Here is a 110,436-nt window from a genome sequence, read left to right on the forward strand (position 1 = left end):
AAAAAAAGTTGCTGGAAGGGTTGAGAGAGAAAATAAACAGTGTTTCTCAATACTGTTGAAAGGGTGGCAGACAAATTCGCACAGCCATTATTGTGTCATGTTGAGAGAGAAAATAAACAGTGTTGAGATAGCAATCATCTTTAAGATTAATGACAATCATGTGAAGGGGAATGAGGCAGGGGGTCGCACCTACCATGCACATGAGGCTGGTAACTAGGGACATTAGGGTTGTCAACAATGGCAAGGTTATGGATGATAGCATAAAGCATTGGTGCTGTTGGAAGATATGCGGTGTTGGACTTGGGCATTGTGATTGGAGGCTTTGGCGGTGACATCGCCCTGTCATTTCCCAAGTATATTCGCTTCGATAGCCTCAGCCCCTCCTCTACCGCTTTTGAAAATTCCTCACCCATTATTGTGTAATGTTGAAAGAGAAAATAAATAGTGTTTCTCAAACAGTGACCATTGCAGTGACTTTTTTTTTTTACAACCTAATTCACTATGTAAGGTAGCAAATTGTCTGCGATTGTCATGTGTCTTGTTTTTGTTCAGAGCAGACTGAAATTTTAACTACCTAATTTGCTTGTACTAATAATGAATTAGGTGGCTATCAGAAATGAGCCACGTCTGCGAACGTAGTTCGCTCCTTGTCGTAATGAATTTGCATACATGACACTTTCAAATTTTTTTTTTTGTTCGGATGATATTTGAATTTTTTTTTAAAGAGTGGCAGATTGATCACTATTATGAGTTTGTTTGTCTTGCAATGTAGCCATATATGAATCCATCAATATTTAGGTTTCGAACAAAAACACCACCAATTAAAACAAATACTATATGGGCCATAATATTTTCGGCCCAAAACCAAACGCATGTAGCAGGACCCAATGAAGATAACAAGGGAAAGAATAAAGAATTACAAGATACAAGAATATAAAAAGAAAGAAAAGGTTAGCATCACTGCATCAGTTTATTCAAGCACAGATAACGACTCTGCTCAAAGGTTTCAAGGATGATGGTGGCCAACACAAAGGGAAAAATGGTGGCTTGGTGGCGGCTGAGGGCAGGGAGAGCTTGTAGTTGGTGGTTGCGAGTTTCGCCGGTGATGCGGGGAACGGGTTTCCTCAATCCAAATAATTTATTTTTATAATAAACAATTAAATTATTTGGATTGGAATAGGCCTATAATCAAATTATTTGATTCGGGAAAGAGTACGTGGAATAAAATATGGTCATTACAAACAGTCAAAAACTCCAGATTTGAATACTAGTTATAGTACTTGATCACAATCACTCACTCATTGATGATGAGATAAGAGAAAAAAAAAATAAGATTTTTAAATAAATAACTGTGATTAAATAATATAATCATATAACAACTTTTTTACATAGGATGATCCAAACTGAAAACTCCAATATAGATCTATTAAGTGCGCATTACGAGGTTATTGTCCTAATCATAAAGGTACAAGTGTGGATCTCAAAAAAGAAAAAAAAAGAAAAAGGTACAAGTGTCTTGTTCTTGATTACTGAGTGGATATGCATCAATTGAAAACCAAAGTATGAATATATTTCCCTGGTATTATTCAGACATGCTATGCATGCTTAGAGAAATACCTTCAAAGATGAAAGACCCTTTTTATTAGGCAATAAGGGGGAAGACACCTCTTTAGTCATATATACATGAAGAGAGCATAACCTTATCTGAATCCTTTCAACTAGTTTATCAATCAACCTGCATTAGCAAAATATTATAAATTGTGTTCATGAGAGTTATTTCTATTGTATAATCGATATTTATAAAGGAAAGGGTCATGAATCATTTTAAAAAAAAAAACTCCAATTAAGATTTTTTAGCATTTGAATTAAAATTACTAATTTTAATAAGATCACCAATCAAATTTTAAATATATAATTTTTTATGCGAAATAAATTACTACAAAAGCCTATATTTCACTCTATAACACAAGTTTAATACATTGGTAGAATTACATAATTAAACTTGATATGATTTTGAATGAATAATAAAATTCATTCACATAATAAGCCAAAATATGTATATGTTGTCGAACAGAAGAGAAGAGTCCGAAATCTGTTAAAAGGCGAGGGAGAGAGAGAGAGAGTTGATTAGTAGCCACGAGATGGCGCGAAAGCAAAGGGAAGAAGAAGAAGGTGCCGAAGTTATAGGTCGTGTTGAAGAATGTCGATTCCAGGAGCCATTCGATCCACATTCACTTCCACTTTCACTTCTACACACACCATCTCTCTCTCTCTTCTCTCTCTCTCTCTCTCTCTCTCTCTCTCTCTCTCTCCCACAAAATGCCCTTTCCCTTTGTTTTCTTCACATCATGAAGATACTGACTGGTTGAGGCTTCCAAAACTTTCCAGTTTACAGCTTAGTAATGGTACGTGAAACTGTTTCATACATTGATGATCCTTTTTCCTCCCTCTTTATTATATTATTTGGAATTTGAAAGAGTAGGAGCACCGGAGACACAGTTCATTCTTAAAATCCTAAACCAAATGAAATTTGTATTTAGATCAAGTTGGCCAGCTCAAGCAGCAGTGCAAAAGGATCATGATGCCACCTATGATTATAGAAACATAAGTAAACAAAAATGTAATGTAATGATTGATGAATCATTCACTGCAAAATACACCATTCACATTTTATTTTCTATAAAGTAGCCAAAGATCTTGTGTCAGGACTGTTGAGAATTGTAATTTCTGATTTTCTATGAGGATGTGAAAGTAGGTAATTATTTTCTATTTTTTAATGATTAAAGAACTCAAAATATATCCTAATTTTAAAAAGTACAAGAGAATTAATTGGCAAGAAATACGATTTCTTGTCATATAGCTATTAACTCGTGATGAAATCTGACTTATGTGCTATGTGGTATTCAGTTGGTTGTTATGATACTATTTGCAATGTTTTGTGGCAAAACATTCTGCTATATTTCATTTGGATGCTGGTAACACGGGTCTAACTGAGTATAAGGAAGAAACTTGCATCAATTCAACATGTATTTTAGTTTAGAACTGGTAAATCCTTCCAGATGTCCATTCATGGGGCAAAAATATGTAAACTATTTGTCAACTTATCTAGCGCATGAGATAATTTAAAAAATTTGTAGTGAAAATATACGCATTCTGCACAATTTTTTGTAGTAAAAATATGTAAACTTTTTGTGAGCTTATCTTGCTCAAAAATATATGCATTCTGCATAAATTTTTGTAGTAAAACGATGACTGTTCCTTATCTCTATTTGCAGGGGACTCCAGTGAATATTATTGTGGGTTCTCATGTCTGGGTTGAAGACCCAGATGAATCTTGGATTGATGGACAGGTATCAAAAATCAATGCGAAGGATGCCGAAATTGAAACTACCAATGGAAAGAAGGTTTGTACTTTGTAGGCTGCCATTAACATTGTTCCCAATTTTCATTTTTTTTAATTCCCCCCCCCCCCCCCCCGCTTTGATGTCCACAAAGAAGAGTAATGGGTTTGTGGTCAGTTTTTTAGTTATTGACAGTTTGCCTCCTCACTTTGATAAATCACAATCGCATTCTGGAATAAATGCCATACTGTACTGAATAGCTAAACAATTCACATCGGTTTCTTTTATCGCACCATTTAATAGAAAAGCAAAGAGCAAATAATGATGAAAGGAATGATTTGCCTCTCCTTTGTGAGCATTCTATGTTTATTGCAGTGGCAGTCAGTAGTTGTATCTGAACTTCAATTAGATGACAGAAAGAAATAAGTTGGAAAACACTAAATAATAACAAGAGATTGTTGGGAATGGAACGAGGGAGCCCAAAACCCTTTGCAAAGGGTGTACATGCACCAATGAGCCAAATGACAAACCATAATAAGTGGGCCGACACCACATCTCAACCCAAAACCTTAAGGCTTTAGGTTTATGGGTCTTTCACACTTATATGGTCAACTAGTCTATGTGGTACTTCTTTACAGCTCATACTTGATTATTTCCAACATCCTCCCTCAAGTGATGCCCAATATCATTCTTACCTTAAGGGCAACTTCTGCGGAAGTCTTTTTTTTTTTTTTTCTTTCAAATATTAGGGTCACACTAGCCTTCTGCACAGGCCTTTCAAACACTTGGCCCAGATCGTTGGCTCTGATACCACTGTTGGGAATGGAACGAGGGAGCCCAAAACCCTTTGCAAAGGGTGTACATGCACCAATGAGCTAAATGACAAACCATAATAAGTGGGCCGACACCACATCTCAACCCAAAACCTTAAGGCTGTAGGTTTATGGGTCTTTCACACTTATATGGTCACCACTTGGTCTATGTCTAGTCTATGTGGTACTTCTTTACAGCTCATACTTGATTATTTCCAACAGAGATCCATAAATGATCATTCTTTCTTCATCCTTTACCTTCCCAGCTTCGGCTTGAGCTTTAAATCATCATTAGGATCAATGGAAAATTATTAATGGTTAACTTCCTGAAAATCTACTGTCAAAATCAATGGACTTGTAAGCTAGTTTATCTCTTATCTATGTCTCTGTTCTTTTCCTGACCTTTTTCTGCAGTAATTGAATTATTGCCACCAGGCATTCTTTTCTGCAATTAGAAAATAATAAAAATGTTGATACTTCAGGAAGATTTTTAATGAATTCCTTTTTGGAGAAATTGTTTTTTCTAGTGCTTGTATTGCCGACCAGAATAGTTGCAAAATATTGTAGTAAGGCAAAGATTACTTCTGAATTTTTACGTGTGCTTCTATTATGGCTATTTCAAGGTTGTTGCACAATTATCAAAATTATATCCCAAAGATATGGAAGCTCCTGCTGGTGGAGTGGATGATATGACTAAGCTGTCCTATTTGCATGAACCTGGAGTCCTGCAGAACTTAAAAAGTAGATATGAATTGAATGAAATATATGTAAGGCTCTCTTTCCTTTAATATGATAAGATCCTGCGTAGCTTATCATCCCAAAAAGCTGTTACCTCTTTTATTGATTGCTATGGCAGACTTATACTGGAAACATTCTGATTGCAATAAATCCATTCCAAAGACTTCCTCATATTTATGATTTGCACATGATGCAACAATACAAGGGCGCACCATTTGGAGAGTTAAGCCCTCATGTATTTGCAGTTGCTGATGTTGCATACAGGTAATTTAAATTTCTTAATGATCCAAATACAATTTCTATCATTGAACCAAATTTTAAATTGATGATTTCATTAATACCAGGGCAATGGTTAATGAAAGAAAAAGCAATTCAATTCTGGTCAGTGGGGAAAGTGGAGCTGGTAAAACTGAAACTACAAAAATGCTCATGCGATACCTTGCTTTCTTAGGTGGAAGGGCTGTCACAGAAGGACGAACAGTTGAACAACAAGTTCTTGAAGTATGATTCAGTAAATCACACAGTTTTTAACTAACAAAATTTCCATTTTCCCCCCACCAATGACATTCCATTTTTTTCTCTTGAACTTTGAGTCATTTGAGACTTCTGTATTAACTGATCTGCATGCAGTCAAATCCAGTTCTGGAAGCTTTTGGCAATGCTAAAACTGTCAGGAATAACAATTCCAGGTGAGTCTTTGTTACATTTGGGCAGTAGATAATTCATTGTGTTTTATTCTCTAATCTCTATGATACGCTAATATACACATATTATATTTGTTCTGAGTCTTTGTTACATCCGAGCAATAAAGGATCCTTGTGTTTCATTTCTGATGTATAAATTAACTGTATCTCAAGTTTGTCTCATTGCATTCCCCTAGTTCTCTATCATATTACCAAAACTTGATGTGTTACTGACTACAATTAAATTGATTGCAGTTTATCAACTTTGCTTTCCAGAAGTGGAACATAAACTGCTTCATGATGCATACTTAACTTTAAATCTTTAACTAAAGAATTAGTTGCAAATTCTCCTTGTTTGAATGTTTCAGTCGTTTTGGTAAATTTGTTGAGATCCAATTTGATAAGAGTGGAAGAATCTCAGGAGCAGCCATTCGAACATACCTTCTAGAGAGATCTCGGGTTTGCCAAATTAATGATCCTGAACGCAACTACCACTGTTTTTATCTTCTTTGTGCTGCACCACAAGAGGTAACTTGCTGCATAATCTACTTTTTCTTGATTCTTTTAATTATATAAACTCAATGCAATTTTTGTTAACAGGAAATTGAGAAATACAAATTAGGAAATCCTAAAGCATTTCATTACCTTAACCAGTCAAAATGCTATGAACTGGCTGATGTAAGTGATTCTCGTGAGTATCTTGCCACCAGGAGAGCTATGGATATTGTTGGAATAAGCCAAAAAGAGCAGGTATTTCTGCTTATGAGTGTAAATTTTGCTTCTTTCTTGCTAAAATATGAAATGATTAGCTTCTTACCTCTCTATTTTTCCCTGCTGTCTTTTTGTTAGGAAGCAATTTTCAGAGTTGTTGCTGCAATTCTTCATATTGGTAATATTGATTTTTCCAAAGGAAAGGAAGTTGATTCATCAATTCCAAAAGATGACAAAGCCAAATTCCACTTAAAAACAACTGCTGAGCTCCTCATGTATGGATGCCATTGAGTTATTACTCTGTATGTCCATATGATTTTCAATTACCTTTAAGATGATTTCCATTATTGGATTTCGCACTTTATCAGGTGTGATGCTGATGCCTTGGAAGATGCATTATGTAAGCGTGTCATGATCACCCCTGAGGAAGTTATAAAACGGAGCCTTGATCCCCAGAGTGCAGTAATCAGCAGAGATGGCTTGGCAAAAACAATTTATTCTAGGCTTTTTGACTGGTATGATGCTGAAAATGGAAACAAAGCCATATTTTCTATCCTTTATAATTCTAGATAGTACACAAATACAGAAGGTAAGGATCTAGGTTCTGGTTTTGATCCCTGGTGCATTAATGTGGTTGTTAACAGGTTGGTGGACAAGATTAATAATTCAATCGGGCAAGACTCCAATTCTAAATCTTTGATCGGGGTCCTTGATATCTATGGTTTTGAAAGCTTTAAATCTAACAGGTAATATGTAGTTTAAAAGTACATCCACAAGATTGCTTTACTGAAGATACTGAAAGCAACTGCCTCTGTTTGTTTTCAATCCTTTGTAACTTATTTTCAGCCTATCATGCTCTGCAGTTTTGAGCAGTTTTGCATTAATTTCACAAATGAGAAGTTACAGCAACATTTCAACCAGGCAAAGTCTCAGACCATGATAAGCGCTTAACTTCTGCTTATGACCGTTATTTCCCTGTTTAAGATGTTTTTATAATGAATTTCAGCACGTGTTTAAAATGGAACAAGAAGAATATACGAAGGAGCAGATTGATTGGAGCTACATTGAATTTGTTGACAACAAAGACGTTTTGGACCTTATTGAAAAGGTTTTCTTTCTCTTTTTTCACTTTCCTTAAGGCTTGAGGATGCTTAGTTGTTCATTTTGAGTTTGAAAGCAGTAAACTTAGATGTTCAGTAACATAATGAAATGGAAAGCTAATACGAGTATGCTCTTGATGTGCTTATTGGTAATCTTTATAATAATGTCTTGACTAATTATCTGTTACGGATGTTTATCCGGAAGATAGGAGACCGGCTGTTTGGAGAGCTTACTACAGAAGAAATAAAAGCATAAGGATAAAATATTTAGTTGTGGGGTGTTCTGAGATACTGTGTATAAATAGGAGGGTAGTAGCCCTGTGGAATGGAGGCATTTTATTTTCAGTTGAGTGAATGAGAGCATTCTTATTGAGAAAGGAGGGGCATCTCCTTTGTGAAGAGATAATTAATCTCTTGTAACTGTCTTTTCCTGAAGCAATAAATCAGTTCTCTCTCTTATTGCATTGCTGGGTTCCTTTGTTTGTACTTCTTTTTGCTTAGTGATCGTAACATTATCCTATTATTTAAATTTTATCCCACAATCTATTTTGTGTGACTATATGTCGGCTATAAACAATGGAAATTCTATTGTTCCCAATCTTCAATGATCAACTTAAGAATTACAAGACAACTGTTCACATTTATAAAGGAAGAGAAGCAGGGGAAGGGATGGGGTTGAGGGTGAGGGTGAAAATGAACTCGGTTAATTGGTTTTATTGTTGCTTCTTTAGAATCAAACCGCAAGAGCCATGTTGAGTATACACAATCTTTTATATCTTTGAGTTTCAAACAAACATAAGTTTACAATTAGGAACTGCTGTTACAAAGTGATCTTTTACTAGGTTATAATTTTGGTTATTTTACAGTTTGCCAAAATTCAATCCCTTTGTCAGCTTTTCCTTCCACTTTATTCCCCCCTTCTTTTTGTACTAGTCTTTTATATTGTTTTTTCTTTTTGCAGAAACCGGGAGGAATAGTAGCTCTCCTTGATGAAGCTTGGTAAAATATTGTTTTCTCCCCTGAATTTCTTCCTTAAAAGGATGGAGGTTCATAGCTTGCTAGATGATTTTAACTTTCTTCCTTTGGTGACATGATCCACTTTGTCTTATTGTTTTAAATCTAAAGCTCGTGTATTGCATTTACTCTTTTTTTCTAACTTTTCCCCCTCCTTTTTTCTTTCAGCATGTTTCCAAAGTCAACTCATGAAACTTTTTCGAACAAGCTTTATCAAACATTTAAGAATCACAAGCGCTTTATTAAACCTAAATTGTCTCGAACAGATTTCACTATTTCTCATTATGCTGGCGAGGTAAGTCTTATTTTCATAGTATCAGCTTCAGCAACAATGAGACATCATTGTTTATTCATTTCTACGGTTATAAATGTGCAGGTGCAGTACCAGTCTGACCACTTTTTAGACAAAAACAAGGATTATGTGGTTCCTGAACATCAAGATTTATTGAGTGCTTCCAAATGTCCTTTTGTAGCAGGGCTTTTTCCACAACTTCCAGAAGAGACATCAAAATCTTCAAAATTTTCTTCAATTGGTTCTCGTTTTAAGGTATTATTCTTTTTCAAGTCTTCATTGTTAAATTTGTGGACATTATCATAAATAACAATAAACTTCTCACATCAACATGTACCCATGTCATGGCCTACTAAATTGAACTCTATTATTACAATTAGGAAGCTAACAAACCATGTTTTCATATCCTGAATGGTGCAGCTGCAACTACAGCAACTAATGGAGACACTAAACTCTACAGAGCCTCATTACATTAGATGTGTGAAACCAAACAACCTCCTCAAACCTGCAATTTTTGAGAATGTTAATATTATGCAACAACTTCGCTGTGGTGTGAGTACACTTTGATGTTTCTCCATTATTTCATTCTTAGGATGATGGTTTGTACAAAAGTATGGCCATAGTTTCTTCACGTTTTCAACCTTTCTTCAGTTGTCTCTAATCCTTGCCCACACAGGGTGTTTTAGAGGCAATCAGAATCAGTTGTGCTGGCTACCCTACTCGCCGTGCTTTCTTTGAGTTTATAAACCGATTTTCTCTCCTTGCTCCAGAGGTCGCAGAAGCAAAGTATGAACTCTTCTAGTATACATTTAATGCGCAAGAGGAAATTCTGGCTTTATTTTTTCAAATACTCTGTACCAAACTTCGACAATGGTAATTTGCTTAGTTTTTTCACTTATGGACAGCCATGATGAGAAGACTGTTTGCCAAAAGATTCTGGAAAAGATAGGGCTTAAAGGATATCAGGTACTTTGAAATGTTGTTTGAATATCTTTAAAGCTCTTAAGGCCGTAGCAACAACTACAATTCATAGATATTGCATCATTAATATATAATACCTCTTTCAGCTATATTAATTAATGTCAACAAGGGTATTGTATGATCATATAACACGCATATTTATAAATATATATAGATATGCACACACACACATTCATGGCCACAAAGTTCATTTGATTGCCTGTCAATTGTGTGTAGATCGGAAAAACAAAGGTATTCCTAAGAGCAGGTCAGATGGCTGAACTAGATGCACGAAGAGCTCTAGTACTCAGTAATGCAGCAAAAACTATCCAACGGCGTGTACGAACCCACCAGGCTCGTAAACATTATCTTGCACTGCGAAAGAAGACCGTATATGTGCAGTCTCTATGGAGAGGTGAAATATTTTAAAAGTGAAATTGTCCAAATCATTTGTTGGGATAGGTGTGATAATATATGGACTTCCCTAAATAGAATGGTGTATCTCAGTGCTGTAGGATATCTCAATGCTTAATCTGTCTCCTTTCTTTACATATTTTTCACATGCAAAATATGTTCTGTAGGAAGACTTGCATGCAAACTTTATCATAATATGAGAAGGGAGGCTGCTGCTGTGAAAATTCAGAAGAACTTACGCAGATATGAAGCTTGGAAAGCCTATACTAAACTCCAAGCATCAGTACTTACTTTGCAAACAGCTTTAAGGGCAGTCTCTGCCCTTAAGGAGTTCAAACTTAGGAAACAGACTAAAGCTTCCATTATTATTCAGGTTATAGTTGACTACTATATGTTTAGGATTATCCACAAGAGTGATCAGTATTCATTACTTAAATTCTCTCTCAAAAATTGCAGGCTCGGTGGCGATGCCACAAAGCTGCTTCATATTATAAGAGGCTCAAGAAAGGTTCAATAGTTGCACAATGCCGATGGAGGGGGCGTGTGGGCAGGAAAGAACTTAGGAAACTGAAAATGGTAAGTTTCTATATTTTCCATGATTCTTAAAGAAGCTGTTTAACTATCCCATCCTTAAATAAAACCCGTAGAAATAGAGAAGTAAAATTATTAGGCATCCAACGAACATAACTCAAGTCGCACAAGGCAAATGACACTATCTGATTTTTTTTGTTACAAAAGCAAGCTTCATATGATAAAAGTTTATACAATGTCCATATGATTTTTTTTATCATTATCATTATCTTCATAAAGTGAAAACAAAAAAAGAAAATAAAAGTTGTCTTCTGATCTATAAAATAAAAATTGGATTTAACTTTTCACTTCTGATTATAGGAGCCAAAGTTTCATTATCTTTGTATTTTAAATTCTTTGACTATAATCACATCTTAGATGTGAAACGTGAAGTAGATATAAAATATATTTTCTACTGAACAACCAAAAAGAATATCCCATCCACATGGGCCTGAACTGATAATCATGCATAATTTCTCTTTCCGCAATATTTCTTTTTTCTTTTTTCTGTGGTTTTATGAATGACCAATTCAAACCAATTAAGCTGCTCCTATATGACTCACTTCTAATATTTAAGTAGCACAAGTCTCATTCTATTTGCTTATTACTCATTTGTATTATATCTTTCTCTCTACTCTCAGTTGACGTCTGTTTTCATTTGCTTTAGGCTGCAAGAGAAACTGGCGCGCTTAAAGAAGCAAAGGATAAACTTGAAAAACGAGTGGAGGAACTCACTTGGCGTCTCCAACTTGAAAAAAGTTTAAGGGTGAGATATGTGTTTTGCAGTTAGATATAACTTGGAAGATGTTATTGTTCTGATATCTTCCACAATCATGCATTTTGCAAAACATTTTGAACAAATGTGGAATAAAAAGAAGAGCGAGTAAAAGACCTATATTTGCAAGTGACCAAGTATCCTTTCAATTTGTAAGCCCTAAAGAAAGCTATGTGGAATCCTGCAGACTAACCTAGAAGAATCCAAAGCACAAGAGATTGCAAAACTGCAGAATTCACTACAGGAGATGCAGAACAAAGTTGAAGAAACCAATGCTATGCTTGTAAAGGAGCGAGAGAATGCAAAGAAAGTTATTGAAGAAGCACCTCCGGTTATTAAAGAAACTCAGGTTATTGTTGAAGACACTCAGAAGATTGAATCACTAACCGCAGAAGTTGAGAGCTTAAAGGTAAGAAAGTTCAGTCCTAAAACAAGTTCAGTCCTAAAACACCTAATCTCTTCTTTTAGACTATCCTAGTTTCAATCACGCTTCTATTTCTGCATATAATGCTTCTTAACAGTGAAATATTGTAGGCAACATATACTTCAATTACATACAACTTATATCCTTTTTAGAGTGGTTCGTCTTTCTTATGCCTCCTTTACTACTTTTCAACCAAGTTTGATAGTATATTTGGAATTTGGCATATCTTAGTGAGGACCAGAAAAGAATGTCAATATGAAGATGATATTTAAACAGTAATTTTTTTTTGGTCATTAAATATCCAATGATCTGACCTAGCTTGTAGACTGAGCTAAATTATGCACCTCATTAAAGATGCTTTCAGAACTGAATGAAACCTTTGCATTACACTTCACAGTTCAGAGTATTCATATGAGAATGAGAAACAGTTCCAATGGATCCTCAATAATAAGGGATACAAGATCTGTTTCCTACCTATTAATATGAGAAACAGTAAAGTAAATTCACATGCTGGTGCATTCTCTTCAAATTAATACTTGACAATCAAATCAAGGTATTCATAATTGATGAAAATAAGAAAGTTAATGTCAAGAGCTAATCATCATAAAAGCTTAAATTGTTAGGTAGTGGAACATGAATGGTTTTATATTTTAACATGTTCCTTCACACAAGAATCCTTTGAACTTAAAAGCGTAGAGAATGCCTAAACCCACTTCACCTTTTGCTGAAACTTAATTAAGAATGAAGGTGGAAAGGAACTAACTCATGATCACTTGATCATGGAGTGTTTGATACCATTTTAAAAATCAAACATCCTTAAAGCTTAAGTTCTTAATTAGAGGCATGATAATGGTTTTAGTGGACAGATTACAGTACCAACGAATACAAGAATGATAAAATTCAGTGTTTATGCATATGATTTTTGGTTGGTTTATCACAAAACTACTAAAGGAAAAAGAAGAAGACAAATCCGGGTGCACAAGGTTCCCTGACTTGTGAAGGTAGGGGTGAAGGTTGATTATACGCAGCCTCGCCATTGTATTTTGCTATTTTTACAAAGAGACTGTTTCTTATACTCGAACCCCTGACTTTCTGGTCACAAGGAGCAACTTTACCGCCGCTCCAAGGGTCGCTCTCAATTTATCACAAAATTACTGAGAAGCGTAATTTCCTCTTAAGCTTATAGTAGTATACTTAAGTTTTTGTTAGGTGGATATTGATTATTGCATCCAAATGATGTTGGCTTGGATTTATCTTTGCGCAGACTTCTCTTGAGTCAGAGAAACAGAAAGCTGGTGACTTTGAAGGGAAATACAATGAAGCCAAAGCTTGTAGTGAAGAAAAGAGTGAAAAATTAGAAGACACAGAGAAGAAGGTTCGTCAGCTCCAAGAATCATTAACCAGGTAATATAAATAACCACCAATAAACCCGATGATACTGTTTTCCCATGCTAATTATTGATGATCAACACTGAAAATATTGAATTAGAGTGTAACCCATTCATGATTTGAGATCTTTCAAACTTCTTGAGTGCCTTATTTTTTGTAGCAGGGATTTGCTTTCTCATGAACAGTATGATAATATTATTGGCTAACTGATCAAACATTATTCTTTTTTTTTTTCTCTTCTTCCCTAATTAGAAATAATGATAATAATTATTATTAGTATTATGCTGGAAGAATTTATATCTAATTCCCAAAATCTCATCTTAAACAATAATGTCATATGATTCATATCCACCCTTAATTTGGTGAGATGAAAGACTAAAATCTCATAATTCTTTGATTAGGCTAGAAGAGAAGATTAATAATTTAGAATCAGAGAATCAGGTTCTACGTCAACAAGCTGTGTCTATGGCACCTAATAAGTTCCTCTCAGGACGCTCAAGATCAATTATGCAGGTACTCCTTGGAATGAATCTTATATACATGATAATAATATGAATCTTAAAGATATTAAAAGGTTTTCTTATCTCTGTTGATAGAGAATTGACAGCGGACATATTGGAGTGGAAGCAAAGACACCGTTGGTAACTAAATTTATTTTAAATCTTTGTTATTTGTCTTGGGTATGTATATGCGGATTTAACTAGTTTTATTTTTCACTTGACAAACAAATCAGGACATGCATAGCTCATCAATGAACCACAGGGAGTTCTCCGAAGTGGAGGATAAACCGCAGAAGTCACTAAATGAGAAACAACAGGAGAACCAAGAGTTGCTCATTAGATGTATTGCACAACATCTAGGCTTTGCTGGGAATAGACCAATTGCTGCCTGTATCATATACAAATGCCTCTTGCATTGGAGATCGTTTGAAGTTGAGCGTACTAGCGTTTTTGATCGTATAATCCAAACTATTGGCCATGCAATTGAGGTGTAAAATGCTCAACTTTCACGTGATATAGTTCTCCCTTTATCTTTCTCCCCTTTCTTAACATATTTATTTTCACTAAAATATTTTTATTTGGACAGAAAACCCAGGATAACAATGATGTCTTGGCTTATTGGTTATCCAATGCCTCTACACTTCTCTTGCTACTGCAGCGCACACTTAAGGCAAGTGGTGCTGCTGGAATGGCTCCTCAACGCCATCGTCGGTCTTCATCAGCAACACTGTTTGGGAGGATGACACAAGTAAATATAACTTCATATTTGAACAGATTTATTCCCATTAAGAAACTATCCTTCTTCAGATAAGCATATTCATTCCTATACCGTTGTTTCAGAGTTTCCGTGGAGCTCCAACGGGAGTTAATATTTCCCTAATTAATGGTAGCATGAATGGTGGAGTAGATACATTAAGACAAGTTGAAGCCAAGTACCCAGCTCTACTTTTCAAACAGCAGCTTACAGCTTATGTCGAAAAGATATATGGAATGATTCGAGATAACTTAAAGAAAGAAATTTCTCCCTTGCTTGGATTATGCATCCAGGTATAATAATTTCTTCATTATGCTCTAGTAAGCTTCTATCTACTGAATCACTGATCTATCATGCAAGCTTTCATAAATTTATCAAGCTTTTCATATGCTATATCGTCTTTCAAATTCATTGATTCAATGCATAACTATTTGAATGTGATGAGATAGGCTCCCAGAACTTCCAGAGCGAGCTTGGTTAAGGGATCATCACGTTCAGTTGCAAACACTGAAGCCCAGAAAGCTTTGATTGCTCACTGGCAGGGGATAGTTAAGAGCCTTGGGAACTTCTTAAACACTTTGAAAGCAAATCATGTTAGTAGAACCTCTTTTGACTGCATCATTTCTCTCTCTATCTCTTTCTCCGTGTGTGTTTTTTTTTTTTTTTTGGGTTCTTTCTTATAGCAATTTTTGCCAGCAATGCTTCTGGTTCTTCACGAAAATATTTGAATCTCTCGTATTAAATACATGACTATAATAAAATCGCAGTCTTCTCTTGAAATTTACCAGAATTACATGGCCTCCTTTTTTGTCTCTAAAAATTGGACATAATTTCTTTCTAACTTCAAATATAATATAAAGGTGATTTATGTTAATAATTAAAATAAAAAGTCTTATGTAACTTTAAGAACATGAAGGGAGATCTACATAATTTTGTCAAACATCAGGTACATTTAAATATTTTAACTTCTTATTTTGTTTGTATGTTTTCTTTGGAGTTGTTAAGTTTGCATTTATTCAGTATCGTTTGTGTTAAATATGTTTGTTCTGTCTACTAAAAAAAACATATGTTTGTTCTGATTTTTCCCATTATTTTGACAAAGACTCCAACTAATTTGGAATAAAGGCATTGTTGTTGATGCTTCATTTTGGCAGGTTCCCCCATTTTTGGTTCGTAAGGTGTTCACTCAAATTTTTTCTTTCATCAATGTTCAACTTTTCAATAGGTTAGTTTGCTCTTCTTACCATTGTTTTGGGGTTGTTTTCTCTTCTGTAAATCAGAATTTTCATTCTTATCGTCTCACATCTGCATTTGTCGTACAGTCTTCTTTTAAGACGGGAGTGCTGCTCATTTAGTAATGGAGAGTATGTGAAAGCTGGTTTGGCTGAATTGGAGCATTGGTGTTATAAGGCAACAGATGAGGTGCATTACTTCACTGTGCTGTTATACTTTGCAGTGCTTTCAATAAGGTATAGATACTAACCCCACCCCTCCCCCTTTTCTCTCGGGAAAAAAAATGCAGTATGCAGGTTCAGCCTGGGATGAGCTCAAACATATTAGACAGGCTATTGGATTTCTGGTATCTTTCTATCTTGCCTATAAACCATCTACATGGTACTCGTTCTGATGGTCAGATAGTAAAATATTAGTAACTGATCTTTCCTGCCCTTAATTTAGGTCATACATCAGAAACCAAAGAAAACACTCGATGAAATAAGTCATGACCTGTGCCCAGTAAGTGAAAGAGATCTTACTTTGTACTTATAAATTCACTTTCCCCATCACCTACAATTGTCGGTTCCCTATGCACAGGTCCTCAGTATACAGCAGCTATATCGGATTAGCACCATGTACTGGGATGACAAGTATGGCACACATAGCGTGTCCCCTGATGTAAGTTTTTACACTAAACCATTACTCAAACAACGTTTTAAAGTCATCTATGCCAGAAGGCAGTATGATAACTTCATATCAAAGACGTGCAGAGAAACTGTGTTAAGCTTTGCCGTGTGAATGTTTTCATCTAGGTCATATCCAATATGAGAGTGTTGATGACTGAAGATTCAAATAATGCAGTTAGTAATTCCTTCCTGTTGGATGATGATTCAAGGTAAGCCCAATAATGTTCAACCATGTAATTATAATTGTTCAGGTAATCATCTTTTTTTTTAAACCCTCATTAATATTTTATTTGACTCACATTTTACTAGTTCTACAACCAAATAATTTTTAGTAATTAGTTTAAATTTATAAAGGTAAGGTTGCATACAAGGATTGTCCTCACCCCAAACTTGCTAGTCGGGTTTAATTTGTAGAGTGGATTTTTTTTTTAATTAGTTTAAACTTCAAAGCTAATGACCAAATATAAAGTAAATATGAAAACTGAAAAAATCTTGTGGCAACTCCAGTGCCTGGGGCTGTTGGCGAGAGCAATGCTGTGTGCTCCCTGACTTCGGATTCTAGTCAAATATCAACTTCTTGGCCGTTGTTAGTAATTACTACTTTAGGAACTAATGCATTAAACCCTGTACATACTGGCAGGGCAACAATTGTGTGAGTTGAGTTTTACCGCCGTGTCCCTTTCCCAGAATAAAATACTCACACAATAGAGAGTAAATTACCATGTTCCTGTATTTACTAAGTTATAGCTACTCGTTGATTGGATTTGTTGGAAACCGACGGTCACACAAATCGCAAATGAAAAGATAAGAGAGAGAATAGATACAGAGATTTACACTAGTTCACCCAATTTAGGCTAAGTCGAGCTTGTCTGTACTATATTCATCTCACTTGCACTCGAGTCACTCGGTTTACAAAGAAAATATAAATAGGATTAGAAAACCCTAACAACAGCTATTCATGGGCTCAAGCCCAAATTGCTAAGAAAAGTATAATAAATCATAGGTCCACAACAGTACTTAGCCTCTACGGGTCTGGGGGCCCGCTCACCTGGGAGCGGGACTCCAGTTGTCTTTCTGCTAACCTTGACAATTAGGGCCCTCATCAACATGCGAAGTATGAGCCATACCCAAAACCCATAGTTTTGTTCCGAGTCAAAGAAAATTCTGATTTGAGGGGATATGGTGGAATAAGACCAATACTCTCTATTTTACATACTTCCATTTGTTAAATGTATGTTTTTGACCTTGTATTTGTCATTAACCATTTGGAAGCATCTACTTTGCAGCATTCCGTTTTCTGTTGATGACATATCAAAGTCAAAGGAACAGATAGATATCTCTGATATCGAGCCCCCACCATTAATTCGTGAGAACTCTGGCTTTAGTTTCTTATTGCCACGCTCAGACTGACAGCTTCCCTTACAGATTTGGTCGACTGATACTCTTACCTTCGCCGAGATATAAAGTCACATTCAGTTAGATGTTATCATGAGAAACTGATTTTTTATTTTTTTTGCTTTGGTTACATCGGAAAGAAGATTGTGTTTAACATAAGAAATTTATTTATTAGTAGTTTGAAAAGGGGATGACATAGTGCAGATTTTACGTTGTGCAACTAGCTTTTGGGATGGGAGTCAAAAGCATATAGCCTTTTCTCATGAAATTTTGACCACCTTTTTATTTGGACTAGCCACTCGTCAGCACCTTGTTTTACTTAGAAGATTTTGTACCTAGAAGCATAGGAATATCACCAAAATACAGGAATTATTGATGACTGCCCATGACCCACAATGTATGTCAACAAAATACATTATTTATCTGGACTTTTTAGATTTACTTATTCACATTTTCATTTTAATTTTTTTCATTGCTTTCGAGTTGGCTATTTTAACCTATGACTATGGAATAAGTTTTGATATATTCTCTTAATTTTTTAGGGAATATGTTATTATACCTATCTTTGCATTTATTTTCCAACACCATTAGATCAGAATCTCATCTCAATAGCAATGAAAAATGATAATGGTAGTTGAGATTATGATCTAATAGTATTTGAGAGTAGTAGACAAAGTAGGTAGAATAACAAATCTCATAATTTAAATATTAAATAAACACATATATGGGGTAAAGGATTTCTCCAGTCCATGGAGATAAATTATCTCCGATGAGCCCAAAACGACGTCGTTTTGGGACGAAAATCAAGATATTTTTGTAATTCTAATTTATTGCAGGGTTATATTAGTTTTATCATTATAATTTATTAATCTTACAATCCAAAACGATATTGTTTTGGGTTCATTGGAAATAACTTTATCTTCAAAGACTGAAGAAATACTTTTCCATATATATATATATATATATATATATATATATATATATATATATATATAAAAAAAAATCAATATTAAAAAAAATCAATATTGAATTTGAGCCTCACATAATTACTGAATATTTATTAATTGGCTCTGATTTATAGAATTTTATTGAATTTATAATTAATCCTATAAAATTACTGAATATTAAATATTTGGTTCTGATTTTCTGCCACTTCCGACGATACTTTGTTCGTTCCTTTACCGAAGTAGGCCTCATGCATAATATTATATATGTTTGTGAGTTCGGAGCTTGCACAAGTTCATTGATTACAGGCAGGTTATTATGGGGTCATAGGTGCCGTACTGCCTTTGTTAATTGGATATCAAATCGCACTGAATAAAGATTTCGACTTGTATTTTTCTAGAAAATACACAATGTATCTGAAACCTAGCTTTGAAAGCCTTTACTGGTAGTAGAAACGAAACCACCGCCTTGAGCACAAGATATAGATAATATAAGTGAAGGAGATCGGTTTTCGATGTATGAAATTCATCTAGACATCTGCAATTACCGAACAAAAAAAAAGATTATACATTCATTCATCTTTGCAAACAGATACATGCAGTTTGTCGTGAATGTTTCAGGCTGGAATTCTTCTAAGCAAAGACTAAAGAGAACGATGATCAGAAGAGCAATATTTTTCAGTGTTCTGATTAGCCAGTAGCCTGCCTATAGGCAATATATACCACTGAATCTAAACTCCTACTATAGCTAGACTTCAAAACAGAACAAAGAAGCTAAAAACTTTAATTACATTATATCCAGATTAAAACCAAAATGGAAAACATCCATTGGATCAAAATATCAAAAAGACAAGTTTCCCATTTGACAAAAATCATGTTCATGCTGTCACGACACAGAGAAAGAGAGTGGCCAATCCGGTTGAAAGTAAGGAACTATTTTGCTAGATTCCCATGAAATGGAGGCTCCGCGACCCTGATAATTAACTATTTCCACCGTTTTGGTCTCCAAATCATACAGAAAAATGTTCCACCCGGATCTAAAGAAGACAGATGTAGAATTCTGCGGAAGAAATGATAATATCTGGGTTTCTTTAGAATGCATGTTTAAAGATGGTAACTGTTTCCATATTGCTTTAAAATTTAATCTCCACCTTAGAATCCACTGGTACCTCAAATGAGTACAGTTGCAGTGAGTGGAAGGGTTGGCTCCTGCTTCCTTCTCAAGTATCCATATCTCCAGACCCAAATTATTGCTCTGACCATACAGCAAAAGCCCATCAGACGACTCCCCAAGAACAGATTCCTCATGCTCATGAGTTATCACACCTGCTGGTAGTTTAACTAAAGCTACATGCCTGTCTCCAAGACGAGGATCATAAATGACAAGTTTCCCCCACATTGCAAACCAGTGTACAACCCCACCAACCACCATACCTACTGTCCTTGGGCGCAATGCAAAAGATGTAGAACACATCAGAGTGGTTTGCTTCCATTTTCCAGTTCTTGATGAGAAAGTCTCAATGGAGACAGTGTTGCGTTCCTTAAGTTTGCATTCACATCTCGCACGGATCACCTTGTAGCTAATGTCACGGTCAAGATATTCCTCAACAATCAATGCCATGCACAAAGTTTTATAGAACCGCTGAGGTTCAGGAAGTTGATATCGTTGCTTGGTCATGGTATTGTACACATAATATGTCTTTGGATGGAGTCCAGAAAGAATAATGCCATTGGAACAATCCATGAAGTAGCCAAGTTGTTTGAGGATTCCAGAAAGCTTCAAATCATCACCCTCTTTACAAGTGGACAAGAATGGAAGGGCAGGCTCGGATCGAGGGCGACGGTAGCCATCCCGAGGTCTTCCAAGATATAAGAAGTTGCATACAAAAAAACCCAATAGCCGAAAATTTTGTCCCCACTGATTCAAGTAGCAACGACGAAATGAAGAACTGCATATTAAACGCAACCATCTTTTTGATACAATAACTAATTTGGAGATAGTTGATGGTGGTAGTCGAAGTAGGATCTCATGCAGGATGTCATCACAGTTAAGTACAGCATAAACACTATTACGATTCCTCCTCTCCATTTTTGTCAGGCAAGTTATATCCTGTTAAGCATATGCTAACTGCATCTTCAGAATACCTGAGAAAGAAGCATATACATAACTCAATCGACAATAGAGTACATAAGCTCCTTCATTGATAAAAACTAAAAGTAACCCCATGGCTCACCATTGGTGTATATTTCACAACAGTAATGCCAAATTCAAACCCATTTATATTAAGACATTTAAAGCAAAACTTGAAGACGGTTTCCACAAATTAGTTGGTCATAAGATGGTGTTCATAAACTCATGAATTGATTTCATTATTTTTGGTTTCACGAAAACTGGACCTTTAATGGCTTTATATCAATTTGAAGTGGGAATTGGGTTTTAGAGTTTCATCATGAATAAACTAGAAACTTTATTTATGACCTTAACAAAAATGAAGAGATAATAAAAGACAAGCAGTACTATGTTTGAAAAGAAAGGGAAAAAAAAAAAAAGACAATCAGTTAAGTACTAGGATAGCAGGTCAAGAAACTTATTTATGCAACTTCACTTCGTTATCGTGGTTTTACGAGGTTACTAAGTAGAGCAACCAACACAACTTGCAACTGAAACTGAAACATTAGGTTAAAAGATTTCAAAACTAAATTTATTTCTTCCAGAAAGAAATCTAAAACTGAAACTGAAAATGTTTATGGCATGCAAACTCATCACACAAAAACGAAACAACAAATGCGAAAACGATGATTCAAATTTAGAAGAATCAGGCAAAGACCTCACTCACTGTTAAAATTTGGGGCTCCCAAGCTCAGTGCGCGTGCTCGTCGTCGTTTGACTGAAAACGATTTTTGATATTGGAATCACACTTTTCGAAACGTTAATTTTCTTTGGGCTTTCGTTGGGAGAGAACTCTTCTGTTGTTGGGTTGGGCTTTCAAAACAATACCAATGGGCTAATATCCTTTTGGGTTTCGGCCATATTATATTCTACCTAAACTTGACCCACTCCTACTTATATTAGTCTTTTGTGTTTTTGTTTGTTGATATGTTTCACGGGAAAGTACTTCTTATGTGACTGCAGAAGAGAAAAAGTGCAGCAATACTTACTTTTATCAGAATACGCGTGCGAATCCTGTTTTTTTTTTTTGATAGGATCCGCACGCGTATCCTAGTGTTAAAAATTTGCTGCAACTTTTCTCATCAGCAGTCACATGAGAAGCGACGGACCCTATGTTTTATGGGTCAAATTTGAATTCCGGTTAAAGCCTTTATACATACGTCCATGTTTGAGGGCATGTTTGGTGCATAATATAGGATAAGGTTTGATAGTATAAGACCTGATTAAATTTTAATACTATCCAGCATTTGGTACGGTACTGTATAAGATAATATCCTCCAATATTTTAAAAATTAATATATAAAAAAAATTATTTTAATATATTAATATTGAAATGATATATTAGTTCTTGGGAATTGTACTTTTTAAGTAACATTAATACATCAACCCCTTGTTACGCTTCATTAAGTTATCTATCATTTTGATGTATAAAGGGATCTTGCTGTATAAGCTTATACTATACGATGGTCACACCAAACAACTGAAAATGTCATAACGTATAGTATAAACCTATACTATTAGGCCTTATACATCATACCAAACAGGCCCTGACTTCATGTGCGTTTCACATATTTTTTTATATTATTAATGAGATTTATTATTTTTATGTTATACAAGAAAGAATTTATCTCCTACACACACAAATTCAAGATGAATCTCACTCTATTTTTTTTTCTCCTCCTGAAAATGAACCCCACCTGCACAAATTAGTATGTAGGAGATAATAATTATCTCCTATTGCATGAGAAAAATATTACCCATTATTAAAATAAGTAAACTATCTTTCTTTCTTTTTTAGTTTCATTTTGAATGTTTTGAAGTTGCAACATGATTTGTTGTCCCTTGTCCGTACAGGTTCATTTGTAGATATTTTGTCCTTTTAAGTCCCAAAATATACAGCAGGCGCAATCGCACTAGCTTCGAACGTGCAACATGTAGTAGTTATTGGGTGATTGGTTTTAAAGTGAGTAATTTAATATGAAGAAAAATTCGACGAATTTTTCTTAAGTGTTTATAGTATTTTTTTGATAAAAATATAAGAAAAGGTTATACTTACAACTTATTTTCTTTACAACCTCTTACAATCATATATCTTAACTGTTGATTTTCGTCAATCAACGGTTAAGATTTTTGCAAATCAAATTTATTAATTAATTATTAAATCACAATAAATGATAACCATTGATTGGCGAAAATCAACGGTTAAAATATGATTGTAAGAGGTTGTAAACGAAAATAGCCGTAAGTATAACTTTTTCCAAAAATATAATAAGAAGCAACCTCATTCTCTTTTTTAAAGAATTTTTTTTGTAATAGATATATAAAAAGAAATAATACATGTATTATGACTTTATTAGAAAATAATTACAAGAACACCAAAAGATACTTTTGTCTACTTAATGTTTATTCATAATGGGGGCAGGCCTGTCGGATCAGCACTTGATTAGAATACTTGTTACTCATAATTAAAAGGACCGCACTACTTGCTTGCTTGGGAATCTTTTTCTTCCCTAATAACTACTTGAAATTTTGAATGCAAGCATAACGAGTTTCTTTGTTACGTGGAACTTTATTGAACAATGTCAAAACTTGGATTAACTTGATTCTTCACTAGGGTGACTTGGCTGAGATTTCCTTATGGTATTTATTTTTGCACCAAGAGTAGGTAACTTGTTAAACATACATAATAATTTAAATGAAATTATTGCTCTATACGTGCTTTTCTTTAGGTATCGACCTGGCTCGTGGCTACCAACAAAATAGTTGGTTAGCACCACCATGTTGATGAATAAAACACCCGCCACTTGTCCATCCAACGTCAATGCTCTAAACAAATGCCTGCACCATTATCATTGTGTATCACTTTTTTATTTTTATCATTTTCTTAGTATTTGTTTATTTTAAATGGTGCCTCTTTCTTGAAAATCGACAATCACACATAAATCGCAAACAAAAAGAAAAAGAGAGAGAATTAACACAGTGATTTACCTTGATTCACTCTATTTAAGTTACGTTCAGCTTATCTGTTCTATATTTACCTCTCTGCCACTCGTTTTAAGTCACTCCACTTACTAGGAGAATATAAATAAGATTAGAAAATACTAACATCAGCTATTCATAGGCTCAATTCCATATTACTAAGAAAAAGAAAAATTACAATAAATCTCATAACAATACTTCGCCTCTACGGGTCTGAAGGCGCAGACCCTAGCCCACTCACCTGGGAGCTAGTTGCCTTTCTGCTGATTCTGATAACAAGAACCCTCGTCAGCATGCGAAGTATAAGACATGCTTAACACTCATCCGCATATGTACATGGACATAATAAGAGATTGTGCTTAAACCTCCGTAGATGTAGACCAGGTGGTGGTAGCAATCAGCTCCTCCGTATGCTCCTGTAAACAAAAGAAATGGTTTATCTATAAACTCTCCGAAACTCAAGTTAATATAGGTATAAAATATGGAGGGTAAAGGTAAATGTAAATGTATACCTGTATATATATGACCTAAATGAGAGGGAACACCCTTATTTATATGTAGCAATGTTAAGGTTAACCCTTCTTGGATGGTTGAGATGCAAGGGGCGGTTGATTTTGGGGAATTCACTTTGGAGTTGTTATTTAATATTTATATTTAGTTATTGTATCATCTTTGTCTTATAATGGGCATTGGACAAAGAACTTACCTGGAGTCAGGTACCAATGTTAGAACAGTGCCGAATACCTCAGATTCCCACTCTTAATTTCAGTAGAATCTTACCTAATCGATTAATAGGATATTCCTTTCTATTAATCTTCCTTACAATAAGCAAAATGCTACAAAATAATGGCCCCAATACATTGGATTCCCACTCTAATATCTAATATTATTGATACCTCAGAAATAACCTTCGTCTGATGGGGCCACTTAGTTAGGACTAAGAAATCTATGCCTCATTATAAATATAACCCTTAATTTTCAGATCCCCAACATCTCTAATCTAATCCCTTCTTTCCCATCATCTCCCGAGTTTCTTCTTCTTAGTGCTGCTGGAGAAGAACATCATGAGGCTCTTAAGGTTGGAAACCACAACACTTGGGTGCAATATCAAGTATTTGTTTCTGGGGTTCACGCTCTTGTTGGAGCCATGGCCTAATAAAATAGCACAAGAAAGGAGGTAGAGACCTGGGGAAGGAAATGTACACTCTAGGCAAGTCTGATGCTTGGCTTTTCATCTATATATGTTGTAAAATAAGGAGGCGGATCATTTTCTGTTTTAGCATGTCTTTCAACCAAAACAACCCCTCATCCCCTTTTCCTTTCCCTTTTGGGACAAAGATATGTTATGTTTGTTACCTTCTCTGTCTGCTCTGCATCATTGCAGCTGCATTAATTATGTTACTTATTACTTGTTTGGAAGTCTTGTCCTTCAGTTTATTTTGTTCTTACTTCTTGTTCAATTGGATTCTTCAATACAACTGGCCCAGTAAGAGTTTAATTCAACAACAAAAGCTTACTATTGCTTTCTTAAACAAGACGTACATGCTGGATTAATCATAGGCTCATAGCTGTGCATGCCTGTGAGAATATAAGCATGTGATTCCACTCTGGCTTTAAACAATTTCATCATGATGACCATCCACTCCCTCCTTAATGATATATAGTAGCTTTAATATATACTATTGGGCGAGGCATTGCGGAGTCCATACTCCATATAATTGCACACGAATGATTATTGAACCAAATAATACTATTGACGATATGTTTCAATTAAGAACCTTGACGTGACCACCCCAAAAGCTAGTTCAAAGGGTGGGAGTGCCCAAGGTCTTATAAAGACCACATTAGTTGCACATACAACCAATGTGGGACTATATATCTCAACACGCCCCTCACACGAGAGCCCACTGGGCTTGAAGAGTGGAAGATGCAACAGGCCCAGCCTACCTGTGCTAAGAAAGTCCACAAGAGAAAGTGGGGGGCGGCGAGGCTCAAGCTCTGATACCATGTTAAATATCATAGATACAAGAGGAAATGATAGTAATCCTTGTTGTATTAAACTACACAACATTGATGCTATTATATAGCAAACCAATTGAAGAATACAAAGAGACACACTCAATGTGGGACTTCTACACTATTAACACTAACACTCTTAACACTCCCCCTCAAGTTGTAGCATATAGATCATATGCTACAAGTTTGATACATAAATAATACTCCCATTAGGAACCAAAAACAACAATGCTACATCAACGAAATGAAATGATTAAGTACAACAAATCAACTGGAATGACCATCAGTCTGAAGAGCTGATAAAGAGACAGTGCTGGAATGGACATCAGAGCATGGATGGTGCCGGAATTATCATCGGCAAAGACAACTGAGCTGACCAGGACATCAGCATCAAGATCCCTCTCAGAGATTTCATTTAACAGTTGGTGAGCAGCCGTGGTTTCCCCTTGACTATGCTACAAGCTTATTACAAGAAAGACCAAGTAACATAACATCAAAATAAATCTCCTAAATGAGAAACCAAAAATCTAACAATGTGCTAAAAATGGCATCAAAATGAACATCAACATGGAAGATGCCGGAATGATCATCGGCAAAGACAATTGTGCTGGAATGACCATCAGCAACATGGACGGTGCTCCCCTTCAAGAGGAACTTCTAAACAGTGCCGAAATTATCATCGGCAAAGAAAATTGTGCTGGAATGACCATCAGCAACATGGACAGTGCTCCCCCTCAAGAGGAACTTCTAAACAGTGCCGGAATTATCATCGGCAAAGACAAGTGTTGGAATGACCATCAGCAACATGGACAGTGCTCCCCCTCAAGAGGAACTTCTAAACAGTGCCGGAATTATCATCGGCAAAGACAATTGTGTTGGAATGACCATCAGCAACATGGACAGTGCTCCCCCTCAAGAGGAACTTCTAAACAGTGTCGGAATTATCATCGGCAAAGACAATTGTGCTGGAATGACCATCAGCAACATGGACAGTGCTCCCCCTCAAGAGGAACTTCTAAACAGTGCCGGAATTATCATCGGCAAAGACAATTGTGCTGGAATGACCATCAGCAACATGGACAGTGCTCCCCCTTAAGAGGAACTTCTAAACAGTGCCAGAATCATCATCGGCAAAAACAATTGTGCTGGAATGACCATCAGCAACATGGACAGTGCTCCCCCTCAAGAGGAACTTCGGTGTTGGAATTAACATCAGCGGAGACAACATCAGCAACTTGGACAGTGCTCCCCCTCAAGATGGATGATGAATAGTATAAATACTCCATCTTGGGAAGAAAGAAGATTAAAGAAAAACAAAGCTTCGCGGAATCGGAAAAGTCGTCGGAGACGGTGGTGGATCGCCGAAAAAGTCGCCGAAAGTCAACGGAAATCCCTCAAGGAGGGTGATATCTCTCTATAACCATATTGAAATTATGAAAAATAGAACTAAGTTAAACGGATTAAGCTTCCTCTTATTAGGCTCTAGATACCATATTAAGAACCTTGAGGTCACCACCCCAAAAGCTAGCTCAAAGGGTGGGAGTGCCCAAGGTCTTATAAAGACCGCATTAGTTGCACATACAACCAATGTGGGACTATATATCTCAACAGTTTCTATTTGTGATTAATCTGGTTGAATACTAGCATGCAATTCCAGTATACAAACCATTATAAATATTTGCATGCATCTAAATATCTTGCTTCTGATGCTTCAAAGTTCAAAGGGTCTTCAATTGATTACTTACCAGAAAAAGAAAAGAAAAAACTACACTGCAAATCTGCTATTAATCTACGAGTATGATTATTAATCTACTCATTCGCTAGTTGTAATATACTAATATATTTATACGGTTGAGAGTGCACTTGGGTTTCACTTTTTGTTTGTCTACGACCATGGCGTGCATGAATTGTTTTGGGTTTCTTAAGATAATGATCATACGAAGGAACGTTAAATAAATGAAATTATCTTTAATCTTATCATTAATTATGATTCACAATGTTAATTAGCCAATGTAAAGGGCACAAATTTGTAGTTTTATGATATCTTCCCCAGTTTATTACTTGAGGATAAGGATGATCTCGTCAACTCTGTCATCCCATTGCTTTATTTTTCATTATTAAATGAGTTAGTCACCTTGTATCCTCCCTGGAGAAAGTGATGCGCACCAACAACAAAAAGTGGTTTAACCATCAATTAACAATTTTCTATTGGCTAATGAGTCATCTATGACAAAAACGACAAAGCCAAATATGATGATTAACTTTGATAACTTCAATGCCAGTTCAATTAAACTTAATAAAATTCAGAATCCAAGATGATCTAGCTAGCATGCACGGTTATTTAGTATATATATATGAATACATATTTAGTATACTTAACTATCTTTATAAAAATTGAATAAATAAATGATTAATTGGGCATGGCTTGATTATGCATCATAATATTTAGAATCGATTACTGCTTTTGGTCATCACATAATATACGTTATCACCATTATTATTATTTCTTTGGTGGACTACGTTATCACCATTTACTTTGCATGTATCACCCATGTGCAAAAGACGTATACAAAATGATATGTAAATATATCATTTTCTTTTTGGGGAGTGGGGTTTGATACTAAATAAAACTCAGTGCTATTTCACCTCTTCAAATTTAAATGCTTATACCAGAAATTGCGTCCTCTTTAAGTATATGCTTGTTTGATGTACTTGAAAGAGAGTTTAATTGAAAACGTAAATTTATTATGTTTTGAACTAGTACTATATTTGAATTTAATTACTTGATTCATTTTATATAATTATATATTTCATATTTTTATATAATATATCCTGTCATACCAATAATTTTTTAAGGCTGTCATACTCCACACTTGTATCTGTATCTGTATCGATCAGAATACCACTATACATGCAACCTAAAAGATAAGAGAAGCACCGGCTTCCAAAATCGATCAAGGATTGCTTTTTCCATCTTTTCTGTTATTTTAGATTCATTGTTTTGACTTCAAGTGGCAGTACCGATGTATCTTGTGAATTACTTCTTATTTAGTGTAAGTTATGAACCACTACAGAAGTCATGCTTGTACGATCTTAACTTGTTAATTTCAACAATTAGGGGTAGTTGAAAAGACATTCAATAATAATGAACAAAAAATGCCACTTTAGAAGTGCTTGTTACACTAAAATTGGAGTGTAGAAATTTTCTATGAATTATGTCATTATAAGGTTTTCTTGTGCGAGTTCCACTATCACTTGGCTCATTTATAGTAGCAAGGCAGGAGGGCTGTGATAGGAACTAGGAAGTTAGCGTCTTCAGATTGCTTTGCTTGGGAAGAGAAACTAGATATGCACAAAAATATATATATGGAAAGATGATTAGTAACGTGATCACTTGATACAAGGTAAAAAAATTATAGGTATCTCATAAGAGTAGTATATAGTTATAATATTGAAATTATTATTTTTTTCTTTCTTTTCAAAAATGTAACTATGTATTACAGATAGTACATAGTTATAATATTAAAGTTATTTTTCTTCTCTCTTCTACGTCAGTCGACAAGTCTCTGAAAAGTTATTGAAGAGAGAAAAAAAAATATTTTTAATATTATAACTATGTACTACCCTTAGCACATATTTTAAATTTATGACCGAGCAAAACCTTATATCAAGTGACATACCCTTAGTACATAGTTAAATTTCTGAAGAGAAAAAAAAAATAACTTTAATACTATAACTGTGTACTACACTTAGTACATATTTAAAAAATTTTGACCAAACAAAACCTTATATCAAGTGACATTATATCCACAAACCTATTTATATGTGTGCGTGTGGATTAATGTTTCTTATGTAGGAGATAAATTTATCTCCTATACACACATAAAAGTGTGTAAGGTTTATATTTTTCTTTTCTCTCTCTTCTCCTCATATGACCCTACACGAGTCTCATACACTTTTATGCAATGTTATTAAACTCGGCCCGGTTATTGACCCGGTCGAGGTACTAGGTCACTGGTTTAACCGCATGACCCGATAAGTATATGTAAATCTACAATTTATATTAAAAAAATTATAAATATACTTAAATACTTGTAAAAAAATATACCAATTTCAAATATTTTAATATGAAAATAGTAAATTACACATCATTGTCCAATAAAAGATCAATCAAACATATAATATTTGTGATACTAGTGTTTCAGGTTCAGTAAACGACATCTCTAACTATAAATCAAATCAAAATTCCATGCATATTGCATAATCAAGATAATATTAGTGTTGTAGGTACATAATCTATGTAAGTTAATAAGCTACACAAATCACTCAAATATTTCAAAAGAAAACAAAACATTTGTGTTTGAGAATAAAAAAAAGAAGACATTAATTTATAAATATAAATTAGTTTTTTTTATTTTTTTATAAACCGGGTCGGGTCACCGGTTGAACCGACCGGGTCACCGGTTTTTACGAAAATCGACCGGGTCACACCAGTTCTGTAACATGGCCGGTCCAATATGAAAACCGGACCGGTTACATGACTGATTCACCGATTTTCAGGTCGACCTGATTTTTATAACATTGCTTTTATGTATATCTCCAATAACATGAGAAACATGAATATATATATATATAAGGAGGGATATTTTCACTACCAAAATTTTTCACTACCAACTTACGACCTAATCACCATTAGGTAACATTTTCTCTCTCTTCAAAAACTTTTTAACATTCTCTCTCTTTGATCCAATGGTGATGTGATGGGTAGTAAGTTAGTATCGAAAATTTTCGGTAGTTAGAATATCCTCTCTCTCTCTCTCTCTCTCTCTATATATATATACGGGAAGGATCCGTATACAAATTTTTTTTACAAATTACACTAAGTCTGACCGGTCATACACTCTTGATTGAAGTATGACCGGTCAGACATAATATAGTTTGTAAATAAAAAGTTTGTAAATATAACCTGAAGGATCCGTTTACAAACTTTTTTTACAAATTACACTAAGGCTCTGTTTGGGAGATGGTTTTTGGAAGGGAAGGTAGGGTTTTAGGAAGTCCTTCCCTTGTTTGTGAGTTAAAAAAATGAAAATAAAGTGACTGGATGGTCCAGTGCACTATGTTCTCCCGCGAGAACACAATGCAAAAATATTACAATGGTGTTCTCCCGGGAGAACATAGTTATAATTTTACTATAATTGTATTCTCGCGAGAGAACATAGTGCACTTGACCGATTTTTACATGCAGTCGTTGTACACTCACTAAACCCTGTATATATATATATATATATATATATATATATATATATATATATATATATATATATATATATATATATATATCTGTCTTTGATTCTCATTCGTAGCTATTGACTGTTACCTGAGACCCAATAATACCGGTTTCGTAAATAGATTTAGCATCTCAAATGGAAGTGGAACCCATAACATTACCCCACCCAGACATGGGACCAAAAGAAGTACTCGACAAGAAACACATTGGCCCTCTTTTTAATAAGAAACGCATAGGTAAAAAGGAAGGGGAAAAAGTCAAAAAACAAAAGATGAACATTTATCTTTTGTTGTGGGGTGGGGGATAGAGACAAACGATGAATTATATATCTCTTCCTTTTTAATTGTCTATGGATAAAAAAAAACAAAGATCTGACTTGTAACCTACTCGCACCACTCATTGCCTGGTCAAGGATTAAGTAGTACCATCATTCCAAGCTATCAATAGATAACACCGTGGCATTTGGTGATTTGGTGCAAGGAGCTAATTTAATTCTACCCTATGATAATCTGTTGCACACTGAAACCACTTTTTTAACCCAGACCGGAGAAACCAATCGAATTTGCAAGGGAAAATATACTATTTATGCATCATTTCTTGCGTTTAACTAAATAAAGTATGATATACTTTTACTCATTTTAGGAACAATCTTATATTTGATCGATTTATAAACAATCTTACGGTAAAGGATTCCCCCCACCTCAAACTACTTTAAGTTATAGCAATCATCGGCGAGTAATATTACTCAGACGCAACTAATTGTGCACAATTTACCCTCTCAAAATATACTCAACAGTTTAAAAAATCTAAATCATATTTCGTGAATCATATTCGAGAGCTTGTGTGCCCACAACCCCGTCAAACCAATACAAGAAAACCAGCAGTAAATGAAGTTTAAGTTTAACCACGTATAGCTGTTTTGACTTTGGAGACTCAAATACGTTTAATTTCAATAGAACAACCCATCATTTGAAAGAAAAATGATAATATTACAACAGAACTTCGGCAAATACAATGCTAGACAGACAAAATTTCCTAAATTACATTTTCCAGTAGAACAACACAACATATGAAAGTTGAATAAAGGAAGGAAATGTCGACTATAGTTTACATCACCACTTCCTATTATTACAATCAACACAAGCTCCTATTTCGAGCAATATCCCACTCACCAAGGCCTTTTAGAAATGACCGAATAGCAAGATGTTCAGAAGCGTATGTCATGAAAGATGCCAATATTATGCCCCCAGCAACCATCAATCCTAACCTGTTAAAAATAGAAACAGAAATATAAGAGGAACTTCAAAGAGAAAGATTTGATAAAATGCTGATTTTTTCATACCAAAACTACTTAGAATTAAGGACAGAAAAATGATTAAATCCATTTCAAAATTAGGGAAGGCTCCTTTGGCAGGTTTCATTGACTTCAAACCTCCGCAGATAAGTTCTCGTATTATGTGATGTGATGATGTAGGGCAAAGAATCCAGATAAGATTCTACCAAGAAACGGAGGAAGACTGGGAGAAGAAAGAATCAAACATAGCCAATGGTCTTGGTTCTACCAGTGTAAAAAAACAAACCAGGAAAGAAGAAAATTCTTCTTCATGTTTCTTGGTTTAATATTGAAGTAAAGGATCTAAATTCAAAACCTAAGGTTTAGCTTTCATAGTACAAGCTAAGACCTGTACATTACATCTCTTCATAGGGAATTCAGATTACAATTACTAACCCAAGTCCATTAAGAGTCCTTGTCCCTTACAAATAAGACACTTAATTAACATAAAGCTGACCTAAAACAGAACCCATAAATAGAAGCCACAACAAATAACTAAATTATCTTGAAATAATAAAGATTACTCCACTTTTAATTAGTACTGCTATTATTATTGTTACAAGCCAGTTATCAAACAAAAAAGTTTAGAAGAGATTGGAAAACGTTGGTTCTTTCAATGTTGAATTTTGACATTTAAAATTTGACTAATAGTCAATGATAACAGACATGCCACTGTGATCAAAGAGCTAATTTTTGAACCACAAAGATATAAGTCCCCCCCCCCCCCAAAAAAAAAAAAAAAGAGGTTAAAAGTATTTTAACTAGACCTGTCATGATGGAAATTATGCAATGCATTGTACAATAAGAGCTCTTTCCTAATATATTAGAACGCAAATTACCTTGGAAACAAGGCAGTTATTCCAAAAAGACAAGGCAAAGATGGAGCACCAATGGCCAACAAGGCCATCCCTAAACCATAGTACCATGTAGCAACATCACAAGATGACATCTGTCGCTGGTGACCTGTAAATACAGTTAATATATAAAACTAATGATGTTAATAAAAAATTAAAAAGAATAAGGATCTCAAAGTCACAATTATACGAAAAATAACACCATAAAATAAGCTTTACTCAAGAGAACATACGTTTTCCTGAATCATAATCCGAAGACTCAGGACGTGACAGGGAGGACGCTGCTCGTGATGCCACAATTTTTCCCCACTGATAAATCAAATGGAGATAACCTCCAAATAATAAAAAAAAAATTGTGAATGTCCATTCATATATCAAAAGCAAACCAGTCCACGGCATCACTTGCCGAGGAACAATCAAGAGAGCTACTCCCAGAGACACCACTGCAGCCATAAAACAGACACAGACAGAAATGCAACCCAAATAAGCAGGAATCTTGTACTTGGCACCATTTAAGAGCTGCTTCACACCATAGAAACGAATTTTAGTATGCTGAAAATACATAAATATAAGCAGCAAGTATATCCAACTAGAGGATATACATCCTCTCATCTGAAGCCATATCATGACCAAGGTCATTTGACGATGAAGATAGTCAGATAGACAAATTTTCCTGTGCAGGAAAAGAAGGTGAGGGGAACACATGGCATTCTGTCTGTCTCTATCATCAAATGACTAGGTCGTGTGATATACTTATATGAGAAGATCCAAATCCCCAACTAAGACAAAGAAGAGACAACTGACCTGATGGATTGAATTGGTTGTTGATGCCGAAATACTAGTATATGCAAATGGTCCACTTGATTTAATCCTATAATAAAGGTGTCTGATATGATCAAATAGTGAGCTTCTACAAAATGAACTCCCTTGATTCTGCAGAAAAATACAATATTCTGAGACTTCCGTGAAGCCCTATTTGCATAATACTCAAAGATTGGACAAGAATATCAATCCATGATAACTGACCTTTAGAAATGACTGATAGCAGCAGAAAAGTAAAGGACAGAGTGGTATCAGAAAGAGAAATTTCACAAGAGAATTGTCTTTAGGATTTTGGCCCCCTCCTGTTCCAGGAAGGGATTCCTCAAGCTGTTCCCTTACATCCTGAAGCACCCCACCAAGGTAAGCACAAATAAGTCAGCATACTTTTGACACGAGCTTCAAATGGATAGACATGATTACTTAGGCAAAGTGGTCTCTTTATACATTGGAGGAAGAGAACAATCATAACAATACTAATAACAGACCAAAAGAGGATGATGGGTTGCACAAATACCTGCCAGACATCAACAGGTTTCAAAAGCCAAGATGTCCACCAGTCCCAAGGCTTAAGGGGGCCAAGTGTATAGTGAATCACCCGGAGTTCATTCTCATCTACCATCCACTGGATAGATCAGCATGAATAGTTAGAATGGTAGATAATTGAATTAAAAGATGCAATTTAAAGGAATGCTCAGAGACAAATACATATGTTTGGTATGCATGCGAGTGTGTATAAAATCTTGTACATAATCCTCATTATTAATAAGGTTAGCCAACATGAGATGGTTGCAGCAGCTAGAGAGCCAATTTAGGCTAGGACGAGATGCCCTAAAACATCGACATCACATTTATCCTAAACTAGGTGCCCTAAACCAAGACATTAAATAACAATGTTAACAAGAATCTGCGCTACTCAATCCTTAATGAAATCATGTTTACACACCTATCACCACTTTAAAATATCAGTTAGAACATTTCAGAATTGATTGTAAACAGAAGTTTCAACAGACCACACGCCCAACAGCGAAGCTTCTAATGCTACATAAAGCAAGATGAAAATACTAAGATGATGACAAATCTGAAGCTTTCTTGGCATCATCACCTTGTCCCATTAATATACCCAGATTAACAAGTCCTGATTCTAACTGCTACAATTGCCACCTTGAAATTTGAACCCAATAGCAGCACTAAATAACTCCTTTTTTCAACATTAAAATAGGTCACTCGAATGCCATATTTTATTTCGATGATCACAAAGAATATCTGTTAAAAAGACAGTACATGTAAAACAAATCACATCATATGTATTGGACAAATAACACATCAATTAAACATCAGATGCATGAAAGTGTAGGACTCTTTCAGACAAGTCAGGCATTAATTAGATGAAGCAACCAAACCTAGCATACATTCCATCTTAACTTACTCAACTCAAATAAACAGATCAAGCATAAATAAGCTAAAAAGGGGGCATATATCTCTCTTGTCTCAGACTCTAATTACTTAAAAGGAAAGAACCATCCTCTCATTACATATATGTGGAATCAATACACTCAAGATGAGGAATCTAAAGATGCTACATCAACCAAGAGTTTTGATGATACAAATAAAGACGGAAAGAAGACTTCAAGTGGGCTACAACTTGCATGTAAAGACCAACAATATATTCTAGTACCTTGTTAGCTAGCATGTAAAGACCAACATCTGCATTATACAGTGTTGATAGTCGCTCCATTTCAGGAATGGGTCTGGAATTCAATTCTTTGGGTGTCAAATTTGGCTCAAAAATATGTGCATTGGGAAACCCAGAGTAATATGAATTGAGAAACCCCTGATCTCCTGTCAAAGGGGGGAAAAGACAGATGAAGACAGTTGCCAAAAAGCTATCAGGTTTAAATCAACATCTGCCACATATGGCGCTTAAAACAAGTAAATGCAAAGGAACAAATTAATAGAATTTAAAATTGTGCCCCAAAATTGTTTTACCTCCAGTGTAAGATGCAGTAGTTTTTATTTTGCTCATCATGTCATTAAAAACAGTTTCAGATGGCTCCACCACCATGACTCCTGAATTCAATCTCTCAGAATGCTTTAAATTGGCACAGAATTTCCGACATTTGAAAAGATCATCAATATTTTTAACCACAATAGTGTCCGCATCGAGGTAAACAACTGCACGTTCATATTCAACACATAAACAACCAATAAATCACACTCCGTATCACTATATGAGAGGAAACTTAAAAACCAAAACCTAAATTATAATCTCCAGTTTGACTTGATTCAAAAGCAACTACCAAGAAGTTATAAACGGGGAATGAAAGGAAAAGTTCTAATATAACCAAACTGCATAGGAAATACTCCCATTTTAAAAAAGTTCCCATTCCAAAGGCTATTAACTAAATGGAAATTTTAAAGTTCCCTCCTTAATCCCTATTTCTATAACCAGATGAGATATACAAAAAGGTAAAAAAAAAAAAAAATGGTTACCTTTCTTGTAGTCAGTCATGTTAAATATTTTCAGCTTTGTGTAAACACCCCAAAATCTCTTTGGACGAACTCGATTAGGATTAGCCAGTAAACTAATCTTCTCAACTATCCACCCGTCAGCCTACACAAAAATCAAACACAAATACACCAAATAAAGAGTTAAGATTAGAAACTGCGCAAAACTTAAAATTTTGAGGAATTCATTCCCATTATTTATTGGTGATGTAAATGTAAACAGAGAAAAAGAAAATCACCCGGAGAAGGTTTTTGGCATAATCAGAGACCCCATCTGAGACCAAGACCACCATTTCTTTGTTGGAACCAGTGTTCCGTATCGATTTTCCAAGAACTCGAACGCCCAACAAGAATTCATCTCCATACAAAAGAGTCACATATGCCTCATCCGTCCTCTTAGATCCCACACAACCTTCGAACTGAACGCAGATTACACAAATTATCAAACATAACAACCATGTGGTAGTACTATTTGCTTTCATTATAACTAAACTTGAATCCGATTCTCGAGAAAAGTGACCCCTTCTTCTTCTTCTTCTTCTTTTCCGTTGGGCTCTGAATTGAATTTATAGTTGCAAGTTAAATAAAGGAAGAGAAGTTGAAAGTTGAATTGAATTTTCGAGCTTCTCTTCTATCCGTCGTCTCTGACCTTCTCTCAGGTGGTCGTGTCTGGCTGCGTTCCCGCGATTTCTGATCCTGTGCAGTGAGTTCCACAGGATAACACTGTCTCCTTCACTATGATTTTCGGAAAACCAAACATAAATTCGTACGGTATGACATTTAACATGATGAACTAAATACTTTTAATTATTTAAAAATATTAGAAAGAGTATATATTTTTAATATTTTTTCTCTTATAACTGTTTACCGTCATTTTTATGATTACGGGAGTAAAATCAAATCAACGATTTTTATTTAATGAGATTTTATAATCATTGATTTAATTTTGATTCAACAACTATAAAAATAGTAGTAAAAAATTATAAGAGTAAAAAAGTTGTAACTTATAAGTATAACATTCCTCCAAATATTAATAAAAAATTTCTTATTTCTTCCTTTAAAAAAAATTGAGCGTTAAATCTGATTGATTCCTTTTATCATGTTATAATAGAATAATTTTGGAAAATGAATTTTAGACAGAATTTAAAATAAATAGTTTTTCTTCCTAATTTATAAAAAAAAATTAAGAATATTTAGACGACTTAAAATCAATTAAAAATATATAATGAATCATTTTAAATTAATATTATTAAAAAAATTAAGTTATCAAAATAAGAATCATTTTGAATGATATGCAGTCATATTTTAAAACCTAAAAAAGGTCAAATAATAATTTTTCTCATTACCTTGGTTGATTACCAAAATTCAAATTATTTTCTTTTAATTATAATTTAAATTCCTTTTTTAATTCCGTTCACAATCTGAAGTCAACTATTTATAAGGGTTTTATTTCACAGAAAAATATTTCCGAAATTACTGCAGCTAAATTATCTGCATTTACTTTCAAAATGACGTCATTTTGGTGTTGAAATATTAAAAAATTATAATTATAAAGACTATTATAACCCTGAAATAAATTAAAATTACAAAAATACCTTGATTCCCGCCCCAAAATGACATCGTTTTGAACTCAATACAAATAACTTATCTGCATTAACTGCAGGAAAAATGAACTTTTATTTCATTTAGACTCTTTTTATTCTTTCTAGACAATGCATGCATTTCATTTTTCGTGTTCAAGTCTATTCATTTTGAACCTTAGAGAGATCATACTTTCATTGATGTTGAGTTTGTTCTACATTTTTAACTTTTTTAGATGATTGTTTGTTTGTCTTCAATCAGAGATTTTTTATCTTTGGTATATTAATTCATATTTTGGATTTGTAAGTTATTTTAACGTGAATTTTATCAAATGATTGAGCCATTTCAGTATGACACAAATAATTTTATCTTTATGCTATTTTCTGTTATGATTTACTTGCTTATTTCCTTTTCCTATATTTTTAGGTTTGCATTTGATGACTCACATGATGGCTTCAATCAAAAGTTTTAGGCAAAATTATTTCTATTTGTCTGCTCACATATTTATCATGATATGATATCAAATTCTGGTAAAAAAAAATTTAAAAATAAAATTAATGAATCCTATTTTTTGTTTCTGCGGCAAACGTTTGCTTTCTACCGCTGCTGCAAAAAAACCAAACCCTAAGTTTTATGCTTTTGCAATTTAAGGCTATAATTGGGAATTTGTAACTTCAAAATTCACATTGTAAAATTTGAATATTTTGTCATCCTTCAATTTAGTTCCTCACCTCTCCACTATTTATTTCTCAGCAAAAATATAGCCTTTAAATTTTGTGTCACTATTTCAATTCGTTTTGTGTCAATCTAATATATATATATATATATATATATATATATATATATATATATATATATATATATATATATATATATATATATATATATTACATACTATAAAATTTATGACTACTAGTTTAATGTCACATCTCACTGGTCCAATCATTGTTTCTTTTATGGCATGTTAGTATGTTACTACTCTCAATTAATTTTATATTTATGAGGCAAGAAAGTAAATTTACATCAAAATATGTTTATATTTACTATAATAATTTAACAAACATGTATTTACCAAAAAAAAAAAAAAAATTAACAAACATGTGCGTCACTTAACAATTCCTACACCTAACGGGTAGAATAATCTAGTTGGTATAAAACGAAGTTATACATCAAAGTAATGCTCGCTTGTGACTATGGTTTCGTTCTCTTTAATGAGTGAAAAAGCAACAGGTTGTTATCAAAAAAAAAAAAAAAGCAACAGGTAACACAGGAAGGGATGGTCAAGTGAAACAGGACTAGCACATTTAATCTCCTATCAATAAGCCTTTCCCTTTGGACCGGTTGGATCCTCACCATATACTGCAACCAATATAGTTGTGATAGCTCCATCACCAAGATACTTAACCGCAACAATCTGAATTAAAACTGGAAAAGCAAAAACTATAAAACAAATTGGCCCTTATATAAGTGCATGCTACGGATCTGAAGGAGGACCATTCTAAAGATTTTTTCGCCCTAATTGCCAAGTTAACTGATCAGCAGCTGCCATAGCACGAGATGCTGGACCAATGGAACCTTCATACCTGCAAAACCAAAAGATGAGCAGACAAAGAAAGAGAGAGAGGAAATCCGCAAGTAAAGTGCATTTGTAGTCCATGATAAACACGCTGAAGTAGAAATATATGCTTACAGAGCAACCAAGATATATGCTGCTGTTTGCATAACAATTGCACCTTCACCAGCAGGCTTTGATGTGTTTATGCACCTTGCACTAAACCAATTCTCGTGAATTGACGTGACCAAGTCTGCCATCAAAATTTCTATTAGTAAGTATGAGAAGAGAACTGCAATGCACCATAGCAATGGATAATGTTACCTATAATGCACAAAAAGTGTAATGATTCTAATGACATGCAATATCATCACGTATAGAATAGCATGCATCTCCCTACCTATCTGTAATCCAGAACTTCATAAATTTTCAAACTCGTGCTAAGTGCAAGTTTGGTAATGCTTAATTTTTGGGGAATAATCATTTTTTTTTCTTTCAAAAGCGCTCTTAGCTGTTTTGAGCACAAAACAAGCAAATCTAAGTAACTAGCTGAAGAGTAGAACCCCAAAGAGAAGTTAATTCAGATTAATAAAATGTTCAATATAAGATCATATTTATCTAGAACTTCACCATGAACTCTATGAAGCTACTAGGAGTTCGTAGAATTTAGTTTTCACTGATGAAATTGGTCTAGAGTAGACTTTGACTTAGGTCCAAATGTTGCCCGTCCACCAAGTTCCATACTCACAGGGATTTGGATTAGAAGATGTACAAGATAGGTGCATATTCACACATTCAGTCATGCACACGCTTGTGTGCTGTGGTTCTCCTAAATTAGTAAAATGCTCTAGGGAAAACTTCCAACAATTATGTGACTTGTTCACATATTGCCAGATATACTTAAGCAATAACTGTAATTCTTTTTTTAACTCTCCTCAGACCTCTTTAACTACTATAAGATGGCAGCATACAGTTCACAACTGCATATATACAAAACAGTTTATTATCCCTCACCATTGCACAAATAGAAAAAAGTATCAAGGGCACATATGTTCCACTAGTTATTGATCCCTAGCCCGACTCTCCTAGAGTCTTAAACCCCTAATTACCTAGATATGTCGGCAAATCCTTAAAGTAGTATATTATTCAATACTCAGCAATTTCAAAATGTCCTTATAGTAGAGGGCACAAAAAAAGAAGTCAACAGACAAAAATACCACCAACACCCCTTCCCCCAAACAAAACAGCAAGTAATTATTTAGGCAAACAAAATGCAGATATGTTCAAGCTTACACTGATTGGACCCAATAATGAAGCTCTCTGTCTGGAGTTTATTGTGTTTGATGAAGTCCACAAAGTGATTCAACTCAATGGGATTGGCTTTTATTCCTTCTTGTTCAGCACTGCGCTATCCAATAGCCAAATTGACACATCCAATATTTCTAGAAATAACAAAAAGAGAAATCCAAATATGCAATAGAGGTGCTTCAACAAAGCCATCATGAAGTTTACCAGACAACATACAAATTTTTTCAAAAACAAGTACTTAAATTCTTCGACCACTGATAGTATTATAGAGAGTTTCAAACAAAATCACAGAACAGCTTAAAATGTTACAACTATTTTTTTGTTAAGATAAAAAACTATGTGACAACAATTTGGCTGTTGATACAATAGCCAGAACAGCTTCTGCATAACAGCTTTACTGAACAGACACTATGATACTAACAAGGCAGGAGATTGCATTTGATCCTATGGAATGAAGTGAGATATAAACTACTGAACATGAATGAGAATGAGACGCATGAAGATACTATGTAGCTTTGGGAAATTGATGGAGAAGTCAATCAAGTATATTTCAAACGACAATAGTAGTCCTTGTTTGCTTATTTTAAGTAGTTAAGGGGTGCTCATAGAGCACTCCATCCAAAAGAGAAAATTCGTTATCATCATAAATTGGTATTATCATGGAAGCCTGGGACAAGATAATAAAGAACCAGAAGAAGTTTCATATGAAAAGAAGTTCATCAAAACTGAATGGTAAAAGTTCCATTTAGAAAGACACTAGATAATAGGCAACACTTACGTTGTTTATTCATCTTCATCTATTTCTCACTTGAAAAAAAAAAATCCCCACACCAGATAACAATAATATAAAATTCATATAAAAAATAAATTGTAATCCTTCTTACATGGTAGATAACAAGCGAGATGGTCCAGTTGGGTCATAATTAATCAGCAAAGCAGCCTTTAAAGGATAACCTACAAGATACAAGGATTGGATATATGTTACCAATCTACAATACCTATAAATTAACATTTAAAAAAAAAAATGATTTTAACATCTCAACACATTTATGCATATCTGCATCACTTCAAAGCTAAATCTTGCTCACCAGAATAACCAATGTTGGTAGAAGCCCACTTATCCCATGTTCTATGCACAAAAGCCCAATCCATTGCACCTAATAAGAAATTTTATATAATACATATTTTAGACTAGCCTTCTTTGCAGTTTAACTCGAAGAAAACAGGATACAAATGAGAGTTCATCATGTTATGGGGTATATTGTAACACAAGTAGGGATTTGGAAACTTTATTTGAAGTGGAACTTAAGCTTTATGTTTGGGAAACAGGCCTGGCCTGTTGGCATGCCTAATTGTACAATAATAGAAATCTAACATGCCTCAAAGTATCCAACAATATAATATACCATGCATCAAGATGTTCATTGGCCTACCAATTTACTAATTCACAGAATCCAAATTATGCCTAAATTTAAAAAAATAAATAAAGGAATTGATCTGTAGATTCCTATTTAGCTTACAATTGAGGGTCGAGAGAAATCACTTAATAACCTAAGATCACTCATTCATCGTAAATAAAGGCATTGAATCAAAACGTAGATGCAGGAAAAAGCAGAGAGTGAGTCACACAATGTTACGAAACGGTGAGTAACTATTAGCGAGGCCATATAAGATTTAAAAAAAAAGAGAGAGCATGCATTTTTATCAAAAGCAGAAAAGGAAGAAAACACCGCGGAAAGGCACTCTACCTTAGATTTCCCTAGCGCAGGCGAATGGTGGAGTTGCAACCAACGAATAGAGAGAGAGAGAGAGAGTACGTGCCAGTTGTGCCCCTTCTTCGATTAAGAGAGGGTGGATTGTGCAGTGCAGCTTCAAGCTTCAGTCTCAAGGACTGAAGATACTCGGTATTATGATTGATAAAGTTTAAGGGTTTTATAATTGTGTTTAATACGAGAATTCAAATTTTCCTACACACCCTTCGATTTTTGTGCTGACATGGGTTCTACATATAATTTTTTGAGTAAATACCTTTTTTGGTCCCTAGCAATATTAGCGAAATCCATTTTAGTCCCTGACAATGTAAAAGTGCCAAATTGGTCCCTAAAGTTATGAAAAAAGGGCCACGTTAGTCCTTCTGTCAACTCCTCTGTCACGGTCAAACTAACGGTGCTCATGTGGCACGTTATCTGCTGACGCGGACTCCACGGTGGACACGGTGGAAAGCTGGACGACGACGGTGGACACCCATGGAAAGCGCGACGTCGTTTTACTTGAATGCAATTAATTGATAAAACCCAAATAATGAACCCTAAAATTGAAAAAAACCGAAATGCCTTCAATAGAACCCTAAACCGGAAACTCCATCCCCCAAATTGATGAGCAAATCTGTAAACAGCAAAACGCCGCCAGAAAGTTTGCACTTTGATGATTGAAACTCGACGAAAGACATTAAGCCATCAATCGGATTTCTGGGCGTGAGAGAAGATGAGTGTTTCTTCTGGCATGGGGGGGTCAAGTGAGAGTAAATCAATGGGGGGAAGAACAATGGCAAGGACCACTGGTTGGAGGTGCAAATGTGGGAGACAAAGTATTGTCTATACCTCCAAAACTGAGAGGAACCCAAACAGGGCTTTCCTTGGGTGTCCTAACTTCAAGGTACGAATTTGTAATCTACTCCTTTATTGAGTTGGAACACTTGCTAACCATGGTGTTTATTTTTTCAGGTGAAGAAGCCCTATTGTGATTTTTTTAGATGGGTAGATGACATGTGTAATGAACCCATGGAACTGGAAGAAGCAAGAATTCACACTGTGGAGTTGGATGTTGCTGAAATTAACTTCAAGTTAAAGTATGTGGAGATGATGATGAGAGAGCAAGATGTGAAGATTACTGAGCAAGGAATGAAGCTTCATCAGCAGGAAAGAAAACTGAATGATGTATACTTGAAGATGGTGGAGGAGTTAGTTAGGATGGACAAAAAAATTAGGACAGTTGATAGGTCAGCTAGGGTCTTAGGTGCTTGTGTGGGTATGATCATGATCTATATGTTTGTTGTTAGTGTGGTAAAAGTGAAAAAAAGTGACCCAAATGTATTTTTGCTTCAGTGAATTGTAATGAGTACTCCTTCCTGTTGTTAGTTCAAATCTGTTTGTGTGTATTATCATATGGCCTATTATAAAAAAGCCTTGAATGTATTCCTTAATATATTATGGCATTATATATTATTGCATAGATAGGCATCGAATGAAGGATAAAAGATTTCTACATTGTATCACAAACAGATATAGATTGCTACTGATATAGACACATAACTCATGACATTGCTGATACAGAAGTTGCATATTGTTATGCATATTTTGTTACTGATTGCAAAACACGAGAACCAATTAGGTCCCTGGCAATGTTAGTCGAGGGTCGTTTTGGTCCCTGACAAAGTGCACGGGGCACTTATTGGTCCCTGATTCCAGAATTATAGGACATGAGTTGTTGATGTCCAAATCAACAAAATGCAGCACTCATTTTAAAAAACAGTAGTGCATTACATCAGATACACTTGCTGTCCCTGACTTATATGCTTTTGAATGCAGTCCAGATCAACAAAATAGAAGTATCACAAAAATGCAGCGTGTAGAGGTCCAAATTGGTCCCCGACAATGATTGTCGGGGTCCTAATTGGTCCCTGCATCCAGAAAATTGGACATGATCTGTTTAATCAGTAACACAGCACAAACCTGCACCAGAATGCAAATATGGCAGCTAAATGACCAACAACAAGCTAACTCAGTTAAAAAACATAAAATGGACATGAACTTATCACATTCATCAAAATGAACTTATCACATTCCTACAACTACAAACCAGTAGTGCATTACAAATAAAAGCCAACTGATAGAAATTACAAGTGAGGCCTATAAATACAATCTTGGCCATGCATCAAAATGATTACATTATATCTGTAAAAGGCCTCCCAAAAAAAATGGCCAGAATGTACAAAAAAAGGGCATTATATCCACTCATTTTCAGTTGGCTCATGCACTACTCCCTTGTTCGTCTTCATCAGCAGCTCATTTTCTTGAGGATCGCCTTGGTGGCATAAAACCAGGTGTTGTCATGAAGTGCATAAATCTGCTTCGTGTGCCAGTGCTGGCTGCCTTAATTGTCTCTTCAGTCAACACTGCATTTGCTTCTTCTGGATTTGAAGGAGGTGGGCTGCATCCTCTCAAGTTGATTTGTTGTGCCTGAGAACTACCAATTTCTGACGGGCCTCCTTGACTTAATGGGATTTCATTTACTGAGTCTGTGCCAATCCTCACATATTGTGGTCTTGCTTGGCTCTTGTCTGTTTTGGAAGCTGCTGGCCCCTTACAACTCTTGCCATAGTGTCCAGTCTGACCACACTTACTACACTTGGCTTCATATGTCCTTTTAACTTTCTTTGTCATGCTCCCTTGGTCTTCAGTTGGGTCCTTCTTCCTGTGTTTCTTGGGTCGCCCAATTGGCCTTTTCAGTTTTGGTGGAAGAGGTTTGGGTTCATCAGATGCAGGCCAATACTTGTCCGAGTTCACTGGGTTTAAGGTGTGCTCATATGTGGCATGCAATGCATCAACTGTAAGCCATTGATGGACATAGTTCTCGGCTGGCTCGTTTTTGTGACAAATTGCTGCTATAGCATGCTCACAAGGCAGTCCAGTCAACTGCCATACATTGCATGCACATGTATGTGTTGTTAAATTGACTCCAACTCTATCACCTTTCCCCCTGACCTCATACATATCTTGCTGCAGATTTCCAGTCCAAGTGGGTGTCCATGAATTGCTAAGAACCTTTAACTGATCCAGTTTCAATTGCTGAGCAGGAGCTATTTTACCCCGAACAGTTCCTAACACCCTCTGATGTGCAGCCATCCTCCTCATAATGTAGCATCTCAGTTCCTCCAATAGAGTGATAATCGGTTTTGACCTATATCCAACGATCTTGGCATTCCATACCTCTGCTATGTTGTTTGTGATATTATCACATTTAGACCAGTGGCTGAAATAAGCTTTCACCCAACTTGAGGGCTGGATGCCATCCAAGTACTTCCATGCAGCCTCATTCTTTACTTTCAATCGTGCCATGCATTGCTGGAACTGGGGGACAGTGGTGCATCTTGAACACTCCCAAACTATGGCTCGAATTGCCTTGTCTTTCCATTGCTTTATGAAATTCTTCCAAACGTGCTGCACACAAAAACGATGATATGCACCAGGCATCACCTCTTGCAGTGCTGGAATCAGCCCCTACACACAGACACAAAAAAAAAGGTATCACAAAAACATATATAGATTGCCACAAAGTGTTGCTGAATCAAATAGACGAAGATCAAATAGGTCCCTGGCAATTGCCATCGAGGGTCGTTATGGTCCCTGACAAATTGCACGAGGGACTAATTGGTCCCTGACATTATCAGGAATGCACTTAACATCAGAAATGCACTAAACATCAGCAATGCACTTAACATCAGCAATGCAGTTAAAAATGCAGTTTATGTAATCATGATAGGGTCAGCAATGCAGGTAAATAACAGCAGAAAAAAATCATTCAACAATTGGATCAATCTGAATACTTAAGCAAGTTGAAATGAAACAAGCTTAACACACCTTCTGTTGGTCAGAAATAAAATTCCATCCAAACACTGCGTGAGGGCCAATATCTTCCTGTAATAGGGTTAAAAACCACTTCCAGTTCTCTTTTGTTTCACTATCAACAATTGCATATGCAATGACATAGAAACTTTTGTTGGCATCCTCACCAACTGCACTTAACAATTGACCTCCATAATATCCTTTGAACCAATTAAGGGCCTGCAGCCAGCTTTGAACCCTTTCTTGCATGCATCCAGACAAATGTACAACTTAGAAAATATGGGAGAGGAGTTCGGATCAGGTTGTGGGATCACTTGCATTTGACATGTAGACCCTGGATTGCTTCTCAATAGCTCACCTAAGTAGTCTCTCAATTTTGCGTACTGTTCTTTTTCGCACCCTTCTATTTTGGCCTTGGCTTTCTGAAGTGCTTTGGTCACTTTCTTCAAATGGACATGAACTTTGTACTCCTCTTTCATGTGGTCGTAGGCCTCAGCCCTTGTCATGTTCGGCTGTGTCATTAGCCTTTTTTCTAACTTCTTCGCAACCCAATCCCTACTTGCCCTCTTGTTTCTAAAAAGTCTGCAGCAAGTGTGTATGTTATTAAAAGTCTTGATTTGGAAAGCTTTCATTTTGTTGTTCCACGAACAGTAAATCGTCCAATCACATTCATCATTACTACACTTTGCTCGGGCCCTTACTTTGTCATTCTTCAGCCACTTGAATTGTCTTCCTAGATCAATACTGTAGTCTTTGACAGCATTTTTAAATAATTGAAGACTCGCAAACTCCATTCCTACCTCTAAGTGCACATGACCAAAATCCTCATGCACATTAAATTTTGGATTGACAACCTTTTCATCCTCTTCAGCACCACTTGAAGGAGGCGTGTTCAACTCTTCAGAGTTATACCCATACCCACCCTCCTCGAAAGACATTGACTTCTCCTCCTCTTCCATTGTATCTTCCCTTGCCACATCTTCAACCTTCTTTTTTTTCGTTCTCTTTTGCTTTTTTTTTCCAGCAGCTTTACCCTTCCCCTCGCACTCCTCTTCACTCTCTGTTTCTGTATCATACATAGGTGGAGGAGGATTATTTGCCTCATCCTCCACACTATCTTCTGAATCAGTAGAAAACCCATGACCACTGCCACCCTCATCCTCCAACCTATGACCACTACCACCCTCATCCTCCGACCCATCACCACTGCCACCCTCATCCTCCAACCCATCACCACTGCCACCCTCATCCTCCTCTCCACCACTGCCACCCTCATGTGCATGTGCAATAACTTCTTCTGGTGAAACATAGACAGGGGTTGCAATGCAATCTTCAAAATAAATTTCTATGAGATTTCCATTACTCAATGCAGCCTTGACCATCTCCACAATATCAGCGTTTGTATTCAAAGGCCTTAAACCTACATCTAAATCCGTTGCGTTTGGCATGAGCCACAACATTTGCTTACACGTCTCATACCCATGACCCTTGAACAGAGTATCAAGGTCACGCAGGTTGACGAAGTCAACATCCATCTCAGGTAAGTCAACCATTTTGCCATTTACATAGGTTAGGACCCCTTTATCATCTCTCCTCAACACACCCCCATGATGATACCTTATCACTATGTATTCATCCATCTGGAAAAAAAAGCAACACAGGGCTGTAAATTACAATATATTCATGCGAACATCAGGGGCCACAAACCAATTTAAAAAATGGCAATAACCATGTACATCAAACTCATCACTGCCGAGAGGGGGGACAAGCCAATAACGTGGAAAAAAATTGCACCTTTACAAATTATGCATGCTCTAAAAAATTGGTGACCACAATGCACTAAAAAATGGCAATATACTTTACAAACCGGTAATGAAGGGGACCACATACATAAATGGGTATTTTTTTTTAACCCTAACCATGATAACTCACAATGGAGCGCACATGGGGGACCATTCTCCAACAAAGAATAGACAACATCAGGTGTTGGGGGACCACAAATATTGAAGATTTCCTAAAAAAACACTTACCTGCATGTAAGAAAACCAGCACACTCGAACTTCCCTTAACCACCACAGGACCAGCCTTTCGACAACCTTCAAAGTCCACGCTTGATTGCCTTCCCTGCAACCACCGTCTTCGACAACCCTCACCGTTCAACGAAGCTTCCAGTGGAGGTCAACAATGGTCTTCCAATCATATGCAATAACTTAGTGAAAAAAATGAGTCTCCACGGTTACTTGCAGTGTTGGTGCTTCTTCATTTCTGAAGAATAAAACGACGTCGTTTGTCCTTTGGAAAGCTTTACTATCCTTTTCATTCAAAACGTCGTCGTCCAGCTTTCCACCGTGTCCACCGTGGAGTCCGCGTCAGCAGATAACGTGCCACATGAGCACCGTTAGTTTGACCGTGACGGAGGAGTTAACAGAAGGACTAACGTGGCCCTTTTTTCATAACTTTAGGGACCAATTTGGTACTTTTACATTGTCAGGGACTAAAATGGATTTCGCTAATATTGCTAGGGACCAAAAAGAGTATTTACTCTAATTTTTTTTACATATAATTTTTTCTAACACCTGGGTCCCACATTCTTTTTATCTCTACAACATAAGAATTGAATTCTCATTTAACATGAAAAAATCAAACCCCAAAGTTTAAACCACTTTTGTTAAAAAAATTAAAATAATAATAATAATCCCAAAAAAATATAATTATAATAATAATATAAGATTAAAATATTTTTGTGCTGATAATATACTAAAATTAAATTAATAATAATAAAATAAAAAAATCATCAAACTTAGTTATTTTAAAGACATAATTCATTTAATAAATAAAGATTTTAAAAAATGTATTTACATAATTTATTTAGGATTCACTTTTTCCGTTGTTACTGCATATAAGATAAGTTATTTACAATAATTGCAATACGACGTTCCAACAAGACAAAGTAATGCCTCCTGCGCCAAATAAAAGCCGTTGCTATACCCAGGTAACGCCGCACAATTGGAAAATACTACTGGTCCTGCTTGGGTTCGTACATTGGAATTCAGGAGCGCCATTGTTTTTTCACACCACCGAGAATAAGATTACTTACTTACTGCCATTTGATTAATGCCATCTTGGTCCAGGGAAGCCAGCCGCTTTTATTACGTTAAAACAGATCCAATAAATATTTGGTATGTTCAATTATCACCTTACATTTCTTTCCCTTTAATGTGTGGAAGAGCAAGAGCAACCCGGTCCAGAGTCATGCTAACAAGGCGTGGCTGCTGGTAGTTGAAATACATGAAATAATTTGTTTTGGTGTTAAGGATGTGATTTATTGTAGTATAATATTTCAATATAACAGTGATTTAGTAAGACGGTATTATAGACTAAAGTTCAATAATAGAATTATTGTATAAGTACTGAGAACCAGGGGAAGATAAGGGTCAGAGTGCCCCTAAGGCTGTGAGTGGTGCATAGGAGGTGTCTCCTTAATTAATGAAGAAGAGGGGTGGTATGAGTCATATTGAGCATATTTGGCCTATGGACCCCATTGCAAGTGAGGCAATACACTAGAAATATTTGGTATTATAGGAGTATATACTTCTTTACTAAGAAAAGAGGGATGCTCGAAATGAAGGGATGAAAGATTATTTATTGAATTTTAAGAATACAATAAGCATATCTTTGGCATTATTATAGGAGTATATACTTCTTTACTAAAAATAGGGGAAATGAGGTTTAAGTCATAATAACCATAAAAAAATGGATAAAATAGAAAAAAAATTATTATAAAAGATGTAGTAAATATTCAATACTCTCGTATTACTCAAGATATTTTCAAATGCAGGAATTCAGCTCCTTTTAAGACCTAATCGTCAGCCCATAATATTGTGATTAATGACCGGTCCAGGAAGATATGGTAAAATTATAAGTAGAAGTAACATCGCATATATTATTGGCCATTGTCAAAACGAGTTATATCAGACTCATAAAATCAAACATAATATTGCAAAATAATATTCGACCAACAATCACGCAGTTATAGAGAATAAATATGAATTAGGGAACAAAATGTCAAGATTTCAATAAAGAATTAAAAAATATGTATAAATTCTGGGTAACTCAATCAATTGAATGGCAATGTACATTTTCACAAGACTTAAGTTAAGAAAAAGAAGGGAAAAGAAAAAAGAAAAGATGAAATGGATGACACAGAAGAATGTAACAGCAGTACTCCATGGCAACACCCTTAGCATCCTGATATTCTCAAACGGAGGCAATGCTTATGATGCTACCCTCCTTCTGCTTCTCTGGTACATCCCAATTTAATTACAGCACCTCCTATGTATCCACGACCACATCACTCCACTAGACGCGTCGGGGCAGTGCAGTGCACGCAATGAAAATGTAGTGTTCTCCAATTGAAAAACCAAAAATTAACGAAACCAGGTTTCTCCATTTCTATTCTAAAAACTAAAAATCACCGATTGCTTTTAGAATATTTTTACAAAACACCCATTATTACCAACCAAGTTCTTTCTTTTTTTTTCCCGTTCTCAAAACTAAAAAAATAAAAAAAATGAAAAAAATTTAAAAAAGAAATGAAAAAAAACAGGCCCTAAGCTGCTGTTTTATGTGTTTTTCCTCAATTCATTAAATGAAGGATTCTTCATAAGTGAGCTCAGATGCACTTGTTAGATGAGCCTTGCCACTTCCATGCCTCTTCTTGCGGTTACCCCCACCGCAAGTAATCGAAAACTCACACCCAAACGCAGTGCCAAAACACGAAAACAACCCGTTGCGACGATTGGGGCGTCTCGGCGTTTGACCAACACGCTTCGGCGTTTGCTTGGGCTTCTTCTTGTCAACGTCATAGTTTTCATAAGCCGGAGTAAGCTCATTCCTCCACCTCTCAATCTTAGTCTTCATCCCTTCCGTGCTGTTATTCTCCGACCATCCATCAATCGCCGAGCTTTCCGCCGTCCGCGGCGGAGCCGGCGGCAAGGGATACAACCCCTTGGCAATCGCGGCTGCCACCACCGACGGCGACGGCCCTACGTCGGAACAGAGCGACTCATCATTTCCGATTCTTCGCGGGAACGGTGCACTCAATTCGGAGTCGTGGCCATCGAGGACATAACCATGACCTAATCTTGCAGCATCATAGGTATAATCATTGATGGTGGAGTCATTCTTCTCGCTCTGGGAGCGTTGTAGAGTCAACAAGTGGTTGGAATCCATAGGCGATCTTTCACTGTTCTCTTTGGTATTTGATTTCTTCTTATTGGAGTCCATCAAATCACGATAACCAACAGCGGAGGCACTGAGATCGGAATAGATAGGCATGCTTCTCATGGTTCTATCAAGGAGGGCAACACCAATGTTAAGAATCCCCTGTGGTCGACCAGAGGGTCTTCGAATCTGCAGAGCAACGAAACGCAGCTTCGGTTTGCGGTTTCCTGCGCGTGAAGACGCTGGAAGGAGGTTACTGACGAGAACGCCAACGGTTCCAATGAGAACATCACGTAGCCATGCTGACGTGTAGATCTCGATCATGATTACAGAGCTTTCGGAATTGAGGAATTCTTCATCGACACGGAAGACGAATTTCTCGTTCCATGTTGGGTTGTTGTGACCAACTTGGTCTATTTGGGTGGTTAATTTGCGTTCAGGGTGCAACCACGCAACTGCGTAGGCCTTTATGGCTTTGTTAACTGGTGTTAGATCTTGTGCAGATATGAGATTGATTTCTAGAAGCTGAAATGGTGATGTAACCATGGACATTTTTTATTTTTTTTCTTCTTTTTTGGTGGGGTTTGTTAAAATTTTGAATCTTGGTGATGCAAATCAATTAAGAGGGCGAGTTATCGACGGGGAGAGGTGGTGGCCGTGTGCGTGCGATGATCGTCGTCGTCGTCGGTCGTCGTCGTATGGTGGTCACAACCACTCACCCGCCGTAAGCCCAATGAAAGGTTTCTCCTTACTAAGTGGTTGTTCTGATTTGATTCATTAATATTGGGAAACAACGAATGGCAATGTGGCCCTTTTATTTTTGGACCACTCACGATAGCCATGTGTCGCGATTCGACACAGAGCGAAAAGAGGTTATTCTGTTTCTAGAATAATAATAGGATTTTAACTTGTTTGGGAAAGAAGAAGAAACAAAACAAACTAATGCGAGTTTTTTTATTTATTTTTTGGATAACCTAACGTAATAACTATGCTGCGATATGTACGGTCTTAGCTATGAGTCTTAAGAAAGCAGCGGTGGATTTGATGCATCATCCACAACGGTGTCATTGGGAACTTCTAGTGGTCTCCAAAAATCCAAATGTTGAACGATTTTTTAATTTTTTTTTTGGGTAATCTTAACGATTTGGTTGGTGCACACCTACGTTAAATAAGATTAGATTTCATTAGGACATTAAATCAGGCTTGAATTTAACTGCGGAAATGGAAAATAACTAATTATGTCTCCAATATATGAAAGGTTAAAAAATAATTAGTTTATACTATTTTTGAATTTTCATGACTTCAACGTATAAGTATAATGATTTCAGAATAACTAGAGTTATATTTTATTGTTTCTTATGTTTATCAACATCATATTCCAATGGTCAAACCCGTTAACAGCCTGTTTGTTTGGCTTTTTCAAAAAAAGTATCTTTTATTTCTTGTTTATTTTAGAAGTCTTTATAAAAGTTAAAATTATTTATATTTTTTAAAAAAATATTTGACTTTTGACTTTTATTCTTTTTAGAAACTAAAATTTCAGCTTCCAAAAAAAATAGGTTTTTGACTTTTTTTTAAAGCAGACATGCAAACTAATTTATAATGAGAAGTACTTTTTCATATATACAAAAAAAACCCATCCAAAGGAGTCCTAAAGCAACCACATCCATGCAAGTTCTTATGAAAGTTTTATTTATATAATTATTTTTATTGATTTACTAATTTAATTAGTTAATTGTTTTATATGCTCTCTATAAATAGTTAAATAACGAGAACTTTGTTACGTACCTTGAGGTCATTACCCCCTTTACTAATTAAGTGAGCACCTTTTGGCGACTTCAGTCATATAACTATTAAAATTGAATGTAAGATTTATTATTCTTACAATGATATGAAAACATCATGCCCAGTATATATATATATATATATATATATATATATATATATATATATATATATATATATAATGTCCAGGAATAAAAGATTTTGTCCAGTCACCTCCTTATAACTATGTACTCCCCAGAGTACATAATTTAATAGTAATTTTTTTTTTCTCTCTCTCCACGTCAGCCGACAAGTTTATGAAAATTTTATGAAAAGTGAGAAAAAAATAACTTTAATATTATAACTATGTACTTGGAGTACATAGTTATAAAGAGGTGACAGGACAAACGATAAATCATATATATATATATATATATGGAAAAACACTTCTCATGTTGTATGAGAAGTGTTTTCTTATGTTGTGACCCTTCAATTTACGTGTAAAGATTCTTTATTTTTTTTTATTTTCAATAAGTGGGGGCCTATTCTATCCTAGGGACAAAGATGTCTAGTCAAGAGACTAGTATGTTGATGTTAGATCTAAATGCTCTTTCAGATATCTATCAGCTAGATACCCTTGAGTATAGCATATCAGTGCACTAAAAATAACAGTGTTAGCCAATGGAGTGATGTATGTGCACAGTGACAACATAACAGTAGAGAGAGAAAAAAAAAGTGTCAATACATGTAGGATTTACCTTTGGGTAGTGGAATTCTGGACCTTTGGTGCCTCCTCCGAAAGCCTGAGTCTAGGTTCATTGTTGTCGTATTAGGATTAATATATTGGATTGATACTTTCTTTTAATTATATTAGTTTCCTCTTTCTATTGCCTCATTATTGGGCTTTATATAATATGGGCAACTTATATAACAGTTGGCCCCCAGCCCGGTAGTCCGGGTGTCCGAGCTGCCTGGGTACATATTATATTATATTTCAACTTTATAATCTCATATTAGGTTCCAGGTTGTAGCTGGTATTGGCTGGGTATCCGTGATGTTGTTTCCTGCTGCTAGTTTCAGTGTGATGTTAACTTTTTTATTTGAATTCGGCTATCAATGTTGCTACCTTGCTCAAGTTGAATTCTTTGTTAAGTATTGGTTCCGAGAAATAACTTATTTGTCCCCCAGCCTAGTAGGTTGATGTTTGAGCTACAGGGTGCAATGCATTTTTTGTCTTTATATTTTCAATGGAGCTGGAATTTTCTTCAATCTTGTATTTTTTTCGATCTGATTTAAAATTAACATAAGCTCTTGGTCATGACGCGATCTTTTACGACTTGACCTCAATGAATAATCCTGTCATGATATATTATAATTTATGTCTTCCTCGAGATCATGGATCTGGAATGTGAATTTTGTGGGTTCATATCCCTTGCGCGATGATAATACCTTTACATAGTAGTAGCAACTTTGGGAAGATGTGTGCACACTAGGAACAGATGTTTTGGTGATGGCAAAATTTGATAATTTGTGATTGCCAAGGTTTCCCGGGTCACAGAGTATATTGACAGGGTTTTCCTGGTCTACCATGGTTCTCTTCCCACTAAATGGACTAAATGAACTTAAACATGATTAATAATGGAATTAAGCAATATAATAGAAGTTACTATAATGGACAATATTTTCAACTATGCAAACAATTACTCTAATAAAAATCCTTATTGTAGGCGCTTCATAAATTTTGTCTGAAACTAAAGAAAATTTGTATCATAAAAATCCGTGCAAAACTTGGAAAAGAAGATGACAACAAGATAAATAAAGTGTATTTTCGTAAAAAGGGTAAAATAGACATAATAGTTAAGAGGGGTGTATTGGATCGAGATTTTAATGGATTGTTTTAGGATAAAAAAATCCGTTGGTATTCGATTAGGATTTTAATGGATTGAAAAAAAGTCACGTGGTATTCAATTAGGATTTTAAAGGATTATTTTAGAATCTGTCCAAATGCGTTGGTATTCAATCAGGATTTTAAACAATGGAATCACAATCTCACCCCAACCCCTAGGATTTTCTAAAAATCCGACAATTTTAATAGATTTTCTATTGGTGTGAATTTCGTGAGACTTTTTTCTGAAAAATATAAATATGATGCCTCTCTCACAATCTCACCCCAACCCCTATGATTTCTTGAGATTCTTCTATTGCAGTGTTTTCTTCTTCCTTTGGCAAGAGGTTGACTCCTCGAAGTTGTGTTCCGTCATGGGAGCTTCGTCAAAACTAAGAAAAAACATATTTTTGAGCGATTTTCATCACAAAACAACCCAGAAACAACAAACCAACGAGATTTTAATATAATTTGTCTCAAAAATAACATATTTTTGAGACATTTTTGAGAAATTTTGAAAGTTTAAAAAGTGATTTTTCAAGCTATGGGTCGCGGTTTTTCTTGGCACAAAAATGTGTGATTTTTGTATTAAAAATAACATAAAACAGTAAAAAAAATAACAAGGGAACTAAAACCCTCAAACCAATATTCGTTTTACATCAATGAAACTATCAATTTAAAGAAAGATTGAAACTTTCATAATATGAACCCTATATTTCGTAACAATACATTCATGAACGAAATTCCTTCACTATAGAAAATGATTTCAATTTTTTTTTTTGTCAATAGATAACTAAAAGCTTGTATCTCAAAAATTCCAAAGCAATTTAAGGTTTCAATGTATCAATTGAAAAAAAATTGAGAAATTTTCTAAACTTTCATGTAACTAAACTCAAAAATTTTCATATTCGAAATTTTCTTAGAATATTCAATGAAAATATGTATATGATATATGGTTAGAAAACTCTCATCACGTAAAATAAAAACCCCAAAGTTTTCAAGATCAATTGCAAAAAATTCCAAACGAAATTTTATCATGAACTTTAGGTTCTATATGCAAATTTAGAATTATTTTTAGAATTAAAAAAAATTGTGTCTTATAATCATATATGCATAGCTTCGGTACCAAATGAAGAAGATAATTTCCAACCCATTAGATATGTGAAAAACTGTTGTTTAGTAATTTTGAATGTTTGTTAAAAATTATATTATGTTTTACTGACTGAGAAAATTATATTAGGTTTTACTTTTTTTTATTAATTTCATTGCTTTTCTTTGTTATTTTTTTATGAGGAAGATTATACTTACAATCTATTTTTGTTTACAACCTTTTACAATCATAACTTAACTGTTGAATTTCGTCAAGCAATGATTATTATTTTCGCAAATCAAACTCATTAATTAATATTTAATTTACAATGAATGATAACCGTTGATTGACAGAAATCAACGGTTAAGATATGATTGTAAAATATTGTAAACAAAAATAGGTTGTAAGTATAACATTTTCCTTTTTTGTTGACTCTTGTAATTTTGAATGTTTGTTAAAAATTCATATGATTTTTTAAAATCTTATAAACCATATTGTCCTTTCTAATCTTATAAATTTTATTAAAATCCTTTAAAATTCAATCTTATGAAATCTTGATTGTAAAAAAAGTCTTTTAAAAAAGTCTTTAAAGTCTCTCTAATTCTAAATAGTCTTTTAAAATCTATACGATTTTTTTGCTCAAAAAAATCTTTTAAAATCCTAATCCAATTCACCCCCTAACTTTCTAAGGGGGTACATTGGATTGAGATTTTAAAGGATTTTAATGAATTATTTTTGAACAACAAAATTTATTGATATTCAATTAGAATTTGAAAGGATTGTGAAAAAATCAGGAGACATTCGATTAGGATTTAAAAAAATTATTTTAGAGACCGTCCAAATCCTGTGGTATTCAATCAGTATTTTAAACAAAGGAAAAACAATCTTGTAATATTAAAAAAATGACGATTTTAATAGATTTTCTATTAGTGTGGATTTTGTAAGAATTTTTAGTGAGAAATATAAATAACATGTCTCTCTCACAATCTCACCCTAACCCCTGTGATTTTTTTATATTTCTTTATTGTAGTGTCTTCTTCTTCCTTTAGTAGGTAGACCGTTGGAAATCGGATTCCATCCTGGGAGCTTTGTCTAACATCAAAAATAGCAGATTTTTGAGCGATTTTCATCACAAAATAACCCATGAACAACAACCAACGAGATTATAATCTAATCCATTTCTAAAAATGCAAAAATCCAAAAGCTTTTAGAAGTTTGAAAAATGATTTTTATAGCTATGGGTCACAATTTTTCTTGGCACAAAAATATGTGATTTTTGTATTAAAAATAACATAAAACACTAGGAAAACAACAAAGGAACAAAAAAACCCAAACCAATTTTCATTTTACATCAATGAAATAAGATCGATTTAAAGAAAGATTGAAACTTTCATAATATAAACCCTATATTTCATAACAATACATTCATGAACGAAATTCCTTCGCTATAGGAAACGATTTCAAACAATTTTTGTGTCAATAAATCGCTAAAAACTTGTTTGCAAAAGCCCCAAAGTAATTTAGGATTTCAATGTATTGATTGAAAATAATTTGAGAAATTTTCTAAACTTTCATATAATAGAACCCATAAATTTAGATTCGAAATTTTCTTAGAATACTCAATGAAAACATGCATATGATATATAGTTAAAAAATTCTCATTACAAGAACAAAAATCCAAAGATTTTCAATATCAATTGCAAAAAATTCCAAACAAATTTTATCATGAACTTTAGGTTCTATATGCAAATTTTGAATTATTTTAATAAATAAAAAAAGTTTGTGGGTCTTATAATTATATATGCATAGCTCTGATACCAAATGAAGAAGATAATTTTCACATTGGTAAAACCCAATAGCAGAATCGGGAAGATGTTAATGCGTGGAGGGCTAGTATTGATATGTGGAGAGCTGCTACTTAGTAGGACATCAAGTTATATTAAATTACTGATTGAGAAACTTATATTAGATTTTACTTTTTTTTATTAATATCATTACATTTCTTTATTTTTTTATTTTTTTATTAACTCTTGTAATTTTGAATATTTGTTAAAGTTTCGTATTATCATTTTAAATCTTATAAATTCTATTAAAATTCTTTAAAATTCAATCTTATAAATTTTGATTGTAATTTTTTTTTTTAAATCCTAATCCAATTCCCTTCCTAAGACGGTTAAGGATGAATTTGGATGGAAAAAGATGTGTAAATAATTCAAGGGTTTTTTTTTCTAAAGTTACTTTAAATAACTTTATCTAATGTTCATCAAAATGACGTCGATTTGAGGCAGAAATCATGGTATTTTTGTTATTTCAGGGTTATAATATTTTTTATGATTCTAATTTTTTAATTTTTCAACCATAAAACGACGTCGTTTCGATGAACATTAGACAAAATTGTCTAAAATAACATTAGATACTTTTTTCCCATAATTCAAAGGCAAACCACAAATATATTTGAACTTTTTTTGGGCTTGGGCCCATAAGCAATTATTGTGGCTTAGGGTTTTCTAAACCTATTTATATTCGTATGCATTTATAACTAGATGCATAGGAGAAGGATTGATTGTTTTTAATTGTGTGTGATTGCTCTTATCTATACATCAAAGTCAAAGTATAATTTTTCGAGTTGAGGTAAAAAATGCTGTCTCGATTCTTCTAATTGCTTGCTTCAGCATTTGCAAATTGTTTATTTCATCGGCCCTTCTAATTTTCCTTTTAATCCATTCAACCTGTAGGAAGAGGATTGATTTTTGCTCATATAAAGCTCAATTTGATAATGGCTATTTGGAGGAGCTCGAGGTCTGTTGTAAAAGTGTGACTCTTGTGATAGTGTTGATTTGGGTAATGATATTTATCTTTATGCTTTATCATGGCCCCCAATCCAAGAGTTATAAAGGCCTTTAGGGCTACGAGGGCCTTAGGAATTTCTGACGAAGAGGTGAAGCCCGTGTTGAAAAAGTTGTTAAAAGTTTATGATAAAAGCTGGGAGCTTATTGAAGATGACAATTATCGCACACTCGTAGATGCATACTTCGAGTATAAGGAAGATAAGGTAGCTCTAAATACCTTATGTATTTTTTAATTCACAGGTTATATTTACAAATTTTTTTTGTTTACAAACTCTTACAAACTACACTATTTTCCTCCAAGAGAATACTAGTTTCACTATGTTCTCCCGGGAGAAGATAGTGTAATTTGTAAAAATTTATCAAAAAAATTTGTAAACGGATTCTTCCCCTTTTTTAATATGTTTAAACATATTTTATAAATTACTTTTTGAAATAAAGGGAGTCAATTTACACTTATGAAATAGGGTATTTGGTAGAGGAAACATCTTTTTGTTCCAGGGAATCATGGTACTTGAGGATACGCTGATATCTAGGAATATACTAGGAAAGTGAATTTTTCGTAAATGTTACCAAAAAGTTGTTTGGTAGGCCAAAATATTCCTAGTAATGTTAGCTCAAGTTTTCAGATTAATGTTTAGTTGATTGTCAATAATTTTTAGGAATGCGAGCTAATTTTACATAACTAACCTTTAATGAATTTTTGAAAAAAAATTCTGATATGCTTTCTCAATCCCCAAACCGTCTTCAGTAAAACCAAGCTATTATCATGGCTAGGGCTTTAACAAGAGAGGCATGAAAATATTAAAGCAGTTTTGTGTTATCTGTGTCCTATAAATTATGTAAAAAAAATTCACTAGGTGGGAATCAAAGAATACCCACTTGGTGGTATTATTTCATAGGATTCTTATCCACAATTTTAATTAACAATAATTTTATTTTTCTAAGAAAAATCTAAAAATTCTTGTACCAAATATAAGTAGAGGTGGCAAAGAGGGCGGCCCGTCCCACCCCGTCCCGCCATCAACTCACTAAAAAATAAGGCAACCCACAGTCTCCCTTTTGAAAGTGAGCTGAAAAACTCGGTCCGCCCTGTCCCATTTGACAGATTGAGCAGATTTCGCCTCCGCCTATATCCGTCATCAACTCGTGAAAAAACGAACCCGCCCCGCGAAGCCCATTTTATCTGCCCTAAATATGAGTAACTAGAATTCCCAGTTTGAGTTCCTCCCTCTATCAAACGGCCTTATGCCCTAATTTCACTTTCATTACATGTGTAATCTATTGAAGATAAGGATTGTTAGATGCAAATAGAATTAACATTTAATAAATGATATAAGAGTTTTTTAAATTTATATTGATGTAAATTGATTCTTTCATAAGTATGGGAGGATCAAATCAAATAGGTGAAAATTTAAAACTCTGAAACCATTTATAAATCATTAATTATATTTGTATTTAATAGTTTTAATTTAGGGTTTTATTAATCTGATGTTAAAAGAGATAGTTATCTCATGTCATAGAGACAAACTAGTAGGTTCCACCACCTGAAAAAATAAAAGAAAAGAAAAAAAAGAAAAGCATGACACAGTTATCAAAAGGTGTATAGGAGAAAAAACTTATGTCATGTGACATAAGAATAGTTTTTCCTTTTAATTTATTGGAGATGATAACCGTTAAACGCAAATAGAATCAACAATGTAGTTCTTCCTGTAAATAAGGGGAGAATCAACCTAAACTAGTGTAAGTTTAAAATTTATAGTTGATTTTACATGCATTTAACAATTTTGATTTATCAAAGACTAAATTTGTTAAATGCAAATAAAATATGAAGAGTGTTAAAAAATTTTAAACTTATATCGATGTATCCCTTAAACAAGAGAGTGAGTCTAGAATGGTGGCAAAATTGTTTCTTTTTGTGATTGAAATATCACATGTGTGAATCTAAGAAATAAGTCTTTTGCAATTATGCAAGAATAAAATTGTGTATATAGATTATCCTCACTTCATCTTCCATAGTTGGTGTTTAACAGAGAGTAGTTTGATTTATGAATTTTATAAAAGTTATGTTGTAGGAAAATTGATTGTGTTATGTTATAGAGATTCGTTTTGTGTGTCGTAAATTTTTTTATTCAAAAAATACGAGTTCCACAAAATATTGTGTGTGTAGAAAACTTTTTTTTGTCATGTTAAATGATGAATGCAAATCCGTTGATTTATATACGTGTATTCCTTGTAATTGCTCTTTTGTTTTTTTAATGTTTTTTGGTTTTGGTTTTGGTTTTTTTTTTTGTCATGTTAAATGATGAATGCAAATCCGTTGATTTATATACGTGTATTCCTTGTAATTGCTCTTTTGTTTTTTTAATGTTTTTTGGTTTTGGTTTTGGTTTTTTTTTTTTTAAGTTAACACGTAGTTATGTTCTTCTTCAAATAGGGAGGTGAAGGGAAGAGAAAAGCTCCTTTCAGTTGTCATGGTGGAGAGAGACCCATACAGAAACTGCACTTGGTAGATGAAGTTGACCAGGTTCCAACAACCATGGACAACTCAAGCCAAATGTTATATGCAGAAGACAATAAAACACCACCGAAGACTTCTCAACAGGAAATCACTGAGCCATCTCAAACATTAGTGCAAGATATTAAGCCTGTAACTAGTTCAGATGCATCACATAAAATGTTGAGTGAGGTAGAAAATATCTCACTTTTTCCTTGCGTGGCAGCTAAAGATAGAAAATCATATCCCCAGAAAGTATCATCCACAGGGCATTCTGGTCATTATGAGAAAGAGATTGTGAAGCCAAGAACCAAGAAAGGTAAGTTACAATGTCAACCTATTTCAACAAATTATAATGGTAATATGTAATCATGCCAACTTTTCTGACTACGAATGACTTTTTTATTTTTTTTTGTATCTTTTTTCTTCACCATTTTCTGAAATTGTACTTTTTGAGTGTGTTGAGAGAAACTTTTTGGAATCAATGGATTTTTCTTTGAGAAGGGGTAGTATATAGAATGCTAGTTTAGCAAAATGCTGAGTTAGCCAAATATTGAAGTTGAAAATCGAAGATTGATAGGTATTTCCCACATAGGTGTTAAGCTGGGTGAATGAAATGTTGAATATCATTCAGTCAAAGCTTGTGATTGCAAAGTGACTATCATACTCAAAAGGGAAAATTGTACGAGAATAATATAAATCATTAAAAATGCCCTTACTCAACATCTTAAGGTTTTGGGTTGAAGTGGTTCTTTACATGGTATCAGAGCTTGAGTGACCATAAGGTCACGAGTTCGATCCTCATCGCTCCCCACTTGTGGAATTAAATAAAAAGCAGAAAAGGTAAACAAAAAATTGGGCTTGTGCAATATCCACGCTTCAAGCCCAAAGGGCTCTTGCGTGAGGGGGTGTGTTAGAGAATAATATAAATAATTAAAAAGGCCCTCACTCAACACCTTAAGGTTTTGGGTTGAAGTGGTTCTTTACATGTACAATGCAAGACCAACGGAGCCTTATAGTAGTGAATGGTGGATAGTAAAATTCTAACATGAGAAAATAAATAAATGAAGTTGAGCTGAGAATGTCGATGTGGATGAACGAACATAGACAGAAAGATAAAATTAGTAATAAATATACTTGAGAGAAAGTTAGACTACCACAATTCAGCAGTTTTGGTCATGTGAGAATAAGGCTAACAGAAGACTTCCTTATCCAAATAGGTCAAATTGAATATGGTCTGTTCAAAAGTGATAAAAGGAAGAATCTAGAAAACTTTAGCATAAACTATTAAATAAGACCTTGCTCTGAACAATTTTATTTAAAATTTAGTTTTTGTCAGGGGCCAAAGACGTCGATTGATCGCACGTAGTGGAATAAAGCTTGGTTGTTTTCCACATGTTTTGAATTTGTTTTATAATTTTTTGATGAAAATGGCTGCATAGCTAATTTCTTACCGATTTTCTCTAGGCTTATCTGAGGCTTCAAATGGAAATCATTGTATCAAATTTCTGTCAACTGAGGATCAGGATATGCATAGTAAAGATGCTACATCAGCATGCAACAACACCACCACAACTTGTAAGGGGAACATTATTATTGCTTCTTCACATCTAGGAGAAGTTAAAATATCTTTAAATTGTGACTATGCCTTGGGACAACCAAACTTCTGTATTCCTAATTTGGATTTGGTTATGAAGTTCATGGACAAAAGGTACCTTAGGTCTCATCAGACCATCGAGCCCCAATTTTCTATGGTGAAGCTATTAGATGATTTATGCAGTAGTTATCTGAAGTTGGGCTATAGAAAGGGATCAAATTCCAACTTGACATGTTTGCCACAGCAAGCTCTTACTAAAGATGAAAGGGATTCCTTTCATTTTATCAGTGACATAGCAAAAGGTTCAGAAAAGGTGAAAATATCATTAATAGATGAAATTGGTGGTGAGGATTTGCCAAAATTTAATTACACACCACATAATATAATATACCAAAGTGCTAATGTAAATATTTCATTGGCTCGTATTGCGGATGAGGGTTGCTGTTCTGATTGTTCAGGCGACTGTCTTTCCTTATCATTGCCTTGTGCATGTGCTCAGGAAACTGGGGGAGAGTTTGCTTACACTCCTCAAGGTTTGTTGAAAGAAGAATTTCTAACATCTTGTATGTCTATGAAGGATGATCCTCAAGATCATCATTTTGTGTACTGTCAAGAGTGTCCATTGGAGAAGTCCAAACGATGCAAGGGACATCTGGTTAGGAAATTTATAAAAGAATGTTGGAGGAAATGCGGATGTGACATGCGTTGTGGAAATCGTATAGTGCAACGAGGTTTAACATGCAAATTGCAGGTATTCTATTATCTGAATAATACAATTTGAGAATTGCAATATGTTTAAGAGGAGGAAGTCTTATATCTTGTTATTTGTGACTTTTTACTTTCTTTGATTACTTGATATATTTATCTGTACTTTGCCCTTGATTCGCTGTTATTGGTGCTACAATTATTTGTATTTGATATTTGATGGGTACATTGTCATCCTTTCTTCTTTAAGGTGTTCTTAACTTGCGATGGTAAGGGCTGGGGCCTTAGAACACTAGAAGATTTGCCCAAGGGAACTTTCGTATGTGAATATGCAGGAGAAATATTAACCAATACAGAGTTAGACGAAAGGAATGTGCACAATAGTGGCAATGATAGACATACGTATCCTGTAACTCTTGATGCAGATTGGGGTTCAGAAGGGGTGTTAAAGGATGAGGAGGCACTATGTTTAGATGCAACATGTAATGGAAACGTTGCAAGATTTATCAATCATAGGTAAAGTTCACGTGTGTAAATGCTTCCATGAACAAAAAATACTACCTTGTGAAATTCAATAACCACGTTTTCCATTTAAAATTACTATTTCGATGACCAAACTTCAATTTGGCATCTTTATTATCTACTGTCTGCTTTCTTTCTCTTTTTAAGTGATCGAGGCAGAGGCTAGAACCATTATTGACAATTTCTGGTTCACCATTTCAGATGCTCTGATGCAAATCTCATAGACATTCCTGTCGAAGTGGAGACTCCTGATCACCACTATTATCATGTAATGATACTTGCTTTTTTATTCATATAGTTCCCTTTTACCAGATTAATTTACTTAAATTAGTGGAAGAGGACAAAAATTAACTTATGATGCATTCATTTAGTTTGTGTTTTGTTCTTTTTTCTGCAGCTTGCCTTCTTTACCAACAGGAAAGTGAGTGCGTATGAGGAGCTGTCATGGGTGAGTCTGTTGGACCAATAAAAGACTTGTGCTTTTTAGTGTGTGTTTGCATTAGCTTATTATATGTTCAAAATAACTTATAATCAAAGTCTTATTGAGAGAGGTTTTGAAAAAATGCAATTTTTTTCCTAAAAATTAGTATAATCCGAACAAGCAATTATATATTTTATCTGAAAACATTAGTTCTAAATGGCCACTTTCAATTGGTGACAAGTAAAGCATGCTTTTGTTTTTGCAATTTTTAGATTGTTATGATAGACTAGGAGAGGCCAAACAGATGAGACCTCCAGCATTGAGCTCAGTAGGAAACTAAAATCTCAATAAGTAGACTTATACCACGTCTTAAAGCAAAACCTTAATTTATGAGTTTTTTCATTTATATGATCCTTACTTGGTTCATTCCTAACCAATGTGAGACTTAATTACTAATCTCACTCCAGTTGTCAACACAGATGTTAATGTTGTAATCCTATGCTTATATATAAAATACAAGCATTTAACTCAATTATCTAAGCTGCTCGAATCCTAAATGCCTATTTGAAGATGATGGTGTACCAAACACCCAAGTTTCCTCACGCATGTGTCAAATAATCTGCAGGATTATGGTATCGATTTTGATGACCATGACCATCCAATTAAAGCATTTCGATGTTGTTGTGGAAGCTCCTTCTGCTGTGATAAGAAACAAAAAGGTTCGTTAGATAATTAGATCTTAGTCATGGCATGACATGTCAGAATTTGAGTTTCTTCCTTGACCTTCTGTATCTAACGTATTCTTGTTATTTTTCTTCCCTGGAGTGTTTAATAGTATGGTTTTGGAATTATAATTATGACAGATCAAAATTTTCTCATAATCGATTTTAATTATTTTAACATTTTAGGCCCTGGGATAATAAAAATTCATATTGCTGGATAAAGATGTAAATTGATGTTTATTGTCCATTATCTATTCCTGATCAAATCTTCATGATGAAGAAAACTTGCATATGATAAATGGAATTATTAATCATTTCTGTCTGCATTGTGAGAGTGCTACACATTTGTGGGGTAGGGTACTTGGGATATTTGGTGAGCAGTGGATTTATCTCCCTTGCTCAAATTTTCCTCTTGTTCCATTTTTAAGGCTTTGGGGTGTTGCAGAGCTTTGCTTTGTTGCTGACATGTTAATTAGGCAGAAATTTTTAGTTAATGATTTCTACCAATAAACCTTCCTTTGGATATAATAGTTAATTTTTTTTCTATGTTGCTTTAGCTATGTGTAATATTTGTCAAATTTTCAAAAGGGTGAGAGAGCTCTTTTGATCTTATTTTTATTTATTTATTTATTTTTATAATTTCTCTATTATCCTTGATGCTTTGAGTTCTTGATCCTCCTGGTCTGCACTCTGCTTTCTTAATAATTCCCTCTTTTACAAAAAAATCTTACTCTTTTGCTTATTGCAGTATGGTATTGGTCTAAATTGTAGGAGGGTTGTCAATGAAACAATAAACTATTCCCAAAGGCTAGGTAGTTAAGACTTACGAGATAATGTTATATCTACAGGTGACTTGAAAATAGACTAAACTACTGATTTGGTCCTCCAAAGATTAAAATTGATATCAATTTTGGTGTACGGTACCCTAGTGGAAAGACCCTTTTGATGTCACTTTTAATCTTTGGAAAACTTGTTTGATGTCAAATTCTTGGAGACACCGAATTACTGTCAAATTAATCTTTGGAAGGCCAAGTAGGTAGTTTAGTATTTGAGAGTAAGAATTGATATGTGAACAACTTTTGGAAAAACAAAGAGAGAATCATATATGTAGAGCCTTCAGATTGCATAATGATATATATATAAAATATTCATGTTACTTAACTCATCATCCCCAACTTCAAAGGCAAATTTAATAATGCAAAAACTGGTGTGAGTTTTTCTATGTATAAATATAGGTGTACATCATATCTTTACTCGTGAAAATAGGTGGAGTCTGGTTTGAGTTTGGGAGGCTTCTCCACTCTTATCAAGCTGTAGTATACTGCTTATTTCTTTCTAATTTAATATTCATGATTTTGTTTGATTGAATATAAAAATATTAAAGCTTCTACTTGCATTTATGATGGTTCAACTTATAGGGAAAAGAAAAATAGAATCCGGTTCATATAACAAGAGAAATGTCTGAAGTCTTTTACCAAAAAAAAGAAAGAAAAGAAATGTCTGAAGTCAACCAAGTGAAGCAATGTCTTGAACCAGTAGTGGAGGGGGGAGCGAAATAAATTTCTTGAGGTATTCCCTGTTTATCACGTTTTATTTTCGCCTCCAATTGTTTTATGCAATGAGGTATCTTCTTATACATTTTATAATTACAAATTATCAAAATTAATTACATGTCTTTTGTGAAGCAGTCTTTGATCTTCTTGATACCTTCCCTGAAGATTCTGTTGCTTACATAATATGCATTTTTCGGGAAAGGAACTAGATTATTGGAGATGGAAACTAAGAAACTCCTGTCTCTAGATGTACGGATGGAATAGTTGAGACTTTTATTGTTTATCTTGTCAGTATTTTTTTGCAGACAGTTGACAGTGAATAATTTTCAAGTGTTTCATTATTCATGCTGTTGCAGTAACATGCACTGCGGTCATTGATTATTTTGGGGAGGGAGGGGACAAATTTATGATAGGAAGATGGGTTATTCTCGTTGTGTAATATGAATTCCTGGAATATACTTTTTGCCAAAGTGTTGAGAAAGGAGAATTGTATGGAGCCCCCAAAACAAAGTTAGGATTATTACTATGCATCATATGATTTAATTAAGCAGCTTAAAATTTTATATATTTTCAAACTATGTATTGTACTAATTTTGATATATATAAATGAATTATGAAATAATTTTGGATTAATGTTAAATTTTATAGATATGTTTTATATGATGGAAATATTCAATCTAATATTAGATTTTTTTTGTTACACCAGTGATAATTAACTCCTCTCCTTATGCTATTCTTTAACATGTGTCTTTCCGTTAACAAAACTTTTGTTTAATTGAAATTATGTAATAACTAATAAGTAAGCAGAGACCCTTTTTTTTTATTACCCAAAAAGGATTGCTTTTCTTCGGATTTACAAATGTTTCCATTCATTGGAACATAATGTGCTGCTTATCAGCAGTCAAGAATTGCAAATGCAGCGAATGCCATTGTTTAAATTTGGGTTTCGAGGAAGGTGATTGAAATTGAACATATAAGAATGGCATTGAAGTAAAAATTATCAGCTATAAAATTCATCCATGTCTGACAATTGACGGATTAAACTATTTTAACCTTCATATATTTAATAGCTCTGTCTCCATAAATGCAATTACTTGCGTTATCAGTTCAACGATATACTGAAGAATCATCATATATGTGTTCTGAACTAGTCTGTGCCGGGTTAACTGAACATGATGCTTAGTCTGTCAAGGTAACAAGACATATGGACGCTGGAAAGAAATGCATTTTGCTAATTTTATTTGCTCTTTGAACTGGTCCAGCTGTTAGACCTGGAAGCACAATCATTTGGGAGAACTTGAATTGCAGTAAAGCACCAAGTTAGGAACAATAATGTAAATACTCTTATCCTAACATTGAATATTGATATAGAAGTTTACCAAAGAAGCTGTCATGCCATCTTTCCAGCAGTACCCTTACGCACTTTAGCACAATACTCAAATAAGCTCCCATCAAAACAACGCCTCACAGCTTCTTTTGACAGAAAACCTTCTTCGTCTCTTGCTAAAATATACAAAACTCCCCACTCAAATTTACTGGCAGCCCTGCAATTAGTTTAAGAAGATTCACCTACTTTTTAATTTAAGATTCTCTACATGTGGGATAATTGTGCATGCAACATGTAGAGAAGAGAAAGAAAGAGGGAGGACCAGCCAAAGAAGTCATATGCAACACTGTTTGCTTGAGTCATGTGCCAGAGCTCCCTTAATGTCAATTTATCAGGCACTTTGCGAGCATACTTGCTGAACATGATTTCAAAATTTGCTGGGATGAACCTGCAATTTTGTTTTAGCCAAAGCACTTGATGTTAACATTCACCAAAGCAGGCATCAACAGGTTATTCTTCTTAACTAGACTTACCTTCCCTCCGTGTCATAGCTCCCCGAGTCACCTCCATGCTTTGCCCTGTGTATGTTTTGTATGTGAATTGGGAACAAAGGTGAAGGTAGCCATGTCTGTGTTAGAAGCCAGAACATGTACAAGTAAGTAGGAGTAGTAATGGTAAGGTATATTGAGTATACATAGGCCAGTTTCATGTTAAAAGTTCCTCACAGGAAGAGTAGAATAACTGACAGCTGCATGAATAATAATCATAAATATGAAGGAAGAAATCACGTTGAAACCGATTGAGCGGAATCCTGCAAAATTATAACCATAACAATGAAAGGCATTTCCTTCATATCAAATAAAACTCTAAAATAACATCAAAGAAAAGAAAAAAAGAAGAAGAAAGAGTTTTTAAATCAGAAAAGTAAACATACAGAGAGAAAAACATTAAACCTTCATCGTTAAAAAACACAAAAGATACACAAGATTCAGAGTACCTCTATATGTCTCCCACGGGTAGATGATGCCATCATTGTCAAGGTCGAAGAAGGCTGCATGCTGCTGAAGAACAGACATGTTATTATGTTTGTGGTCCCATGTGCCATTCACATTCTCAGTATCAGAGGCTGTCAAAGCTCGAGGCAAATCTGAAACAAAAAAAATACCCATTAAAATTTGATCAAACCCCATTAAAATTCCCTCATTTGGGGTCCTAGAATGTCCAAAAAGTCATATTCTTTAATTAATCTCTTCATTAATACAAATAAAAAATGAAAGGAAATTGAAAGGAAACAAAAGAAGAGAATAAATAGATTACAGGGTTTGGGGAGTTTGGTCTCCAAGTCTTCAGGGACCTTTCTCTCAGAGGTTATTGGGGCCTTATCGGCCACCGTTGCCATGGCTTCAGCTGTTGCCATCACAAACAATCACAGTGTCGTATTAGCAAACTTGGATGGAAGTGATTATTGGCTTTTAAGTTTTGACAAGGTCGTTGCCCTTTTTAAGGTATTGGTTGTGAGTTTTGCACGAGTTACTTTCTTCTCTTGGGACCTGGTACTTGGTAGAGTAGATGCTCGATAATAGGGAAAGAAGGAAAGCCACGCGCTAATAGTAACAGATTCCTAGTGACTCGCTTCGTATTCGACAAATGTAATTCATGGTAATGGAACCAACATATCATCTTTTATTTCCAACAACAACCACTAACTTATACCTCCTAACTTGTAAATACATCATCTGGTCCACGTATATATATATTAACAAATTTGTTAATTACTGGAATCATTATTTGATAAAGATATAAAAGGTAAAAAATAAAATAAGTTAATAATTTTGAAATAAAATAATTTTAATCGCAATTAGTTTATAAATTAAACATTATTTTAAAATAGAAAAAAATATATACATTTTTGTTGGCATCCGGATTTGATATACTATTTTAGGCAATGTTGTAAAAATTGGACCGGATAGATCAGGTCGACCCGGAATCTGGTGAACCAATCATCTGATAGGTTTGTTTATCACATTGGATCGGCCAAGTACCAGACCTGGTACGATCAGGCTGATTTTGATGAAAATTGATGACCCGATCGGTTAACCAGTGACTCGGCTTGATTTATTTAAAAAAAATAATTTCCAATTTTTTTTTCAAAAAATAATAAGCATAAATAACATATCTAAGTAATCTGTTACTTATTGATTTACATAAATTATGTACCTACGATATTAATATTATCTCAGTCATGCACTATATAGAGAATTTTGATTTGATTTATAGTTAGAGATGTGATTTACTGAACCTGAAACACCAGTATCACAAGCATTGTATGTTTAATTGATCCTTTATTGGATAATAATGTATAATTTATTATTTTTATATTAAAATATTTAAAATTTATATTATTTTTACAAATATTTGAATATATTTATAATTTTTTAATATAAATTATAAATTTACATATAATTATCGGATCATATGATTCAATTAATAATTCAATAATATGATACTTTGACTGAATTAATAATTAGACCAATTTTAATAACATTGATTTTAGGTATTTATATGCTAATAAACAATAGCTTTCCAAGACTTTAGTGTTTTAGCCGTTTAAAGATAATTGTTTTATCGATACCATAACCATTTTTATACAATTTTAAAGTTTATGATTTTGACGCTTATACGTTTGAGTATTTTATAGCATAATCATTTCAAGTATTAATGTGCAAGCATTGGATCCTGTCAAATACGCGATTTACTTTAAAAGGTAAAGCACATAAAAATCAATAAACTGAATTATTACGTATGTACTGTGCATATTGTCATATAATCCTAAATAGATTCAAGTGGATAACTATCATTATACGTTAAGATAAACTATTTCTTATTCCACTATTTTTTTACGCAAGACTTAATAGTTTATTATCTCTAAATGACTAATCAATGATAAGAATTTAAAGATAAACTATATAATATTAAAGTAAAAAATTCCTTTTATAATAATATTTTACATATAGATAGATAATATAAATTCAATGCACCTGGGCTACTAGTAACGAACCCCTTTTTTTTTGGGGGGGATTGAGGCTTTTAATTTTCAACTAAATTTGAAGAATATAAACCTTCAAATATGATACTCCATTGACAAAAAATTTTTCTCCCCAAATAAGTGGAGGATTAAAAAGAAGTAGGAGTTGAGATTTGAGAATATTAGGTGTAAACGGAGTGCTGCTACAGTGATTAGAGCATAGTTTCCACTTATTTTCCACAAAATTGACAAAGCAGTGCCACGATGAACTTCTCAAAAGGAATTAGACAGTGACAATGATTGGACAACTTGGAGTTATCTCCAGTTTCACTGCACACTTCACACCTCAGACCATTCAATAGCAGCCTTTCGTAATCCCCAGCAGCCAAAATGCACTTTATTTCATCTCTCCTTGCTTTTTTAAATTACGGATATTTTAACCATAGTCTTTAAAATCACTTTTTAATAAGGGATTAGTATTTTATAAAAAATATAAAATTATTTTCTATATATATAGATATTTCACATAAAATAATTTGATCTTTTATAATATAAGAAAAATTAATCTCTTTTAAGAAATTAGAAAATAAAAAATAAAAAATAAAAATCTGTATTATGATAAAAAAAAATTAAGATTTTTTTTTTAAATTTTAAATAAGTGATAAGTACGTAAAAGTAAGTACTCGGTAGCATTTATCATAAATTTTTGATCTCGTTATTTATCCTTTCGTTCTAAAAGTCAACAACAACTAGGAACAATCACCTCGAAACGCATCAGAAAACATGAAGCGGAATCGGACGGCCCAGAATGAACAATACGCACACGTGTGAGCCGCAGGATAGGGTTTTTAGCTTCACTTATCCAATGACGAGAGAGAGAGAGAGAGAGATAGAGAGAGACAAGGTTGGCAGTAATCATAAGAAATAGAATCAAAAAAACGAAAGCTAGGGACGAAGGGAGTTTGGGTTCGATGATTGTTTGTTTGAGTTAAACACGACAAACCCAAAGACGTGAGCATTACAACTCATGTTCTTCTTCCTCTTCTTTTCTTCTCTTCTCTTATACCCTCCGTTTAGGTAAGATTCCCAACTTTTCAGATTCTCTTACCGGTTTTTCCCAATTCCATACTAATCATCATTTTATAGGTAACTTCTCTCCTCCTCTTATCTCATAATCAATACATCCACTTCCCTTTTCTATTTTTATTTTTTTCAAAGACGATGGATGCTGCTTATTATTTTTTGGGTTGGCTTTATTTTTGGATAAGATTATAAATTTGAGCTTTCATCTCTTAAACTTCAGTTTTTTTTTTTTTTTTTAATTATTATTATTTTTATTTTAAAATTTTATAAATCTGGAAGTGTGTTTTTGATCTGTTGTGGTTTTGAATTGGGTGGCTTCAATAAACGATTACGGGTCTAAGCAAAAGAGGCATCTTGCGAGGTGGTGGGTTGTTTTCTCTTGAATTAGTGATTGGGAAGATTGTGGTGTGGCGGTTCTTATGTTTCTCTGACACATGTCAATGTTTTAAACGGTGAATTCTAATTTGATGGCACTCATCTTCTTCCCCAAGCCTCCCTTCTGCCACCGATGCTTGAAGCGGAATCATTTTAAATTTAACTTTAGACCTTGTGTTTGACTCTTCCCTTAACCCTGCGCATGAGGGTAGTTTTATAGCACTATTTTTATTTTTTAATTTTAATGGAAGAACTGGTTTAGGTTGACAATTGATTATCCGGGGGAGTTATTGTTATTTTTTAGTTTGGTCTTTGAGTTGCTTAGTTGTCATTATTAATAGCAACTCATAATTGCCACATGTATGTTTATGTTCATGAGTATGGTCGGCTTCTTGTTCATGGCTTCAAGCTATCTGGAAATGTTTTTCTTTTTTCAAAAACTTCTTTTGGGGTTGGATATACTGTCTGACTATTATTAACTATGATTTTTATCTGTGCTATATACTGACTTGCGCTGTATGTTAAGTTTCTTATTTACATTGGCGATTTTAACATCTAATTTATTCTCAAGAGTAAGCTTCAAGGCTTAATTGGTGTACATATTGTGTAAAGGTGCCACGGATTTTCCTTTTGTACCCCACGTAAGTTATAGGCAATTATGATTCCAATTACATTTCTTTTAAGCTTGTTATAGCTAGCTTATCTTTTAAACTTTTTTTTTAAAAAAATCTTTCGCCATTCTTGCAGTGATATCTATGAAAATTGTTATGTATTTCGGTGTTGGATAACTGCGTCGCATTACTTTTATCGGTTTTCTAGTGCTTTTATGACTTAAACTAGTTACTTCTCAGAGGATCAAACAGCATACAATCTTGACTAGTGAGATATGAAAAAAAAAATGCTTGCTTGCTGAAGTGCTGTATATTTTGTCCAATTATGTTGGTGGTAAAGATAATTTTTTATTAGTGGTTGATTAGCTGACATACAACCTGCTTTTCATATTGAAATCAGGACAAAGTTGATTCACTGGAGGAGCCTCAAGAGTTATGTCTTCATCTTCTCCTGTTCTTCCCACTCCCATGGAAAACAAGTATATGAAACCTCCTGATTCTTGTCAGCTTTCACCGCCTGTCAGAGATCTGACTGCAAATCCTGCCTCACTGCAAGCTACATCATCAAATTTGATTAGAAGCGTTGGGCAGATGTTTTCATCCCCTGCTGAATGTCCTGGTGACATCCCTTTTTCCCCTGCTTCACAGCATGATAGGCAATATCGAGATTCTCCCTTCATTTCTCAGACATTAGGTGACAATGCGCCTTCTGAAATACATTCAACAACATACATTTCTCATCCTCAAGAAAGGGATGATATTTCCTGGGGTCCAGATCCGTATCAGGATATTCTTAGTTTTCCTGAAAATGTTTCTGTCCAGCATGATCAGGTGGAAAACAGTGCTTGTTACATGAATGATGACAATGTCAAAAAATCTGATTTTGGGGAGTGGGTTGATCAGTTAATGTCTATTGATGATTCTCTTCAGCCAAATTGGAGTCAGCTTCTTGATGACAATGTAGCAGAACCAAAACCAAAGGTTTCTTTCTCAATGTCATTTTCAATAGTACTGCAATGGTTGTTCTTACATGTGAAGTTACTAGAACATGTAGTGGCATCTCATTCTTGAATTCCTCTTTGTGGTCTAAGAGTCATGGTTTTCAAACATTAACTAGGTGCTGATGCAGATGAAAATCAAGTCATTTTTTGGTCTGTTTATCGTATAATGATAAGTGACTAAACTAATTGATGTGTATGAATCTCCATAATTATGGATATAATCATAAAAAATTCCTTGTTGTGCTTGTCATCAAATTTTCACCTTTCATTCACTTCTCTGCATGGAGAGGGTTGTGATATATTTTGATGCATTTAGATGCTTAGATCTATTATCAATTTATTTCGTCACCATGTGCATGTAAATTTGTGTATATAGTTCATTCCCTCTACCCTTAAGAGGCCCACATAAGGGGTCACTTCCTTGCTTCCCTAAAGTGAGAATCATAGACCATTATAGTAGAGGACCTGGGGTCACTTCCTTGCTTCCCTAAAGTGAGAATCATAGACCATTATAGTAGAGGACCTCTCACCCCCAATATAGCTCACCATCATACATATTGGTGGTGCGCTACCTCACGCACAAAATGAGATCTTGGGCAAAAACAGTTATGGCTCTCCTTCTCTTTCATCATCAAGGAATATTTCTCCATTTATATATATCATCTTCATCCATTGAAAGGGCATCTTGCATCCATTGCATTTATGAGTTGTTACTCTGCCAAAATATAGAGTCATCATACCCACTACACATTTCTCTTCTCTCCGCCATCTATTAGACATACATATGGTGACTCCATCCGGAGCTTTGATCCATACCATTGCCTCTAAGAGCACCTCCATAGCAATATACTTCACCCTTCAAGGGATATAGATCTAAATTCACCACACTAACAATTGATAAGAACCTTGGGATTTTTCACCCCAAAAACTAGCTCAAAGGGTGAGAGTGCCCAATGCCTTATAAACCCCACTTTAATTGCCCATATATCCATTGTGGGACTCCAAATCCCATACCTTGTAAATGGGTCCTAACACAATCATATTCTATTTTTTCGATGCAGGCGATCCAGGTTCCCCAGCAACAGCTTATACCATCTGGAGAAGTTAATGGTCTTCCTAATTCAGCATCGACTGCACCGCAAACTAAACCTAGAATGCGTTGGACTCCAGAACTTCACGAGGCCTTTGTAGAAGCAGTCAATCAGCTTGGTGGTAGTGAGAGTATGTTTACTTCTCTGTAATCCATATTCCTTGACCTTTTCTCTATAATGTTCTTTGTCATCTCATGGTGTTAACATGCAGAGGCTACTCCAAAGGGTGTCTTGAATCTGATGAAAGTTGACGGCCTTACCATCTATCATGTAAAAAGCCACCTACAGGTACATCTGATTTTTCTTCCTCTTAAATATCTTGTTGGTCTGTCTGTTAATTTATTTAATCTAATGTTTTTCCAAAATTGTTTGTTCTTTTAATTTCAGAAGTATAGAACTGCCAGATACAAACCTGAGTCACCAGAGGGTATGCCAAAGTGTACTTATGAGTTCTATTGTTGATATAACCAAGTTTTATCATGAAGTATCTTTTGGATTTTCGGGGCTTCCTCACCCCCTAAAGTTTTAAGAAATATCTTCAGTTTGCAGTATCAAATGCATTTTTTGTATGTGTTGTCCTTCTTCATACTTCCTTAAACCTATGTTTGGATTGAGAGAAAGAAATTAAGGAGGAAAAAACATTTTAAAAATTGGAAAATTTCTCTTATTTGTTGAAGATGAAATGAAAAGATTAGTAGGGAAGAAAGAATTGTCTAGAAACAAAATTTCAATTTTTTCTCTTCAAATTTGATCTTCATTTCAAAATTCAATTTCCCCCCTCCGTTTCCCTCATCCAGACACAGGGTAAAGTTGAATGCTTTTTTGCTTCTATTCTCAATGCATTTCAGTAATACCATTTCTTTGGAGTGTCAGTACATATGAAGCATACATAAATTCCTGTTTAGTTTTGATCAAAATATGAGAGTAAGAGTGTGAATGAGATCCTTTTCTCTACCTGCAGGAACTTCTGAGAAAAAGATAACTTCAATCGAAGAAATGAAATCTCTGGACTTGAAAACGTGAGTTCTCTCTCTGTAATTTGTAGCTATTGCATCGACCCTTATTGACTGATCATTTTTTTTGGTATGGATCGTTTGCTCTTGTTGCATGCATCAAACCAAGTGTATTGTGCACTCAATGTAACTTTCCTCATTATTATGTATTGGGGAAGGATTATTTTATACGAGTGTAGGTTATACTCTCAATCTTGGCCATTGATCCAACTTATATATAAGGACTTTAATTTATTAATTATGTGAACTATTGGATACAAGTATATCCCTGGTTAAGATCAGGTATAAATTCCTTATTCTTATACCATGATGTAAGTTGATCTGCCCTTTTGAATTTAAGATATAATCTAACACAGATTGGTACTAATAAGATGGCCCATACAAGTTTGATTTTCATTGTTACTATGATACTTATTGTTCTATCCTGAATATAAACAGCTGTTCCTTATGATTTTTTAGCCTTGAAATGAACAGTAAGGCTCAGAAAAATACCTTGGATTTTTGTTGCAGGAGTAAGGGGATCACTGAAGCATTACGGTTGCAGATGGAACTCCAGAAGCGGCTTCATGAACAACTTGAGGTACTTTATCAGTACTTGAGAGATTCACTATGTCTGTGCCCTGTAATCCGGAGGGGGCGTTTTATTTGCTTTCTCCTTCTTTCTTGTTGGGAGGAGAGGAACTTCAAGTTCTGGCATAATTCTGATATTTTAGTTGTTATGCAGATTCAAAGAACGTTGCAGATTCAAATTGAAAACCAAGGGAAACATCTGCAGATGATATTTGAGAAGCAGAGAGAGATGGGTGACAGCAAGGTTAAGGGCTCCTCTTCCCCTTTGGACAAGCTTTCTGCTGCACTATCTGACACGGTGCTGCCTGCAGACAATCTAGAAACCTCAAATGAGGAACATGACAAATTTGGAAGCAACAGTAGCCTTCCGAAAGTCATGCCTGAAGAAAGTTCCCAGGAGGATGCAAGCAGAAAGCATATGGTAGGTGAAGCTGATGTTATGGATAAACAAGAGGCGGTAGAAGATCAATATGCTGCACCACCCACTAAACGGGTGAAGTGTTGATGACAAGCTCTGATGTTATGGATAATATATGTTTGGATTACCCTTTCTGCTTATCATAATGACGACACACTCAATTTGCACAGTAGCTTTCTGGTTTCTGGATTTGTTTTATATTCTTGGACATGTTTAGACTCTGGGGAGCTTGGGTTAAAGGTGTTGTTGATGTTGATGTTTAGACTCCGGGGAACTTGTAAAAATATTATTGGATCCGGTTATGTTTTAACTTTTAACTAGGTGGTTATAACATTTTATAAGGTTATCTGACAACTCAATGAATTATTATGTCTGGTCTACTTAAAAGGTTTTTTTTTTTTTTTTTTTTTTTTTTGGTACTTTTGGGTATTGTTGAGTGAGAAATGCTAGCAATTCACTCTCTATTATTGGGTGTGAGTCTCGTTAAAAGGTTTCTGCGTATTCTCTATTTGGTAAATAGTGACCAGAAAATGTCATTTGAATATAACTGCTGCAAACTTTTATTAGGAAATTGCTGCCAATATAGCCAGAAATGATTTAGCTCTTCATTCACTTCATCATATTTTAATTTCGATGATCTATCACATTGAACATGTCCATCCTTATTTTATTACCATAACTAGGTGAAATCTTATACAAAGTATGAGATACAAAACAATAAATAGAATGAAAAAGCTTTACCGTAAAAATGAAATGGGATAACAGGACGCAACAACAGTAAGGGTGAGTATAAACGAAGTTATGCCAGCATATCTAACGATATTAAATGGAGAGGAATTGAAACTTGAAAGACGTAAAAAAAAAATATATGATTTAAAGAATAAAATGAGATGAAAAAATAATCTAGCTTGATATTTTTGGGCATTTTTGGATACTCTTATTCTTAGTTTCTCTTCTCCTTATAAGCAAAAAGAGCCAAACAAGTTATGAGAAAATTTCTTTTTTTATAATGAATAAAAAAGTCAAAAGCTCTTTGGATTTTTTTTTTTTTTTAAGTTAAAAGCTATTTATAAGTTAAACCTAAAAAAAGAGATTAAAAAAAAATTAAAAGTTGTTTGGTGATTATATAAAATTCTTAGCTTAAAAGTTATTTAAAAGCACATATTTCAAGAAAATTCTCTCTCTCTTTATTTTATTTTTAAAAGAAATACATAATTCAAGAAAAATTGATAAGAGCTTAAAAAAAAGATTCCCCTAGGAGGTTTTGACTTTTAGTTTTTTTCTTCATTATAAGAGCTTTTTTTAAAACTTGTTTGTCCTAACTTCTCTTATAAGTAACTTTTAACTTAAAAACGAAAGAATCCAAACATGCACTAAAATAAGCTTTTTTAAAGCTCTCATCAGCTTTTCTTGATTTGTTGACTTTTTTTGAAATGAAGAACCATTGAGATAGATAGAGATTTTTCTTGAAATATGTGTTTTTAAGTTAAAATTTTTATGTAATTATCAAATAATTTTTAATTTTTTTTAAGCTTTTTTTTTTTACTTTAACTTAAAAGTTGCTTATAACTTAAAAAAAAAAATACAAACAGACTATTATCTCAACCCTCAAACAATAAAATAAAAGAGTAAAGTACTTTTTGAATCCACAACAAATGTCACACGACCCAAATTAATCTTTTAGGAAAAAAATTGACTTGTAATTCTTTTGAAATTCAAAATAGACTCATATTAGTCTTTTTGTACGACTAATGTGAATTTTTTTAATTTCAAATAGATCACAATTTCAACTAATTTGGATTATTTTGTATTTAAGGGATCACAAGTCAACTTTTTTTTCTAACGAATTAAAATGACCTGTGATTTTTGTTGAAGACCAAAAGTTTCTTTACTCTTATGGGGTGTTTGGTATAAGTTTTTTTTGCTTGAAATGCTGGGAAAGTGGGGTGAGAAATTTTTTTTTAACATGTTTGGTATGAGTAAAAGAAAAAATCTCAGGATATTTTTACCCTATCATTCTCGTTTTTAATTACACTTTGAAAAAAATAATCTCATTCCACCCATGGTATTATTTTTTTCCACCAACTTGGAAACACATTTTTCCATTTTGTGACAAAAATGCTCTTATACATATATCAAACAGATGTGTAAAAATGGATAATTTTGTCATTTCGACGCAGGTTCCCATCAATATTTTACAATCAACTAAACGTAACATTATTAAAATTATCCAATTTTTGGGGAAAAAGTTTGTCCTACTAAATAGATTTTCGTAACTTATAGAGGAAAAGAAATTTCCCACTATATTCCCAAAAAATATTTTTTTCCTGAAAAAAAATATCTCCTTTATCAAATGTCGCTTAAAAGAAAATTATTTTTTTTGTAATTTAAATGTAAAATATCTAAATAATAATAATTTGATTTGCTCTGGTTTCATTTATCGAATTGGAATTGAATTTGGCATTGGAGGAGAGAGAGAGAGAGAGAGAGATGTTGTTGCAGGTGGGGGGCCAAGGTAGTCGTCCGACGTTCTTCGAGATGGCGGCGGCTCAACAGCTTCCGGTGAGTGTGCGCGGTGCTTTAACGTACTCAATGGGTGTGTTGGCGTTGCGAAGGCCCTTCCTTCACAGATTCTTAGACTTTGAAGATGAATCTTTCTCCTTACTCATGCTCCTCCTCGAAACTCACAGCTTACGAAACACAGGTTAGGTTAGGTTAGGTCACAGTCACTTCATCATACACAACAACACAATCACAATCATTGAATCTTAATAATTATAATTGCACTTGTAGATGCTTCTTTTTCTGAATCCCTATACGGCCTCCGAAGAAGACAAGCCAATATCAGACTCAACAATGATGCTAATGGCTTACGGAGGCGCCAAAAAGTTCTTTCTGTTGTTTTTTTGGTACTCTTTTTATCTTTCCCTTTATTTTCCTAATCGCTTCGCTTATCTTAATTCCTCCAATTCACTGTCTCACAAAAATTCCTTTTCAGGTTGTGTTGCCATATTTGAAATCTAAATTGCATTCAATCTACAACAAGGAAAGGGAAGCTAGGCTTCAAGCCACTCTATGGGGAGATGAAAATGAAGGATATGATGTCCCACTCCCACGAGGTTTTGAACTAGACCCTCCAGTGTCTACGGCAACCTTTGATGCTGCTGATTCCTCCATTACAACACGCATCAGAAAGAGACTTCAGAAAATTGTTGGAATTTGCTACCCATGGTTACATGCTACTAGTGAGGGTATGTGAAATCACTATTTACTCAGAGCCTGAGACTTAGAATTGACTCTATCATGAATTATTAACAATTTCACTGTTCATGCAATTTATCATTTTTTGATTGCATAGGAATTCAATGTTTTCTTCAAGTTCATACAGTTTATCTGACCCAGTTAATTCTCTAGTCCGGATATCCCTAAACATCTAACATAAGATATTTACAATGCAGGCTTGCAATTTGCTTACCAGCTGTTATACCTGTTGGATGCTACTGGATACTACTCACTGTCACTTCATGTGCTTGGGGTTCATGTCTGCCGAGCTACAGGGCAAGAACTGGTAGACATTTAGGATATTGCATTTAGAAAAGTCTTTATTTTTTTGAGTATTATTTAAAAAAAATTTGTCAGCCATGCATTTTTTTATCTGTGAAACATGCATACTTTTATATTTACTCTGCTTTTTTTTTTTTTTGTAACTGAGTGCATTTTGCCTTTTCTTTATGTTGTTCGACATGAATACCATCATGGTTCTCAAGCATACTTTTTTATTTACTCTGCTTTTTTGTAACTGAGTGTATTTTTCCTTTTCTTTTTGTTGTTTGCATATGCGTGTTTGTTAAAGTGGTTAATGAGTGGAACAACGGAAGAAATTCTATTGGCATATTAGATTATGTTTGCAGTTGTTGCTAATTTGATGCAGGGTCCTTTCAAGAATACCAAATCTTGTTTAAAATGCAATGAGTGTGTGAATCCATGAGTGTCTTCGCAATCTGTCATGTAACTATGTTCTATGGCATGGTAATTATGCTTGACAAAATATATACTGTAGTGCTATTTGCCTTCTTCACTACATGAGACCCAAATAAATAACTGAAACAATTTGCGAGCTTTGTTTTGCACTTTAAGAACTTTCTAATTTCTCGGAAAATACCACAAAAGAAATTTACCATTTCTTGTCATATGATTGATTTTGCACTTAACTCCTTTCATGTCAAGATAGTTGGATACGTCTTCTAGAATTTCGAAGATGCGTAACTTTGAACGTGAGAGACTTCGTGGCCCTCAATGGTTGAAGGTATGTGATTTTTTTTATCAGCGCAATGATTTTATCTTTCCCTCACTTTCCTTTTTAATATAACCATATGAATCTGTTACCATGCATGATAGTGCTAACTGTGTTAATAAAGTTCTGTTTATGCTCCATTTTATCTACACGAACCACGTAATGATTGTATGATGAAATTCATAATGCAGACATTGCAAGGAGCACTGCTCAGCTGTATGTACACTGTACTTGACTATGCCCAAACCGGTTTGATTGCAGCAGTGTTCTTCTTTAAAGTGAGATGGCTAGCCCTTTTGATAGTTTTTCTTCCTTCATCAAGTACTGACAATATGTCAAAAATAATTCAATTTTTTTTAAACCTTAGCATTTGGAAGCTTGGTATGTATTGTTGGCTTAGTTTTCAAGTTTAGAACTGATTAGAGTCTAGCTTGGGATCAATTGTCAAATATTGCTACCACCGGAGCCATATCTGAAGCCACTTATTCGATTGCCTGGGTGGTTCAGTTAATCTTAAAGTTTGTGACTTCTTGTTCTGTCTAAGGGTCCTTAAGTATGCCTTATGTGCTGTTAAATACGTTAGCTATATGTGCAAATTACCAAGGAGCATAATCATTAACAAATAATATATATGAATCATATGTAGATGATGGAATGGTGGTACCAGTCTGCTGAGGAGAGAATGTCAGCTCCAACAGTATATCCTCCTCCCCCTCCTCCTCCCCCACCAAAGGTAAAGAAACAAATTTTCTCCCACCTCTCTTTCTCCATCAATACTTGTTTTGACTAGTTCTGTAAATCGCACTTATGAACCATTCTGGTCAAATAAATTAGAACTATGTGATAAAAATAATTAAGGATTTCAACTTTCATTGTAAAAGCTTACTTTCAATATAGTTGTAGCTCGACTTGCATCCTATGTTCTAATGTCACTCTGTCAGTAATTAGAATTTAAAAGTAATTCAAAAAATTGTGCTGGTTCATTTCCTAAAGAATCTGTGAATCTAATATAAAAACAGGTAGCCAAAGAGGGGATACCGCTACCACCAGACAGAACAATTTGCCCCTTGTGCTCGCAGAAGCGTGTAAATCCATCTGTAGTTACAGTTTCGGGTTTTGTCTTCTGCTATGCTTGCATATTTAAGTATATTACTCAGGTAAGGGATCTAGACACCCTAAGTATATTACTTTACAACAACTCACAATACCTTTCACATCTACACCTGATTTTTTGTTTCCCATCTATTTTTTTTTTTGTTTCCTGATTACAGTATAAGCGCTGCCCATTGACGTTGATGCCTGCAACAGTTGACCAGATAAGGAGACTATTTCAGGATGTCTAGGCCCCGGGCCGGCTATAGCTAATTGTTGTCATGAGTATAGGGTAAAAGATTATCGGTGGTGGTTGTACTAATGTAAATCTCTTTCTTTTATAGTATAGAGGCTAGTTAAGAGGCATCATTTTTGTTATTTTCCTCTTATTTATTCGTACATAGTTCTGACTACAACAATACGACTTTATCTTTTTCATTCTGCTCAGCGATGAACTACTGCAGATACAAAAACAAAACAGTACAGATTGAGACGTTTTTTTTTATCTTTAAAGCATCTGTTCTCGACCTTAATTGCTTGAACTCCATTTGTACAAAACATCGGCGAAAGTAAGAATTTTGAATCATCTATGCATCGAATGATCAATGAACTGAATAATATGCTAATAAAAAAAAGTGAAAAATTTATGCCTTGGCAATAATTTCCATATGGAAAATCACGCTTCATGACCAACGAGAGGGGAAAGGCCGAATTTACAGCCTATAGGACAACTGAATGATACAGCACAAGTTCAGACTTCAGCAGCACTAGCTTCGAACGCAGGTTCTAGTCTGGTTTTTAATTTGGGAGAACTCCATTTTAGTTTCGCATCCTGCAATAAAAGCAATTCAATGATTTGTTCATCCACTATGCAATTAATAAGATTTACTTAACTTACCTTTCCACTTTTTTTGGCACCCATTTCCGAGTTCATGCTCCACCCTGTATGACTCCAATAGCTCCCAACAGTACCTATGATGGGTGTCTCATCCGGACTTCGGCTTTTAGACCTTCTTGAAGATGTAGACATTGAATACTTCCTGATCTCTTCAATTGTCAATGCTCCTAGAATTGGCCTATCCTCATGACTAAACGGTGAACCTCTTCCTCCTTTCGGTGTATGTTGATGTTCTCCCACAGAATTGGTACTGCTACTATTCATGGAAATGGGTGTGTTTTCTGGTTCAACCAACCAGCTCGAGAGGCTGGTGTCTACCACGGTTTCTTCCTTTTTGTTATTGAACTTGTGCCTTCCCTTGCGGTTTGACAGCTTCAAACTAGGCTCTGGACAAATGAGTATATCATCATCATCCAGAACCATCAAGTTGATGTTTTCTTTCTCTTTTTTCAGTGGCTGCTGCACTGTTGCTTTGACCACCCTCCCTTGAGTATGATTCTCAATTGGATTCAGCACTGATGAAACATCTGGAATCCTTCCTTGAGTTTCTTCTTGTTCTGTAACATGGGCTGACATTAAACTATTAACTTCGTTCTCTTCTTTTTCTTTTTCAGCTGATGAAATTCGTTTTCTAGAATAACTGGATAGAGAAAACAATGATTCTGAAGACTCTTCTTGAACCCATTTTTGGTAATCATCAGCGCCTTCTTCCCCTTCCATTATCTTCTTATTGTGAGGAGAAGGATCATCACCTTCTTCAAATGTAACATCGAAATCACTGTCATCTAGATTAATACCATCGTACCCCTCATCAGTGCAATCTCGATATCTATACTCAGGGACAGAGGAGTGATTCGACGGTCTTGCTTCTTCGTTTTCATCCATCATCTTCTTGATTGGTTCCTTAGCAGAAGAATCTTCTTCATTGGGATTCACCTTCCTTATGGCAATGCAACTTGTTTGCTCTTCAAGAGGCTTGGTGTCCTCCTTCTCTGAAAGATTTTCAAGTGGATTCAGAACTGATGAAACATGTGGAACACTTGTGGTTAACCCAAATGCTTCAGATACCTCTTTTCTGGTGCAGAGGGCACCATCGAGTTGCATTGAACTGTTAACTTCAATCTCGTCGTCTTTCTGGGCAACCGAAACTTGTTTTCCAGAATCAATGCACAGAGAAAACAGTGACTCTGAATTCTCATCATCTTTGCCATGGTTATCTTTCTTCTCATATATTATCTCAAGTGTTTCTTCTTCCTCCTCCTCCTTGATTCCCTCAAAGTTTTTTATTAGCTCTTTGGTAGATATCACTTCAGCACTTTTATTTGATTGCTCTTCATTTTTTATTCTGAATTAAATCGTAGAAGTTAAAATGAAGTGGAACATAACTAATCAAAATAAATAAGCAGCTGAATTCACAATGAAATGTGGAAAGAAAAATAATATTGAGGTCACAATCAATTCATGATGGAATAGAATATAGATAGCTTACTTTGATTCTGCTATGCAATCAATGAGTTCTTCAACAGCAGTCTTTTGCTGTAGTTCAAGAGCTCCTTCTGCGACATGGGTCTGTAACAAATTTTGAGAGAACAATGAAAGTTACTTTAAAAGGGAAAGAGAAAGAAAAAGAGATGCTGTGAAATATGTGCGTGCAGCAAGTGAGTGAATGAATGGAATGAGAGAGAGCTTACTTGGCCTCTTCCTCTTGTGAGAGTTGCATTGGCATAACGCAAGTGCTTTCGGCGTTTGGAAGCACCAAAACAAGGTAGAAAGCACTTCATCATTATAAAGTGACTTTGCTTCTAAAGACGGAATAAAACTGTTATAGAACTCATGAGAACTGAGAAAAAAGAAGAGAGTAAAAAGAGGAACAATGACAGAACCAAACGGTCATGAAAAAGGCTTCAGAATCTGGGAGCTTATGAAATATGACCGTTGAGATTCCAACATATAATGGATGGTCATATTTGGGCCCATGCATGCATGAGCTTCATTTAAGTTAACAAAGGAAACTGTACTTAAAAAAACAAGACTTTGGAAAGTGGATTCTACCAACGTTCCATTGAATTTGACCACTTGACTATATTTAATATTTCCTTTTTATTTGTTTTGAATTTTTTATACCCAAGAGAAGAGAAAAGAGAAAATACTATCATTTATTAATTCTTATTAACTTAGTTATAAAATTAAAAAACAAATATTTTTAAATACTAAATGCTTACACATTAAAAAGTTATTAAAATCAATGACGGATATTAAAGCTACCATTAAAATACAAAATTTCAAGAACAATACTTTAAACCCAACATTGACCTTCAGATATAAAAATAAAGTCTACCATATGAATGGTTGGATGAACGGCTATGATTCATGTTATATAAAATGATAAAGAATCAAGATTTTGACATATTTTCAATATTAAAAAGCCTGATGAAATTTATCATCTAACAGCCTAACACCAGGATTTTACATATTGATCAATTTAGGAACGTAACCCATATGATAACATACCCATATCTAAAATATTAAAACGACTTGATTCTGTCCTTTACTTTGAGATTTTGGTTTTCTTCAATTAAATCACCGAATTCTAAAACGAATATCCCCTCAAGATAGAGGAGAGAAATTATCAACTTCTTGAAAATCATACACTAGGGTTCTTTTACATTGTCTCATACTCCCATAACGCTTTTATTATATTTAGTTGGGTCAATATTAAGTATCTATTTATTTAATTGTACCCATTAAGAATTTAATTGAATTTTTTTATAAAAAAAATTACTTGACTCAATAAATTAAATAATATAATATAATTAGTAATTAAATATATAGCCCATTATTATACGAGGAAATAAATACTTCCTAATAGGTTTTAAAAAATGAACTGACCATTAAATCAATGAATTAACTTATTCACCGTCTAATCATTCAATCGTAGTTAAATTATAATCGAAAAAAATATTAAATTATTTTATTATTAAATATAACAACATAAGCATAATAATAATAATAATAATAATAATAATTATTATTATTAAAAAAATGGCCGGCAATAGGAAAAAAAAGTTCAATGCTTCGGGTGTATGTGCTTCTTCCAATAAAAAAGTTGACACTTAGATTAAAAAAAAAAATTCTGTCTTTTCTATAGACAGATCATATTTATTGTTCCCTTTCAATTGGTCCATCCCACCGAGTCATCAAGGGAGGATGGAAATTTTTTCACTGCATTAGACACCTTGCTTTATGCATAGAAATAATGTAGCATTTAATTTTTGAGGGAGATCCACTTATCACCATAAAAGTATATTATTTTTACAATTAATTTAATTACTGTTAGATTAAAATTAAATTCAATGACTTACAATTAATTTTTATAATCCTAATTTTTTATCTTTTATTCTCTCACATCTTTTCTCATCCTCTCACAATTTTTTATAATTCAATGGTGGTAAGTGAATCCTCCCTCTTAATTTTTTATATTTTTTTTGGTAAAAAGAACATATAATAACAGGTGGTAATAGGTTTTTTAAATAAACATGTTGTAATTTATTATTTAAACGTTATGTTTTTTTGTTTTTGTTTTTTAGTCTTTATTGTTTTGTGGCCCAAAAAGCGCTTAGTAGGAAATGGAAAAGATGTTTGGGTATTTTGACATAATTCTATTTTAACTTTTTCGATATATATATATGGAAAAATGTCTATCATTTTAAATGATATAAAATTATGTCATTTTAAGAGAGAGATAGATATAAAATAATATTTTTTATTTAAAATTTAAATTAAAAAAATGCCACCCACTTACTTCCCCATAATTTTTATTTCTTGTGTCTATCTCTCTCCTAGAATGACATAACTTATGTTCTTTAAAAGGACAAACATCAAACTCATATATATATATATATATATATATATATATATATATATGAAATATAAGTCTCCATACTCATTATCTCATGTTGCAGAAACAACAAATGTGAGGCCAACTATTTTTTAAAGATAAATAAATAAAGTTGGTTCAACTTTAAATGTATTATGGGGATATGTTTTCTCATGCAAGAGAAAAAAATTATACCCTATATATATATATATATATATATATATATATATATATATATATATATATTAAGGTAAGGTTACATTTACATGCAAATGATAATTTTATATATTAAAAGGAGTATATAATTCTACACTACTATAATTTATATTTTTAATCTTAATCATCGATTATAATTATATCTAACGAATCACGTGATTCATAAATTCAAATCATTTGAAACAAGTAGATCAACAGTTAAAATTAAGTGTAAGATGCTTATCAAAAAAAAATTAAATGTAAAATTTATTTTTTATATCGGTGTAAGATAATTTCTTCATGTTAAAATTTATGATGAAAATATTTACCTTACATTAAGAGACGATCCCCTTTTCAATTTTATAAAATCTTCGTCTTAAATTATATTCAGATGTAACGTAAGATAATATAGCATAAGTTTACCCCTTTCGTCCTTATTTTTTTTCTTCAAATTTGACTACGTATCTACCTACGATCGTATTTCCCTGCGTGCCTTAATTAGTATGAAATTTGCTTTTCTCACCTCCCTCACAAAATTCTATACCTCCACCATTTATTGGATGATCGGGAAACGTAAGCCAAATAAAGATATGCTTTTTAAACAACTTGATATTTAGCCTTTATTTTATGGTTTTAGTCTTCCTCACCTATATCACGGAATTCTTGAATGACTATTTAGGAAAGAGAAAAACTCTTTTGTAAATCATAATTTCTTTTAAAGGAAAAATTTAGATTAGGAGAGACGTGCGGGTAAAAAGCTCGACCATTTATATAATCCCGAACTATAGTTTTAGGTTTGCTTTTATTTGTCGCTTTCATTGGTCCAATATTACGAATCCATTTGCCCATACTCAATTAACAATCTAGTTGAATTTTTTTACAAATATCACTTAATTGAGCCAATAAATAGAATAATATTCTATAGTTGATAATTAAATACATAATTTATAATTATAGAATTTAATGTCTCTCATATTATTTGAAATAAAATTATTTTCTATATATATAAAAGTGTGTAGAACTCATTTTTTTTTTCTCTTTATATAATCTTATATGTATGGACCTCACATATTTTTATGTATAGGTAAAAAATAAGAAATATTAAACTCTAAATTATATCAACAAATAAAACTTTATATATCTCGGTTAGCCGCATTTATTTAGAGGTGGCAAAGTGAACGACCCGCCTTGCCCCGCCACCAACCGGTCAAAAAATGAGTCAACCCGTCCCTTTCCGCTTTTGAAAGTGGACTAAAAAACTCGGCCTACCCCGCCTGCTTTGACGGGTTAGATGGGTTGGCCCGCTAGCTTGAGTCTATTTTACACATCCGTCTCAGTTCGCCTACGCTCGTCATCAACCCGCTAAAAAATGAACTCATCACGCTTTTGACATGAGTTGAAAAACTCATCTATCTCATCCCATTTAATTGGTGGACGAATTGACTCGCCGAGCCGAGTCCGTATTGCCGACTCTGCATTTATCAATACTTGAACGAAACCTACTGTAATTATTAAAGTTAATCCTTGGAGCATGCCACTGAAAACAACTTCCATGGAGATTCTCTGTTTTTCTATCATTCACTCATTCGAATCTCATTTCCCAACGAAAAGAAAAACAAACCTCCAATAATAATTAACACTTTAATTAACTGTACTCCCTAAACATCAATCTTAACTCTACCCTATCCGCTTTAGCAACACTCGCTCTGTCATTGGTTTATGTGGCAACTGGTAACTATGTATTCCTATTGTTTGATAAAAGTCTTGTCACTCACGTCGAATGCGTGTGTCAAGAATGGGTACAAAGAAAGAACCCACTTGAAAAAGCAATCAAAAGTGTGGAGAACGAGAGAAGAGAGAATGAATGAAAGAAAAAAAAGGGAAAAGTGTCTATACATTTAAATTACACAACTTACATCCTTTCACTCTCACAAAGAGGTGGGACCCACAACTTTATTTTTTTTGTCAACTCTCTCTCCTCCTTTATCTATCTCTTTCTCTCTCTTAAAATGACACAACTTTAGATCCTTCAAAATTATACACACTTTTCCCAAAAAAGAAACATTACTCCACCAAAAAAAAGAAAGGTAAGGTTTCATAACTCAGCCAAGGAGGCATCACCGCAACTCATTTTATTTCTCAAAAGAAAACAAAGACTGTATGCAAATCAAAGCTTCTCTGTTACGTTCTTGCCTTCATTTTAAAGTGTTTATTGGGTTTAGGTTATACCACTTAAAAAGAAAACAAATACCAAACTTTAAACAGAGGTCTCGAATTCAAGTTTAGAAATGAAAAAAGTAATTTAGGGAGAGTCACTCTTACTTTGGATCCTACAATGCTCGAACCGTATTAGTTCGAAATATAAACCTTAGGAAACTAAAAAAAGAAAACAAGTATGAGAGAGAACCATTGAGGGAGGGAACGAAGGTAGAATCAGAATAGTAATGGCAAGTGGGAACTGTAACCCCACCCGCCACCAGATGACCCTTCTCTCCATTGATTGCACGGTTCTCGAGCACACCATGGAATATTGAACCTCAAGGTACTACTGAACCTGTTCAGTCATTCATTCACCTTCCCAATATTTTCTTCTTTCTCTCTCTACTTTTAGCTTAGCCTCTCTTTTTTAATATAATATATTTACCATTTCAAATATACAAAAGGGTCAGGTAAAAAATCAGGCTCACTGTTTGTGTTTCTGGTTAAGGCTGTCACCGCAGATTCTTATCTATCTAGTTCACGGATTGGATTGGTTCTCTTGTCCTTTTCATGGAACCTGTCTTTCTTGCTCGCTTTTGCTTTCTTTCTCTGCATTCAAAACACGTCATCAACGTCATGCTCAATCATAGCTTCCCATTCCTTTCCTTGTAATGCATATATACTAAATTTTAATTCTTTTTTTGGGTGATTAGCTTCTAATAAAAGTTTGGACCTTGTTCCACTTCAACTTAATATTGAATTCTCTACTCCTTTTCACCTTATCTTGTTTCATTTTTTGGTTTGATTATCTTGAAGACTATCAGATAAATTGTCAAGAAAATATGTGAATTCCCGTTTAGTTGCCTGTTTCCTTACAAAAAATTTATCCAAATTTGGTCACGCTTTTCTTGTTCGATGAACATGTCTGATATTATGTATACATGTTCTTGCTATGGACCCTCTGTCCCTTTCTGACTCTCTGTAAGAATATAGCTTTGAGAAATTCTGATGGGAACTCCACAGTTCATGCATTTATTTTGCAGTTGGAAGGATGATGACAAGGGATGGCCCACAAAAAGTTTTTTGAGGTGGCATGATTCGGTAATTGTGCGATTTTTTTATTTTGTTTTTAGGTCCTTTTCTTGGAGTAGTTGGAACAAGGTACGAATTTGAAGCTTTGTGGATCATGAACAGCTAGGTAAAGTTTCTTGGTGAACGCTTAAGCAAGTATGCTGCAGTCCTAGTGTGTGAGTCCATGAAATTTTCGAGAAAAAGAATGCAAAAGCTTTTTTGAATAAATTCACAAGAAAAGTGAAATGGAGCAATTAAATCAAAGGTCTATTGAGAGAGTGGTTTCGCAGAGAGCCTTGCAAATGAGCAACTCATTTCCATGTCAGATTTGTGTTGTGGGATTTCTTTGTGGAGTCTGTCTTGCCTCTTTGATTTTGGCTGCTCTTACTTCATTTGGCACCTTCCACTTTGGTCGCTTTTCATTCTCAACCATGTCAATGCTTAATTTATCATGGAACTCAGATCTCGATAATAACATCAGTAAGTCAATTTCCTTCTGATTCTTTCAGACCATAATTATTTTATTACTTCAATTTTATGCCTCTGTTAACTTTTTAACTTTATACAACATGCTTTCTTCTTTTCTTATCATGAATTCCTACCTTTTTCCTAAATTCAATGCAAGGATATATTGGATTTAGCTGAAACTTTAAGGATGTTTATCCGTGAAGCAAACTTGATGAAGGCTTGTCCCTGAAGAAACTTGTAATAATACCAATGGTTGCTTTAAGTTAAGCATACTCTAATAGGACATTCTCTTTTACTTTCACTTTTAAGTTAAGTATACTATGCACATTGTTTTGTTTTGCATAATCAATATTGCATATAGAACATTCTTGCGGTTACCAACTGTTTATAATACGATAAAGCACATAGAACTAACCACTGTAACGTTGTAACCTAGTAAATAATTTTATTATTATTATTGTTATTACTACTATTATCGGTATATTAAGTTTAATTGACGGCGAATGTCTTGTGTTTTTTTTTTTTCTTTCTTTCCTTGTTATGGTGACATGAACAGACTGCAATTTTAACCCTAAGGAAACAGAGAGATTAAGGGATTTGAAGAGCAGAAGAGAAGGAGATAACGATGACAGTGTCTCTTTGCTTTATTCAGCTTGGAGTTGTGTGTTAAATAAATCTGCAACTGGTAGAAATGAGTGCTTGCTGAAACTTGGAATTAGTGAGTTGAGTTTACCAAGAGCCCCACATTTGGAAAACTGCAAGGTGAAAAGGAAGCTATATGACAGTCTTGATAAGCGTACAGGAAATGATAGCTTTCCGCCATGGACAACTTGGAAAGGATTTTTGGACACTCACCCTGTTGCTGAAACCAGTGAACAAATTCAAAACTTCAGGCATCAGGTTATATCTGAGGGTGCTTATCCACCATGGGTATGTAATTTGTTAATTGTTTGTACTGTATTTTAGACTCGCTAACTATAAATATTGAAACAATATTTAACTACTTGTTGGTATCAATATTTTTTTATCATTACCTCAAAATATGCTAATGAAGTCACATTAATCGGTTTCGCTTAAAATCACCTTTCACAACCATTGCATCATTCTAGGCCATTGTTTGTGTTCTGTATGTTTCTCATAAATGCTTACCTTTTTCTGAACATAGAGCTGATTACAGAAGTATGTTCTTAAAATGAAAATTTTATATTTAATTGGCATTTGATTACCCTCAGTTTATAAACAACTAATTAGGTACATTATTATGTAATGAAAATTTGATATAAATTAAATAAATATACTGCTTTTTCTTCAAGCATGGAATTGCTTGTTATCTTGGCCGCGTCACCTTTTCTTAACATAGAATTCCAATATTTAGGTTATAATTATTATCAGAACCGCGGCATGTAGATGCTTGAGGAAGATTCATGAACTGTATTTGGGAGCATAAAAATGACACTTATGTGCTTAAATATTGCAGATTGAAGGATCTGATGAAGAAAACTATCCCCTGACTAGAAAAGTTCAGCGTGACATATGGATCCATCAGCATCCATTAAACTGTAGCAACCCGAATGTCAAGTTCCTTCTTGCTGACTGGGAGAGGTTACCTGGATTTGGCATGGGAGCTCAGATTGCTGGAATGTGTGGACTTCTTGCTATTGCTATCAATGAAAGAAGAATCCTTGTTACTAACTTCTTTAATAGGGCTAACCATGATGGTTGCAAAGGTACAATTTTTTTGTGGTTTTGTGTTTAATTCATTTTTAACAACTTGAATTGTTACTGTAAGTGGACACTCTTGTTGATGCAGGGTCTTCCCGGTCTAGTTGGAATTGTTACTTCTTTCCAGAAACTTCCCTAGAATGCCGTCAACGTGCTTTGGAACTAATGAGAAGTGAAGATGCATGGAGTAAAGGAATTTTTACCACAAAAGAAAATTACACATCGAAGCATATATGGACAGGACCAACTCCTAGGCAAGCTCTCACAACAACTGAAAGTAGTTATATATTTATGATAGCTTCCTTACTGAAGATAGAGTTATTATTCTTCCTATGTCAATGTATGTATGCTGCAGGATATGGGGCAATCCATGGAATTATTTGCAACCCACAACCGATTTAAATGGCAGTCTGGTGGTTTCTCATAGAAAAATGGATAGACGATGGTGGAGAGCACAGGTACTCATTACCTCAATAACAACCTTTAAGTCTATGAGTAACTTCTCCTTTCATTGTCTTCTCTTCTCAATAAGACAAACTATGATAAAATAAGATGTTAAAGAGGTTAGAAAATATTTACTTATGTTTATCAGCAGGTCATTACTGATGTTTGTTGTGAGTTGGACTAACTATCATCCATGAATAGTTCATGATTCAATGGTATTTGCAATAAACATTATTTTCAGGCTGTACGCTACTTAATGAGGTTCCCAACTGAGTACACATGCAATTTATTGAATGAAGCCCGCCATGCTGCCTTTGGAAAAATAGCTGCAAAAATGGTTCTCAAAAGTCTTGCTGGAGAATGGCCAAAGGTTAACTCTGCACTATTATTCTTATTTTGGATATAGAAGACTAAAATGGATCAAAGTCTAAAACCCACGCATATGTTCGGTTTACCCTTCTTTATGATTTGATATTGTCATAAGTTGACTTGTGGTGATGCCTCAGGAAAATAGTAACAAGGCAAGGTCTGATATTGATGAATATGTTTGGTCGAATCACAAGCCATGGGTACCTAGGCCTCTTCTAAGCATGCATGTAAGGATGGGAGACAAAGCATGTGAAATGAAAATGGTCGAATTTGAAGAATACATGCAACTTGCTAATCGGATTAGGAGGCATTTCCCAAACCTTAATAGCATTTGGCTCTCCACTGAGATGCAGGTATTTTTTAGCTTTCTTGTAAATCATATCATTGGGATAGTATAAGTGTTTCTGTCTCTTAACATTATGAAGAATCCAATTTGATTCAGGAAGTCATCGACAAAAGCCAAGGATATTTTCGTTGGAACTTCTACTATACAAAGGTAAGACGCCAAGGTAGGAGTAATGTGTCAATGGCCGAGTATGAATCCAGCTTGGGTAGGGAGACCAGCACTAATTATCCACTGGTTAATTTCCTGATGGCTGCGGACTCTGATTTTTTCGTTGGAGCATTGGGTTCTACTTGGTGCTTCCTTATAGATGGAATGAGAAATACTGGGGGAAAGGTAATGGCTGGCTACTTGAGCGTCAATAAGGACAGGTTTTGGTAGGGTATCTGTCTCTGTAAATAATATTATTTCTCAACAAATATGTTGTCTATATGATTAATGATAGATAATAGATTTGTATTTTTGGGAAAATATATAGCTTCTTTGTATGTATAATTATTGGACATGCCAAAAGAAAAATAATACTACACGGTTATAAGCAATATGAAAGAATCAAAATATTCGGAAGTCCGTTATTTTTTTCTTCTGCTCTGTATTTTATTCTAGTTCCTGAGGGTGTGTTTGGTACAAAAGAAATTTTTTAGTATATGGGAATCATGATTAATGGGAATACAGTAGAAATTGAGTTTACTTGGAATCTTACGAAAGAGACGTTTGGTTCGCCAAAATATTACCGGAAATATTGGGTAAAAATTACTAATTCTATGTTTGGTTTAGAACGAAATATGACTTGGAATATGAGGTTATTTTACAAAAATAACCCCAAACTATTTTTACTTTTGTAATTGATAGATTGGGTCTAGATTTTTATGTATATTGGGGTATTTTTGTCTCAAAATTTATTGTTGTGCTTTCTCTTTACTTGGTATTCTAATTGGTATTCTGAATTACCATATTATTTTTGATAATCTGAATAGTGACTTTTCTTTATAAATCAAATTACCAGTAATCCTTGGATATCCGGAAATTGATTTTTATTCCTTCTACCAAACGTGGTAATTGCATTTACCAAAGAAGGATTACTGGTAATCATCTTCAAATACTTTAAACAAACACCCCTGAGGGATTTGTAGGTAATTCATGAAAGGGCTTGGTATTTCGACATCTTCAACCATAAGCAAAGCTAAGTCTACGCATTTGACACTACGAAACCCTTCGACCTCCGGAAGTGAAAAGTATCTAGCAATTTAATCATTACATACCGTTTGAACAAAATCTACTGGTGTAATTGACTCCTTTTAAAACTACATTCAAAATCTTGATGACATAAAGGTGAAAACTGAAGAGAATACCAATCACGAAAACGTAGAATCGATGATCATCGACATAGGAGTAGATACAAATATTGGTATCTCGAGAAAATTAGAATGAAGCCGAAAGCAATTGAAGGAGCGTTAGACTCTTGACCTTCAATTTCACTTCACATGACAATACAACTTATAAAAGACAAAGCTTTCTTCGCGAAACGGGGGAAAAAAATAAAGGCACCTTTTACTTAACTAATAACAATTGGTTGCCCAAGAAATTTCTAGTAAATTCTCGGAGAAACACCCCAATGTTGAAATGTAAAGTCAGTTATGGCTGTGCACAAAGAAAGACTCTTTTTGTCTGGCAACAATTATCAAAGCCTCAATTTACCCAGAGATACCAAACCATGATATTAATATTATTCTTCAACATCCTCAGTCATCTGACGCACCCCATCTCCACCTTTTGCCGCTGTCTGCTTCTTGTGTTTCTTACTTCTCGCTTTCTTTGCCTTCATTCGGCGTTTCTTCTCATTGGCGTCCACCCATTTGTAGTCTGCAGGTATGCTGAAAGGGTCAACTTCAACTTCATCTTTATATCTGTGGCTATCAGAGTCGCTGGACTGTCCTCCACGATTTCCTTTCATCCATGAAATCCATGATGTAGACCCTTCTAAATCCTTGGATTTGGCATCCTGGAAATGTGCCGGGCTGGAGAGTGGAGTTGAAAACTCCTCTACTGGCTGAAGCTCCTCAAATTTTGTAAAGGTAACAAGCACCCGGATAGTAGGGACTATGGGAATAGCAACCTGAGTAGCACCAGAGATTATTATCATTAATGCTGAACATGCCCCAACATAGACAACAACCGTGATACAGACAAGTAATGTTATTGCGAAAACGCTCAAACACAATTTGATCTCCTTATATTAAGGTAAGCTAACCTGACCAGTCAACCGTGGCATATAACTAATCTGCCAACTGACCAAAACTCCTCGTTAATTAACAGTAACAGAAGTATCATCAACACGTTTAATGCAAGAGTGCAGAGTAAAAAATTAAGAACTTAAAAGTCATGGTATTTGGATTACCTTGACAGGAAAAGTTCCATGAGGAAGCTTAGTTGTCAAAAGCTCTCTGAGTCTTCTAATAGCCTTAACCTTATTTGCTAAGATGTCAAGTAGAGGCAGAAGCTCATCAGTTTTCAAAGGGAAGTCTGGCGTTAGCCACAAGACAGGTCTTAAACCCTTTTTATACTCACTTTCATTCTTAGACTCACTGATTACTCCTTTCTTCTTTTTTCTATTGTTTCTATCTTTTCCCTTCTTAGAGTCTCCACTATCCTCCTTCAAAAACTCAGATGCTGGCTTTTGCTGCTCACCTAATCTCTGATTGCTACCTTCTGAGCCAAACTTTGAAATTTTCTTCAAAGTTTTGGAATCCTCAGGCTCATCACTGCTACTCTTCAAATTTTTCTTGTTCCAACTAAACCAGCTCTTCTTCTCTTTAACCATGCCATTGGCTTCAGAATTCTCATAGGAAGCTGCTGAAACATTTTCTTGACCATCAAAGACTCCATGTTCCTCATCCTCACAAGTACCATCTGAATTACCCATATGTAGTGCAGAATCTAATTGCATTCTTTCCTCAGCAGTCAATACATCATCATACTCATCATTGTTTTCCCCATTTATCATACTTTCTCCATCCTCCACAGAAAAAAGCTCTTCATCTGTCATAGCACCTGGAACCCGCCTTGACTTCACACTCACCATCACATGAAGCATGTCATAAACTTTTGCCTTCCAATTCCCAACCATCTCAGTCTTCTCCTGACGCCTCCAATTTAAATGGGGAACAAGCTCAGCCTGAGTTACATCAATACCCGGTCTATACATATTTGTCTGGGACATTAAGGAAACTTCATGAGCAACTTCAGCTTCTGTTGGTTGTGTACCAGCTCCTTCCAAAGCATTTGTGATTTCCTTATCCTTATGAGAAAGAGCAATCAAAGAACCACCTGGCAGAGTTAAATTACCATTCTCTGAGGCATAGCCCTCTCCAAGGAACAAAAATGTTTGGTCTGATCGTTGGATGCGTAAACCATCAAAGCCAGCAAGGGTCATATCAGCACGGAGATTAGAACCACGCTTCCAAATTCGATAAGTATCGGAAGGGGCTATGCGCCCAATGAAAGGAATGACAGAGCTCTCAAAATGGAAAGTTATCTCCATATAAAAATCACGAATACGAGTTGCAGAAGCAACAATGCGGGGAAGTCTACGACACCATTTGGCCCAAGCCAGGGGTTGATAGTGCCGTGCAATAATCATGGCAATCGCTTCCTCTCTAGCACACACCGCTTCTTGGAGAGCACTCCAACCATGCTCATTCTGTAGACTCCAATCCGCACCAGCTGCCATCAAAATGTCAGCAGAGACTGAATCCCTGAGACGTACAGCAAGGTGAAGAGGGGTCTCCCTACCAGGAACATCGCGGCGATCAATAACAGCAGAGACCTCATCCGCTCGAAGTTCAGCAGCAAGAGATTCAGCTTCTGCGTTGACCTCGCCAGCCTTAGCAAGCCGAGGCAGGGTGGAAACAATGCGCCTTAGGGCAGCATGGTCACGCCTGGCAACTGCCAAGTGAGCAGGACTGTGTGCATATTTAGTTAAATCCTCCATTGATTTGTCTCCTACCTCTCTCTTTTCCCTCCTCGCCGCTCCTAGGCTAGTATCATGAACGATTCCATTTGCTTCCATGGTTGGTCAATCTTGAGTTATAAAGCGGAAGTAGCACAGGCCTCGCTCATACCTTGGGCTTTGCTTTGACAGTTCAAACACTGCAAGCAATTTCCATGGTTCCAGTGTCGAGGGAAGATCACCAAAATGGGTAATCTATGTTTATGTGTGGTTCAATTTTTAGCTCTCCCCTGCCCACAATGAACCTCCACTATTCAATTACCAGAGATTAATTACTTCAACTGGCAATAACGATTTAGAAACAAGAACAAAAACAGCAAGATTTTGGGAAATGTTTTTGCTCCAAAACCCTTCACCATATTATGAGCTCAAACTGCCAAGTCCAAGTATGTAAGGCGATCTTGAAGTCCATCAGAGCTCCAATCAAACCAAATCTGCAGACAAAGCAAACCTGAGCATAAACCACCAAACAAAGAGTCACGCACAGAGAACTAAGATTTATTAGCTCCACTATGCGCTTGTTAATTAGAATGCCTCGAATTGTAACCGCTGCGAGAGAAAATAGAAAAGGAAAATAAATAAATAAATAAATAAACAAACTTAAATTAGAACCATACACTCGATTGAGGAACTAGGATATAGAGAAAGCGAAAAATTGAGAAATTGACAGGGCGAAGTAAGGGTAACCTAGCGAAATTGCATTGGGTAAAGTTGATTTTGTCCAATCGAAGGAAAGCAATAGAAGATCCGTGATTATTACTGTCCTTTAGTTGGCATCAATTTCCGAAGAGACCGAAGAAGAATCCAAGAAAGTACCTGCTGAGACCACTGAGAAAGCAACGCTACATATCAAGTGTTTGCTTTGCAGTTCCCGCTCCTGCTTCCTTCTTAGGTTAGGGTTGTTCGACTTCAAAGTCCCAACTTGAAATTGTGTTGTGTGTGCTAGCTACATACAGCCACAAACACGACAACACAAGAGAAAAAGAGAGAGAGAGAGAGAGAGAGAGAGAGAGAGAGAGAAAGGAAAGGTGATCGATCGGACGGTGGGAGTGGAATGGGAAAGATGAGATCTAAGGGTGAGGAAGGTGGTTTGGCCCTCTGGTGCTGATGGTATGGTATGGACCATTAATGCTGACAAGTGACAACACTACTCAAATGGATACGTACTGGAATCGCCCCTGAACTCGGTCCTCTCGACTCAGACTCAGACTCGGAGATGCCTTAATCGCGCTCTTTACTTATTACTCTTGTCTCGTGTGGCCGTTCCTATTTTTTCTTTCTGGTTCTTAGGGCCTCACTCCTCGCTTTTGCTTTTGAATTTAGTTGCTAGTTTAAGACTTTTGGTAAAGACAAACAGAAAAAAAAAAAAGTAAAACTAAAATTATACTGGAGTTTTCTATTAACATTCTGAGAATGGATATTTTTACTATCAAATTTTTTTACTATCAACTTATTATCTATCTAATCATCATTGAATCAGTATTTTCTCTTTTTTCAAAAACTTTTTTCAATTCTCTCTCTTTGATTCAATGATGATTAGATAGGTAGTAAGTTAGTAGTAATAATATTCTTTCTCTATCATTTTTTATAAGAGAAAAGTTTTTGTCATTTTAAATGACATAAAGTTATGATTTTAAGAGAGAGATAGACACAATAATATTTTTTTTATTTAAAATTTAAATTAAAAAAATCACTCACTTTCTCTCCTATGATTTCTATTCTTATGTGTATCTCTTTTCTAAAATGACATAACTTATGTCATTTAAAATGACATAACTTATGTCATTTAAAATGACAAACATCAAACCATTTTTATAATTATTAAATCAAAATCAAATCAATTATTCTTATTTAATATTATTTTATAATTATTAATTTAATTTTAATTGAATGATAAATATAACATGAGGAAGGTTATACTTACAACATATTTTTGTTTACAACCTCTTACAACCGCATCTTAACACCGTTGATTTCCGTCAATCAACGATTATTATTTTTTCAAATTAAACTCATTAATTAATTATTAATTCACAATAAATAATAACCATTGATTGACGGAAATCATCGGTTAAGATATGGTTGTAAGAAGTTGTAAACGAAAATAGGTTGTACGTATAACCTTCCTCATAAAACATATCTCAAAATGATGGAAAAAATATTTGTCCTTCTAAATGACACAACTTGAGTCATTTCATTCTCACAAAGAGGTGAGACTCACATCTTTATATATTTTTGTCCACTCTCTCTTCCTTTTTATCTATCTATTTTCTCACTTAAAATGACACAACTTTACATTCTTTAAAATAATACACATTCCTTCCAAAAATGATATTAGTGAAATAAAGTAGATAGGTATTTATTTTTAATGTCTTAATAAATATATTTAAAAAGTCAATATCTAACTCACCTATATTTTTTAGTTGACTTACTCATGACAAGTGAACATAATTAATGAGCGGGCTTTAGAGACCATAGTCCATAACAGCAATCCAGCATGGAAGTTCGTCAGTTATAATAGCTTACATGGCAGCATAATTCACTCGTGGTTACTGACTTCACAAGAGTACATTATGAACCATCATGGTTGATGTATGCGTACGTTTGAAACCCTTGTGGCAACGAAACTTGAAACAGACTTGTTTGTTTGCAATAATGTACAGCTACTATAATTTTTGAGTAACCTTGTATTTTAGTCTTTTGAAAAATTGTATTTGATCATCCAAAAGATTTTGTTATGAATATAATTCTTCAATTATGCAAAAATCTTCAAACAGTACCATTTTTTTCTAATTCGTCAATTTATTTACAATCATATTTTAACATTCATTTATTTTCAATTTGATTAAAGGAAAATTCATTTCCTTTTAATTAACTATACATCTAAGAGTAATTTTATTAATACCATCCAAACGGCATTGATTATCACACTATCATTTTTCACATAAATACTTTTAAAATATACATTAATTTACTTAGACTGTTGAATATCATAGATACAAGAGGAAATGATAGTAATACTTGTTGTATTAAACTACACAACATCGGTGCTATTATATAGCAAACCAATTGAAGAATACAAAGAGACACACTTAATGTAGGACTTCTACACTATTAACACTAACACTCTTAACACTCCCCCTAAAGCTGTAGCATATAGATCATATGCTACAAGCTTGATACATAAATAATACTCCCATTAGGAACCAAAAACAACAATGCTACATCAACGAAATGAAATGACTAAGTACAACAAATCAACTGGAATGACCATCAGTGTGAAGAGCTGATAAAGAGACAGTGCTTGAATGGACATCAGAGCATGGATGGTGCCGGAATTATCATCGGCAAAGACAACTGAGCTGACCAGGACATCAACATCAAGATCCCTCTCAGACATTTCATTTAACAGTTGGTGAGCAGCCGTGGTTTCCCCTTGACTATGCTACAAGCTTATTACAAGAAAGACCAAGTAACATAACATCAAAATAAATCTCCTAAATGAGAAACCAAAAATCAACAATGTGCTAAAAATGGCGTCGAAATGAACATCAACATGGAAAATGCCAGAATGATCATCGGCAAAGACAATTGTGCTGGAATGACCATCAGCAACATGGACGGTGCTCCCCCTCAAGAGGAACTTCTAAACAGTGCCAGAATTATCATCGACAAAGACAATTGTGCTGGAATGACCATCAGCAACATGGACAGTGCTCCCCCTCAAGAGAAACTTCGGTGTCGGAATTAACATCAGCGGAGACAACATCAGCAACTTGGACAGTGCTCCCCCTCAAGATGGATGATGAATAGTATAAATACTCCATCTTGGGAAGAAAGAAGATTAAAGAAAAACAAAGCTTCGCGGAATCGAAAAAGTCGCCGGAGACGGTGGTGGGTCGCCGAAAAAGTCGCTGGAAAGTCATCGGAAAAGTCGCCGGAGACGGCTGTCAACGGTGGACGACGTGGTCAACAGTGGTCGGTCAACGACAACGGTGGTCAACCCAACAACTTCCCAAGGATCATTCTTTTCTGATGTGACAGATCAGTCTAAGCTGCAGTCACAGAGCATACTAAGAAAAACCCGAAAAAGAAATAGCAACGGGAATACCTCAAGGAGGGTGATATCTCTCTATAACCATATTGAAATTATGGAAAATAGAACTAAGTTAAACGGATTAAGATTCTTCTTGTTAGTCTCTGATACCATGTTGAATATCATAGATACAAGAGGAAACGATAGTAATACTTGTTGTATTAAACTACACAACATCGGTGCTATTATATAGCAAACCAATTGAAGAATACAAAGAGACACACTTAATGTGGGACTTCTACACTATTAACACTAACACTCTTAACATAGACACACTTCGTATTAAAATCAATTCCATAAAATTAAATTTATTTCAAGTAAATTTTGTAAACTCTAATTCAACCACTCGCCGAGCAAAGCACAAATTTATGTTTGTTCCCAGAAGTTTGGCATAAATGTTAGGGGTAAAGTGTGTGTCATTTTAAAGGACGTAAAGTTGTGTCATTTTAAGAAAGAGAAAGAGATAGATAAAGGAGGAGAGAGAGTTGACGAATAAAATAAAGGTGTGGGTCCCACCTCTTTCTGAGAGTGAAATGATATAAGTTGTGTCATTTAAAAAGATAAACACTTTTCCCAAATGTTAGATGATATGTGTAGGTGTTTACCAAGTACTTTGCGACAAAGCAAGCTTTGTTTTATGGTACGATTTTTACCATTATATGTACGCATGATACCATACAGTCAAAGTTGTTATAATGAAAAAAGCATAACCATACCATCATTCTGTCACTTACCTTGGTCTTTTCGCATGACTTTTGTTTGTAACCTGCTCCATGAAAGATAATAACTATTCAAAATGTTACACGGTGAAGAAATTTTTGTATTTTTTTTTTTTAAATGAATTTATCTTTAAAAGTTTTAAAACAAGTATGTATTGTGTTGAATTGGTATGAGTGCTGGAGTGGAAGATTTTAGGGTGGGGATCACCTCAAGTCCATACAAAATTTTAGTTTTGAGCATAATTTTCAATTTTTTTCATATAAATAGCAATCACATTTTCAAAATTTATAGAAGTCCTTATCGTGAGCATAATCTTTATTTATTTTTGTTAGATAAATAATTGTAACTTACGAAGAAGAATATATGTTACAACTTTGCCTCCTCCTATAAAATTTTCTTGCTTCACCTGTCATACCCCAATTAAAAAGGAGTACACTACACTTACAAAATAGATTAAGTGGATATTTGGTAAAAGGTTAAAATTTAAAATCTCAAAAAACTTAGGTTGGGAATCCGAGATACTTACATTTGGTATAAGAGAGTGCAAAAATTTTCTTGAGATTCTTGCTTTATCGGGATTTTAAAATGTGAACAAAATTTTCAATGAAAAATACCACCGTGACACGAGTCGTATTCTGAAAATCTCACATGGTGGGAAAATATTGACTATTTTTTCACACAATAATGCTCGTGCTCTCTTTTCTGTTGTTCTGAATCTGCATTTCACCCATTTTGAATCATTTCTTCAGCTCTTTTTTTTTCTTTTTTCTTTTTCGGGTTTGTTTCTCTAAGAATTTTGGTTGTCAAGTGAGAGCTCTTCGTCTCTTCCTACTTTTTCCTTTCGTTTCCTTCACTTTCTCATGCAAGAATCTTTCCCGAAGCAAAAGCTTTCTCAGGCAAGAATTTTGCAGTAGTCTTGCATTATCTGCGTGCATAGTAATTTTTTTAAGAAAAAAAAAAATTAATCCAAATCTGTTGAAAATACTTCCCCAAAATTGTTATTTGTTTTGCTCGAAACTTTCTTCGATTTCTCAGCCATTAAATGCATATTGACATTGGGCAAAAGACTCTTTGTAATGTGAGTATGGAAGCACAGTGCAGCATGCTAATATTCAAGATGAAATGTTGGAAGGAGCAAATTCAAGATGAACACTTTTGGTAGCATCCCGTCAGTGTTGGATGATTTTGTAAAAATTTTATTTTGATTTTAAATTGCAAAAGTTTGAATTATAAAGGGTAATTTTATAAAATTACCCAACGTTCCCATTAATAATTGACAATCACTATAAGTAAACTGGTATTTTGAGGCTATTTAACTGAGGTTGTTTAACTGAGGCAGTTTCCCTTAAACCGTCTCCAATTGACAAATAGAGATGATTTTTTCAGCGGTTCAATTGATTCGAGGTGGTTGACGTGACATTGCCTCCAAATGTATACTAAAGACGGTTAAAATAATCGCCTCCATTTATCATTCGAAGGCGGTTAAGCAAAACCGCCTCTAATTGCTACCTTTAGAGAAGGTTAAACCATAATCATCTCCAAATATACATCAGACGCTAGGGGTGTTAATCAACCGATCCAAACCAATTCAAACCGCGAAAACCGAACTGAAAAACCGATAACCGAATAAACCGAAAACCGAAAAATCGGAAACCGAAAGAAAATCGCAAATTTTAATTGGATTGGATCGGTTTTCGGATGGGTTGATGAAAACCGATCCAATATATTAATTATCCTCTACCTACTTGTCTTTTCTCCAATCATAGCCCAAAAATTTATAAACTCAAGACCCATTAACTCATCAACTAAACCCAAAAAAAAACTTAGTCACCTCTCATCAACTATAATATTGTTTACTTATATTTTTGTATTTCAATTTTTTTTTATTTTTACAAAGTCAATATATATAAAAGATGTTATTTGCACAATAATCACGAAACTAATTTTAGGATATTCAAAAAACCGAAAACTGATCCAATCCAAACCGAAAAAAATTGGATTGGATCGGATCGGATTTGAAAAAAAATCTAAACCGAATGGATGATTACATGATCAAACCGAAGGGATTGGATCGGATGAGTTTTACTTTCAAAACCGATCCAATCCAGACCGCGAACACCCCTATTAGACGCGGTTAAAATAACCACCCCCATTGACCATGCATAGGCGATTGAGGTATAATAACCTCTAAATGTAGCAATTAGAAGCGATTTTAATGTAACCGCCTCTGAATGGTAAATGGGAGCGATTATTTTAACCGCCTCTAGTACATATTTGGAGGTAATTTCATGTCAGTCGCCTCAAAATGTACATTAGAGGTGGTTAAAATAACAGTCGTTAGATCGTCCTCAAATTTGGTCAGTGTGTTATTCTCTTGTAATATTTTAATCTGACCGTTCAGATTTTTAAGTTGAATCATCTGGTGTTATATATAAATTTCCAAAGATGGTTGTTGCATATTGAAAAAAATCATTTCGCCTTCACTTTGAAGTCTCACATTGGATGACCCTTATTCCTCCTTCTTCATTCCCTTCTATATAACAACTCACACTAACACTCGCATATACAAAATTCAATAAGTTATTTATATTCAACTAATATAAATTATATTAACTTTTTAAAATAACTTTTTAAAAAAAATTATATAAACTAATCACTGTCAAAAAATATATTAAAAATAATAATTTAAATTTTTAAATTAATTAACTTTTTAAAATAATAATTTTAATATTAAAAATTAAATTTTTTTATAATTTTAACTATTTGGAAGCAGTTACATGTTATTTGGAGGAAATTAGTATAACCATCTCAGATTGTCATTTAGAGGCGGTTAAAATAAACGCCTCAGATAGTCATTTGGAGGCAGTTAAAATAATCGCCTCAGATTGTCATTTAGAGGCAGTTATTCCAACGGTTTGTGAAAATCACCGCATTTTGCCTCGCGATGGTGGTAAATGAGGCAGTTCAAGAACCACCGAACCAAGCATTTTAAAGACGGCTTGAATCGCCTCAAAATGCAAATATAGCCGTCTTTGAAAATCAATTTTCTTGTAGTGAATCAACCAAACATAGACTTGGTAATATTGAGTCAATATTTTCGGTAATATTATAATCTACCAAATAGTTTTTTAGTAACATTCCCACCATATTTTCGGGAATCGTGATTCCGGACAAAAAAAAATGTATCATCTACCAAATTTCCCCTGAAAAAGAGAAATACAATCATGTTCCTGTCCGGTAAACTAATAATTCAAATACATACTTTTTTTTCCAATCATCAAATTACATATACAACTTAACAAGATTCTTCAAGTATAAGGCAACCATTAATTGCTAATTATAAACTAATTGTGCTATCCTAAAAGTCATCACATTACATCCAAGTAAAACAATATCTAAGATAGGCATTCAAGTATTTTCGGATTTACTGTTTTTATTCATTTTGCCTGAAACGAAATATATATATATATATATATATATATATATTTATATATATATATTTCTCTAATATAGTTAATGCTAACAACGCCTTCATTATCATTAACATAAACTATAGTCTTGCGAGCCCAAATAGAGTGAGGTGTCCCTCACGGATGTCAACTAAATATTTATCTATATACGTATCTTGGAATATACAATAAGAAATAGATAAAACAAGATTTTCCCTCACGGATGTGCTATAGTAAAGATAATTGTTAGGGCTTCGCCCCTTAATGTTATCAAAAAAAAAAAAAAGATAATTGTAACCCATTAGCATATTGATAACAAAGGAATTACACTACATTTGACTTCACATGATTTTAATGAAAGTTTTGTGTTTTATCGAGAAATATCCAGATATCTGGAACTCGATATCGAATATTTCCTCTCAGGTATCCAAATGCTAGATTACAAGTATCTGGATACTTTTCCCTACGTATTCAGATACTTGAACGCAGATTTCCTTATATCTTTCAAAAGGTATCCAGATATCTGTTAGGAATTTAAATTTTCACAGACATAATAAGAAGAGTTTTTATTTGAACACTTACTTGTTGGGGTTCTTCAACAAGGTGACTCTTGTTCTCTTTGGTTCTCAGCCACTAGTCCAAGCTCTGCTCCACTTTAAACTACAAGTCTAATGTACACACGGGGGCCTAATGAAATCTCTAGGTATTGAACTAGTTTCCCCTCCTTTGTAAGCTCCAACTGAAAAGGAAGATAAAGGACGAGGAAACATGGTGGTTTGGTGGTTGAGAAGGATATGATGATGGTGGAATGTTTCTGGTTGTTAGGAGGAAGAGATGCATCACCAGTGAATATAAGAAAATTTCCAAGTGAGAAGTGGAAAATGTAAAAGTCAATTGGGGAGAAAGAATGCTTTAAGGAAGAGTGCTGGAAAGAAGGGTGGAGTGAAATGAGATATCTTACCCACTCTCTGTCTCAATGTGACGTGAATTGACAAGAGAGTAAGGGGTGAGACCTTTTTTTTTTGATTGTTTGACTAGATTTCTCTTTTTCGACTTAATTAAATGTTATTTTATTTAAATCATTGGGTGTTATATCACCATTCATTGATATATTGGAGTATTAGACTTCACACTAAGCTTAATCCGGTGAGTCCTCATCAATAATTACTTGAATAACGGCTCACGGTGTCACACCAAATTAACATAATATATTCTAGGTGTCCTCAATTCCACGATTACAAGTGATTCCCCCGTATAATTATAAGGTCACCACGTTTAGGTACCAATATAATCTAATCTACACTCTCAACCTTTTTCTTATATTGATTTAAGCGTTGGAGTATCACAATTAAAAAAATAAGGATTATGGACAACAAATTTCATATGTAAAGGGCATAATTCCATCCCTATTTGCGATGAGGTGAGACCAACCTAATATGCATTTTCTGCCCTTAATTTGACTAATAAATATGATTTGAATAATATTAAAGTATGTTCTTGATACGAAGAAAATTAGGAAAGGATTTTGCTCGTTCCTAGTGGGAACTAAAACCATTCGTCCCTACTAAATTATGTCTTTATTAGGGACAAAACTTGTTCACAGATCCATCCATATTAGGGATGAACATGTTTTGTCCCAAATTCCATCCATAATTTTGCTTTTTTATTAAATTATTCAATATAAACATTTCAATTTTTTTGTTGAAAAAATACACTTGATAGTCATAATCCAATATAAACCGTTAAAGTTATGTAACTGATGTAAACTAGTATGAACCTGGTAATAATTATAAGAGGTTAATGTTTCTCATGTTGTTTATCTCCTACATACGTATAAAAGTGTGTTGTGTCCATGTTTTCTTTTAATCATTAGATTAGTCATAATCCCTCCCTCGATCCACCCCTCATGTCATGTCCATATTTATCATAAATCTTTATTACTCCTGTGACTTTTAGCAATGGAAGCATGATTTAGTATTAAAAAAGTTGATTTTATTTTAGTTAATAATTGAATCATATATTGTATTAAAAACTTTGATTTCAAAAACAAATTGAATAAAATTAATTATAAATAGTTGCACCAGCAAAGAGTGGAGGACCCTGGATTTTTAAGGAGAGGGGCAAAAATAACAAATTTTATATTATAAACAAAAGTACATACAATAAATACAAAAAAGAAAAAGTGCATACAATAAAATATGAACCTAATATAAAAAGTTTGATAGAATTTTATTACAGAATTCGAGCTCAGTTCACTTAATTTTTGCTCTACTTTTTTTTATATTGTTGAACTTTTCTATAATTGAATATGTACTAAAAGTCAAAACAATTTCCTTTTCAATATATGTTATCAAATAATCATCAAGAAATTGGTTTTCCAAACGATTTCAAAGTCTGCTCTTGATTATCTTCATGACCGAGAAAACTCTTTTAGTAGTGACAGTAAAAACTAAGAGAGAGTACAAGTCGAATCACTCTATCAATAAGAGGGTAAATGATTGATTTTCTAATTCTTGTCAGCCATTGACATAATTCAGATGTAGTTGGTAACACCATCTTCAAATGCAATTTTTCTTGTTCTGTGAAATCATCGAAATAAAATTTATCTACAAATTTGCAAATATCATATCTATTAAAAATGACTTGTTCCCATTTTTTGGATTTAAATTCATGCTCAAAGCAAGTAATTCAACGGTATTATTGAATCTGCTATTTAATTCTTGCAAATGATAATCAATTCTAGCACAAAAAATATTTACCCTATAAAAATTTTATGTAGAAAAACCATCGTGCTCATTTTGAGCATGACCTTTCCTTCCAATATATTTTGTAGTCACGTCTAGAGTGTCAGTGTCAAGTTTTATGCAAAATTCTCAAATTTGAACCGATAAAACATCCCAACAAGTCTCTCTTAATTTATGAAGTAACTTTTTTCTAATTGAAACTAGGTGTAAGACATTTGAAATATCTTGAGACTCTCGTTGCAAAGCCATGCGAAAAACGTATGTAATACCCACAATGTATCCAATTAATTTTAGCCCAAAAGTACTTGAATTTTTTTTAGCCCAAATGTAAATTTCTTTTAGACCAAAATATCATT

At 34.4% G+C, this 110,436-nt stretch overlaps 13 protein-coding genes across 24 annotated transcripts; 6 read left to right on the forward strand and 7 right to left on the reverse strand.

Annotated features, from left to right (window-relative positions):
• The first annotated feature begins 2,208 nt into the window (after window positions 1-2,208).
• On the forward strand, window positions 2,209-18,150 carry LOC133286979 (myosin-9-like). 2 transcript variants are annotated; one of them, XM_061484517.1, is made up of 38 exons: window positions 2,209-2,405; window positions 3,276-3,404; window positions 4,777-4,920; window positions 5,010-5,155; window positions 5,236-5,392; window positions 5,522-5,580; window positions 5,943-6,102; window positions 6,175-6,324; window positions 6,424-6,560; window positions 6,654-6,800; window positions 6,930-7,031; window positions 7,149-7,206; window positions 7,292-7,393; window positions 8,347-8,384; window positions 8,568-8,694; window positions 8,776-8,946; window positions 9,112-9,243; window positions 9,368-9,477; window positions 9,597-9,657; window positions 9,889-10,066; window positions 10,233-10,438; window positions 10,522-10,641; window positions 11,303-11,401; window positions 11,598-11,819; window positions 13,099-13,238; window positions 13,625-13,736; window positions 13,820-13,864; window positions 13,957-14,211; window positions 14,310-14,471; window positions 14,564-14,770; window positions 14,927-15,070; window positions 15,632-15,702; window positions 15,800-15,899; window positions 16,000-16,056; window positions 16,155-16,211; window positions 16,290-16,370; window positions 16,505-16,587; window positions 17,665-18,150. In XM_061484517.1, the coding sequence occupies exons 1-38, from the start codon at window positions 2,403-2,405 to the stop codon at window positions 17,786-17,788; spliced, it is 4,596 nt and encodes a 1,531-aa protein (XP_061340501.1). In that variant the 5' UTR covers window positions 2,209-2,402; the 3' UTR covers window positions 17,789-18,150. The 2 variants fall into 2 exon arrangements, with proteins under 2 accessions (XP_061340501.1, XP_061340502.1); XM_061484518.1 differs by lacking the exon at window positions 2,209-2,405 and having other exon boundaries at window positions 3,270-3,404; window positions 13,625-13,748; window positions 13,829-13,864.
• A 1,119-nt stretch (window positions 18,151-19,269) lies between these two features.
• LOC133286949 (F-box protein At5g03970) lies at window positions 19,270-21,635 on the reverse strand. Of its 3 annotated transcripts, none has more exons than XM_061484468.1 (2): window positions 21,546-21,635; window positions 19,270-20,862 (listed from the first exon to the last, which is right to left on the reverse strand). In XM_061484468.1, exon 2 carries the CDS (start codon window positions 20,804-20,806, stop codon window positions 19,604-19,606), a length of 1,203 nt encoding a protein of 400 aa, XP_061340452.1. In that variant the 5' UTR covers window positions 20,807-20,862; window positions 21,546-21,635; the 3' UTR covers window positions 19,270-19,603. The 3 variants fall into 3 exon arrangements, with proteins under 3 accessions (XP_061340452.1, XP_061340451.1, XP_061340453.1); XM_061484467.1 differs by having other exon boundaries at window positions 21,555-21,602; XM_061484469.1 differs by having other exon boundaries at window positions 21,551-21,567.
• Window positions 21,636-32,133: 10,498 nt separating this feature from the next.
• Window positions 32,134-37,426, reverse strand: LOC133286940 (inositol phosphorylceramide glucuronosyltransferase 1-like). 2 transcript variants are annotated; one of them, XM_061484453.1, is made up of 10 exons: window positions 36,926-37,426; window positions 36,672-36,792; window positions 36,168-36,353; window positions 35,857-36,020; window positions 34,696-34,803; window positions 34,386-34,523; window positions 34,164-34,292; window positions 33,593-33,878; window positions 33,345-33,468; window positions 32,134-32,439 (listed from the first exon to the last, which is right to left on the reverse strand). In XM_061484453.1, the coding sequence occupies exons 1-10, from the start codon at window positions 37,166-37,168 to the stop codon at window positions 32,307-32,309; spliced, it is 1,632 nt and encodes a 543-aa protein (XP_061340437.1). In that variant the 5' UTR covers window positions 37,169-37,426; the 3' UTR covers window positions 32,134-32,306. The 2 variants fall into 2 exon arrangements, with proteins under 2 accessions (XP_061340437.1, XP_061340438.1); XM_061484454.1 differs by having other exon boundaries at window positions 33,593-33,881.
• Window positions 37,427-39,485: 2,059 nt separating this feature from the next.
• On the reverse strand, window positions 39,486-43,018 carry LOC133286966 (uncharacterized). Its single transcript, XM_061484506.1, has 6 exons — window positions 42,876-43,018; window positions 42,216-42,284; window positions 42,012-42,081; window positions 41,113-41,222; window positions 39,958-40,072; window positions 39,486-39,850 (listed from the first exon to the last, which is right to left on the reverse strand). The coding sequence occupies exons 2-6, from the start codon at window positions 42,277-42,279 to the stop codon at window positions 39,766-39,768; spliced, it is 444 nt and encodes a 147-aa protein (XP_061340490.1). The 5' UTR covers window positions 42,280-42,284; window positions 42,876-43,018; the 3' UTR covers window positions 39,486-39,765.
• A 653-nt stretch (window positions 43,019-43,671) lies between these two features.
• Window positions 43,672-44,234, forward strand: LOC133286983 (uncharacterized). Its single transcript, XM_061484524.1, has 2 exons — window positions 43,672-43,782; window positions 43,851-44,234. The coding sequence occupies exons 1-2, from the start codon at window positions 43,672-43,674 to the stop codon at window positions 44,232-44,234; spliced, it is 495 nt and encodes a 164-aa protein (XP_061340508.1).
• A 7,161-nt stretch (window positions 44,235-51,395) lies between these two features.
• LOC133286984 (uncharacterized) lies at window positions 51,396-52,526 on the reverse strand. The gene has a single exon (XM_061484525.1). The coding sequence runs from the start codon at window positions 52,524-52,526 to the stop codon at window positions 51,396-51,398; it is 1,131 nt and encodes a 376-aa protein (XP_061340509.1).
• A 7,056-nt stretch (window positions 52,527-59,582) lies between these two features.
• LOC133286985 (histone-lysine N-methyltransferase SUVR4-like) lies at window positions 59,583-67,833 on the forward strand. The gene is made up of 10 exons (XM_061484526.1): window positions 59,583-59,765; window positions 61,997-62,375; window positions 63,524-63,744; window positions 63,898-64,404; window positions 64,609-64,874; window positions 65,082-65,148; window positions 65,278-65,328; window positions 65,927-66,020; window positions 67,442-67,592; window positions 67,712-67,833. The coding sequence occupies exons 1-9, from the start codon at window positions 59,583-59,585 to the stop codon at window positions 67,486-67,488; spliced, it is 1,815 nt and encodes a 604-aa protein (XP_061340510.1). The 3' UTR covers window positions 67,489-67,592; window positions 67,712-67,833.
• A 673-nt stretch (window positions 67,834-68,506) lies between these two features.
• LOC133286920 (peroxygenase-like) lies at window positions 68,507-70,504 on the reverse strand. 2 transcript variants are annotated; one of them, XM_061484422.1, is made up of 7 exons: window positions 70,221-70,504; window positions 69,901-70,050; window positions 69,650-69,714; window positions 69,437-69,531; window positions 69,226-69,351; window positions 68,956-69,120; window positions 68,507-68,847 (listed from the first exon to the last, which is right to left on the reverse strand). In XM_061484422.1, exons 1-6 carry the CDS (start codon window positions 70,318-70,320, stop codon window positions 68,967-68,969), a joined length of 690 nt encoding a protein of 229 aa, XP_061340406.1. In that variant the 5' UTR covers window positions 70,321-70,504; the 3' UTR covers window positions 68,507-68,847; window positions 68,956-68,966. The 2 variants fall into 2 exon arrangements, with proteins under 2 accessions (XP_061340406.1, XP_061340405.1); XM_061484421.1 differs by having other exon boundaries at window positions 69,629-69,714; window positions 70,221-70,499.
• Window positions 70,505-72,824: 2,320 nt separating this feature from the next.
• LOC133286907 (protein PHR1-LIKE 1-like) lies at window positions 72,825-78,462 on the forward strand. Its single transcript, XM_061484405.1, has 8 exons — window positions 72,825-73,074; window positions 74,398-74,978; window positions 76,060-76,219; window positions 76,301-76,377; window positions 76,477-76,516; window positions 77,051-77,108; window positions 77,613-77,682; window positions 77,827-78,462. Exons 2-8 carry the CDS (start codon window positions 74,433-74,435, stop codon window positions 78,175-78,177), a joined length of 1,302 nt encoding a protein of 433 aa, XP_061340389.1. The 5' UTR covers window positions 72,825-73,074; window positions 74,398-74,432; the 3' UTR covers window positions 78,178-78,462.
• Window positions 78,463-80,535: 2,073 nt separating this feature from the next.
• On the forward strand, window positions 80,536-83,974 carry LOC133286948 (peroxisome biogenesis protein 12). The gene is made up of 9 exons (XM_061484466.1): window positions 80,536-80,794; window positions 80,884-80,999; window positions 81,089-81,341; window positions 81,549-81,658; window positions 82,322-82,396; window positions 82,576-82,662; window positions 83,031-83,117; window positions 83,404-83,541; window positions 83,656-83,974. The coding sequence occupies exons 1-9, from the start codon at window positions 80,581-80,583 to the stop codon at window positions 83,725-83,727; spliced, it is 1,152 nt and encodes a 383-aa protein (XP_061340450.1). The 5' UTR covers window positions 80,536-80,580; the 3' UTR covers window positions 83,728-83,974.
• A 253-nt stretch (window positions 83,975-84,227) lies between these two features.
• Window positions 84,228-86,155, reverse strand: LOC133286986 (uncharacterized). The gene is made up of 4 exons (XM_061484527.1): window positions 86,066-86,155; window positions 85,864-85,943; window positions 84,375-85,719; window positions 84,228-84,308 (listed from the first exon to the last, which is right to left on the reverse strand). Exons 1-4 carry the CDS (start codon window positions 86,153-86,155, stop codon window positions 84,228-84,230), a joined length of 1,596 nt encoding a protein of 531 aa, XP_061340511.1.
• Window positions 86,156-91,393: 5,238 nt separating this feature from the next.
• LOC133286952 (uncharacterized) lies at window positions 91,394-95,588 on the forward strand. Of its 3 annotated transcripts, XM_061484473.1 has the most exons (9): window positions 91,394-91,746; window positions 91,840-92,196; window positions 92,741-93,114; window positions 93,662-93,911; window positions 93,995-94,160; window positions 94,262-94,364; window positions 94,592-94,720; window positions 94,857-95,072; window positions 95,162-95,588. In XM_061484473.1, exons 2-9 carry the CDS (start codon window positions 91,962-91,964, stop codon window positions 95,441-95,443), a joined length of 1,755 nt encoding a protein of 584 aa, XP_061340457.1. In that variant the 5' UTR covers window positions 91,394-91,746; window positions 91,840-91,961; the 3' UTR covers window positions 95,444-95,588. The 3 variants fall into 3 exon arrangements, with proteins under 3 accessions (XP_061340457.1, XP_061340455.1, XP_061340458.1); XM_061484471.1 differs by having other exon boundaries at window positions 91,394-92,196; XM_061484474.1 differs by having other exon boundaries at window positions 91,394-92,196; window positions 92,768-93,014; window positions 93,667-93,911.
• An 812-nt stretch (window positions 95,589-96,400) lies between these two features.
• On the reverse strand, window positions 96,401-100,190 carry LOC133286930 (uncharacterized). 5 transcript variants are annotated; one of them, XM_061484439.1, is made up of 3 exons: window positions 99,888-100,186; window positions 97,461-99,505; window positions 96,401-97,178 (listed from the first exon to the last, which is right to left on the reverse strand). In XM_061484439.1, the coding sequence occupies exons 2-3, from the start codon at window positions 99,129-99,131 to the stop codon at window positions 96,789-96,791; spliced, it is 2,061 nt and encodes a 686-aa protein (XP_061340423.1). In that variant the 5' UTR covers window positions 99,132-99,505; window positions 99,888-100,186; the 3' UTR covers window positions 96,401-96,788. The 5 variants fall into 5 exon arrangements, with proteins under 5 accessions (XP_061340423.1, XP_061340426.1, XP_061340425.1 ...); XM_061484442.1 differs by having other exon boundaries at window positions 97,461-99,522; XM_061484441.1 differs by having other exon boundaries at window positions 97,461-99,620.
• Between the last annotated feature and the right edge of the window lie 10,246 nt (window positions 100,191-110,436).

This window comes from Gastrolobium bilobum, unplaced genomic scaffold, assembly GCF_033153095.1.
Source record: "Gastrolobium bilobum isolate Gb01-03AN ecotype WA unplaced genomic scaffold, APGP_CSIRO_Gbil_v1 utg3810, whole genome shotgun sequence".
In the NCBI taxonomy this organism is placed as follows: domain Eukaryota; kingdom Viridiplantae; phylum Streptophyta; class Magnoliopsida; order Fabales; family Fabaceae; genus Gastrolobium; species Gastrolobium bilobum.

Excerpts from the sequence above, each read along its gene's own strand:
- LOC133286952 (XM_061484471.1), top strand. The coding sequence starts at position 91,962 with ATGGAGCAATTAAATCAAAGGTCTATTGAGAGAGTGGTTTCGCAGAGA. Across the intron at positions 92,197-92,740 it reads AGATCTCGATAATAACATCA|ACTGCAATTTTAACCCTAAG; the intron begins GTAAGTCAATTT and ends TGACATGAACAG. Across the intron at positions 94,365-94,591 it reads GACGATGGTGGAGAGCACAG|GCTGTACGCTACTTAATGAG; the intron begins GTACTCATTACC and ends CATTATTTTCAG.
- LOC133286930 (XM_061484439.1), bottom strand. The coding sequence starts at position 99,131 with ATGGAAGCAAATGGAATCGTTCATGATACTAGCCTAGGAGCGGCGAGG. Across the intron at positions 97,179-97,460 it reads ATGGAACTTTTCCTGTCAAG|GTTGCTATTCCCATAGTCCC; the intron begins GTAATCCAAATA and ends GGTGCTACTCAG.
- LOC133286979 (XM_061484517.1), top strand. Across the intron at positions 6,801-6,929 it reads TATTCTAGGCTTTTTGACTG|GTTGGTGGACAAGATTAATA; the intron begins GTATGATGCTGA and ends GGTTGTTAACAG. Across the intron at positions 16,588-17,664 it reads CTGTTGGATGATGATTCAAG|CATTCCGTTTTCTGTTGATG; the intron begins GTAAGCCCAATA and ends TCTACTTTGCAG.
- LOC133286949 (XM_061484468.1), bottom strand. The coding sequence starts at position 20,806 with ATGGAGAGGAGGAATCGTAATAGTGTTTATGCTGTACTTAACTGTGAT.
- LOC133286948 (XM_061484466.1), top strand. The coding sequence starts at position 80,581 with ATGTTGTTGCAGGTGGGGGGCCAAGGTAGTCGTCCGACGTTCTTCGAG. Across the intron at positions 81,000-81,088 it reads TTCTTTCTGTTGTTTTTTTG|GTTGTGTTGCCATATTTGAA; the intron begins GTACTCTTTTTA and ends ATTCCTTTTCAG. Across the intron at positions 83,542-83,655 it reads TATTTAAGTATATTACTCAG|TATAAGCGCTGCCCATTGAC; the intron begins GTAAGGGATCTA and ends TCCTGATTACAG.
- LOC133286984 (XM_061484525.1), bottom strand. The coding sequence starts at position 52,526 with ATGTCCATGGTTACATCACCATTTCAGCTTCTAGAAATCAATCTCATA.
- LOC133286986 (XM_061484527.1), bottom strand. The coding sequence starts at position 86,155 with ATGAAGTGCTTTCTACCTTGTTTTGGTGCTTCCAAACGCCGAAAGCAC. Across the intron at positions 85,720-85,863 it reads GATTGCATAGCAGAATCAAA|AATAAAAAATGAAGAGCAAT; the intron begins GTAAGCTATCTA and ends GATTTAATTCAG. Across the intron at positions 84,309-84,374 it reads GTGCCAAAAAAAGTGGAAAG|GATGCGAAACTAAAATGGAG; the intron begins GTAAGTTAAGTA and ends CTTTTATTGCAG.
- LOC133286983 (XM_061484524.1), top strand. The coding sequence starts at position 43,672 with ATGGCAAGGACCACTGGTTGGAGGTGCAAATGTGGGAGACAAAGTATT. Across the intron at positions 43,783-43,850 it reads TTGGGTGTCCTAACTTCAAG|GTGAAGAAGCCCTATTGTGA; the intron begins GTACGAATTTGT and ends TTATTTTTTCAG.
- LOC133286920 (XM_061484421.1), bottom strand. The coding sequence starts at position 70,320 with ATGGCAACAGCTGAAGCCATGGCAACGGTGGCCGATAAGGCCCCAATA. Across the intron at positions 70,051-70,220 it reads GACCAAACTCCCCAAACCCT|ATTTGCCTCGAGCTTTGACA; the intron begins GTAATCTATTTA and ends TTTTTGTTTCAG. Across the intron at positions 69,715-69,900 it reads CCCGTGGGAGACATATAGAG|GATTCCGCTCAATCGGTTTC; the intron begins GTACTCTGAATC and ends ATAATTTTGCAG.
- LOC133286940 (XM_061484454.1), bottom strand. The coding sequence starts at position 37,168 with ATGAAAGCAAATAGTACTACCACATGGTTGTTATGTTTGATAATTTGT. Across the intron at positions 36,793-36,925 it reads ATGCCAAAAACCTTCTCCGG|GCTGACGGGTGGATAGTTGA; the intron begins GTGATTTTCTTT and ends ATTTTTGTGTAG. Across the intron at positions 34,804-35,856 it reads TTTACATGCTAGCTAACAAG|TGGATGGTAGATGAGAATGA; the intron begins GTACTAGAATAT and ends TGATCTATCCAG.
- LOC133286985 (XM_061484526.1), top strand. The coding sequence starts at position 59,583 with ATGGCCCCCAATCCAAGAGTTATAAAGGCCTTTAGGGCTACGAGGGCC. Across the intron at positions 64,875-65,081 it reads GCAAGATTTATCAATCATAG|ATGCTCTGATGCAAATCTCA; the intron begins GTAAAGTTCACG and ends TCACCATTTCAG. Across the intron at positions 66,021-67,441 it reads CTGTGATAAGAAACAAAAAG|GGAAAAGAAAAATAGAATCC; the intron begins GTTCGTTAGATA and ends TTCAACTTATAG.
- LOC133286966 (XM_061484506.1), bottom strand. The coding sequence starts at position 42,279 with ATGGATTGGGCTTTTGTGCATAGAACATGGGATAAGTGGGCTTCTACC. Across the intron at positions 40,073-41,112 it reads CATTATTGGGTCCAATCAGT|ACTTGGTCACGTCAATTCAC; the intron begins GTAAGCTTGAAC and ends TTTTGATGGCAG. Across the intron at positions 39,851-39,957 it reads GCATATATCTTGGTTGCTCT|GTATGAAGGTTCCATTGGTC; the intron begins GTAAGCATATAT and ends TTGGTTTTGCAG.
- LOC133286907 (XM_061484405.1), top strand. The coding sequence starts at position 74,433 with ATGTCTTCATCTTCTCCTGTTCTTCCCACTCCCATGGAAAACAAGTAT. Across the intron at positions 76,517-77,050 it reads CAAACCTGAGTCACCAGAGG|GAACTTCTGAGAAAAAGATA; the intron begins GTATGCCAAAGT and ends CTCTACCTGCAG. Across the intron at positions 77,109-77,612 it reads AAATCTCTGGACTTGAAAAC|GAGTAAGGGGATCACTGAAG; the intron begins GTGAGTTCTCTC and ends TTTTTGTTGCAG.